This window comes from Scyliorhinus torazame, unplaced genomic scaffold (assembly GCF_047496885.1).
Source record: "Scyliorhinus torazame isolate Kashiwa2021f unplaced genomic scaffold, sScyTor2.1 scaffold_540, whole genome shotgun sequence".
Taxonomy (NCBI): domain Eukaryota; kingdom Metazoa; phylum Chordata; class Chondrichthyes; order Carcharhiniformes; family Scyliorhinidae; genus Scyliorhinus; species Scyliorhinus torazame.
The window spans coordinates 1-139,000 of record NW_027308267.1 but is presented as its reverse complement, the minus strand read 5'-3'; the positions used below and the strand labels follow the sequence as shown (position 1 = coordinate 139,000).

Genomic DNA, 139,000 nt, shown 5'->3' with positions numbered 1-139,000 from the left:
GGCACTCCACATAGGCGTATTGCGGGTTGGCGTGAAGGAGATGCACTCATTCCACCAACGGATCTGACTTGTGCGCCCGCACATGTTTCCAGAGCAGAATGGGTCCCGGAGCTGTTAGCCAGGTCGGAAGTGGCGTTCCAGAGGAGGACTTCCTAGGAAAGAGGAGGAGGCCCTCGTGAGGCGTTTGATTCGTGGTGGTGCACAGCAGGGACCGGATAGAGTGAAGGGCATCCGGGAGGACTTCCTGCCAGCGGAAAATTGGGAGACTCCTAGACCGGAGGGCCAGCATGACGGCCTTCCAGACCGTTCCATTCTCCCTTTCTACCTGCCCGTTCCCCCGGGGGTTGTAACTGGTCGTCTTGCTCGAGGCTATGCCCTTGCTGAGCAGGAATTGACGCAGTTCGTCACTCATAAAGGAGGACCCCCTGTCGCTATGGATATAGTCGGGGAAACCGAACAGTGTAAAAATGGTACCGAGGGCTTTAATGACCGTGGACGCTGTCATGTCGGGGCAGGGGATGCGAAAGGGAAACGGGAGTGTTCGTCAACAACGTTCAGGAAGTACGCGTTGCGATCGGTGGAGGGGAGGGGGCCTTTGAAATCCAAACTGAGGCGTTCAAAGGGTCGAGAGGCCTTAACCAGGTGCGCTCGATCAGGCCTGAAAAAGTGCGGTTTGCACTCAGCGCAGATCTGGCAGTATCTGCTGACTGTTCGGACGTCCTCAACGGAGTAAGGGAGGTTGCGGGCCTTAAGGAAGTGGTAGAAATGAGTGACCCCCGGGTGGCAGAGGTCCTCGTGGAAGGCTTGTAGACAGTCCACTTGTACATTGGCACATGTGCCGCGAGATAGGGCAACGGATGGCTCGTTCAGCTTTCCGGGACGATACAAGACCTCATAATTGAAGGTGGAGAGTTCGATCCTCCACCGCAAGATCTTGTCGTTCTTGATCTTGCCCCGCTGTGCATTATCGAACATGAAGGCAACCGACCGTTGGTCAGTGAGGAGAGTGAATCTCCTACCGGCCAGGTAATGCCTCCAGTGTCACACAGCTTCCACTATTGCTTGTGCCTCCTTTTCCACTGAGGAGTGGCGGATTTCTGAAGCGTGGAGGGTTCGGGAGAAGAAGGCCACGGGTCTGCCTGCTTGGTTGAGGGTGGCCGCCAGAGCTACATCCGATGCGTCGCTCTCGACCTGGAAGGGGAGGGACTCGTCGATGGCGCGCATCGTGGCCTTTGCGATATCCGCTTTGATGCGGCTAAAGGCCTGGCATGCCTCTGTCGACAGGGGAAAAGTAGTGGACTGGATTAGCGCACGGGCCTTGTCGGCGTATTGTGGAACCCACTGGGCGTAATAAGAAAAGAAGCCCAGGCAACGTTTCAGGGCTTTGGCACAGTGGGGGAGAGGGAACTCCATGAGGGGGCGCATGCGTTCAGGGTCGGGGCCTATCACTCCATTACGCACTACGTAGCCCAGGATGGTTAGACGATCGGTGCGGAACACGCATTTTTCTTTGTTGTCAGTGAGGTTCAGGGCGTGAGCGGTCTGGAGGAATTTTTGGAGGTTGGCGTCGTGGTCCTGCTGGTCGTGGCCGCAGATGGTGACGTTGTCGAGATACGGGAACGTGGCCCGTAAACCGTGCTGGTCAACCATTCGGTCCATCTCTCGTTGGAAGACCGAGACTCCGTTCGTGACGCCGAATGGAACCCTTAAAAAGTTGTATAACCGCCCGTCTGCTTCGAAGGCAGTATAGTTGCGGTCACCGGGATGTATGGGGAGCTGGTGGTAGGCGGACTTGAGGTCCACGGTGGAAAAGACCTTGTACTGTGCAATCCGATTGACCATGTCGGATACGCGGGGGAGAGAGAACGCATCTAGCTGAGTGTACCTGTTGATGGTCTGACTATAGTCGATGACCATCCTCTGTTTCTCCCCGGTCTTAACGACTACCACCTGGGCTCTCCAGGGACTGTTGCTAGCCTGGATGATGCCTTCCTTTAGCAGCCTCTGGACTTCGGACCGGATCAATGCTCGGTCCTGGGCGCTGTACCGTCTGCTGCTTGTGGCGACGGGTTTGCAATCCGGGGTGAGGTTCGCAAACAAGGAAGGCGGTTCAACCTTGAGCGTCGCGAGGCCGCAGACAGTCAGTGGTGGTATAGGGCTGCCAAATTTAAATGTTAAACTCTGGAGGTTGCATTGGAAGTCCAACCCGAGGAGTGTGGGCGCATAGAGATGGGGGAGGACATACAGCCGGTAATTTCGGAACTCCCTCCCCTGCACCGTTAGGTTAGCGATGCAGAACCCCGTGATCTGAACGGAGTGGGATCCCGCCGCCAGGAAAATTTTCTGGGTGCTTGGCCGAATTGCGAGGGAACAGCGCCTTACCGTGTCCGGGTGAATGAAGCTCTCCGTGCTCCCAGAGTCGATAAGACACGGCGTCTCATAGCCATTCACTAGGACTGTAGTGGTTGCAGTCTGGAGCGTCGGGGTCGCGACTGGTCGAGGGTCGTCGAAGCCAGACGTGGTTGTTGAAGTTGAGCATAGTAATCAGGCAGTATGTGGCCGTCTATGTCGGGGTCCTTCAGCCAAGATGGTGGCGTCCACGGACCGAGCGCGGTCAGGGGTGGACAAAATGGCGGCGGCCATCTCTCCCTCGTGGCGTCCGGGGTCCAAAATGGCGGCGTCCGTTGGTCGCACGTGGATCGCTGGGGGGGCTGGGTCTGTGGTCCTGTTTCTTCCCCGGAGATAGCAGCGACCCCGCGGGACTTGCACACCGTCGCGTAGTGGCCCTTCTTCCCGCAGCTTTTGCAGGTAGCCGCGTGGGCCGGGCAGCGCTGCCGAGGGTGTTTCGGCTGGCCGCAAAAATAGCAGCGGGGCCCCCCTGGTTGGTCTGGTGTTTTGGCCGCGCAGGTTTGCGGGGGTGGGGGGGGGTGTCAGAGAGTCGACCGCAGCGGGTGTCCACGGAGCCCAAGGGGCTGTAGTGCGGTCGGGGGCGTAGGCGCGGGCGTTACGCGAGGCCACATCGAGGGATGCCGCCAGGGCCCGAGCTTCTGTAAGTCCCAGAGATTCTTTCTCCAGAAGCCTCTGGCGGATCTGGGAAGAGGCCAAACCTGCCACATACGCATCGCGGACCATCTGTGTGTTCATTTGCTGTTACCGTCGGGCAGTTGCAGTTTCGACCCAGGATCTGCAGGGCGTTATAAAACCCGTCCAGCGATTCCCCCGGAAATTGCCGTCGTGTGGCGAGCTGGTAGCGAGCAAAAACCTGGTTGGCGGGCCGGATGTAGATATCCTTCAGTGCGGCGATGGCACCGGTGAAACCGTCCTCGTCCTCGATAAGGGAGTAGACGTCAGGATTCACCCTGGAATAGAGGACCTGCATCTTTTGTTCGTCTGTCGGTGTGCCGGGGGCCGTTCGGAGGTAGCCCTCAAAGCATGCCAGCCAGTGCTTGAAAATAGAGGTCGAGTTAGCTGCTTGGGGTGCGATGCGCAGGCACTCCGAGGGTATTCGGAGCTCCATGTTCCCATGTCGTTTTCTTCAATTTAAATTCTGCTTCATAAATTGTAGCACCGTCAATATGACGTGAGGCAGGTTGAGGTCATGTCAATTGAAGGCTTTATTAAGCAGAACGTTATCCCCAGCAGCGTGGTTACAGAATGCAGCTGCTGAGGGAAATGGAGGGAAAAGCTGGGTTCTTATACCAGCATTTCTGGGTGGAGTACAGTAGGTGGCAGATCCTATCAGGACCTGGCATCCCTCCACCAATAGCCTGTCGACACGTGGTGTACCGTATTACCCCTAATACATACCACCACATTCACCCCTTGTTGAAAAAGAACCCGGCGGGATGGTGGTTCGCATGGTGGTAGGGGTTTACAGAGTTGGTACTGTGCCGTAACTTTGAACAAAACACAAAATTATTGCTTCAACTGGGCCAACGGGCCAAACAGGGTCGGCATGATGCCATAACTATAACAAGACACAATAACTGAAAACGTTGAGAGTTAAAGTGATTCGATGAGCCGGTTGGGCGCCCTGGTCGTCCTTTCCGATCGTCTCGGGCGTGGTGGTGATGGCGCTGGCTCGAGTCCCGTCAACTCTGGGAGCGTAGCGCTGTCCCCTGTGTCCTTACTCCTGGGCGGGTCTGGGAGGAGAACCGAACCCCCCGGGAAGGGCGTGGCTGCGGGATGAACAGGCGGGAGTGAGGAGGTGGTGATTGGCGTTGGGGGGGTGTGGGTAGCTCCGGCGGGCGCCAGGTCTCGCAGGGAGACTGTGTCCTGTCGGCCATCGGGGCACTCCACATAGGCGTATTGCGGGTTGGCGTGAAGGAGATGCACCCGTTCCACCAACGGATCTGACTTGTGCGCCCGCACATGTTTCCAGAGCAGAATGGGTCCCGGAGCTGTTAGCCAGGTCGGAAGTGGCGTTCCAGAGGAGGACTTCCTAGGAAAGAGGAGGAGGCCCTCGTGAGGCGTTTGATTCGTGGTGGTGCACAGCAGGTACCGGATAGAGTGAAGGGCATCCGGGAGGACTTCCTGCCAGCGGAAAATTGGGAGACTCCTAGAGCGGAGGGCCAGCAGGACGGCCTTCCAGACTGTTCCATTCTCCCTTTCTACCTGCCCGTTCCCCCGGGGGTTGTAACTGGTCGTCTTGCTCGAGGCTATGCCCTTGCTGAGCAGGAATTGACGCAGTTCGTCACTCATAAAGGAGGACCCCCTGTCGCTATGGATATAGTCGGGGAAACCGAACAGTGTAAAAATGGTACCGAGGGCTTTAATGACCGTGGACGCTGTCATGTCGGGGCAGGGGATGCGAAAGGGAAACGGGAGTATTCGTCAACAACGTTCAGGAAATACGCGTTGCGATCAGTGGAGGGGAGGGGGCCTTTGAAATCCAAACTGAGGCGTTCAAAGGGTCGAGAGGCCTTAACCAGGTGCGCTCGATCAGGCCTGAAAAAGTGCGGTTTGCACTCAGCGCAGATCTGGCAGTATCTGCTGACTGTTCGGACGTCCTCAACGGAGTAAGGGAGGTTGCGGGCCTTAAGGAAGTGGTAGAAATGAGTGACCCCCGGGTGGCAGAGGTCCTCGTGGAAGGCTTGTAGACAGTCCACTTGTACATTTACACGTACATAAAAAGCAAGAGGGTAGCCAGGGAAAGAGTTGGCCCACTGAAGGATAGGCAAGGGAATCTATGTGTGGAGCCAGAGGAAATGGGCGAGGTACTAAATGAATACTTTGCATCAGTATTCACCAAAGAGAAGGAATTGGTAGATGTTGAGTCTGGAGAAGGGTGTGTAGATAGCCTGGGTCACATTGTGATCCAAAAAGGCGAGGTGTTGGGTGTCTTAAAAAATATTAAGGTAGATAAGTCCCCAGGGCCGGATGGGATCTACCCCAGAATACTGAAGGAGGCTGGAGAGGAAATTGCTGAGGCCTTGACAGAAATCTTTGGATCCTCGCTGTCTTCAGGGGATGTCCCGGAGGACTGGAGAATAGCCAATGTTGTTCCTCTGTTTAAGAAGGGTAGCAAGGATAATCCCGGGAACTCCAGGCCGGTGAGCCTTACTTCAGTGGTAGGGAAATTACTGGAGAGAATTCTTCGAGACAGGATCTACTCCCATTTGGAAGCAAATGGACGTATTAGTGAGAGGCAGCACGGTTTTGTGAAGGGGAGGTCGTGTCTCACTAACTTGATAGAGTTTTTCGAGGAGGTCACTAAGATGATTGATGCAGGTAGGGCAGTGGATGTTGTCTATATGGACTTCAGTAAGGCCTTTGACAAGGTCCCTCATGGTAGACTAGTACAAAAGGTGAAGTCAGACGGGATCAGGGGTGAACTGGCAAGGTGGATACAGAACTGGCTAAGCCATAGAAGGCAGAGGGTAGCAATGGAGGGATGCTTTTCTAATTGGAGGGCTGTGACCAGTGGTGTTCCACAGGATTCAGTGCTGGGGCCTTTGCTCTTTGTAGTATATATAAATGATTTGGATGAAAATGTAACTGGTCTGATTAGTAAGTTTGCAGACGACACAAAGGTTGGTGGAATTGCGGATAGCGATGAGGACTGTCTGAGGATACAGCAGGATTTAGATTGTCTGGAGACTTGGGCGGAGAGATGGCAGATGGAGTTTAATCCGGACAAATGTGAGGTAATGCATTTTGGAAGGGCTAATGCAGGTAGGGAATATACAGTGAATGGTAGAACCCTCAAGAGTATTGAAAGTCAAAGAGATCTAGGAGTACAGGTCCACAGGTCATTGAAAGGGCAACACAGGTGGAGAAGGTAGTCAAGAAGGCATACGGCATGCTTGCCTTCATTGGCCGGGGCATTGAGTATAAGAATTGGCAAGTCATGTTGCAGCTGTACAGAACCTTAGTTAGGCCACACTTGGAGTATAGTGTTCAATTCTGGTCGCCACACTACCAGAAGGATGTGGAGGCTTTAGAGAGGGTGCAGAAGAGATTTACCAGAATGTTGCCTGGTATGGAGGGCATAAGCTATGAGGAGCGATTGAATAAACTCGGTTTGTTCTCACTGGAACGAAGGAGGTTGAGGGGCGACCTGATAGAGGTATACAAAATTATGAGGGGCATAGACAGAGTGGATAGTCAGAGGCTTTTCCCCAGGGTAGAGGGGTCAATTACTAGGGGGCATAGGTTTAAGGTGAGAGGGGCAAAGTTTAGAGTAGATGTACGAGGCAAGTTTTTTACGCAGAGGGTAGTGGGTGCCTGGAACTCACTACCGGAGGAGGTAGTGGAAGCAGGGACGATAGGGACATTTAAGGGGCATCTTGACAAATATATGAATAGGATGGGAATAGAAGGATACGGACCCAGGAAGTGTAGAAGATTGTAGTTTAGTCGGGCACTATGGTCGGCACGGGCTTGGAGGGCCGAAGGGCCTGTTCCTGTGCTGTACATTTCTTTGTTTGTTCTTTGTTCATGTGCCGCGAGATAGGGCAACGGATGGCTCGTTCAGCTTTCCGGGACGATACAAGACCTCATAATTGAAGGTGGAGAGTTCGATCCTCCACCGCAAGATCTTGTCGTTCTTGATCTTGCCCCGCTGTGCATTATCGAACATGAAGGCAACCGACCGTTGGTCAGTGAGGAGAGTGAATCTCCTACCGGCCAGGTAATGCCTCCAGTGTCACACAGCTTCCACTATTGCTTGTGCCTCCTTTTTCACTGAGGAGTGGCGGATTTCTGAAGAGTGGAGGATTCGGGAGAAGGCCACGGGTCTGCCTGCTTGGTTGAGGGTGGCCGCCAGAGCTACATCCGATGCGTCGCTCTCGACCTGGAAGGGGAGGGACTCGTCGATGGCGCGCATCGTGGCCTTTGCGATATCCGCTTTGATGCGGCTAAAGGCCTGGCATGCCTCTGTCGACAGGGGAAAAGTAGTGGACTGGATTAGCGCACGGGCCTTGTCGGCGTATTGTGGAACCCACTGGGCGTAATAAGAAAAGAACCCCAGGCAACGTTTCAGGGCTTTGGCACAGTGGGGGAGAGGGAACTCCATGAGGGGGCGCATGCGTTCAGGGTCGGGGCCTATCACTCCATTACGCACTACGTAGCCCAGGATGGTTAGACGATCGGTGCGGAACACGCATTTTTCTTTGTTGTAAGTGAGGTTCAGGGCGTGAGCGGTCTGGAGGAATTTTTGGAGGTTGGCGTCGTGGTCCTGCTGGTCGTGGCCGCAGATGGTGACGTTGTCGAGATACGGGAACGTGGCCCATAAACCGTGCTGGTCAACCATTCGGTCCATCTCTCGTTGGAAGACCGAGACTCCGTTCGTGACGCCGAATGGAACCCTTAAAAAGTGGTATAACCGCCCGTCTGCTTCGAAGGCAGTAAAGTTGCGGTCACCGGGATGGATGGGGAGCTGGTGGTAGGCGGACTTGAGGTGCACGGTGGAAAAGACCTTGTACTGTGCAATCCGATTGACCATGTCGGATACGCGGGGGAGAGGGAACGCATCTAGCTGAGTGTACCTGTTGATGGTCTGACTATAGTCGATGACCATCCTCTGTTTCTCCCCGGTCTTAACAACTACCACCTGGGCTCTCCAGGGACTGTTGCTAGCCTGGATGATGCCTTCCTTTAGCAGCCTCTGGACTTCGAACCGGATAAATGCTCGGTCCTGGGCGCTGTACCGTCTGCTGCTTGTGGCGACGGGTTTGCAATCCGGGGTGAGGTTCGCAAACAAGGAAGGTGGTTCAACCTTGAGGGTCGCGAGGCCGCAGACAGTCAGTGGGGGTATAGGGCCGCCAAATTTAAATGTTAAACTCTGGAGGTTGCATTGGAAGTCCAACCCTAGGAGTGTGGGCGCACAGAGATGGGGGAGGACATACAGCCGGTAATTTCGGAACTCCCTCCCCTGCACCGTTAGGTTAGCGATGCAGAACCCCGTGATCTGAACGGAGTGGGATCCCGCCGCCAGGAAAATTTTCTGGGTGCTTGGCCGAATTACGAGGGAACAGCGCCTTACCGTGTCCGGGTGAATGAAGCTCTCCGTGCTCCCAGAGTCTCATAGCCATTCACTAGGACTGTAGTGGTTGCAGTCTGGAGCGTCCGGGGTCGCGACTGGTCGAGGGTCGTCGAAGCCAGACGTGGTTGTTGAAGTTGAGCATAGTAATCAGGCAGTATGTGGCCGTCTATGTCGGGGTCCTTCAGCCAAGATGGTGGGGTCCACGGACCGAGCGCGGTCGGGGGTGGACAAAATGGCGGCGGCCATCTCTCCCTAGTGGCGTCCGGGGTCCAAAATGGCGGCGTCCGTTGGTCGCACGTGGATCGCTGGGGGGGCTGGGTCTGTGGTCCTGTTTCTTCCCCGGAGATAGCGGCGACCCCGCGGGACTTGCACACCGTCGCGTAGTGGCCCTTCTTCCCGCAGCTTTTGCAGGTAGCCGCGCGGGCCGGGCAGCGCTGCCGAGGGTGTTTCGGCTGGCCGCAAAAATAGCAGCGGGGCCCCCCTGGTTGGTCTGGTGTTTTGGCCGCGCAGGTTTGCGGGGGTGGGGGGGGGGGTGTCAGAGAGTCGACCGCAGCGGGGGTCCACGGAGCCCAAGGGGCTGTAGTGCGGTCGGGGGTGTAGGCGCGGGCGTTACGCGAGGCCACATCGAGGGATGCCGCCAGGGCCCGAGCTTCTGTAAGTCCCAGAGATTCTTTCTCCAGAAGCCTCTGGCGGATCTGGGAAGAGGCCAAACCTGCCACATACGCATCGCGGACCATCTGTGTGTTCATTTGCTGTTACCGTCGGGCAGTTGCAGTTTCGACCCAGGATCTGCAGGGCGTTATAAAACCCGTCCAGCGATTCCCCCGGAAATTGCCGTCGTGTGGCGAGCTGGTAGCGAGCAAAAACCTGGTTGGCGGGCCGGATGTAGATATCCTTCAGCGCGGCGATGGCACCGGTGAAACCGTCCTCGTCCTCGATAAGGGAGTAGACGTCAGGACTCACCCTGGAATAGAGGACCTGCATCTTTTGTTCGTCTGTTGGTGTGCCGGGGGCCGTTCGGAGGTAGCCCTCAAAGCATGCCAGCCAGTGCTTGAAAATAGAGGTCGAGTTAGCTGCTTGGGGTGCGATGCGCAGGCACTCCGAGGGTGATTCGGAGCTCCATGTTCCCATGTCGTTTTCTTCAATTTAAATTCTGCTTCATAAATTGTAGCACCGTCAATATGACGTGAGGCAGGTTGAGGTCATGTCAATTGAAGGCTTTATTAAGCAGAACTTTATCCCCAGCAGCGTGGTTACAGAATGCAGCTGCTGAGGGAAATGGAGGGAAAAGCTGGGTTCTTGTACCAGCATTTCTGGGTGGAGTCCAGTAGGTGGCAGATCCTATCAGGACCTGGCATCCCTCCACCAATAGCCTGTCGACACGTGGTGTACCGTATTACCCCTAATACATACCACCACAACCTCCTCCTCCCTCGGGATGCCCGATGGCCCCGGGCCTCTACATGGGTCGGGGTGCAAACGGACCGAGCACCCAATGCCCCCCTGACACCTGGTGCTGCCAGTCCTGGAGGCCCGCCCTGGTATCAACAAGGGTCTGCAAGTTTGCAGCCATGGAGCTCAGGGAGTTGGCCATCCCTGTCTGTGTCTGGGCGGCGCCGGCCAGCACCTGGGTCATGGCATCGATGCCCTTAGCGATGACCTGCAGAGACTGGGCCATTGCCTGCTGAGACTGGGCCACAGCGTTGAGCGCCTCTGCGATCTGCTGCTGGCTCTGGCTCATGGCTGCCTGTGAGAGGAAATGTCCTAGGCCACAGATGCTGCCTGCACGGAAAGCCCCACACCTTGCATACTGTGACCCAGGCCTGACACCGTCGCACCCATTGCCTCCACCGCGGACCACCCTTGCGGTTTCGACCTGGGTGGCAGGCCTGACCAGCACCACTCCCAGCTCCTGCACGCGGGTGGACTCCTCCACCTTCGTCTGCAGCTGCCGCAAGCCGGCCGTCATCCCCTTCGGTCGTCCCTTGGCCCATGCCTGCATCAGGTCTATGGGTGGGTGTGGTAACTCCAGGAATCTGGGCGGCAGATGGTTGCCTGAGCCGGTCTGCCCTCCAACCGCCCGGCCCCTCGGCTTATCCTGTCTCCACCTGCTGTACCAGGACGGCTGAGTTGTGCGCACCAGTTAGTGTACCAGATGCCTCATCAGTGCCCAACCGAGCTGAGTGCCTCTGCGATGGTGGAGGGTGTAGGGGACAGCAGTCACGTAATGGCATGCTCCTCATCCGACCCAAAGTCCGGGGTCCCCTGGAGTGGTGATTCCTGTCCATCCGTCCCCTGTGTGTGGGTAATGTGTGCGTCACTCTCCTGGGCATCGGTGTCCTGTGTGTTAGGGTCCTGTGTGTCGGTGTCCTGGGTCGGCTGCAATGGTGGTCTGTTGCTGTGGCTGCCCTCCTCGTCACTGGGTGTGGCCCGCCGGCGTTGCCACACTTGCACTAGATGTGGGCAGCGTCCACCTGGTGCTCCGGGTCTGTCCCTGGCTCGTGGCCGCCTTGGAACGTCCTGGGGTGTCGTTATGCCTAATGGGCCGGGTCTGTTCCTCCTTCCCCCATATCCCCCCTCTCTGGTGCTCACCACACAGATACTCTGGTACATCAGGTGGAGGTAGGAACTCCCGAGGGGGCGGACGGTTGGAAGACAAGCTGACCCCAGGGACTAGCTGCCGCCCAGATGGGTTTTGGGCCTTTTTGGCGGACCGTCTCAACGATCATGGTAATGCAGTCACAGAGCCAGGGACAACTGAGGGGCTGTCGCCGAGCATCCCGCACCTGCAGGTGCAGGTGGTGGAGTCCAACTCCACTGCAGGAGATGGTGCCAGCCATGTGTGTAACCCAGGCCAACACCGCACTGGTGCGTCCGCTGTGGAGGCCTTGGGGGCGAGGGCTTCGGCTATGGATCAGCATGTCCAAGGCCTGGCACATTCTGGGCAGGTGGAGGCTGAGGCCCAGAACAGGGCTGCCCTCTCACAGGCAGCCATGTGCCAGTGCCACATTGACATTGCAGCAGTGCTCCTGAGCGTGGCCCAGTCACAGCGTGTCATGGCTAAAAACGTCGGCAGCCATGGCGCTGGCCGATGTGGCACCGACATAGAGGGAGGTGGCCCAATCCCAAAGGGAGATGGCGCAGTCACTGGCTGATGTGGCACAGACCCAGAAGGTGATGGCACAGTCATGGGTGATGTGGCACAGTCCCAGGTGGAGGTCCACTCCCTGGGCTCCATGGCTGCAAGCATGCAGGCACTGGCTGAGACGGCAGCGGGCCTCCAGGATTGGCAGTGCCAGGTGCCGGGGGAGCCACAGGGGTTAGTTCCACTCACAACCCTATCCCATGGAGTACCCAGAGGCTACTGGGTACATAAATGGAGGAGGAGGTGATGTGGCCCATACCGGTGACTCCCGCAGGGGAGGTGCCGGAACATCGCAGCATTTTGGACTTTCTCCCCCCCGCCTATCCTGGCACAGCTGGTGGGCATCGGGCAGAACAGGGCAGTACCCTGTCACCTGGGACACCCCAGTAGCAATTGGACCCATCCAGGCCCCGTCGCCCCAGAAGACGGCCGCCAACAGTGACCCAGGTTGCAGGGCGGGAATCACAGCAGGCTGCCTCCAGTCCTGAAGTACCACCTGGGGATCCACCTAGATGGAACTTTAGAACCCGTAAGGCCGGAAAACTAGTTAAATTGGCACGGGTGCAGGGCACAGTTTAGCGATAGGGGCTAGGGCATGAATCTGTTTATATGTTGTCATGTTAAACACCTGTTCACACTGTAACAACCTGCCTCGGTGCTCGGTGGGCTGGGCTGGCTGCAGAGGGGGCATAGTGGGGGGGGGGGATGAAATTGACGAATGTTGGGGGTGGGCTTGGCTCAGGCACCGCAGTTCAGCCAGCGCTCACTGCTCTGGTGCCCCCCTCCACTCCATTATCCCCACCTCTGTATTCCCAGGGATTGGGTGGGACTGTGTGATGGAATGGCTAGCTCGCATGCGGGATCGCGCAGGTGGACATTGGGAAATGCTACCGTGGGCAGGAGTCAGACATTGTCAAACGGTGCAGAGCACCAGAACTCATCACAGAGTGGGTTGTCATCATCCTCTATCCCATGGGGCAGACCTGCTGTTACTGCCAGCCCATGGCCCGCACACCATATGTATGCATATTTCATGTCCTACCTCCTCTCTCATCTTCAGCAGCCACGGCGCCAGTTTCAACATTCTTAAAGCACAAGTGAACCTCACCATTGGGAAGTTGGCCCATTGGAGGTGGAGAATCGTGGAGGCCCCGGAGAATACCGTGTCAGGCCTACTAATGATATGCCAACAGTATTTACTGTACGTGCGGAGTGGAATGCATTGACGCTGCTGTCAAGGCGCCGCAGAATTGCAATTTGGCGTGAAACTGGTGCCCACCACAATGTCGGCGTCAAAACCGATTCTCTGCCAAATTGCGTTTCCCAATTTTGGCATCCGGCGATGGAGAATCCCCGCCCGGGATATTTGAAATGATTATGGCCAATCCTTTGTTGAATCGAACTTGGGTTAAAATTTCTTGTGTCATGTGAGAATACATTTAAGAAATGGGTGTTTAAGAAGTGTACCTTGAAGAAATGGGTGGTTATCAGTGATGTCAGAGTGTGGATGGAGCTGGGCTGTCTGTCAGCTTTTTACATTTGTTTTAGGCTGTTTGCTGCAGGGTGTGTTTTAGTTTCGGTTTCAGTGTTGGAGCTGAAGCCAGAGAGAGCAGGTGTACTGCTGATCTCTCTGCCATGAAAAGACTATCTCTTGATCATTTGGTGAATTCAGAATTATAAATGTTCTCAGAAGTGAATGTAAACCTGAAGTGCTTCTGTTAAAAGGTATTTGTTTTGTCTTTCGGATGTTGTTTGGGAAGTTATTAAGGATTACTTAGTGTCGTATTCTTTGAGGGTTGTATTTGAATTGATGGTTGCTAAGATGTTCACTGTATGTTTTAAAAAGGTGAACTTGAGTTCATAGAATTAACATTGTTTTGCTTTAAAAAATACTTTTCCATTTCTGCTGTACCACACCTGTAGAGTGGGCCGTGTGCTCCCCATACCACAATCTATTAAAAGTTGTGGGTCAGGTGAACTCCATAATACACTTTGGGGTTCTCTGAACCCTGGCCCATAACAAATTGGGGGCTTGTCCGGGGTAAGAGTCTATCTATTGGATTGGCTTAGTGAACTTAAAGACAGTGAGGGGTGAGCATATTGTGGTTGCTTTTCAGGTGTGGTATTATAGTTTAAGTAGGGATTGTGTTGTGGACAATGGCTCTTTCAGAGGCTATGAGGTTTTTGGGGGTGGAGACGGTCACATGCAGAATCTTACGGACAGAGACTAAAAGCAGACTGTTAGATTTGGCAAAAACATTGCAGTTAACGTTACCTGACAAAATGCAAAAAGATGAGGTAATTATGGTGGTGGCTAAGCATTTAAAGTTGCCTGAGATACAGTTTGACTCATTGGAAATGGCAAAAATTCAGTTACAAATTAAACAAATGGAACATGAGAAAGAATTCAAGCAGCTTGAATACGAAAGAGAGGAAAAAGAAAGAGAGAGAGAGGAAAAAGAAAGAGAGAGAGGAAAAAGAAGAGGAGAGAGAAGAAAGGAGAAAAGAAAGAATAGCCCTAGCAGAACAAAAAGAAAAAGAAAGGGAGATACAGATCAGGGAAAAAGATAAAGAGAGAGAGTTTGTACTTCAGAAAATGACCATGAAACATGACAGTCAGTTAAAATTGACAGACGTAAAGGAAAACGTACAGTTGGATGATAGTGATGAGGATAGTGAGAAAGAGTGTCATAGTCGAAGGCTTGTGTGGGTAAAGTTTACTCATGCGTATGAAATGAAAATGAAAATCGCTTATTGTCACAAGTAGGCTTCGCCACATTCCGCCGCCTGCTCGGGGAGGCTGTTATGGGAATCGAACCGTGCTGCTGGCCTGCCTTGGTCTGCTTTCAAAGCCAGCGATTTAGCCCTGTGCTAAACAGCCCCAAACAGCCCCGTATCAGGAGGAATAGGTAAAGACGTCACAATTTTAAGAGATACAGGAGTTAGTCAATCTTTAATGGTAAGAGATGAGGAGTTATGTAGTTTGGGAAGTATGGTGCCAGAAAAGGTGATAATATGTGGAATTCAGGGTGAGAGGCGTAATGTTCCATTATATAAGGTAAGGTTGGAAAGTCCAGTGAAGAGTGGTGAAGTGGTAGTTGGAGTAATAGAGAAACTATCTTGTCCAGGAATATAGTTTATCTTGGGTAATGATATAACTGGATCGCAGGTGGGAGTGATGCCTACTATGGTTGACAAGCCAGTGGGAAAATCAGACAACTAAAATGTTGAAGGATGAATATCCTGGGATTTTTCTGGATTGTGTGGTAACAAGGTCGCAAAGTCACAGGTTAAGATGAGGAGAAATCAAAGAGTGAAGACGAGGTTGAAGTGCAATTATCAGAAACAATTTTTGATCAGATGGTTGAAAAAGAATAAGAACAGGTGGAGGATGAGGCGGATATTTTTAGTTCAGGAAAATTGGCAGAGTTACAACAGAAAGATGTAGAAATAAAATGGATGTATCAGAAAGCATATACAGAAGAGGAATCTGAGTGTAAACCAGAGTGTTATTACCGTGAAAGTAATGTCTTGATGAGAAAATGGAGACTTTTACATATGCAGGGGGGTGAAAAGTGGGCAGAAGTTCATCAAGTAGTATTGCCGGTAGGGTATAGAAAGGAGGTGTTGCGAGTTGCACATGAGGTACCAGTGGGAGGTCATTTGGGAATAGGGAAACTCAAGCTAAAATCCAGAAACATTTTTATTGGCCTGGACTACATAAAGGTGTAGTTAAATTTTGTCAATCATGTCACACATGTCAAGTGATAGGGAAACTTCAAGCAGTGATAAAACCAGCGGCCTTAATATCCATTCCAGCATTTGATGAACCTTTTACAAGAGTCCTAATTGATTGCATAGGACCGCTTCCTAAAACAAAAAGTGGGAATCAATATCTTTTGACTACAATGGATGTGTCTACGAGGTTTGCAGAGGCCATTCCAGTACGTAATATTACAGCTAAAAAGGCTGGAGGAGTTACTTAAATTCTTTTACTAGATATGGACTACCCACAGAAATACAATTGGATCAAGGATCAAATTTTACCTCAAGAAGTTATGGATAGCATAGGAATAAAACAATTTAAATCAACTGCGTACCATCCAGAGTTGCAGGGAGCATTAGCAAGGTGGCATCAGACATTAAAGACAATGTTGAGGGCTTATTGTCATGATTATCCAGAGGATTGGGATAAAGGAATTTCATTCATACAGTTTGTAATTAGGGATGCACCCAATGAGTCAACCAAATTTAGTCCTTTTGAACTAATTTTTGGTCATGAGGTAAGAAGACCACTAAAAAATTGATTAAGGAAAAACTGGTGAGTGAGAAATCGGAAATTACATGATTGGATTACGTGTCAAATTTTAGGGAACGATTAAATAGCGAAGTGAATTGGCTAGACAGCATTTAAAAGTTGCACAAAATGTGATGAAACGGGTAGAGGACAAGAAATGCAAAGTTCGTAGTTTTGCCAGCGGAGATAGAGTTTTAGTGTTGTTACCAGTGGTAGGTGAACCTTTACAAGATAGGTTTTGTGGAACTTATCAGATTGAAAGGAAATTAAGTGAGGCGAATTATGTTGTAAAAACACCAGACAGAAGGAAGACTCACCGAGTGTGTCATGTGAATATGCTTAAAAGGTACTTTGAAAGGGAAGGAGAGAAAAGGAGGAGGTTTTAATAATTCTAACTCAAAATGACGAATCAAATCCAGATGACTGTGAATTTGACATACCTCAAATTAAATTGGAAAACGAGGATGTTGTTAAAAATTGGGATAAATTGTTGAGTTACCTTCCAGAGGAAAAACGGACTGACCTGAAAGAGTTAGTAATATCACATGGGCAAGTTTGTAGAGATGAATTGGGAAGTACTAAAATGGCTATACATGATGTAGATGTTGGAAATGCTGTTCCTATCAAACAATATCCATATAGACTTAACCATTTAAAATTGGCACAGGTTAACAAAGAGATTGAGAGTATGCTTAAAAATGGCATAATTGAAGTGGGTTGCAACCAATGGAGCTCACCCATAGTGATGGTACCGAAACCAGATGGTAACCAATGGCTGTGTGTGGACTATAGAAAGGTTAATGCTGTTACAAGAATGGACTATTATCCTATCCCACGTTTGGAGGATTGCATTGAGAAAGTGCGACAATCAGCTTTTATTTCCAAACTGGATTTACTTAAAGGTTACTGGCAGGTACCTTTATCCGAATGGGCGAAGGAGATTTCAGCTTTTGTGACTCCAGATGGTACCAATTCAAAGTTATGCCATTTGGCATGAAAAGGCCCCAGCCACATTTCAACGGTTAACTAACAAATTTGTTTCAGGATTACCCAATTGCGCGGTACCCATCGACGATCTGGTAATTTTCAGCCAGACATAGAAAGAACATTTAAAACATCTGATGGAGTTATTCGATCGACTTCAGGAGGCGGGTTTGGTGATAAACCTAGCCAAAAGTGAATTTGGTAAAGTCCAAGTCACTTTCCTTGGCCATACAAATGGACAGGGTCGAATGGTCACACGGGATGTGAAGACAACAGTGTGGTAGTCTGTATTAGAGGTATTAAGGTATCCTGTAATGCTGTAAGACCATTGGTGTAGGAGGTCCGGTTTTCATTGGTTCAGCCTGCCTGCTGGTTCCGCCCAGTAAGGCGGAATATAAGAGCCTGTGTCTCCCCAGCAGCTGCCTTTTGTACCTGCGCTGCTGGGGGAAACATCTCGTGCAATAAAACATTCAATTTTCTTCAATCTCACTTCTGAAGTTATTGATCGAGCATCAATTTATTACACTACATTTTAAAGAATGGAGCTCCGACTAAAGCCGGAGTGCATGCAACTCAGCCCCCATGCGGCAAACTCAGCGGCAACCTTCAAGCATTGGCTGGCGTGTTTCAATGGATATCTCAAAACTGCCACAATTACATTCACGGAGGACCAGAAAATGCAAGTTCTGCACTCGGGGGTGAGCCCAGAGATCTACACTCTCATCGAGGACGCGGACGATTTTGAACAAAATAACAAAGAACAAAGAAAATTACAGCACAGGAACAGGTCCTTCGGCCCTCCCAGCCTGCGCCGATCCAGATCCTTTATCTAGACCTGTCACCTATTTGCCAAGGATCTACTTCCCTCTGTTCCCCGCCCGTTCATATATCTGTCTAGATGCATCTTAAATGATGCTATTGTGCTCGCCTCTACCACCTCCGCTGGCAAAGCGTTCCAGGCACCCAGCACCCTCTGCGTAAAAAACTTTCCACGCACATCTCCCTTAAACTTTCCCCCTCTCACCTTGAAATCGTGACCCCTTGTAATTGACACCCCCACTCTTGGAAAAAGCTTGTTGCTATCCACCCTGCCCATACCTCTGATAATTTTGTAGACCTCAATCAGGTCCCCCCCTCAACCTCCATCTTTCCAACGAAAACAATCCTAATCTACTCAGCCTTTCTTCATAGCTAGCACCCTCCATATCAGGCAACATCCTGGTGAACCTCTCTAAAGCATCCACATCCTTCTGGTAATGTGGCGACCAGAACTGCACGCAGTATTCCAAATGTGGCCTAACCAAAGTCCTATACAACTGTAACATGACCTGCCGACTCTTGTACTCAAAACCCCGTCCGATGAAGGCAAGCATGCTGTATGCCTTCTATCGACCTGCGTTGCCACCTTCAGGGTACAATGGACCTGAACTCCCAGATCACTCTGTACATCAATTTTCCCCAGGACTCTTCCATTGACCGTATAGTCCGCTCTTGAATTAGATCTTCCAAAATGCATCACCTCGCATTTGCCTGTATTGAACTCCATCTGCCATTTCTCTGCCCAACTCTCCAATCTATTTATATTTTGCTGTATTCTCTGACAGTCCTCCTCGCTATCTGCAACTCCACCAATCTTAGTATCATCTGCAAACCTGCTAATCAAACCACCTATACCTTCGTCCAGATCATTTATGTATATCACAAACAACAGTGGTCCGAGCACGGACCCCTGTGGAACACCACTAGTCACCTTTCTCCATTTTGAGACACTCCCTTCCACCACTACTCTCTGTTGCCCAGCCAGTTCTTTATCCATCTAGCTAGTACACCCTAAACCCCATACGACTTCACTTTTTCCATCAACCTGCCATGGGAAACTTTATCAAACGCCTTACTGAATCCTTTCTCTAGTTACCCTCTTGCTCCTTATATATGAATAAAAGGCTTTGGGATTTTCCTTAACCCTGTTAGCCAAAGATACTTCATGATACTTCAGGGCAGCACGGTAGCATTGTGGATAGCACAATTGCTTCACAGCTCCAGGGTCCCAGGTTCGATTCCGGCTTGGGTCACTGTCTGTGTGGAGTCTGCACATCCTCCCCGTGTGTGCGTGGGTTTCCTCCGGGTGCTCCGGTTTCCTCCCACAGCCCAAAGATGTGCAGGTTAGGTGGATTGGCCATGATAAATTGCCCTTAGTGTCCAAAATTGCCCTTAGTGTTGGGTGGGGTTACTGGGTTATGGGGATAGGGTGGAGGTGTTGACCTTGGGTAGGGTGCTCTTTCCAAGAGCCGGTGCAGACTCGACGGGCCGAATGGTCTCCTTCTGCACTGTAAATTCTATGATAATTCTATAACCCCTTTTAGCCATCTTTATTGCACGTTTGAGATTTGTCCTACTTTCCCGATATTCCTCCAAAGCTTCATCAGATTTAAGTCGCCTAGATCTTATGTATGCTTCCTTTTTCATCTTAGCTAGTCTCACAATTCCACCCGTCATCAATGGTTCCCTAATCTTGCCATTTCTATCCTTCATTTGCACAGGGACATGTCTGTCCTGCACTCTAATCAACCTTTCCTTAAAAGACTCCCACATTTCAAATGTGGATTTACCCTTAAAGAGCTGCTCCCAATCCACATTCCCTAGCTCCTGCTGAATTTTGTTATACTTGGCCTTTCCCCAATTTAGCACTCTTTCTTTAGGCCCACTCTCGTCTTTGTCCATGAGTATTCTAAAACTTACGGAATTGTGATCGCTATTCCCAAAGTAATCACCGACTGAAACTTTAACCACCTGGCCAGGATCATTCCCCAATATCAGGTCCAGTATGGCCCCTTCCCGAGTTGGACTATTTACATACTGCTCTAAAAATCTCTCCTGGATGCTCCTTACAAATTCTGCTCCATCTACGCCTCCAACACTACATGAGTCCCATTCAATGTTGGGGAAGTTAAAATCTCCCATCACGCCCACCCTATTGCTCCTACATTTTTCTATAATCTGTCTACATATTTGTACCTCTACTTCACGCTCGCTTTTGGGAGGCCTGTAGTAAAGTCCCAACAATGTTACTGCACCCTTCCTATTTCTTAGCTCTACCCATATTGCCTCAGTGCTCGAAACCTCCATCGTGCCCTCCTTAATCAGAGCTGTGATCTGACCAGTAATGCAACTCCTCCACCCCTTTTACCTCCCTCTCTATCCCTCCTGAAGCTTCTATACCCTGGGATATTTAGTTGCCAGTCTTGCCCTTCCCTCAACCAAGTCTCCGTAATACCAATAACATCATATTCCCAGGTACTAATCCAAGCCCTAAATTCATCTGCCTTACCTGCTACACTTCTCGCATTGAAACAAATGCACCTCAGACCACCTGTCCCTTTGCGTTCATCATCTCTTCCCTATCTACTCTTCCCCTTAGTCACATTGAGTTTATTATCTAGTACCTTACTGGCTTTAGTTGCTGCCTCTTTACTGACCTCTAACTTCCTAATCTGGTTCCCACCCCCCTGCCACATTAGTTTAAAACCTCCCCAACAGTGTTAGCAAATGCACCCCCTAGGACATTGGTTCCAGTCCTGCCCAGGTGTAGACCATCCGATTTGTAATGGTCCCACCGCCCCCAGAACCGGTTCCAATGTCCCAAAAATCTGAACCCCTCCCTCCAGCACCATCTCTCAAGCCACGTATTCATTCTGACTATTCTTGAATTTCTACTCTGACTGTCTCGTGGCACTGGTAGCAATCCTGAGATTACTACCTTTGAGGTCCTACTTTTTAACTTATCTCCTAACTCCCTAAATTCTGATTGTAGGACCTCATCCCGTTTTTACCTATATCGTTGGTGTCTATATGCACCACGCCAACTGGCTGTTCACCCTCCCCCTTCAGTATGTCCTGTAGCCGATCTGAGACATCCCTGACCCGTGCACCCGGGAGGCATCATACCATTCGTGAGTCTCGTTTTCGACCACAGAAACGCCTGTCTACTCCCCTTACGATTGAATTCCCTATGACTATAGCCCTGCCAGTCTTTTTCCCGCCCTTCTGTGCAGCAGAGCCAGCCACGGTGCCATGAGCCTGGCTACTACTGCCTTCCCCTGGTGAGTCATCTCCCCCAACAGTATTCAAAATGGTATACCTGTTTTGGAGGGAGATGACCGCAGGGGACACCTGGACTGCCTTCCTGCTCTTTCTCTGCCTTTTGGTCACCCATTCCCTATCTCCCTCACCAACCCTAATCTGCGGTATGACCAACTCACTGAACGTGCTATCCACGACCTCCTCAGCATTGCGGATGCTCCAAAGTGAGTCCATCCGCAGTTCCAGAGCCGTCATGCAGTCTAACAGCAGCTGCAGCTGGACACACTTCCCGCACATGAAAGAGTCAGGGGCATCGGCCGCGTCCCTGAACTCCCACATTGAGCACGAGGAGCATAACACGGGTCTGGGATCTCCTGCCATTTTTACACTTTACCTTAACTGATGACAAATATAATATCAAATAATGAATAAGTGAAAGGAATAAGGATTTTACTTACCAATCACAATACTTACCAACCCACGAAGACTTAAATTTCTCCCAGCTACTTACCTTCCTGACAGATCCCTGGCCACTGTTCCCGCCGAAAATCTGAAGTTATAACTTGCGGATAAAAGAAAAAGAAAAGAGAGAGCTTACCTGATATTCACCCACCCCCTTAGGTTAGAGGAAGTGGAAGAGTGGGAGACACAACAAGTGGAACCTGGGGGCAAGTTTAAACACCTACCTGAATCCCAAGCTGCACTCGCTGCGCTCCGGCTCCCTCTCTCTCTCTCCCGCTCCCGGAAATGAAGGCCGCTGGAACCTGGGGCAAGTTTAAACACCGACCTGAATCCCAAGCTGCACTCGCTGCACTCCGGCTCCCTCTCTCTCCCGCTCCCGGAAATGAAGGCCGCTGGAACCTGGGGGCAAGTTTAAACACCTACCTGAATCCCAAGCTGCATTCGCTGCGTTCCGACTCCCTCTCTCTCTCCCGCTCCCAAAAATGAAGGCTGCTGGAACCTGGGGGCAAGTTTAAACACCTACCTGAATCCCGAGCTGCATTCGCTGTGCTCCGGCTCCCTCTCTCTCTCCCGCTCCCGAAAATGAAGGCCGCTGGAACCTGGGGGCAAGTTTAAACACCTACCTGAATCCCAAGCTGCACTCACTGTGCTCCGGCTCCCTCTCTCTCTCCCGCTCCCAGAAATGAAGGCCGCTGGAACCTGGGGTCAAGTTTAAACACTTACCTGAATCCCAAGCTGCATTCGCTGCGCTCCGGCTCCCTCTCTCTCTCCCGCTCCCGAAAATGAAGGCCGCTGGAACCTGGGGGCAAGTTTAAACACCTACCTGAATCCCAAGCTGCACTCGCTGCGCTCCAGCTCCCTCTCTCTCTCCCGCTCCCGAAAAATCGTGAGGACGCAAGGAATCTGCTGAAAGGACACTATATTCGCCCTGTAAACCAGGTCTACGCCTGACATCTACTAGCGACGAGGCGACAAATCCCTGGGGAATCGCTGGAGGAGTTCTACCATGCGCTCCTGATGTTGGGGAGGAACTGCAACTGCCCGCAGGTTTCGGCCAGCGACCACACAGACCTTTTGATCCGGGACGCATTTGTTGCAGGTATGCTGTCCTCCAAAATCCGCCAGCGATTGCTGGAGACAGAGACACTAGGCCTCAAGGAGGCACGCGCCCTTGCTATCTCCCTGGATATGGCCCCCCGAAACGCCCGCACTTACATCCCCGACCACTCGGCAGCCCCTTGGGCAGCGTGGGACCCCCCCCCCCCCCCCCCCCCCGACCTACTACGATGCATTCCCCCATCCACCCACAAGCTTGTGCTGCGAGACTGCCAGGCAACCCCGGTGAGCCCCGCTGCTATTTTTGCGGGCAAGCCAAGCACTCCTGACAGCGCTATCCGGCCCGCTCATCCCTCTGCAAAGGATGCGGCAGAAAGGGCCACTTTGTGGCAGTATTCCAGGCCCGGGCGGTCGCTGCGGTCTCCGTAGGCTAATCAGGACCACCACCACAACCCTCTCCACGGGCCACATGCGGTCAGCGGGCGCCGCCATCTTCCTCCTTCAGGGCCACCTGTGGCCTCCGGGCGCCACCATCTTGTCTCTCGGACACCACGTGTGATGGATGGGCGCCGCCATCTTGTGCACCCCCAGCCATGTGCGACCAGTGGGCGCCGCCATCTTGGCTGGACTCTCAGGACCCCGACTCGGATGACCACACACTGCCCGAGGAGTACATCCAACTTTGGCCATGACTAGCCTTGGTGATCCTGGACCAGTCTCGGCCCGAACACTCTCGACTGCAACGACGACCGTGCTCATCAATGGGCATGAAACATCCTGTCTGATCGACTCTGGGAGCACGGAGAGCTTCATACACCCCAACACGGTAAGGCGCTGTTCTCTCCCCATTCACCCAGTTAACCAAAAAATCTCCCTGGCCTCCGGGTCTCATTCAGTGGAGATCAAGAGGTTCTGCATAGCGAATCTCACGGTCCAGGGAAGGGAGTTTAAAAATTACCGGCTCTAAGTCCTTCCCCACCTCTGCGCTGCCACACTCCTCGGGTTAGATTTTCAATGCAACCTCTAAACCTTATCCTTTAAATTCGGCGGCCCTATACCCCCCCTCATTGTCTGCAGCCTCGCGACCCTCAAGGTCGATCCGCCTTCCCTGTTTGCGAACCTCACCCCGGATTGCAAACCAGTCGCCACCAGGAGCAGATGGTACAGTGCCCAGGACCGGACATTTATTAGGTCAGAGGTCCAGCGATTACTGAGGGAAGGTGTCATTGAGGTTAGCAACAGTCCCTGGAGAGCTCAAGTAGTGGTTGTAAAGACCGGGGAGAAGCATAGGATGGTCATCGATTATAGCCAGACCATCAACAGGTATATGCAGCTTGACGCGTACCCTCTCCCCCGCATATCCGATCTGGTCAACAGGATTGCACAATACAAGGTCTTTTCCACGGTGGATCTAAAGTCTGCCTACCACCAGCTCCCCATCCACCCTAGCGACCGCAAATACACTGCTTTCAAAGCAGATGGGCGGCTCTCGGGCCACGTTTCCGTACCTCGATAATGTCACCATCTGCGGCCACGACCAGCAGGACCACGACACCAACCTCCGAAAATTCCTCCATACCACAAAAATCCTAGACATATAACAAGGTTTTGTGAGGGCCACGAAGAATCCAGCACGAGTTTTAAGGCTACAAAGTAATAACATTTATTTACAATAACATATATATATAACAGCAGCAGCAACTTCCCTTGCTGCACACTCCTTCCTGCTGGTTCCTAAACTGGCCAGCTTTATTTATACTAGGAGTTTACTAATGGTTTCTCCGCCCCCCTCATTGGGGAATCTCATACTCCCACAGGATTGTGGGATTGTCATTAGTCCCCAGCCAATGGTAAGTAGGCAGGTTATAACATCCCTCCCCCCCAAAGTCCAAGGAATCCACCGAAGACCCTGGCGAAGGAGGACGTCGGACTCGTTTTGCCGCAGGCCGGACACCATTTGCACGCGGCGCTGGATCAGGCGGCGTGTAACGAGACGGAGACCGGCGCTTCCGTGATGAACGGCGTAACAGTTGTACATCCACGGCCCGTGGACCCGAGGATTCCCCCTCTGATGCATCCTGTGTCTCCATCTCGGAGTCAGAGTCTGCTGCCTCCGTCATGTCAGCGTCTCTATCTCCATTCGGTTCTGTAACGACCTGCTCAGGCTTCGAGTGAGGCACCAGTGGAAGATTGTGAGGACTACCTTCCCTTGTCTCTGGTCTCTGCGGCTGTAGAAATGAGCTCCGGGGCGGGGAATCTTTTGAGGGGATAGTCTTCTGGACCGAACGTGGTCTACATGTTTGCGCTGGAGACGACCCTGGGCTTGCACCTGGTAAGATCTAGAGCCCGTTTGGCGAAAGATTACACCAGGAACCCACTGGACACCACCAGCAAAATTCCGAACGAACACTGGGTCACCGGGCGCAAAGTGCCGAATCGGCCGATGCCGAGAGAATCCCTGTCCCTGCCGTTCTTGTGTGCGGCGTACTTTTGCGCCAATGTCCGGGAAAACCATACTAAGGCGTGTGCGAAGTCTCCGGCCCATTAGGAGTTCTGCGGGAGCTACCCCAGTCACCGCATGGGGGGTGGTCCTATACGTAAACAAAAAGCGAGCCAGTCTCGTGTCCATTAATCCGGAAGACTGCTTCTTTAGACCACTTTTGAATGTCTGCACTGCGCGCTCTGCCAACCCATTTGAAGCCGGGTGGTAAGGGGCAGTGTGGATATGGCGTATGCCGTTCATCTTCGTGAACCTCGCAAACTCCTCACTCGTGAATGGAGTGCTGTTATCCGTGACCAGCACCTCGGGGAGGCCATGCATACTAAACGACAAACGCATCTTTTCAATTGTTGCGCAGGACGTTGTCCCCTGCATCTTATGCACGTCTAGCCATTTAGACTGGGCGTCAATTAATAGAAGGAACATGGATCCTTGAAAAGGGCCTGCAAAATCTGCATGCAAGCGTGCCCAAGGCTGCCCTGACCATTCCCAGTGATGTAGGGGCGCGGCCGGTGGAAGCTTCTGATGCTCCTGGCAAATGGAGCAGTTTTGGGCCACCTTCTCAATGTCGGTGTCGAGGCCTGGCCACCAGACATAACTCCGGGCCAACATTTTCATTTTGGTCACACCTGGATGCCCATTGTGCAAGTCTGTTAGTATCAGCTCCTGGCCTTTTTCTGGGACAATCACACGCGTCCCCCACAAGAGGATGCCGTCTTCCACGCTGAATTCTTGGACAGCTTGGAGGAAAATGCCCGCAACTCGCCTGGGAGCTGTCTGTGCTGCCCACCATACAGGACTATGTGCCGAACCTTTGACAGGACTGGCTCCATCTGGGTCTACTCACGGATCTATGATGCCGTGACAGGCAAGGTGTCCATAAAATTTAGGGTTGCAACCATCTCATCGGTCGTGGGGGTCGACATGGGGCTGGTCGATAAAGGCAATCGGCTCAGTGCGTCGGCATTTGCTATCTGCGTACCTGGTTTGTGCTCCAGAGAATACTCGTATGCAGTGAGCAACAAAGCCCAGCGCTGGATCCGTGCGGAAGCAATGGGCGGTATTGGCTTATCCTCTCTGAAAAGTCCCAGCAGAGGCTTATGATCAGTCATGATAGTGAAATGGCGGCCATACACGTACTGGTGGAAGCGTTTCACCGCAAAAACCACTGCCAGGCCCTCCTTCTCGATCTGCGCGTACTTTTTCTCCGCTGCAGTCAAAGTGCGGGAGGCGAAAGCTATCGGTCGATAAGCCCCGTTCTCCATCTTGTGGGACAGGACGGCCCCAATACCATACGGGGATGCATCACATGTGACGAGCAAAGGCTTTCCAGGATCATAGTGGGTTAGTAACCCAGACGACGACAATTGTTGCTTTACCCGCCGGAAAGCGGTTTCTTGTGGCTGACCACAAACCCAGGTGTGATGTTTCTTTAGCAGAAGGTGCAAAGGGGCCAGCGTAGTTGCCAGGTTGGGGAGGAACTTCCCCTAATAGTTTACGAGACCGAGAAAAGAACGAAGATGCGAAGTGTCAGTCGGTGCGGGGGCCTGTTGAATTGCACGCACCTTCTCTGCGACGGGGTGCAAACCTTCGCGGTCCACCCGATAACCTAGGTAGACTACTTCCTTTGCCTGAAATACGCACTTTGTGCGACGTAAACGGACTCCAGCCTCCGAAAGGCGTCTCAGGACAGCCTCCAGATTTTCCAAATGTTCCTGCTCCGACATCCCTGTAATCAACACGTCATCTAAGTAGACAGCAACACATGATAAACCTCTCAAAATGCCCTCCATAACATGTTGAAAAATTGCGCAGGCAGAGGATACTCCAAAGGGCAACCGTGTATATTCATACAGGCCCCGGTGTGTATTAATCGTTACATATGGTCGGGAGGCAGGGTCCAGCTCCAACTGCAGGTAGGCGTGACTCATATCTAATTTTGTGAACGAGAGTCCACCTGCAAGCTTCGCGTAGGATCCTCTATGCGAGGCATTGGATATCGGTTGAGTCGGGACGCCGTATTCACCGTAAGTTTATAGTCGCCACACAAGCGAACTGTGGCATCTGGCTTCATTACAGGTACAATTGGTGCTGCCCAGTCAGCAAAACGGACGGGCCTGATAATACCCAAACTCTCCAAACGAGTGAGCTCTCCTTCTACCTTCTCGAGCAAGGCGTAAGGCACCGGGCGCGCCCGGAAATAGCGCGGCGTGGCTCCTGGTTCGACTTGGATACGGGCTACGGCCCCTTTTATTTTCCCCAAACCAGGCTGGAATACATCTGGGTATCGTCCTAGCACCTCAGTCAACCCTTCAGAAACTGTTTGGAGGATGTGCTGCCATTGCAACCGCAAATGGCGCAACCAGTCCCGACCCAACAGGCTGGGCCCATGGCCGTGCACCACGATAAGTGGGAAACGCCCCTCCTGGCGTCCATAAACAACAGGGGGTCATTGTAGTTCCTGCAATGTCCAGTGGTTCCCCCGTGTAGGTGGCCAACCTGGCCTGTGAGTCGGTTAATGTAAGGGTCTGTATACCCTTCTTGATGCGGTCGAATGTCTTCGGGGCGATCACGGAGACCGCTGCGCCAGTATCCAACTCCATCTCAAGCGGGTGGCCATTGACCCATACTGTCACCTTATTGGGGGCCACATGGGGAGCTGCCACACAATGCAACTGCAGGCAGTCGTCCTCCGTCTCCACGTCCTCAGGAGTAGTCGCCGCAGGTTCATCCACATGGAAGGTACGGCCCCTGGGCTGGTTCCAGTTATGGCCCCTGGGCTGGTCCCAGTTTCGTTCAGAACGACGGCGCCTCTGGCGCCCCCAGGACCGCCGTCTGCGACGGGGTCGGCGCCTACAAGTCTGACACGGACATGGTTCCTCATCCATTGGTTCTGGAGAAGGCTCCCTTCGGGGATGAATCTCCGACGGCCACTGGCGTCGGTCCAGACATTGCCTCACCCAAGGTACTGCAGGAGTGCGGGGGGACGTTTTCGGACAGAAGGGGTTGCGCCCCAAGGCATGCACTTCCATTCCCTGTTGGTCCTGCACTCCTCGTTCTGCGCTCTCTCGGGACAATACTATTTGAATGGCCTGTTGAAAAGTCAATGTTGGCTCAGCTAACAACTTTCTCTGGGTGGCCGCATTGTTAATACCGCAAACCAAATGGTCGCGTATCATTTCTGACAAGGTCCACCATAGTCACAGTACTCCGCAATCCTGCGTAGCCTGGATAGAAAATCAGCGGTATTAACCCGGTAACGCTGGACTATCGTGGACGGGGTTGGGTTAAAATGTTGCCCCACTATATTCACAAGTTCATCAAACGTTTTGGTGTCCGGCAGCAGCTGGGTACGTAAGGCTCCTAATCACCCCAAACGTATGCGGGCCGCAGGCGGTGAGCAATATGACCACCTGGCGCTCGTTTTCGGTGATATTGTTTGCCCGGAAATAGTAACGCATCCGTGTGTGTGTACTGGTTCCAGCTTTCCAGCGCAGCATCAAAAACATCCAAACGTCCGTACAGAGGCATGGTGTAATAGAAAACAACTTCCAACCTGTATCCAACAAAAATCCAGGGAGGTGGCTTCAGCAGTGTAGACAGCTATTCACTTTAACCTTCGTCGCCAGTTTTGTGAGGGCCACGAAGAATCCAGCACGAGTTTTAAGGATACAAAGTAATAACATTTATTTACAATAACATATATATATAACAGCAGCAGCAAGTTCCCTTGCTGCACACTCCTTCCTGCTGGTTCCTAAACTGGCCAGCTTTATTTATACTAGAAGTTTACTAATGCTTTCTCCGCCCCCCTCATTGGGGAATCTCATACTCCCACAGGATTGTGGGATTGTCATTAGTCCCCAGCCAGTGGTAAGTAGGCAGGTTATAACACAAGGATAACCTGTGTGTTCAGCACCGACCGTCTAGCCATCCCGGGTTCGTAGTGCATGATGGAGTTATAGGCCCACACCCTGAACGCATGCGCACCCTCATGGAGTTCCCCCTTCCTCACTGCTCCAAGGCCCTGAAACGCTGCCTGGGATTTTTCTCTTATTATGCCCAGTGGGTCCCCAACTATGCGGACAAGGCCCGCCCAATCCATGGTTTTCCCCCTGTCGTCAGAGGCCTTCAGCCGCATCAAAGCGGACATCGCAAAGGCCACGATGCATGCCATTGATGAGACCCTCCCCTTCCAAGTCAAGAGCGACGTGTCCGACGTAGCTCTGGCGGTCACCCTCAACCAAGCGGGCAGACTCGTGGCCTTCTTCTCACGCACCCTCCACGCTTCAGAAATCCGCCATTCCTCAGTTGAAAAGGAGGTCCAGGCCATAGTAGAAGCTGTGCGGCATTGGAGGCATTACCTGGCCGGCAGGAGATTCACTCTCCTCACTGACCAACGGTCGGTGGCCTTCATGTTCGATAATGCACAGCACAAAGAACGACAAGAACGCACGGTGGAGGATCGTACTGTCCACCCACAACTATGAGATCTTATATCGTCCCGGGAAGCTAAACGAGCCTCCTGATGCTCTATCCCGTTTCATTAAAACCCGCAACCTGCCCTACACCATCGAGGAGGTCAGGACAGCCACCAGGAACTTCAAATCTGCGCGGAGTGCAAGCCGCACTTCTACAGGCCAGAGAAAGCGCACCTGATCAAGGCTTCCTGTCCCTTTGAACGCCTCAGTATGGACTTCAAAGGGCCCCTCCCCTCCACCGACCACAACACGCACTTCCTGAACGTGATTGACGAGTACTCCCGGTTCCCATTCGCCATTCCCTGCCCCGACATGATCGTAGCCACCGTCATAAAAGCGCTCCACAGTATCTTTATGCTGTTCGGTTTCCCCGCCTACATACACAGCGATAGGGGGTCCGCCTTTATGAGCGACGAACTGTGTCAATTCCTGCTCAGCAAGGGCATTGCCTCGAGCAGGACGACCAGTTACAACCTCCGGGGAAACGGACAGGTAAAGAGGGAGAACGGAACGGTCTGGAGGACCGTCCTACTGGCCTCACGGTCCAGGAATCTCCCAGACTCCCACTAGCAGGAGGTCCTCCCGGATGCCCTCCACTCCATCCGGTCACTGCTGTGTACCACGACCAACCAAACACCTCACAAAGGTCTCCGTGTCTTCCCTAGGAAGTCCTCCTCCGGGACTTCGCTCCCAACCTGGCTGGCAGCTCCTGGACCCATTCTGCTCCGAAAACACGTGCGGGTGCACAAGTTGGACCCATTGGTCGAGAGGGTCCATCTCCTCCACGCTAACCCTCAGTACGCCTACGTGGCGTACCCCGATGGCCGACAGGATACGGTCTCCCTACGGGACCTGGTGCCCGCTGGATCCACACACACCCCCACCACCAATCCCACCCTCGCTCCCACCGGTGCACCCCATAGCCGCTCCCTTCCCAGGTGGATCGGTCCTCCCACTGGTCCCGTCTAGGAGTGATGAAGCTGCCGAAGAAGCCGAAGCCATGCTCCCAGAGCCACAGATGCCCGAACCGGCATCTGCATCACCACCAAAGCTACGGCGATCGCAGAGGACGACTAATTGCTTCATTCCGAACTGTAAATAAATGTTGTAAATAGTTGCGATGTAACGAGGCAAACCCACTGTACTGATGTACACCGGATACCTCCATAACCTTAACCTCTACCACTGTGTAATGCGAGGCCGACCACCCCCCCCCGCCCCCCCCCCCCCCGCCGGACTCGTTTTTTAGCAGGGGGTGAATGTGGTAGTCGATATTAGAGGTACTGCGGTACCCTGTAATGCTGTAAGACCATTGGTGTAGGAGGTACTGTTTTCATTGGTTAAGCCTGCCTACTGGTTTCGCCCAGTAAGGTGGAGTATAGGAGCCCGTGTCTCCCCAGCAGCTGCCTTCTGTGGGAGAAACATCTAGTGTAGTAAAGACTTCAATTGTCTCCAATCTCGCTTCTGGAGTTACTGATCGAGCATCAAACAGTTATTGAGGAGTTTCCGATACCCTCAAGACTGATGGACTCGCTGAAGAAATGTCGAAAATTTCAGTGGACAGCGGACTTTCAACAGGCATTTGACTGCCTGAAAGCTGTGATAACCAATGCTCATGTGTTGGAGAATTACAAGGGACTCTGTGATCAGATTGAACTAAAGTATCTGACTTTAAAAAGAAATGCCGAAGCATAGAGAAATGGACGGATCGTGCAGAGAGCTTCTTGTTCAATGAGATTGTCAATTGAGAAGGATTTCAGTTGGAGGAATGAAAAAAAATGGACTATATTATTATACCTGTTTGCGTGTGTTGTTTTTTGAAATGAAAAAGTATATTTACTGTTTGCATTTCTTAAAGGACAGTGAAAAGGTGAAAAATGAAACCATCTTGAAGTTGATGGTTTATTTTCTTTTCTTGGGGGAGGTGTCATGTGAGAGTACCTCTAAGAAATGGGTGTTTAAGAAATGTACCTTTAAGAAATGGGTGTTTATCAGTGATGCCAGAGTGTGGGTGGAGCTGGGCTGTCTGTCAGCTTTTTACTTTTGTTTTAGGTTGTTTGCTGCAGGGTGTGTTTTAGTTTCATTTTCAGTGTTAGAGCTGAAGCCAGACAGAGCAGGTCAACGGTTGATCTTTCTGCCATGAAAAAACTATCACTTGATCATTTGGTGAATTCAGAATTATAAATGTTCTCAGTAGTGAATGTAAACCTAATGTGCTTCTGTCAAAAGGTGTTACTTTTGTCTTCTTATAGAATTTACAGTGCAGAAGGAGGCCATTCGGCCCAACAAGTCTTCACCGGCCCTTACAAAGAGCACCCTACCCAGCCCACACCCCCACCCTATCCCCATAACCCAGTAACCCCACCCAACACTAAAGGCACTTTTGGACTAAGGGCAATTTAGCTTGGCCAATCCACCTAACCTGCATATCTTTGGACTGTGGGAGGAAACCGGAGCACCCGGAGGAAACCCACGCACACACGAGGAGAACGTGCAGACTCCGCACAGACAGTGACCCAGCAGGGAATCGAACCTGGGACCCTGGAGCTGCGAAGCAATTGTGCTCACCACTATGCTACCATGCTTCTGGATGTTGTTTGGGAAGTTATAAAGGATTACTTAGTGTTGTATTCTTTGGGGGTTGTATTTGAATTAATGGTTGCTAAAATGTTCACTGTATGTTTTAAAAAGCTTATCTTGAGTTCACAGAATAAACATTGTTTTGCTTTAAAAAATACTTTTCCATTTCTGCTGTACCACACCTGTCGAGTGGGCCGTGTGCTCCGCATACCACAATCCATTAAATGGTGTGGGTCAGGTGAACTCCATGCCACTCTTTGGGGTTCTCTAAACCCTGGCTCATAACACTTGTCAAGTTCAAAGAGTTATTCCTGACTCAACTGGCAAAATGAAAAAGGAACATTGAGATTGGATACTGGAAAAAAAATGTTTAGAAGGAGAGATTGTTAAATAAAAATGGGTACCTGACCGTGTTTCTTGTTGGAGTAAAATAAAAGAAGGGTTCTGATATAATGACACCCATTTGAAAACATTTACTCTACCCCTTTTCAAACGGGTAGAGAATTAATTCTTGTCTGTTAACAGTTGGAGACATTTGATGTTTTACCATAATTGGGAATTACAAAATTTTAAGTTTCTGAATTGTCAGATTTGTTCAAATAAATGAACCCATTTTCCCCCAAGCAGAATGGAACCTTTGTGCTTGCTTTACAGGTGACTGCAAGTATAACGAGATTTGCAATAGCTTCAAACATTTGAGAAATTATTTGTGGACTCTCAATATCACAGCAGCAATCAGCCCATTGTAAATCTAATGAGAGGTTACAAAAGACAGAATGGATGGAGGAGTGTGAGGTCGCATTCACCAGTCTTAAATAACTCCGAGCAACAGCACCGTCATTAGAGCTGCCAGATTTGATTTGTCCACTCCACATACACTGCCATAATAATGGGAATTATTACACTGCCATAGATCCAGCAACAGGCAGATCATAAATGACCTGTAGCTCATTAGTCTAACATGCAATCAGCATTTGCTGAGGGATTAACCTTGGATTGTGCTGTGTGGGCGGTGAAAGTGAGCGAACCGAATACAATGTCGGGGAGGTGATCGTCCTCAGTAAAAACTTTCACTGTAGGAAGATTAAAAATGGTTTCAGGTGTCAGAAGGGCCCAATGGGAAAGTCTACTCCCCACAAGTGGGTGGTTACCATAGTTAGGGAGAAGGGACATAGCCCAGCAAGGTACATGACCATTGAGGGAAAAGACCATTGATGGATTCTCCCTTCCTGAGACTAAGTGTTGACGTCGGGGCAGGATTCGCAGAGTTCTACAACAGCAAAACTGGCGCCACACCTGGACCGACAGTCAAGGGGCTAGCACTGCCGCCACGTGGAACACAATTAATTCTAATGGGAAATTGGGTCGGAATCAGTGGATTCGTGATTGACACTCAGGAGGCTGACAAGTTGCAGCTGCATATGCACACTCCACTCCCACACTCACCATCGCAGCCAACAAGATGGCAGTAAGGAGAGTGACAAGAAGGTTCACGGACGCTGAACTTGAGACGTTGCTCGACACCATAGAGGAGAAGACTTCCTGGCCAGGAAAGGAGGCTGCAAGCTGCTGCCATTTGCCGTGCTTCAGTGCAGGTGACAGAGGCCATCAGCAGCACAAGCAAAACTAGTCAGATGGGCCAGCTATGCCAGAAACAACTGCACGGCCTCCTCAGGGTGGCCAGGGTGAGTAGGCAGAAGTGTGCCACTGGCACCAACACCTGTCCCACACACCTGTATCCCTACCCCCTCTACCTGGTGGGCATCCTAATCCTCCACACTGCACCACATGACCCCATATTAACCCATAACGGCCGCCATGGCCGGCTGCCTTGGCCATTGAAGCCAACAGCTACCCACCCCCTGGGCTGCATGTGTCGTTGGATTGTCTAACACTGTGCGTTTTCTGTTCCCTCCCACCCCTGGAGAAGGACGGGTATGGAAAAAGACTGGAGGGGGAACTGGCGGACCTGTGGCCCCTCACTGCAGCAGAGCAAATGGCACTGAACGTGGTTTGTGGGTCCCAGGAAAAGGCTGTCACTGGGGTGGAGATCAGCGAGGAAGTGAGACCCTGTTGTGTTGCAGTTCCCTGCGACACGTGTGTCATCGCCCCCCAACACCAATCCCACACTACCCTCACCCTACCCTTAACCCCACATCACCCTTACCCCACACCACCCTCACCCCACAACACCCTCACACCACCATCACCCCGACACCGCGCTCACAGCACCCCCACACCACACCCGCACTTGTGCTTCACCCACCACCCCTACTCTTCCCCGCCCCCAGCTACATCCAGAGCCCCAGATGCCAAGCATCGACACCTACGTCAACATGGACGGGTGCCATCAACCCGAGATCCAGGTCACCCCAGAACTCGAATCTAATGATGACAGTGATTTCCCGTCACATCTGTGTCCAACACCCTCCACCATCCCAGAGACACTCACCTCAGTTGGGCACTTTAGTGAAGAGGCTCCTGGGACACCATCTGGTGTGCACCACACATATCTTCCAGTACAGTGGGTGGCGGTAGGAACTCCCGAGGCGGTGGATGGTCAGAAGGCCGGCCGACCCCAGGACTAGCTGCTATCCAGGGTTTTGGGCTTCTGGATCGGACAGTCCCATTGATTGTGGAGATGCCGTCACAAAGCCAGGGACTATGTGAGGGGTTATCGGCGAGCATGCAGCACCTGTAGGTGCAGGTGGAGGAGTCCAACTGCATGCAGGAGCAGGAATTGGTGTCGGCCATGCCAACACCGCACAGGTGGCGTCCGAAGTAGAGGCTTTGGGGTGAGGGTTTTGGCTATGGATCAGCATGTCCAAGGCCTGGGCATTCTGTGCAGGCAATAGCTGAGGCCCAGTCCAGGGCTGCCCTCTCACAGGCAGCCATGTGCTAGAGCAGCGGCACTCCTGAGTGTGGCCCAGTCACAGCAGGCCATGTCTGAGAACATCACCGGCATTGCCCAAGTGCTTGCCGACATGGCACAGTCATAGGGGGAGGTGGTCCAGTCCCAGAGGGAGATGGCAGTCACTAGCCAATGTTGTGGAGATGCCGGCGTTGGACTGGGGTGAGCACAGTAAGAAGTCTTACAACACCAGGTTAAGGTCCAACAGGTTTGTTTCAAACACTAGCTTTCGGAGCACTGCTCCTTCCTTAGGTGAATGAAGAGGTATGTTCCAGAAATATATAGATAGACAAATTGAAAGATGCAAGACAATGCTTAGAATGTGAGCTTTTGCAGTTAATTAAGTGTTTACATATCCAGAGATAGGGGTAACCCCAGGTTAAAGAGGTGTGAATTGTCTCAAGCCAGGACACTTGGTAGGATTTCGCAAGCCCAGGCTAGATGGTGGGGGTGAATGTAATGCGACATGAATCCCAGGTCCAGGTTGAGGCCGCACTCATGTGTGTGGAACTTGGCAATGAGTTTCTGCTTGGCGATTCTGCGTTATCGTGCGTCCTGAAGGCCGCCTTGGAGAACGCTTACCCGGAGATCAGAGGCTGAATGCCCTTGACTGCTGAAGTGTTCCCCAACTGGAAGGGAACATTCCTGCCTGGTGATTGTTGCGCGATGTCCATTCATTCGTTGTCGCAGCGTCTGCATAGTCTCACCAATGTACCACGCTTCGGAACATCCTTTCCTGCAGCGTATGAGGTAGACAACGTTGGCCGAGCCGCACGAATATGTACCGCGTACCTGGTGGGTGGTGTTCTCACGTGTAATGGCGGTATCCATGTCGATGATCTGGCACGTCTTACAAAGATTGCTATGGCAGGGTTGTGTGGTGTCATGGTCGCTGTTCTGAAGGCTGGGTAGTTTGCTGCAAACAATGGTTTGTTTGAGGTTGCGCGGTTGTTTGAAGGCAAGTAGTGGGGGTGTGGGGATGACCTTGGCAAGATGTTCATCTTCATCGATGACGTGTTGAAGGCGGCAAAGAAGATGTCTTAGTTTCTCCGCTCCGGGAAAGTACTAGACGACGAAGGGTACTCTGTCGGTTGTGTCCCATGTTTGTCTTCTGAGGAGGTTGGTGCGGTGTTTTGCTGTGGTGGGTTGGAACTGTCGATCGTTTAGTCGAGCGCCATATCCCATTCATACGAGGGCATCTTTCAGTGTCTGTAGATGTCTGTTACGCTCCTCCTCGTCTGAGCAGATCCTGTGTATACGGAGGGCTTGTCCATAGGGGATGGCTTTTTTAATTGGTTAGGGTGGAAGCTGGAGAAGTGGAGCATCGTGAGGTTATCCGTGGGCTTGCGGTAAAGCAAAGTGCTGAGGTGACCGTCCTTGATGGAGATGAGTGTGTCCAAGAATGCAACTGATTTTGGAGAGTAGTCCATGGTGAGTATGATGGTGGGATGGACCTTATTGATGTCATCATGTAGTCGTTTCAGTGATTCTTCGCCGTGGGTCCAAAAGAAAAAAATGTCATCGATGTATCTGGTGTACAACGTCGGTTGAAAGTCCTGTGCGGTGAGGAGGTCTTGTTCAAACTTGTGCATGAAGATGTTGGCATATTGAGGTGCGAATTTGGTCCCCATGGCTGTTCTGTGCGTCTGGATAAAGAACTTGTTGTCGAAAGTGAAGACGTTGTGATCCAGAATGAAGCGGATGAGTTGCAGAATTGCGTCTGGAGATTGGCAGTTGTCGGTGTTGAGTACTGAGGCTGTTGCAGCAATGCCGTCGTCATGGGAGATGCTGGTGTAGAGTGCTGAGATGTCCATTGTGACGAGCAATGTTCCTGGTTTAACTGGTCCATGGGTGCTGAGTTTCTGTAGGAAGTCCGTTGTGTCACGACAGAAGCTGGGCGTACCTTGTCGATGGGTTTCAAGATGCCCTCGATGTTGCCGGAGAGGTTCTCACACAGGGTCCCATTGCCTGAAACGATAGGACGGCCTGGTGTGTTGGCCTTGTGTATTTTCGGGAGGCAGTAGAGCTCTCCAAAGCGGAGATTACGTGGGATGGGAGCACGTAGGGTGCTCTGAAGGTCTGGATCCAAGGTCTTAATCAGTCTGTTGAGTTGGCAGATGTATTCCTTGGTCGGTTCTGCGGGTAACTGTCTGTAGTGTTCCTGGTTGTTGAGTTGTCGGTACATTTCTTTGCAGTAGTCCGTTCTGTTCAGTATGACGGTGGCCCCTCCTTTGTCTGCTGGTTTGATGACGATGCTGCGGTTGGTCTTGAGAGCGCGGATGGCGTTGCGTTGTGCTTGGGTGCCGTTCGAGGCTGTCTTGTGAATGCGACTGATGAATCTGGCATTGACGCGATTCCTGACGGCCTGAGCATACATGTCGAGTCTCGGGCAGCAGCCATCCAGAGGGGTCCAAATGGACTCTTTCCTCTTCGGTTGCCGCACCGCAGATCTCTCGGCCTGCTGTTCTGGTTCAACCTCCAGATGCAATTCTGCAACTCATCCGCTTCATTCTGGATCACAACGTCTTCACCTTCGACAACAAGTTCTTCATCTAGACGCACGGAACAGCCATGGGGATCAGATTCACACCTCAATATGCCAACACCTTCATGCACAAGTTTGAACAAGACCTCCTCACCGCACATGACCTTCAACCGACGTTGTACACCAGATACATCGATGACATTTTTTTCCTTTGGACCCACGGCGAAGAATCACTGAAACGACCACACGATGAAATCAATAAGTTCCATCCCACCATAAGACTCACCATGGACTACTCTTCAAAATCAGTTGCGTTCTTGGACACACTCATCTCCATCAAGGACGGTCACGTCAGCACTTTGCTTTCCCGCAAGCCCACGGATAACCTCACGATGCTCCACTTCTCCAGCTTCCACCCTAAACACATTAAAGAAGCCATCCCCTATGGACAAGCCCTCCGTATACACAGGATCTGCTCAGACGAGGAGGAGCGTAACAGACATCTACAGACACTGAAAGATGCCCTCGTACGAATGGGATATGGCGCTCGACTCATCGATCGACAGTTCCAACGCGCCACAGCAAAAAACCGCACCAACCTCCTCAGAAGACAAACACAGGACACAACCGACAGAGTACCCTTCGTCGTCCAGTACTTTCCCGGAGCGGAGAAACTACGACATCTTCTTCGCAGCCTTCAACACGTCATCGATGAAGATGAACATCTTGCCATCGACATGGATACCACCATTACACGTGAGAACACCACCCACCAGGTACGCGGTACATACTCGTGCGGCTCAGCCAACGTTGTCTACCTCATACGCTGCAGGAAAGGGTGTCCCGAAGCGTGGTACATTGGCGAGACCATGCAGACGCTGCGACAACGAATGAATGGACATCGCGCGACAATCACCAGGCAGGAATGTTCCCTTCCAGTGGGGGAGCACTTCAGCAGTCAAGGGCATTCAGCCTCTGATCTCCGGGTAAGCTTTCTCCAAGGCGGCCTTCAGGACGCGCGACAACGCAGAATCGCCGAGCAGAAACTCATTGCCAAGTTCCGCACACATGAGTGGGCCTCAACCGGGACCTGGGATTCATGTCGCATTACATTCACCCCCCACCATCTGGCCTGGGCTTGCAAAATCCTACCAACTGTCCTGGCTTGAGACAATTCACACCTCTTTAACCTGGGATTACCCCTCTCTCTGGATATGTAAACACTTAATTAACTGCAAATGCTCATATTCTAAGCAGTGTCTTGCATCTTTGAATTTGTCCATATCTATGTTTCTGGAACATCCCTCTTCATTCACCTGAGGAAGGATCAACGCTCCGAAAGCTGGTGTTTGAAACAAACCTGTTGGACTTTAACCTGGTGTTGTATGACATCTTACTGGCCAATGTGGCACAGACCCAGAAGTTGGTGATACAGTCAATGAGCAATGTGGCACAGTCCCAGGCACAGATGGTCCACTCACTGTGCTCCATGGCCATGAGCAGGTTGACATGTGCTAAATTGGGGGAAGGCTAATTATAACATTAGGCGGGAACTGAAGAACCCAGATTGGGGGCGCATGTTTGAGGGTAAATCAACATCTGACATGTGGGAGGCTTTCAAATGTCATTTGAAAGGAATTCAGGACCGGCATGTTCCTGTGAGGAAGAAGGATAAATATGGCAAATTTCGGGAACCTTGGAAAACGAGCGATATTGTAGGCCTCTTCAAAAAGAAAAAGGAGGCATTTGTTAGGGCTAGAAGGCTGGGAACAGCCAAAGCCTGTGTGGAATATGAGGAAAGTCGGAAGGAACTTAAGCAAGGAGTCAGGAGGGCTAAAATGGGTCAAGAAAAGTCATTGGCAAAGAGGGTGAAGGAAAGTCCCAAGGCTTTTTACACGTACATAAAAAGCAAGAGGGTAGCCAGGGAAAGTGTTGGCCCACTAAAGGACAGGCAAGAGAATCTATGTGTTGAGCCAGAGGAAATAGGCGAGGTACTAAATGAATACTTTGCATCAGTATTCACCAAAGAGAAGGAATTGGGAATTGGTGGATGTTGAGTCTGGAGAAGGGTGTGTAGATAGCCTGGGTCACATTGAGATCCAAAAAGACGAGGTGTTGGGTGTCTTGAAAAATATTAAGGTGGATAAGTCCCCAGGGCCTGATGGGATCTACCCCAGAATACTGCAGGAGGCTAGAGACGAAATTGCTGAGGTCTTGACAGCAATCTTTGGATCCTCACTGTCTTCAGGTGATGTCCCGGAGGACTGGAGAATAGCCAATGTTGTTCCTTTGTTTAAGAAGGGTAGGAAGGATAATCCAGGGAACTACAGGCTGGTGAGCCTTACGTCAGTGGTAGAGAAATTACTGGAGAGAATTCTTCGTGACAGGATCTACTCCCATTTGGAAGCAAGTGGACGTATTAGCGAGAGGCAGCACTGTTTTGTGAAGGGGAGGTCGTGTCTCACTAACTTGATAGAGTTTTTCGAGGTCACAAAGATGATCGATGCAGGTAGGGCAGTGGATGTTGTCCATGTGGACTTCAGTAAGGCCTTTGACAATGTCCCTCATGGCAGACTGGGACAAAAGGTGAAGTCACACGGGATCAGAGGTGAGCTGGCAAGATGGATACAGAACTGGCTAGGTCATAGAAAGCAGAGAGTAGCAATGGAAGGATGCTTTTCTGATTGGAGGGCTGTGACTATTGGTGTTCCACAGGGTTCAGTGCTGAGACCTTTGCTGTTTGTAGTATATATAAATGATTTGGAGGAAAATGTAACTGGTCTGATTAGTAAATTTGCGGACGACACAAAGGTTGGTGGAATTGCGGATAGCGATGAGGACTGTCAGAGGATTTAGATCTTTGGAGACTTGTGCGGAGAGATGGAGTTTAATCCGGACAAATGTGAGGTAATGCATTTTGGAAGGTATAATACAGATAGGGAATATACAGTGAATGGTAGAACCCTCAAGAGTATTGACAGTCAGAGAGATCTAGGTATACAAGTCCACAGGTCACTGAAAGAGGCAACACAGGTGGAGAAGGTAGTCAAGAAGGCATACGACATGCTTGCCTTCATTGGTCGGGGCACTGAGTATAAAAATTGGCAAGTCATGTTGCAGCTGTATAGAACCTTAGTTAGGCCACACTTGGAGTATAGTGTTCAATTCTGGTCGCCACACTACCAGAAGGATTGGAGGCTTTAGAGAGGGTGCAGAAGATATTTACCAGGATGTTGCCTGGTATGGAGGGCATTAGCTATGAGGAGAGGTTGAATAAACTTGGTTTGTTCTCACTGGAATGAAGGAGGTTGATGGGGCGACCTGATAGAGGTCTACAAAATTATGAGGGGCATAGACAGAGTGGATAGTCAGAGACTTTTTCCCAGGGTTGAGGGGTCAATTACTAGGGGGCATAGGTTTAAAGTTCGAGCGATAAGGTTTAGAGGAGATGTACGACGCAAGTTTTTTACACAGAGGGTAGTGGGTGCCTGGAATCTGCTGCCGGAGGAGGTGGTGGAAGCAGGGATGAAAGTGATGTTTAAGTGGCATCTTGACAAATACATGAATACGATGGGAATAGAGAGATACGGACCCAAGAAGTGTAGAAGATTTTAGTTTAGACGGGCAGCATGGTCGGCTAGAAAGTTAGACACCAGTTAGGTTGGCACAAGTGCAGGACATAGTTTAGTGATAGGGGCTAGGGCACAAATCTGTATCTATGTTTTCACATTAAACACTTGTACACAATGTTACAAGGGAACACCCAGGTGAACGGTGAGCAAGAGTCAGATGTTGTCCAATGTTGCAGAGCACCATAGCTCATTGCGGAGCAGGGTGTCATCAGAGTCTGGTTTCAGTTTTGATTTTGGCAGCCCGATGAAGAGATCTGACTAACTCTCTCCAAACAGATCCAGCTAATTCTCCCCAGAAGGACACTGTGGGGGCTGACTCTCTCTCCAGCAAGTTTCTGAGTACAAAGAACAAAGAACAAAGAAATGTACAGCACAGGAACAGGCCCTTCGGCCCTCCAAGCCCGTGCCGACCATACTGCCCGACTAAACTACAATCTTCTACACTTCCTGGGTCCGTATCCTTCTATTCCCATCCTATTCATATATTTGTCAAGATGCCCCTTAAATGTCCCTATCGTCCCTGCTTCCACTACCTCCTCCGGTAGCGAGTTCCAGGCACCCACTACCCTCTGCGTAAAAAACTTGCCTCGTACATCTACTCTAAACCTTGCCCCTCTCACCTTAAACCTATGCCCCCTAGTAATTGACCCCTCTACCCTGGGGAAAAGCCTCTGACTATCCACTCTGTCTATGCCCCTCATAATTTTGTATACCTCTATCAGGTCGCCCCTCAACCTCCTTCGTTCCAGTGAGAACAAACCGAGTTTATTCAATCGCTCCTCATAGCTTATGCCCTCCATACCAGGCAACATTCTGGTAAATCTCTTCTGCACCCTCTCTAAAGCCTCCACATCCTTCTGGTAGTGTGGCGACCAGAATTGAACACTATACTCCAAGTGTGGCCTAACTAAGGTTCTATACAGCTGCAACATGACTTGCCAATTCTTATACTCAATGCCCCGGCCAATGAAGGCAAGCATGCCGTATGCCTTCTTGACTACCTTCTCCACCTGTGTTGCCCCTTTCAATGACCTGTGGACCTGTACTCCTAGATCTCTTTGACTTTCAATACTCTTGAGGGTTCTACCATTCACTGTATATTCCCTAACTGCATTAGACCTTCCAAAATGCATTACCTCACATTTGTCCGGATTAAACTCCATCTGCCATCTCTCCGCCCAAGTCTCCAGACAATCTAAATCCTGCTGTATCCTCAGACAGTCCTCATCGCTATCCGCAATTCCACCAACCTTTGTGTCGTCTGCAAACTTACTAATCAGACCAGTTACATTTTCCTCCAAATCATTTATATATACTACAAACAGCAAAGGTCCCAACACTGATCCCTGTGGAACACCACTGGTCACAGCCCTCCAATTAGAAAAGCATCCCTCCATTGCTACCCTCTGCCTTCTATGGCCTAGCCAGTTCTGTATCCACCTTGCCAGTTCACCCCTGATCCCGTGTGACTTCACCTTTTGTACTAGTCTAGTACTGTTCATTGCGACTGGAGGGGCCTGAATCCAAACCACAAACTGAAAGCAAAGTTTGATGTGAAATAAAGTGTCTCTCCAGAATGATAGAGGCCTGAATGAGAGCCTTGAGCTGAAGGCCCAGTATGATGAGAAATAAGGACCTGGATTCCTCACTACCTTGTCCACTTATGTTGCCACTTTCAAAGATCTATGGACCTGTACGCCCAGATCTCTGATTTTCTATATGGTGTTTTGTCATTTACGGTATATTTTCCCTCTATGTTAGACCTACCAAAATACATTACCTCACATTTGTCTGGATTAAACTCCATTTTCCATTTATGCCCAAGTCTCCAACCTATCAATGTCCTGCTGTATCCTCTGACAGTCTTCAACACTATCTGCCAATCTTGGTGCGATCCATGAATTTACTAATCAGGCCAACTACATTTTCCTCCAAATCGTTTATGTATCCTACAAACAACAGAGGCCCCAGCACAGATCCCTGTGGAGCACCACTAGTCACATTCCATTCAGAAAAATACCATTCTACTGCTACTGCCTTCTGTGACCGAGCCAGGTCTGTATCCATCTTAACACCTCACCTCTGATCCCAGTCTGCCATGTGGCATCTTGTCAAAGGCTTTACTGAAGTCCATATAAACAACATCCACCACCGTCCCCTCATCAGTCATCTTTGTCACCTTCTCAAAAAACTCAATCAAGTTAGTGAGGCATGACCTCCCCTTCACAAAACCATGCTGTCTATCGCTGATGAGTCCATTTGTTTCCAAACGGTGATAAATTCTGTTCCAGAGAATTATCTACGACTGACGTGAGGCTCACCGGCCTTTAGTTTCCTGGATTATCCCTGCTACCTTTCTGAAACAGCAGTACCACATTAGCTATTCTCCAGTCCTCTGGGATCTTACCTGAGGATACAAAGATATCAGTTAAGCTCCCTTGCTTCCCTCAGTATTCTTGGGTAAATCCCATCCTGCTCAGGAGTCTTATCGACCTTAATGTCTTGAAAAAGACCCAGGGTGGGATTCTCCGGTCACCAATGCCGAAATCGTGTTCGGCGATCGGCCGGAGAATCCAAGTTCTCCACCAAATCAGGGACGGCGCCACTTTTGCGATGCTCCACCTCATCCATAGCGGAGTACTTGTTCGCCGTACCAACGGCCTCAGGGCATTGCTCGAAATCCACCCCCCCCCCCCACCCACAATGCTCCACCCCCGGCTGGCCAAGTTCCCGATGGCATGGGTCTCTCATGGTCTCACCCGTCGGGAACTCGACATGGCGGCTGCGGACGCAGTCCAGTGCCACCACAGTCTAGGGAGGGCCGATCCAGGGGCAGGGGAGACTTTATCATGGGCTGGGGGCACTATTGGGGTTGGTCAGAGGCCAAAGGGGTGGCACTATTTCACAGGTCGGGTCCGCGAGTGGCAGACGCCACGCTGCCAGCATGCTAGCCCCCAGCTACATGGAGGATCGGTGGCCATTTTGTGCCGAATCTTCGGGTGTAAAATGCCACTGTGCCCATTTGGCGTGAGGACATAGCCTCACAATCGGAGAATCCAGCCCCAAATATCAACATGACCCAGACGGTCCACACACCTTACCCAAGAATCATCTTCCACAAAGTCCCTTTCCTTGCTGAACACTGATGCAAAGTACTCATTTAGTACCTCGTCTATTTCCTCTGGCTCAACACATAGATTCCCCCCACTGTACTTAAGTGGTCCAGTCCTTTCCCCGGCCACCCTCTTGCGTTTTACATATGAATAAAAAGCTTTGGGATTCACCTTAATCCTACTTGCCAAGGACTTTTCGTGACCCCCTCCTAGCCCTCTTAATTTCCCACTTAAGTACCTTTCCACTTTCTTTATACTCCTCAAGGGTTTCCACTGTCCCCACCCTTCTAGACCTACAAAAGCCTCCTTTTTCTTTCTGATGAGGTTCACAATATCCCTCGTTATCCAAGGCTCCCTAAACTTCCCATACTTATCCTTCGTTCTCTCAGGAACGTGACTTTCCTGAATCCTAATCAACTGTCGCTTGAAAAGACTCCCACATGTCCGATGTTGATTTACCCTCCAACAGCCGCACCCAATTCAAATTCTTCAATTCATGTCTAATGTTATCGTAAGCTGCCTTTCCCCAGTTTAGCACCTTAATGCAAGGGTTACCCTCATCCCTGTCCAAAGTACCCTAAAACGTATGGAATTGTGGTCACTACTCCCAAAATGTTCCCCTACTGAATCCTGTCCAGACTCATTCCCCAATACCAGGTACAGTACTGCCCCTTCCCTTCTTGGACTATCTACATATTGCATCAAGAAGCCTCCCTGGATACACCTTAAAAACTCTGCCTCATCCAAGCCCCTAGCACTAAGTGAGTCCCAGTCAATATTGGGGAAATTAAAATCCCCTGCCCCAACAATCCTATTACTTTTGTATCTATCCAAAATCTCTCTACCTATCTGCTTTTCTATCTCTCGTTGGCAGTTAGGGTGCCTGCAATAAACCCCCAACACTGTGGTTGCCCCTTCCTGTTCCTGAGCTCTACCCAGATTGCCTCCGAGGTGTCCTCCGCAGTATGGTGACAATATTCTCCTTAACCAGTAATGCTGCTCCCCCACCCCTTTTACATCCCCCCCATCTCTCCCGAAGCATCTATATCCTCCAATGTTCAACTGCCAATCCTGCTCTTCCTTTAACCACGTTTCTGTGATAGCCACAACATCATAATTCCAAGAACTAATAAGTGCTCTAATTTCATCTGCCTTACCCGCTATACTTCTGGTGTTGAAACAAATACACTTCAGACCACTGCGTTTGAGCAGGCAGGGTGATGTTATCTTCTACCTTTCCACCCAACAGCACAGTTTTTCAAACGTTTTTATTGGGTTTTCACATATCTAATTTCGCAATTCATAAGTTACATATTATAAAACCACACCAAAAAAGGAAAATAAAAAAAGACCAACAGAAATCAGCACATATATTTACAGGAAATGTCTTCCTTCCTGCTGTGGCCGTGCTCCCCTTTAATTGGCATACATCTATGCAGCATGGGGCAGAATTGAATACATCTGTTATGATCTCCAGTGTAGGCTGAGCACATATTTACAGATGTCTATTTATAGTTTAATTTAGGCTTAAGCTTGCCCTCGGATCAGTCTCCTGCAGCTTTGTCCCTTGTCTCTCACTTTCTTTGCATGCCTTCATTCCTTTCCCAGTTACAGCCTTTCTCCTTTTCCTCTTCAACCCGTGGCTCGTTGGTGTCTCCCCCCGCCAATTATTCGACTGGTTGTTGGTTAAGAACACATCTTGGAACAAGTTGGTGAATGGCTTCCACATCCTAATGAAGTTCACTTTTGACCCCTGGATGGCAATCTTTACTTTCAAGCTGGATAAATTTGAGCACACTGACTAGCTTTGTGCATGCTGCATAGCTTTGTGTATGCTGCATAGCTTTGTGCATGCTGCATAGCTTTGTGTATGCTGCATAGCTTTCAGCATGCTGAAAGGCTTTGTGCATGCTGGATAGCTTTGTGCATGCTGGATAGCTTTGAGCATGCTGCATAGCTTTGTGTATGCTGCATAGCTTTGTGCATGCTGCATAGCTTTGTGTATGCTGCATAGCTTTGTGCATGCTGGATAGCTTTGAGCATGCTGCATAGCTTTGTGTATGCTGCATAGCTTTGTGTATGCTGCATAGCTTTGTGCATGCTGGATAGCTTTGTGCATGCTGCATAGCTTTGTGTATGCTGCATAGCTTTGTGCATGCTGGATAGCTTTGAGCATGCTGCATAGCTTTCAGCATGCTGAAAGGCTTTGTGCATGCTGGATAGCTTTGTGCATGCTGGATAGCTTTGAGCATGCTGCATAGCTTTGAGCATGCTGGAAGGCTTTGTGCATGCTGGAAGGCTTTGTGCATGCTGGATAGCTTTGTGCATGCTGGATAGCTTTCAGGATGCTGGATAGCTTTCAGCATGCTGGATTGCTTTGAGCATGCTGGATAGCTTTGAGCATGCTGCATAGCTTTGAGCATGCTGGAAGGCTTTGTGCATGCTGGATAGCTTTGTGAATGCTGGATAGCTTTGTGCATGTTGGATAGCTTTCAGCATGCTGGAAGGCTTTGTGCATGCTGGATAGCTTTGTGAATGCTGGATAGCTTTGTGCATGCTGGATAGCTTTCAGCATGCTGGATTGCTTTGAGCATGCTGGATAACTTTGAACACGCTGGATAGCTTTGAGCATTCTGGATAGCTTTGAGCACGCTGGATAGCTTTGTGCAAACTGGATTGCTTTGAGCATGCTGGGTTGCTTTGCGCATGCTGGATAGCTTTGAGTATGCTGGATTTCTTTGAGCATGCTGCACAGCTTTGTGCATAGCTTTCAGCATGCTGGATAGCTTTGAGTGCACTGCATAGCTTTGAGCATGCTAAATAGTTTTGAGCCTGCTGGGTAGTTTTGTGCGCGTTGGATAACTTTGTATGCTTAATGCTTTTTAAGATGCCCAACACCTTTTTGATACCAACATGACCCAGAATATCTACATACCCTTCCCTAGACTCATCATTCACCAAGTCCTTCTCTTCAGTGATGTAAAGTACTCATGTACTGATGTAAAGTACTCATTTAGTGCCTTGCCCATTTCCTCTGGCTCCTGCATAGATTCACTCCCATGCCCTTCAGTGGGCCCCCAACTCTTTCCCTGGCTACCCTCTTGCTCTTTACATACGTATAAAATGCCTTGGGATTCTCCTTAATCCAGTTTGTCAAGGATTTTTCATGACCACTTTTAGCCCTCCTAATTCCTTGCTTAAGTTCCTTCCTACTTTCTTTATATTCTTCATGGGCTGTTTTCAGCTTCTAGATCTTACAAATTCTTCCTATTTCTTTTTGACTAGGCTCACAATATCCCTCGTTATCCACGATTCCCGAAACTTACCGTACTTATCCTTCATCTTCACAGGAACGTGCCGGTCCTAAATTTCAAACTGACATTTGAAAGAAACCCACATGTAAGGTGTTGATTTACCCTCAAACAGCCCCCGCCCCAATCTACATTCTTCAGTTTCTGCCAAATATTGTTGTAATTAGCCTTTCCCCAATTTAGCACCGAAGACTACTCTTCTCCTTATCCACGAGTACCTTAAAACTTACAGAATTATGGTTACTCTCCCAAAATGCTATCCTACTGAAACTTCGACCACCTGGCTGGGCTCATTCCCTAATACTAGGCCCCTTCCCTAGTTGGACTATCTATATATTGTTTCAAGAAAACCTCCTGGGTGCTCCTTACAAATTCTGCCCCATCCAAACCTCTAGCAGTAGGTGTGTCCCAGTCAATGAAGGTGGGGCAGCACGGTAGCATTGTGGATAGCACAATTGCTTCACAGCTCCAGGGTCCCAGGTTCGATTCTGGCTTGGGTCACTGTCTGTGCAGAGTCTGCACATCCTCCCCGTGTGTGCGTGGGTTTCCTCCGGGTGCTCCGGTTTCCTCCCACAGTCCAAAGATGTGCAGGTTAGGTGGATTGGCCATGATAAATTGCCCTTAGTGTCCAAGATTGCCCTTAGTGTTGGGTGAGGTTACTGGGTTATGGGGATAGGGTGGAGGTGTTGACCTTGGGTAGGGTGCTCTTTCCAAGTGCCGGTGCAGACTCGATGGGCCGAAGGGCCTCCTTCTGCACTGTAAATTCTATGATAAATTGAGGTTAAAATCACCCACCACAACAACTCTGTTGCTTTTACATCTATTTAAAATCTGTCTAAATATCTGTTCTCCATCTCCCCCTGGTTGTAGTAAACCCCAACATTGTGACTTGCACCCTTCCTATTCCTGAGCTCTACCCATATTGCATCGCTGCATGAGCCCTCTGAGGTGTCCTGCAATACAGCTGTGATATTCTCTTTAATCAGTAGTGCAACTCCCCCAACCCTTTTGCATCCCCCTCTATCTCACCTGAAGCATCTAAATACTGGAATGTTTAGCTGCCGATCTTGTCACTCTCTCAACCAAGTCTCTGTAATGGCAAGAACATCATAGTTCCAAGTATTAATTCAAGTTCTAAGTTCACCTGCCTTACCTGTTATACTTCTTGCGTTGAAACAAATACACTTCAGACCGCCAATCCCGCTGTGTTCAGCAACCTCTCCCTGCCTGTCCTTCCTCTTAGTCTTACTGGCCTTATTCTTTAGCAGTTCATCAGTTACTTTGCCTGCTGACCTATTGCTCTGGTTCCCACCCCCTGCCACACTAGTTTAAACCCTCCTGAGTGATGCTAGCAAACCTCCTGGCCAGGATATTGGTGCTCTTGCAGTTTAGGTGAAATCCATACTTCTTGTACAGGTCCATTTGCCTCAGAAGAGATCCCAATGATCTAGATATCTCAAACCCTCCCTCCTACACCAGCTCTTTAGCCAAGTGCTTAGCTGCACAATCTTCCTATTCCTAGCCTCACTGACACGTGGCACATGGAGTAATTCTGAGATTAAAATCTTAGAGGTGTTGTTTTTTATCTTACTACCTGTCTCCCTGAACTCCCTCTGTAGGACCTTGTCACTCTTCCTGCCAATGTTGTTGGTACCAATGTGTACCTTTGGCTGTTCATCATCCCCCTTCAGAATGCCCCATGCCTGTTCAGAGACATCCTCGAAGCTGGCACCAGGAAGGCAATAGACCATCCTGGTGTCTCTTTCATGTCCACAGAAGCACCTTTCTGTGCCCCTGACTATAGTGTCCCCTTTAACCATGTCTATTCTGCGCTTTGACCCTCCCTCCTGAGCAACAGAGCAAGCCGTGATCCCACCGCTTTGGCTGATGTTGTTGTTTTCCCCTGGGAGGCCATCTGGCCCTACCGTATCCAAAATGGTATATTTGCCAGAGAGGGAGCCTGCCACATGGGATTCCTGCACTGACTGCATGCCCCATCTAGCCATCACCCATCTATCTGCCTGCATCTTGGGTGTGACCACATCTCTAAATCTTCTGCCTATGATGCATTCTGCCACCTGCATGCTCCTAAGTGTATCCAATGCTTCTCCAACCAATCCATGCAGTCTGTGAACTTCCATTGGTGGGGTTCCTAGGTATCTGCTGCACTCCTTTTAGATGGTAGTGGTCGTGGGTTTGAAAGGTGCTGCCAGAGGATTCCTGGTGAGTTCAAGCAGTGCATCGTCCAGATGGTACACACCGTGCGGTAGTGGTGGAGGGAGTGAATGTTTGTGGAAGGGGTAGCAAAAATGCAGACAGCTTTGTCTTGGATGGTGTCGATTGGCAACCACCCACATACCCACCCGAACCATCTCAAGCACTCCTAATATTAAACCTCTTCACCTCGAAGGAGAAACAACAAACAATCATAGAATCCCCTCAAGTCTGCACCTTACCTTGGCCCACACCTCCACCCTATCTCCGTAATCCAGTAACCCCACTTAACCTTTTGGACACCAAGGGTCAATTAGCATGGCCAATCCACCTATCTTTCGACTGTGGGAGGAAACCGGACCACCCGGAGGAAACCCACGCATACACGGGGAGAGCGTGTGAACTCCAACAGTCACCTGAGGCCAGAATTAAATCTGGGTCCCTGGCGCTCATTAATAAGAGTTCATTAACAAGTTCTAACACCATCCCCTTCCTCCAGAAAATGTTCAAATGTCATTTTGAGGTCATTCCACCCTCAGTGGAAACAGCTGCTTGTGGCTAAGTGAAGTTTATTCAAGTTCACATCATTAGATTTTGCATCAAAGCATTCATTTAGTTTCATAAGTTTGTAAAACTTTTAATTTAACATCAATAAATGAGGAAAAGTCTTGAGATGACTCTACACATGTCTATGGAGACAGGGCTGGGGAATGGGACCAGCTATGTGGCTCTTTCAGGGGCCAGTGCAAAAACGATGGGCTGAATCACCTCCTTCTGTGCTGTAAAATTCTATGACTCTATATTCTATGATTTTATATTCTGTGATTCTATATTCCCATTTATTTGATTCTATATTCTACGATGCCATATTCTATATTCCCATTTATTTGATTGTATATTCTATGATTGTATATTCTACGATTGTATATTCTATGATTCCATCTTCTATGACTGCATATTCTATAATTGGGCGAAGAAGTGGCAGATGGAATACAATGTGGAAAAGTGTGAGATAGTGCACTTTGATAGGAAGAATGGAGACATAGACTATTATCAAATTGGGAAAAGGCTTAGGAAATCAGAAGCACAAAGGAACTGAGGAGTCCTAGTTCAAGGTTCTCTTAAGGTTAACTTGCAGGTTCACCAGGCAATTAGGAAGGCAAATGCAATGTTAGCATTCATGTTGTGAGGGCTAGAATACAAGAGCAGGAATGCACTTCTGAGGTTGAATAGAATCAGAGAATTTCCAGTGCAGAAGGAGGCCATGTAGCCCATCGAGTCTGCACTGGCCCTTGGAAAGAGCATCCCACCCAAGCCAACACCACTACCCTATCCCGGTAACCCAGCAACCCCACCCAACCTTTTTGGACACTAAGGGCAATGTAGCATGACCAATCCGCCTAACCTGCCCATCTTTGGACTGTGGGAAGAAACCGGAGCACCCGGAGGAAACCCATGCAGGCACGGGGAGAACATGCTGACTCCACACAGACAGTGATCCAAGCCAGGAATCGAACCTTGGACCCTGGAGCTCTGAAGCAACTGTGCTAACCACTGTGCTACTGTGCTGCCCATAAGGCTCTGCTCAGACCCCATTTGGAGTATTTGAGCAGTTTTGGGCCCTGTGTCTAAGGATTGATGTGCTGGCCTTGGAAAAGGTCCAGAGGAGGTTCACAGGAATGAACAAAGAACATAGAACAAAGAACAAAGAAATGTACAGCACAGGAACAGGTCCTTCGGCCCTCCAAGCCCGTGCCGACCATGCTGCCCGACTAAACTACAATCTTCTACACTTCCTGGGTCCGTATCCCTCTATTCCCATTCTATTCATGTATTTGTCAAGATGCCCCTTAAATGGCACTATCGTCCCTGCTTCCACCACCTCCTCCGGTAGCGAGTTCCAGGCACCCACTACCCTCTGCGTAAAAAACTTGCCTCATACATCTACTCTAAACCATGCCCCTCTCACCTTAAACTTATGCCCCCTAGTAATTGACCCCTCTACCCTGGGGAAAAGCCTCTGACTATCCACTCTGTCTATGCCCCTCATAATTTTGTAGACCTCTATCAGGTCGCCCCTCAACCTCCTTCGTTCCAGTGAGAACAAACCGAGTTCATTCAACCGCTCCTCATAGCTAATGCCCTCCATACCAGGCAACTTTCTGGTAAATCTCTTCTGCACCCTCTCTAAAGCCTCCACATCCTTCTGGTAGTGTGGCGACCAGAATTGAACACCAAGTGTGGCCTAACTAAGGTTCTATACAGCTGCAACATAACTTGCCAATTCTTATACTCAATGCCCCGGCCAATGAAGGCAAGCATGCCGTATGCCTTCTTGACTACCTTCTCCACCTGTGTTGCCCCTTTCAGTGACCTGTGGACCTGTACTCCTAGATCTCTTTGACCAATACTCTTGAGGGTTCTACCATTCACTGTATATTCCCTACCTGCAATAGACCTTCCAAAATGCATTACCTCACATTTTGTCCGGATTAAACTCCATCTGCCATCTCTCCGCCCAAGTCTCCAAACAATCTAAATCCTGCTGTATCCTCTGACAGTCCCTCATCGCTATCCGCAATTCCACCAACCTTTGTGTCGTCTGCAAACTTACTAATCAGACCAGTTACATTTTCCTCCAAATCATTTATAATATACTACAAACAGCAAAGGTCCCAGCACGGATCCCTGTGGAACACTACTGGTCACAGCCCTCCAATTAGAAAAGCATCCTTCCATTGCTACTCTCTGCCTTCTATGACCTAGCCAGTTCTGTATCCACCTTGCCAGCTCACCCCTGATCCCGTGTGACTTCACCTTTTGTACTAGTCTACCATGAGGGACCTTGTCAAAGGCCTTACTGAAGTCCATATAGACAACATCCACTGTCCTACCTGCATTAATCATCTTAGTGAACTCCTCGAAAAACTCTATCAAGTTAATGAGACACGACCTCCCCTTCACAAAACCATGCTGCCTCTCACTAATACGTCCATTTGCTTCCAAATGGGAGTAGATCCTGTCTCGAAGAATTCTCTCCAGTAATTTCCCTACCACTGAAGTAAGGCTCACCGGCCTGTAGTTCCCTAGATTATCCTTGCTACCCTTCTTAAACAGAGGAACAACATTGGCTATTCTCCAGTCCTCCGGGACATCACCTGAAGACAGTGAGGATCCAAAGATTTCTGTCAAGGCCTCAGCAATTTCCTCTCCAGCCTCCTTCAGTATTCTGGGGTAGATCCCATCAGGCCCTGGGGACTTATCTACCTTAATATTTTTTAAGACACCCAACACCTCGTCTTTTTGGATCTCAATGTGACCCAGGCTATCTACACACCCTTCTCCAGACTCAACATCTACCAATTTCTTCTCTTTGGTGAATACTGATGCAAAGTATTCATTTAGTACTTCGCCCATTTCCTATGGCTCCACAACATAAATTCCCTTGCCTATCCTTCAGTGGGCCAACCCTTTCCCTGGCTACCGTCTTGCTTTTTATGTACGTGTAAAAAGACTTGGGATTTTCCTTAACCCTCTTTGCCAATGACTTTTCGTGACCCCTTCTTGCCCTCCTGACGCCTTGCTTAAGTTCCTTCCTACTTTCCTTATATTCCACACGGGCTTCGTCTGTTCCCAGCCTTTTAGCCCTGACAAATGCCTCCTTTTTCTTTTTGACGAGGCCTACAATATCTCTCGTTATCCAAGGTTCCCGAAAATTGCTGTATTTACCCTTCTTCCTCACAGGAACATGCCAGTCCTGAATTCCTTTCAACTGACACTTCAAAGCCTCCCACATGCCAGATGTTGATTTGCCCTCAAACATCCGCCCCCAATCTATGTTCTTCAGTTCCCGCCTAATATTGTTATAATTAGCCTTCCCCCAATTTAGCACATTCATCCTCGGACCACTCTTATCCTTGTCCACCAGCACTTTAAAACTTACTGCATTGTGGTCACTGTTCCCAAAATGCTCCCCTACTGAAACATCTACCACCTGGCCGGGCTCATTCCCCAATACCAGGTCCAGTACCGCCCCTTCCCTAGTTGGACTGTCCACATATTGTTTTAAGAAGCCCTCCTGGATGCTCCTTACAAACTCCGCCCCGTCTAAGCCCCTGGCACTAAGTGAGTCCCAGTCAATATTGGGAAAGTTGAAGTCTCCCATCACCACAACCCTGTTGTTTTTACTCTTTTCCAAAATCTGTCTACCTATCTGCTCCTCTATCTCCCGCTAGCTGTTGGGAGGCCTGTAGTAAACCCCCAACATTGTGACTGCACCCTTCTTATTCCTGATCTCTACCCATATAGCCTCACTGCCCTCTGAGGTGTCCTCCTGCAGTACAGCTGTGATATTCTCCCGAACCAGTAGCGCAACTCCGCCTCCCCTTTTACAACCCCCTCTATCCCGCCTGAAACATCTAAATCCTGGAACATTTAGCTGCCAATCCTGCCCTTTCCCTCAACCAGGTCTCTGTAATGGCAACAACATCATAGTTCCAAGTACTAATCCAAGCTCTAAGTTCATCTGCCTTACCTGTAATACTTCTTCCCATTAAAACATATGCACTTCAGGCCACCAGACCCCGCTGTGTTCAGCAACTTCTCCCTGTCTGCTCTGCCTCAGAGCCCCACTGTCCCTATTCCCTAGTTCTCCCTCAATGCTCTCACGTTCTGACCTATTGCTCCCGTGCCCACCCCCCTGCCATACTAGTTTAAACCCTCCCATGTGACACTAGCAAACCTCACGGCCAGGATATTTATGCCTCTCCAGTTTAGATGCAAACCCGTCCTTCTTATATAGGTTCACACCTGCCCCGGAAGAGCTCCCACTGGTCCAGATAACGGAAACCCTCCCTCCTACACCAGCTGTTTAGCCACGTGTTTAGCTGCTCTATCTTCCTATTTCTAGCCTCACTGGCACGTGGCACAGGGAGTAATCCTGAGATTACAACCCTAGAGGTCCTGTCTTTTGACTTTCTGCCTAGCTCCCTGAACTCCTGCTGCAGGACCTCATGCCCCTTCCTGCCTATGTCGTTAGTACCAATATGTACAACGACCTCTGCCTGTTTGCCCTCCCCCTTCAGGATGCCCTCTACCCGTTCGGAGACATGATCCCTGGAATGAGGAGCTTGTCATATGAGGAGCGGTTGAAGACTCTGGGTCTGTACTCAATGGAGTTTCGAAGGATATGGGGGATCTTATTGAAACTCACAGGATAGTGAGAAGCCTAGATAGAGTGGACGTGGGAAGGATCTTTCCACTAGTAGGAAAAAACTAGAACCCGAGGGCACAGCCTCAGACTGAAGGGACAAGCCTTTAAAACTGAGATGAGGAGGAATTTCTTCAGCCACAGGGTGGTCCCACCAGTCCAAAGATGTGCAGGTTAGGTGGATGTGCTATGTTAAATTGCCTCTAAGTGTCCAATAGGTTAGGTGGGGTTACTAGGTTACGGGATGGGGTGGAGGTGTGGGCTTAAGTAGGGTACTCTCTCCAAGGGCTGGTGCAGACCCGATGGACCAAATGGCCTCCTTCTGCACTGTAAATTCTATGATTCTATGATGAATCTGTGAAACTCTTGCTGCAGAAGGCTGTGGAGGCCAAATCACTGAGTGTCTTTAAGACAGAGATAGATAGGTTCTTCATTACTAAGGGGGGCACAGTAGCACAGTGGTTAGCACAGTTGTGTCACAGCTCCAGAGTCCCAGGTTCGATTTTCGGCTTGGGTCACGGTCCTGTGCAGAATTTGAACTTTCTCCCCGTGTCTACATGAGTTTCCTCCCACAGTCCAAAGATGCGCAGGTCAGGTGGATTGGTCATGCTAAATTTTCCCTTAGTGTCCAAAATGTTCAGGTTGGGTTACTGGGTTACAGGGATAGTGTGGAGGTTTTAGGCTTAGGTAGAGTGCTCTTTCCAAGAGCCGGTGCAGACTCGATGGGTCGAATGGCCTCCTTCTGTACTGTAAATTCTCTGATCTATGATAAGGGGATCAGGGGTTATGGGGCAAAGGCAGGAGAATGGGGATGAGAAAACATATCACAAGCCTTGATTGGAAAGAGAAAATGCTGCAAAATCTCAGGTCTGGCAGCATCTGTAGGGAGAGAAAAGGGCTAACGTTTCAAGTCCGATGACTCTTTGTCAAAGCTAACAGACAAAGTGGGAAATATTTATACTGTGGAGTGAGAATGAAAGATGAGTCATAGCCACAGAAACCCAGGGGAAAACCGGAGGAATGGCCACAGAAACCAATGGGGAAAGAGTGCTAATGGCAGTCCCCAGAGAGAACAAAAGATGTGAAAAGTCAAAGAGCAGGGAAACTAACATCAGAGGATGAACTGTAGATGTGGGGGAGGGGAAGGGGGAAGCAAAGAGGAGAAAGGTGAAGGAAAGGTGGATAAGATTGGGGGGGGGGGAATTAATTAGTACAAACTCTATGGGCCGAGTGGCCTAATTCTGCTCCTATGTCTTATGGTCTTATATTCTATGATGTTTGAACAAGTATTGGAAATGAGACAATAATAACTGGCCTGGTCTAACGTCAATCAAGGGTGGAGGGGCGAGGTTTCGCTGTCCATTGGTCAGTTTGAATCTCCCGGGTGAAATGGTCACATCCGGGCCACTGAGTCTGGACCCGGGTGGACTGTGCCATTGACATGATTTGCGGCGGGTGGGAGCGTTGGCACTTTCATTCCACTGCCTACGTCCCCCTCCGCTCAATGCCCGGGTGGGGGTGACCGGACACTATTCTCCCCCCCCCCCCCCCCCCCCACGCAACGCACATGCGGAAATAATCGGAGCTCCCACCGAGCGGAGTCCGGAATCCAGAGACAGCGAGAGACCCCGGACCACCGCCGCCCTCTCCCCGACCACCACCACCCCCCCCCCCCCCCCGACCCGGACCACCACCGCCGCCCCCCCCACCCGAACTCCCGCCCCCCCCCCTCCCCTCCCCTCTCTCCTCCCCTCTCTCCCCCCTCTCCCCCTCCCTCTCCCCCCTCCCCCCTCCCCTCCCCTCTCTCCCCCTCCCCTCTCCCCTCCCCTCTCTCCCCTCCCCTCTCTCCCCCTCCCCTCCCCCCCTCCCCTCCCCCTCCCCCCTCCCCTCCCCTCCCTCCCCCCCCTCCCCCCCCTCTCTCCCCCTCCCCCCCCCCCTCTCTCCCCCTCCCCCCCCCCCCCTCCTCTCTCCCCCTCCCCCCCCCCCCCTCCCCTCTCTCCCCCTCCCCCCCCCTCCCCTCTCTCCCCCTCCCCCCCCCCCTCTCTCCCCCTCCCCCCCCCTCCCCTCTCTCCCCCTCCCCCCCCCCTCCCCTCTCTCCCCCTCCCCCCCTCCCCCCTCTCCCCCTCCCCCCCCCTCCCCCTCTCCCCCTCCCCCCCCCCCTCCCCTCTCCCCCTCCCCCCCCTCCCCCCCTCCCCCCCCTCCCCTCTCCCCCTCCCCCCCTCTCTCCCTCCCCCCCTCTCTCCCCCTCTCCCCCCCCTCCCCTCTCCCCCTCCCCCCCTCTCTCCCCCTCTCCCCTCTCCCCCTCCTCCCCCCCCCTCCCCTCTCTTCTCCCCCCCTCCCCCCCCTCCCCTCTCTTCTCCCCCCCTCCCCCCCCTCCCCTCTCTTCTCCCCCCCCCTCCCTCTCCCCCCCCCTCTCTCTCTCCCCCCCCCTCTCTTCTCCCCCCCCTCTCTTCTCACCCCCCCCCCTCTCTTCTCCTCCCCCCCCCCCTCTCTTCTCCCCCCCCCCCTCTCTTCTCCCCCCCCCCCCTCTCTCACCCCCCCCCCCTCTCTCCCCCCCCCCCCCTCTTCTCCCCCCCCCCCCACTTCTCCCCCCCCCCCCCCCCCTCTTCTCCCCCCCCCCCCCTCTTCTCCCCCCCCCCCACTCTCCTCCCCCCCCCTCTCTTCTCCCCCCCCCCCCTCTCTTCTCCCCCCCCCCCCTTCCCCCCCCCCCCCTCTTCCCCCCCCCCCCCCTTCTCCCCCCCCTTCTCCCCTCTCTTCTCCCCCCCCCCCCTCTTCTCCCCCCCCCCTTCCCCCCCCCCCCTTCCCCCCCCCCTCTTCCCCCCCCCCCTCTTCTCCCCCCCCTTCTCCCCCCCCCCCCTCTCTTCTCCCCCCCCCCCCTCTCTTCTCCCCCCCCCCCCCTCTCTTCTCCCCCCCCCCCCCCTCTCTTCTCCCCCCCCCCCCTCTCTTCTCCCCCCCCCCCCCTCTTCTCCCCCCCCCCCTCACTTCTCCCCCCCCCCCCCCTCTCTTCTCCCCCCCCCCCCTCTCTTCTCCCCCCCCCCCCCCTCTCTTCTCCCCCCCCCCCCCTCTCTTCTCCCCCCCCCCCCCCTCTCTTCTCCCCCCCCCCCTCTCTTCTCCCCCCCCCCCCCCCTCTTCTCCCCCCCCCCCCTCTCTTCCTCCCCCCCCCCCCCCTCTTCTCCCCCCCCCCCCCTCTCTTCTCCCCCCCCCCCCCCTCTTCTCCCCCCCCCCCCCTCTCTTCACCCCCCCCCCCCCCCTCTCTTCTCCCCCCCCCCCCCTCTCTTCTCCCCCCCCCCCCCCCTCTCTTCTCCCCCCCCCCCCCTCTCATCTCCCCCCCCCCCCCCCCCTCTCTTCTCCCCCCCCCCCCCTCTTCTCCCCCCCCCCCCCCCTCTCTTCTCCCCCCCCCCCCCCCTCTCTTCTCCCCCCCCCCCCCCCCCACTCTTCTCCCCCCCCCCCCCCTCTCTTCTCCCCCCCCCCCCCCCTCTCTTCTCCCCCCCCCCCCCCCCTCTCTTCTCCCCCCCCCCCCCCTCTCTTCTCCCCCCCCCCCCCCTCTCTTCTCCCCCCCCCCCCCTCTCATCTCCCCCCCCCCCCCCCTCTCTTCTCCCCCCCCCCCCCCCTCTCTTCTCCCCCCCCCCCCCTCTCTTCTCCCCCCCCCCCCCCTCACTTCTCCCCCCCCCCCCCTCTCTTCTCCCCCCCCCCCCCCCTCTCTTCTCCCCCCCCCCCCCCCTCTTCTCCCCCCCCCCCCCCTCTTCTCCCCCCCCCCCCCCCTCTTCTCCCCCCCCCCCCCCTCTCTTCTCCCCCCCCCCCCTCTCTTCTCCCCCCCCCCCCCCCTCTCTTCTCCCCCCCCTCTCTTCTCCCCCCCCCTCTCTTCTCCCCCCCTCTCTTCTCCCCCCCTCTCTTCTCCCCCCCTCTCTTCTCCCCCCCCCCCCCCTCTCTTCTCCCCCCCCCCCCCCCCCTCTCTTCTCCCCCCCCCCCCCCCTCTCTTCTCCCCCCCCCCCCCCCCTCTCTTCTCCCCCCCCCCCCCCCCCCCTCTCTTCTCCCCCCCCCCCCCCCCCTCCTTCTCCCCCCCCCCCCCCTCTCTTCTCCCCCCCCCCCCCCCTCCTCTTCTCCCCCCCCCCCCCCCTCTCTTCTCCCCCCCCCCCCCCCTCTCTTCTCCCCCCCCCCCCCCCTCTTCTCCCCCCCCCCCCCCCTCTCTTCTCCCCCCCCCCCCCCCCACTTCTCCCCCCCCCCCCCCCCCCCTCTCTTCTCCCCCCCCCCCCCCCCTCTCTTCTCCCCCCCCCCCCCCCCTCTCTTCTCCCCCCCTCTCTTCTCCCCCCCCCCCCCCTCTCTTCTCCCCCCCCCCCCCCCCTCTCTTCTCCCCCCCCCCCCCCCTCTCTTCTCCCCCCCCCCCCCCCTCTCTTCTCCCCCCCCCCCCCCCTCTCTTCTCCCCCCCCCCCCCCCCCCTCTCTTCTCCCCCCCCCCCCCCCCTCTCTTCTCCCCCCCCCCCCCCCCTCTCTTCTCCCCCCCCCCCCCCCCCTCTCTTCTCCCCCCCCCCCCTCTCCCCCCCCCCCCCCCCCTCTCTTCTCCCCCCCCCCCCCCCTCTCTTCTCCCCCCCCCCCCCCCTCTCTCTTCTCCCCCCCCCCCCCCCTCTCTTCTCCCCCCCCCTCTCTTCTCCCCCCCCCCCCCTCTCTTCTCCCCCCCCCCCCTCTCTTCTCCCCCCCCCCCCTCTCTTCTCCCCCCCCCCCTCTCTTCTCCCCCCCCCCCTCTCTTCTCCCCCCCCCCCCTCTCTTCTCCCCCCCCCCCCCTCTCTTCTCCCCCCCCCCCTCTCTTCTCCCCCCCCCCCTCTCTTCTCCCCCCCCCCTCTCTTCTCCCCCCCCCCCCCCCTCCTCTCTTCTCCCCCCCCCCCTCTCTTCTCCTCCCCCCCCCCTCTCTTCTCCTCCCCCCCCCCCTCTCTTCTCCTCCCCCCCCCTCTCTTCTCCTCCCCCCCCCCCCTCTCTTCTCCTCCCCCCCCCCCTCTCTTCTCCTCCCCCCCCCCCCCTCTCTTCTCCTCCCCCCCCCCCCCTCTCTTCTCCTCCCCCCCCCCCCCTCTCTTCTCCTCCCCCCCCCCCCCTCTCTTCTCCTCCCCCCCCCCCCTCTCTTCTCCTCCCCCCCCCCCTCTCTTCTCCTCCCCCCCCCCCCTCTCTTCTCCTCCCCCCCCCCCCTCTCTTCTCCTCCCCCCCCCCCCCTCTCTTCTCCTCCCCCCCCCCCCTCTCTTCTCCTCCCCCCCCCCCCCTCTCTTCTCCTCCCCCCCCCCCCTCTCTTCTCCTCCCCCCCCCCCCCTCTCTTCTCCTCCCCCCCCCCCCCTCTCTTCTCCTCCCCCCCCCCCCTCTCTTCTCCTCCCCCCCCCCCTCTCTTCTCCTCCCCCCCCCCTCTCTCTTCTCCTCCCCCCCCCCCCCTCTCTTCTCCTCCCCCCCCCCCCTCTCTTCTCCTCCCCCCCCCCCCTCTCTTCTCCTCCCCCCCCCCCCCTCTCTTCTCCTCCCCCCCCCCCCCTCTCTTCTCCTCCCCCCCCCCTCTCTTCTCCTCCCCCCCCCCCCTCTCTTCTCCTCCCCCCCCCCCTCTCTTCTCCTCCCCCCCCCCCCCCTCTCTTCTCCCCCCCCCCCCCACCCCCTCCCTCGAACCCCCTGCCCGGACACCAGAGAACCTCCCCGGACAACCTCACCCCGGACCCCCTCTCCAGTCCCGGAAAATCTCCACCCGGTCCCGGACAGACTCCTGCACCTGCTCTTCCTGGGCCTCCATGCTGCTCCGCCGGCCTCTCCTGCTCCACCTGCCGCTCTTCCTCTGGTATCTCTTCACTCTACACCGGGATGTGCTGCTCAGCTCCGGCGGGAGGCTCCTTGGAGCCGCCACTTACGGCGGTCGCTGGAAATATCTCACCTTCATCAACATGGTAAAGGCCCAGAGCCTGGGGCTGGATTAGAACCCTGGGGGCCGGAGGAGCAACCAAACCGGGTCACAGTCTGGTCACGGAGATGGTAGCCAGGGGGGATGTGGAAATGCCGGCGTTGGATTGGGGTGGGCACAGTAAGCAGTCTTACAACACCAAATAAACCTGTTGGATTTAACCTGGTGTAAGATCTTACTGTGGTCACGGAGAGCATGAGAGACTCATCCGGAAACTCCCCAAAGAGCAGAGTGTAATCGGAGCTTTACTCTGTATCCAACCCCATGCACTCACTACCTGTCCTGGAAGTATTTGATGTGGAAAGTGGAGTGGCAGCTTTACTGCATCATACCCTGTACTGTGCCTTCCCTGGAAGTGTTGGATGGGGACAGTGTTTCCTTCCACTAGTGCTGAAAGACGTGCTTGTTAGGTGAATTGGACATTGTGAAGTGTCCCCTCAGGGTAGCACAAGTGGATAGCACTTTGGCTTCACAGTCCCAGGTTCAAATCCCCACTGGGTCACTGTGCGGAGTCTGCACGTTCTCCCCCGTGTCTGCATGGGTTTCCTCCGGGTGCTCCGGTTTCCTCCCAAAGTCCAAAGACGTGCAGGTTAGGTGGATTGGCCATGATAAATTGCCCTTGGTGACCAAAAAGATTAGGAGGGGTTATTGGGTTACGGGGAATAGGGTGGAAGTGAGGGCTTAAGTGGGTCGGTGCCAACTCAATGGGCCGAATGACCTCCTGCACTGTGTTCTATGTACCCAAACAGGCATCAGAGTGTGGTGACTAGGGCATTTTCACAGTAATTTAATTGCAGTGTTAATGTAAGCCTACTTGTGACAATAATAAGGATTATTGTTGTGTTTGTCAACGCACCCCTCAAAAGTCACTGTCGGACCTGCATCCAACACCTCTTCTGGCAGAGTTCCAGGCACCTACTCTCCTCTGTGTAAAAAGCTTCCCTCGCACAACCCTAAACTGCCCTATGCATCTTTAAGCTATGCCCCCGAGTAATTGACACTGCCACCCCTGGGAAAAAGCTTCACTCTGTCCATGCCCCTCATAATTTTATAAACTCCTATCAGGTCGCCCCCTCAACCCTCCACCATTCCAGTGAGAACAAACCAACTTTATTTCATAGATTTCATAGAATTTACAGTGCAGAAGGGGGCCATTTGGCCCATCGAGTCTGCACCGGCTCTTGGAAAGAGCACCCCACCCAAGGTCAACACCTCCACCCTATCCCCGTAACCCAGTAACCCCACCCAACACTAAGGGCAATTTTGGGACACTAAGGGCAATTTAGCCTTTATCCAACCTCTCCTCGTAGCTAATGACCTTCATACCAGGCAATGTCCTGGTACACCTCTTCTGTACCCTCTCCAAAGCCTCCACATCATTCTGACAGTGTGGGACCAGAATTGAACACTGTATTCCATGTGTGGCCGAACTAAGGCTCGATACAGCTGCAGCATGACTTGCCAATTTTTATTCTCTGCCCTGGCCGATGAAGGCAAGCATGCCGTATGCTGCCTTGACTACCTTTTCCGCCTGCGTTGCCTCTTTTTCAGTGACCGATGGACCTGTACACCCAGATCCCCCTGCCTGTCAATACTTTTAAGGATTCTGCCATTTACTATATATTTCCCACCTGTATTGGACCTTCGAAAATGCATTTGTCTGGATTAAACTCCATCTGCCATCTCTCCATCCAAGTCTCCCAACTGATCTATATCCTGCTGTGTCCTCTGTCAGCCCTGATCACTGTCTTCAGTTCCACCAACCTTTGTGTTGTCCAGAAACTTACAACCCAGTTACATTTTCCTCCAAATCATTTATATATACAACAAATAGCAAAGCTCCCAGCACTGATCCCTGCCGAACGCCACTAGTCATAACCCTCCATTCAGAAAAGAGCCCTTCCACTGCTACCAAAGAACAAAGAAAAATTACAGCACAGGAACAGGCCCTCCAAGCCTGTGCCAATCCAGATCCTCTATCTAAAACTGTCGCCTATTTTCTAAGGATCTGTATCCCTCTGCTCCCTGCCCATTCATGTATCTGTCTAGATACATCTTAAATGACGCTATTGTGCCCGCCTCTGCCACCTTCGCCGGCAATGCGTTCCAGGCACACACCACCCTCTGTGTAAAGAACTTTCCACGTATATCTCCCTGAAACTTTTCCCCGCTCACCTTGAACTCGTGACCCCGAGTAATTGAGTCACCCGCTCTGGGGAAAAAGCTTCTTGCTATCCACCCTGTGCATACCTCTCATGATTTTGGAGACCGCAATGAGGTCCCCCCTCAACATCCGTCTTTCTAATGAAAATAATCCTAATCTACTCAACCTCTCTTCATAGCTAGCGCCCTTCATACCAGGCAACATCCTGGTGAACCTCCTGCACCTCCAAAGTATCCACATCCTTTTGGTAATGTGGCGACCAGAACTGTACGCAGTATTCCAAATGTGGCCGAACCAAAGTCTTATACAACTGTAACATGACCTGCCAACTCTTGTACTCCATACCCCTTCCGATGAAGGAAAGCATGCCGTGTGACTTATTGACCACTCTATCGACTTGCGCAGCCACCTTCAGGGTACAATGGACCTGAACACCCAGATCTCTCTGTACATCAATTTGTTTTCTATGACGGAGCCAGTTTTGTATCCGTCTTTTTTTTTAAATAAACAATTTTAATGAGGTATGTTTTGGAATTGTAAACAGTAGAATTACAGAACGAGAAAACAAAAGGACTGGAAAGTAAACAAAGTACATAGTGCAATTGCCGTAGCCCATTCCACCAAGATCTGCCTAATTGACCCCCTATACTACATTCCCTAACCCCCCCCCCCCCTTCCCCTATTGACAATTAATTCTCCGCAAAGAAGTCAATGGTTGCCACCTCTGGGTGAACCCTAACAACGACCCTCAAGGCGAATTTGATCTTCTCTAAGCCCAGGAAACTCGCCATGTCTGACAGCCAGGCTTCCGACTTCGGGGGCTTTGAGTCCCTCCAAGTTAGGAGTATCCGTCTCCGGGCTACCAGGGAAGCAAAGGCCAAAATGGCGACCTCTTTCTCCCCCTGGAGGTCCGGGGCCTCTGAAACCCCAAAAATCGCCACCTCTGGACTTATTGCCTCGTGTTCAATATTCTAGACATGACGTCCTCGAACCCCTGCCAGTATCTCCTAAGTTTTGCACAAGCCCAAAACATGTGGACATGGTCTGCCGGTCCTCTCAGACACTTTACACACCTGTCCTCTACGCCGAAGAATCTGCTCATCTGGAACACTTGTGGGCCTGGTGGAAGACCTTAAATTGAATCAGGCCAAGCCTGGCACATGTTGCAGTCCCATTGACCCTGCTCAGCGTGTCCGCCCACAGGCCTTCCTCAATCTCCCCTCCCAACTCCTCCTCCCATTTATGCCGCAGCTCCTCGGTCGGCGTCTCCTCCTTGTAAATATTCGAGACACTTCCCTCCCCCACCCATCCTCTAGACACTACCCTGTCTTGGATCCCCCTCAGTGGCAAGAGTGGAAAAGATGGCACCTGCCAGCGCAAAAAGCCCCGCACCTGAATATGCCGAAATTCATTCCCCTCGTCAACCCAAACTTGGCCTCCAGCGCCCTCAAGCTAGGGAAGCTCCCTCCCAAAAACAAATCTCCCATCCGCTCAATCCCCGCCCTCTGCCATACCCGAAACCCCCCTTCCAACCTCCCCGGGGCAAACCGATGGTTGTCAAATATTGGGGACCAGACCGATGCTCCCATTGCTCCCACGTGCCCATTGTTCCCAGATCCGAAGGGTCGCCACCACTACAGGACTAGTGGCGAAGTGTGCTGGCGGGAACGGCAGAGGCGCCGTCACCAATGCTCTCAGACTGATACCCCTACGTGAGGCTGCCTCAACCCGCTCCCAAGCCGACCCTCCCCCACCCCCTACTTCCTTATCATGGCTATGTTAACCGCCCAATAATAGTTGCTGAAATTCGGCAGTGCAAGCCCCCCTTCCCCCAGTTCCTCTCGACCATCACTCGCGGGGACTTGCCTGCCCATACAAAGCCCAAAATGATCTTGCTTACCCTCTTAAAAAAGGAACATGGAATGAAAATGGGGAGACACTGGAACACGAATAAGAACCTTGGGAGGACCGTCATTTTAACTGTCTGTACTCTCCCAGCTAACCACAGCGGGAGAGCATCCCACCTCCGGAACTCCCCTCGGATTTGATCTACCAACCGGGACAGGTTCAGCTTGTGCAGTCGACCCCAATCCCAGGTACCTGAAACTGACCCCCAACTAACCAGAACGGCAGCTCTCTCAGCCGGTCCCCTTGGCCCTTCTGAACTACAAACATTTCACTTTTTGTCATATTCAATTTAGAACATTACAGCGCAGTACAGGCCCTTCGGCCCTCGATGTTGCGCCGACCTGTGAAACCACTCTAAAGCCTATCTACACTATTCCCTTATCTTCCATATGTCTATCCAATGACCATTTGAATGCCCTTAGTGTTGGTGAGTCCATTACTGTTGCAGGCAGGGCATTCCACGCCCTTACTACTCTGAGTAAAGAACCTACCTCTGACATCTGTCCTATATCTATCTCCCCTCAGTTTAAAGCTATGTCCCCTCGTGCTACACATCACCATCCGAGGAAGAAGGCTCTCACTGTCCACCTGATGCAATCCTCTGATCATCTTGTATGCCTCAATTAAGTCATCTCTTAACCTTCTTCTCTCCAACGAAAACACCCTCAAGTCCCTCAGCCTTTCCTCATAAGATCTTCCCTCCATACCAGGCAACATTATGGTCAATCTCCTCTGCACCCTTTCCAATGCTTCCACATCCTTCCTATAATGCGGCGACCAGAATTGCACGCAATACTCCAAATGCGGCTGCACCAGTGTTTTGTACAGCTGCAACATGACCTCATGGCTCCGAAACTCAATCCCTCTACTAATAAAAGCTAACACACCGTACGCCTTAACAACCCTCTCAACCTGGGTGGCAACATTCAGGGATCTATGTACATGGACACCGAGATCTCTCTGCTCATCCACACTGCCAAGAATCTTACAATTAGCTCAGTACTCAGTCTTCCTGTTATTCCTTCCAAAATGATTCACCTCACACTTTTCTGCATTAAACTCCATTTGCCACCTCTCAGCCCAGCGCTGCAGCTTGTCTGTGTCCCTCTGTAACTTGTAACATTCGTCCGCACTGTCCACAACTCCACCGACTTTAGTGCCATCTGCAAATTTACTCGCCCATCCTTCTACGCCCTCCTCCAGGTCATTTATAAAAATGACAAACAGCAGTGGCCCCAAAACAGATCCTTGTGGTACACCACTAGTAATTGGACTCCAGTCTGAACATTTCCCATCAACCACCACCCTTTGTCGTCTTCCATCTAGCCAATTTCTGATCCAAACTGCTAAATCACCCTGAATCCCATGCCTCCGTATTTTCTGCAGTAGCCTACCGTGGGGAACTTTATCGGACGCTTTACTGAAATCCATATACACCACATCAACTGCTTTACCCTCATCCACCTGTTTGGTCACCTTCTCAAAGAACTCAATAAGGTTTGTGAGGCACGACCTACCCTTCACAAAACCGTGTTGACTATCTCTGATCAAATTATTCCTTTCCAGATGATTATACATCCTATCTCTTCTAAACCTTTCCAAGATCTTGCCCACAACAGAAGTAAGGCTCACTGGTCTATAGTTACCGGGGTTGTCTCTACTCCCCTTCTTGAACAAGGGGACAACATTTGCTATCCTCCAGTCTTCTGGCACTATTCCTGTAGACAAAGATGACTTAAAGATCAAAGCCAAAGGCTCAGCATTCTCCTCCCTAGCTTCCCAGAGAATCCTAGGATAAATCCCATCCGCCCCAGGGGACTTATTTATTTTCACACTTTCCAGAATTGCTAACACCTCCTCCTTATGAACCTCAAGCCCTTCTAGTCTAGTAGCCTGAATCTCAGTATATTCTCCTCGACAACATTGTCTTTTTCCTGTGTGAATACTGACAAAAAATATTCATTTACCACCTCTCCTATCTCCTCGGACTCCAAGCACAACTTCCCACTACTGTCCTTGACTGGCCCTACTCTTACCCTCGTCATTCGTTTATTCCTGACATATCTATAGAAAGCTTTAGGGTTATCCTTGATCCAACCTGCCAAAGACTTCTCATGTCCCCTCCTGGCTCTTAGCTCTCTCTTTAGGTCCTTCCTAGCTAACTTGTATCTCTCGAGCGCCCTAACTGAACCTTCATGTCTCATCTTTACATAAGCCTCCTTCTTCCTCTTGACAAGTGTTTCGACTTCTTTTGTAAACCACAGTTCTCTGGCTCGACCACTTCCTCTCTGCCCGACAGGTACATACTTATCAAGGACATGCAGCAGCTGTTCCTTGAACAAGCTCCACATTTCCATTGTGCCCATCCCCTGCAGTTTTCCTTCATCCGATGCATCCGAAGTCTTGCCTCATCGCATCATAATTGCCTTTCCCCCAGATATAACTCTTGCCCTGCGGTATATACCTATCCCTTTCCATCTCTAAAGTAAACGTAATCGAATTGTGGTCACTATCACCAAAGTGCTCACCTACCTCCAAATCTAACACCTGTCTTGGTTCATTACCCAGTACCAAACCCAATATGGCCTCGCCTCTCGTTGGCCTATCTACATACTGTGTCAGGAAACCCTCCTGCACACATTGGACAAAAACGGACCCATCTAAAGTACTCGAACTATAGTGTTTCCAGTCAATATTTGGAAAGTTAAAGTCCCCCATAACAACTACCCTGTTGCTTTCGCTCCTATCCAGAATCATCTTTGCAATCCTTTCCTCTACATCTCTGGAACTTTTCAGAGGCCTATAGAAAACCCCTAACAGGGTGACCTCTCCTTTCTTGTTTCTAACCTCAGCCCATACTACCTCAGTAGACGAGTCCTCATCAACCGTCCTTTCTGCCACCGAAATACTGTCCTTGACTAACAGTGCCACCCCTCCCCCTCTTTTCATAGAATCATAGAATTTACAGTGCAGAAGGAGGCCATTCGGCCCGTCGAGTCTGCACCGGCTCTTGGAAAGAGCACCTTACCCAAGGTCAACATCTCCACCCCATCCCCATAACCCAGTAACCCCACCCAACACTAAGGGCAATTTTGGACACGAAGGGCAATTTAGCATGCCCAATCCACCTAACCTGCACATCTTTGGACTGTGGGAGGAAACCGGAGCACCCGGAGGAAACCCACGCACACACTGGGAGGATGTGCAGACTCCGCACAGACAGTGACCCAAGCCGGAATCGAACCTGGGACCCTAGAGCTGTGAAGCAATTGTGCTATCCACAATGCTACCGTGCTGCCCCTTTTACCACCTTTCCTGCGCTTAATGAAATATCTAAACCCCGCCACCTGAAACAACCATTCCTGTCCCTGCACTATCCATGTCTCCGAAATGGCCACAACATCGAAGTCCCTGGTACCAACCCATGCTGCAAGTTCACCCACCTTATTCCGGATGCTCCTGGCATTGAAGAAGACACACTTTAAACCACCTTCCTGCCTGCCGGTACACTCCTGCAACTTTGAATCCTTACTCATGACCTCCCTACTCTCAACCTCCTGTATACTGGAGCTACAATTCAGGTTCCCGGGGCTACAATTCAGGTTCCCAAGCCCCTGCTGAACTAGTTTAAACCCTCCCGAAGAGCATTAGCAAATTTGACCCCCAGGATAGACCATCCAGTTTGTAGAGGTCCCACCGACCTCAGAATGAGTCCCCATTGTCCAGAAATCTGAAACCCTCCCTCCTGCACCATCCCTGTAGCCACGTGTTCAACTCCTCCCTCTCCCTATTCCTCGTCTCGCTATCACGTGGCACGGGTAACAACCCAGAGATAATAACTCTGTTTGTGCTAGATCTAAGTTTCCACCCTAGCTCCCTGAATTCCTGCCTTACATCCCTATCCCTTTTTCTACCTATGTCATTGGTACCTATGTGGACCACGACTTGGGGCTGCTCCCCCTCTCCCTTAAGGATCCCGAAAACACGATCCGAGACATCACGCACCCTGGCACCTGGGAGGCAACACACCAACTGCGAGTCTCTCGTTCCCACAGAATCTCCTCTATCTATCCCCCTAACTATGGAGTGTCCAATGACTAATGCTCTACTCCTCACCCCCCTTCCCTTCTGAGCAACACTGACAGACTCTGTGCCAGAGACCTGTACCCCATGGCTTACCCCTGGTAAGTCCCCCCCCCCCCCCCCCCCACAAACAGTATCCAATGTGGTATACTTGTTTGTACCCTGAAATCCGGCCGAATTCCCCCAGGGTCGCCATGATTCCGTCCATCCACGCCATTCGGTCCAAAACGTACAAGAGCAGGTCATTTGTGTACAATAAAACTCTATGCTCCCCCCCCCCCCCCCGAACCAGCCCCTTCCAACCCTCAGAGCAATTGCCAGTGGCTCTATAGCTAGCGCAAACAGCAGTAGGGAGAGGGGTCACCCCTGTCTCGTCCCGCGGTGCAGTCTAAAATAGTCGGTAGTCGTCCTGTTTGTCCTCACACTCGCCTCCAGGGCCTGATATAGCAGCCTGACCCAGTCGATGAAACCCACCCCAAATCCAAACCGTCCCAGCACCTCTCAAGTAGTTCCATTCTACCCGGTCAAACGCCTTCTCCGCGTCCATTGCCACCACTACCTCCACCTCCTTTCCCTCTGGGGGCATCATGATCACATTGAGTAACCTTATATTTGCCACCAGTTGCCTACCTTTAATGAACCCTGTTTGGTCCTCCCTAATAACACGCGGCACACAATCCTCAATCCTAGTGGCCAAAAGCTTTGCCAGCAGTTTAGCATCCACGTTAAGAAGGAAGACCGGCCTATAAGATCCACACGACTCCGGGTTCTTGTCCCGTTTTAAAATCAAGGAGATGGTAGGTTTACGATAGTGACATTTAAGGGGCATCTTGACAAATACATGAATAGGATGGGAATAGAGGGATGCAAACTCAGGAAGTGCAGAAGTTTTTAGTTTAGACGGGCAGCATTGTCGGCACAGGCTTGGAGGGCTAAAGGGCCTGTTCCTGTGCTGTACTTTTCTTTGTTCGTGGTAGCCTGCGACATCGTCTGGGGTAGCACCCCTCTGTCCCTTGCCTCATTAAAAACCTTGACAAGCAGCGGCCCCAATATCCCGGAGAACTTTTTATAAAATTCTACCAGGTACCCATCCGGCCCCGGGGCTTTACCTGATCGCATGGCCTTTAAGCCCTCAAATATCTCCTCAGCTCTGATCGGGGCGCCCAGCCCTTCTACTATCTCCCGACCCACTTTTGGGAATGTCAGGCCGTCTAAGAAGCGGCTCATCCCCTCCGGCCCTGCGGGGGGCTCCGAGCTATGGAGATTGCTATAAAAGTCCTTGAAAACCCTGTTCACACCTGCCCCAACCCCCTACCAAGTTACCGCCTCCATCCACCACTTTACCTATTGCCCGAGCTGTCTCCCTCTTTCTGAGCTGCTGAGCCAGCATCCTGTAGGCTTTCTCTCCATGTTCATATACCCCACCCCTCGCCATTCTGAGCGGCTGCACTGCCTTACCCGTGGACACCACCCCAAACTCGGCCTGCAGCCTCCTCCGTTCCCTCAAGAGCTCCGCATTCGGGGTCCCCGCATGCCTCCAGTCAATCTGTAGGATCTCCGCTAACAGTCGGTCCGTTTCAGCCCTGTCCGTCTTGTTCCTGTGAGCCCGGATTGAAATCGGCTCCCCCCTCACTACTGCTTTGAGCGCCTCCCACACCACCGCTGCTGAGACTTCCCCAGTATTGTTGACCTGGAACTTTCAAGCGGTTATTGGATAGGCACATGGAGCACTTGCATGAACTCCCTCAGTTCTTTTCACATTGCTGACACTCTGCCCTTTTTTGAGCACGACCGGTCCCCTCCCATAACCAGCTTGTGGGAATCCAGGTTGGCTATCTTCCCCAGCACCCTCTCTATGAAATCCGCATCATCCCAGTTTGGCACGTATATGTTGACCAGGACCACCTTCCTCCCTTTCAGCTTACCGCTAACCATAACGTAGCGACCTCCCCCGTCCGAAACAATACTCCCCACCTCAAACTGCGCCCGCTTGTTCACCAGAATCGTGACCCTCCTTGTCTTAGTATCTAGCCCTGAGTGGAATACCTGACTAACCCTGCTCTTCCTCAACCTAATCTGGTCCGCCACCTTCAGGTGCGTCTCCTGCAACATTATCACATCCGCCTTTAGAGCCCTAAGATGCGCGAACACTTTTGCCCTCTTCACCGGCCCATTTAGCCCTCTACGTTCCACGTGACCAGCCTAGTTGGGGGCACCGTGCCCCCCCCCCCCCTTGCCGGCCAGCCATCCCCTTCCCTGGGCCTGCCCCCAACCCCTGCCCTGCGCCTCTGTAGCCCCGCCTCCTGGCAGCGCCCATCCCCGACCTTTTCTCCACTTCTAAAATCAAATCCCTCCCTCGTCGTTTTGTATCTGTCTTGCCAGCTCACCTCTGATCCCATGTGACTTCACCTTCTGTACCATTCTGCCATGAAGGACCTTGTCAAAGGCCTTACTGAAGTCCATATAGACAACATCCACTGCCCTACCTTAATTGGTCATCTTCATCACTTCCTCGAAAAACTTGATCAGGTTACTGAGACACAACCTCCCCTTCACAAAACCATGCTGCCTCTTGCTAATACATTCATTTGCTTCTAAATGGGAGTGAATCCTGTCTCAAAGAATCCTCTCCAATAATTTCCCTACCACTGACGCAAGTCACACCAGTCTGTAATTTCCTGGATTATCCTTGCTACCCTTCTTAAACAAAGGAACAACATTAGATATTCTCCAGTCCTCTGGGACCCCACCTGTAGCCAGTGAGGATACAAAGATTCCTGTCAATGACCCAACAATTTCCACCTTTGCCTCCCTCAGTAGTCTGGAGTAGATCCCATCAGCCCTGGGGACTTATCTACCTTGATGTTTTTCAAGACACCCAGCAATACCTCCTTTTTAATCTCAATGTGACCTAGACTATCTACATACTTTCCCCCAGACTCATCATCCACAAGTCCTTTTCTTTGGTGAATACTGATGCAAAGTACTCATTCAGTACCTTGCCTGTTTCCTCTGGTTCCACGCATAGATTTCCCCCCTGTCCTTGAGTGGGCCAACCCTGGCTACCCTCTTGCTCTTTATATACGTGTAAAAGCCTTGGGATTTTCTTTAATCCTGTTTGCCTATGACGTTTCGTGACCTCTTTTAGAACCTTGCTTAAGTTCCTTCCTACTTTCCTTATATTCCTCATGGGCTTTGTCTGTTCCCAGCCTTCTAGCCCTTAAAAATGCTTCCTTTTCCTTTTGGGCTAGGTTCACAATATCCCTCGTGAACCAAGATTTCCGAAATTTGCCATACTTATCCTTCCTCACAGGAACATGCCGGTCCTGAATTCCTATCAACTGACATTTGAAAGCCTCCCACATGCCAGATGCTGATTAAACTCCAACATCCACCCCTAATCTAGATATTGTTAGAATTAACCTTCCTCCAATTTACCACCTTCACCCAAGGACTACTCTTCTCTTTATCCAACAGTACCTTAAAACATGGTCACTATTCCCGAAATGCGCCCCTATTGAAACTTCAACCACCTGGCTGGGTTCATTCCCCTATACCAGGTCCAGTATTGCCACGTTCCTAGTTGGACTATCTACATATTGTTTCATGAAGCCTTCCTGGATGCTCCATACGAACTCTACCCCATCCAAGTCCCTAGCAAGAAGTGAGTCTCGTATTGTCATGTGAGAGTACCTTTAAGAAATGGGTGTTTAAGAAATGTACCTTTAAAAAATGGGTGTTTATCAGTGATGTCAGAGTGTGGGTGGAGCTGGGCTGTCTGTCAGCTTTTTACTTTCGTTTTAGGGTGTTTGCTGCAGTGTGTTTTTTAGTTTTGTTTTCAGTGTTGGAGCTGAAACCAGACCAAGCAGGTGTACTGCTGTTCTCTCTGCCATCAAAAGACTATTTCTTGATAATTTGGTGAATTCAGAATTATAAATGTTCTCGGTAGTGAATGTAAACCTAATGTGCTTCTGTAAAAAGGTGTTTCTTTTGTCTTCTGGATGTTGTTTGGGAAGTTATTAAGCGTCACTTAGTGTTGTATTTGAATTAATGGTTGCTAAGATGTTCACTATATTTTAAAAAGGTTAACTTTAGTTCATAGAATAAACATTGTTTTGCTTTAAAAAATACTTTTCCATTTCTGCTGTACCACACCTGTAGAGTGGGCCGTGTGCTCCCCATACCACAATCTATTAAAAGTTGTGGGTCAGGTGAACTCCTTGATACACTTCGGTTGTTCTCTAAACCCTGGCCCATAACAAATTGGGAGCTCGTCCGGGATAAAAGTCTTATCTATTGGATTGGCTTAGTGAACTTAAAGACAGTGAGGGGTGAGCATATTGTGGTTGCTTATCAGGTGTGGCATTCCAGTTTAAGTTGCGAGTGTGTTGTGGACAATAGCTCTTTCAGAGGCGCTGAAGTTTTTGGGGGTGGAGACGGTCACACGCAGTACCTTACAGACAGAGACTAAAAGCAGACTGTTAGATTTGGCAAAAACATTGCAGTTAACATGACCTAACAAAATGCGAAAAGATGAGGAAATTATGGCGGTGGCTAAGCATTTAAAGTTGCCTGAGATACAGTTTGACTCATTGGAAATGGCAAAAATTCAGTTACAAATTAAACAAATGCAACACGAGAAAGAATTAAAGCAGCTTGACTATGAAAGAGAGGAAAAAGAAAGAGAGAGAGAGGAAAAAGAAAGAGAGAGAAGAAAGGAGAAAAGAAAGAATAGCCCTGGCAGAACAAAAAGAAAGAGAAAGGGAGATCCAGATCAGGGAAAAAGATAAAGAGAGAGTGTTTGAACTTAAGAAAATGGCCATCAAACATGACAGTCAGTTAAAATTGGCAGACGTAAACTGAAACGTACAGTTGGATGATAGTGATGAGGATAGTGAGAAAGAGCGTCAAAGTTGAAGGCTTGGTGGGACTCTATTTAAATACGTCCAAGCATTGCCAAGGTTTGACGAGAAGGAGGTGAAGCCTTTTTCGTTTGATTTGAGAAGGTAGCTAAACAAATGAAATGGCCACAGGACATGTGGGTATTACTGATTCAAACAAAGCTGATAGGTAGGGCTCATGAAGTGTTTGCATCACTATCGGAGGAGGTATCTGGGACGTATGAGGAGCTGAAAAAATCCATCTCAGGTGCATATGAACTAGTGCCTGAAGCCTACAGACAAAGGTTTAGAAATTTAAGGAAAGAATTTGGTCAAACATTCATGGAGTTTGAAAGGCTCAAACAGAGTAAGGTTGACAGGTGGATAAGGGCTTTGAAAATAGACCAAACGTACGAAGCACTCCGAGAAATGGTGCTTTTGGAGAAGTTTAAAAATTCAATTCCTGATGTAGTGAGAACTCATGTGGAAGAGCAGAGGATTAAAACTGCAAGGTTAGCAGCAGAAATGGCAAATGATTATGAATTAGTGCATAAATCAAAGCTTGGTTTCCGACCTCAGTTTCAGCCTGTGAGGGATAGAAACTGGGGACATGAGAAATACTCAAGTGGTAAAAGTAAAGGTGATCTGATGGGAGATAATAAGGAGAGTGTACCTCAGATTAAAAAAGAAATCCAGGAGGGTGGAAAAGAAATGAAAAATGTCAAATATTTTCACTGTAATAAACTAGGCCATGTAAAGTCACAGTGTTGGTGATTGAAGAAAAGCACTGGGAAGACTGATGTGGTAAAACAGGATAAGACAGTGGGGTTTGTTAAAGTGGTAAAGGAAAGCCCAAGTGAAGCAAAGAGATGCAAAAGATTGTACAGCCTGATCAAGAGGTGATTGATAAGAAGGTGCCAGATCTCTTCAAAGAATTTACTTGCGTGGGTAAAGTTTACTCGTGTATCAGGAGGAGCAGGTGAAGAAGCACGGTAGCATTGTGGATAGCACAATTGCTTCACAGCTCCAGGGTCCCAGGTTCGATTCCGGCTTGGGTCACTGTCTGTGTGGAGTCTGCACATCCTCCCCGTGTGTGCGTGGGTTTCCTCCGGGTGCTCCGGTTTCCTCCCACAGTCCAAAGATGTGCAGGTTAGGTGGATTGGCCATGATAAATTGCCCTTAGTGTCCAAAATTGCCCTTAATGTTGGGTGGGGTTACTGGGTTATGGGGATAGGGTGGAGGTGTTGACCTTGGGTAGGGTGCTCTTTCTAAGAGCCGGTGCAGACTCGATGGGCCGAATGGCCTCCTTCTGCACTGTAAATTCTATGATTCTATGATTCTAAGTCACAATTTTAAGAGATACGGGAGCTAGTCAATCTTTAATGGTAAGAGATGAGGAGCTATGTAGTTTGGGAAGAATGTAGCCAGAAATTCAGGGTGAGAGGAGTAGTGTTCCATTATATAAGGTAAGGTTGGAAAGTCCAGTGAAAAGTGGTGAAGTGGTAGTAGGAGTAAGAGAGAAACTATGTTGTCCAGGAGTACAATTTATCTTGGGTAATGATATAGCTGGATCGCAGTTGCGAGTGATGCCTACTGTGCTTGACAAGCCAGTGGAAAATCAGACAACTGGAGTGTTGAAGGATGAATATCCTGGGAGTTTTCCGGATTGTGTAGTAACAAAGTCGCTAAGTCACAGGTTAAGACAAGAGGAGAAATCAGAGAGTGAAGCTAAAGGTGAAGTGCAATTATCAGAAACAATTTTTGATCAGATGCTTGGAAAAGAGCAGGTGGAGGATGAGGCGGATATTTTTAGTTCAGGAAAATTGGCAGAGTTACAACAGCAAGACTTAGAAATAAAATTGATGTATCTGAAAGCAGACACGGAAGAGGAAACTGAGTGGATACCAGAGTATTACCGTAAAAGTGATGTCTTCCTGAGAAAATGGAGCCCTTTACATATGCAGGCGGAGTTCATCAAGTGGTATTGCCGGTAGGGTATTGAAAGGAGGTGTTGCAAGTTGCACATGAGGTACCAGTGGGAGGTCATTTGGGAATAAGAAAAACTCAAGCTAAAATCCAAAAACATTTTTATTGGCCTGGACTACATAAAGATGTAGTTACATTTTGTCAATCATGTCACACATGACAAGTGATAGGGAAACCTCAAGCAGTGATAAAACCAGCACCCTTAATTCCCAGTCCAGCATTTGAGGAACCTTTTACAAGGGTCCTAATTGATTGCGGACAACAAAGAACAAACAAAGTACAGCACAGGAACAGGCCCTTCGGCCCTCCAAGCCAGTGCCAACCGTGCTGCCCGACTAAACTACAATCTTCTCCACTTCCTGGGTCCGTATCCCTCTATTCCCATCCTAAATTCATGTATTTGTCAAGATGCCCCTGAAATGTCACTCTCGTCCCTGATTCCACCACCTTCTCCGGCAGCAAGTTCCAGGCACCCACTACCCTCTGTAAAAAAAAAAAAAAAAAAAAAAGACTTGCCTCGTACATCTACCTTAAACCTTGCCCCTCGCACCTTAAACCTATGCTCCCTAGTAATTGACCCCTCTACCCTGGGGAAAAGCCTCTGACTATCCACTCTGTCTATGCCCCTCATAATTTTGTAGACCTCTATGAGGTCGCCCCTAAACCTCCGTCGTTCCAGTGAGAACAAACCGAGTTTATTCAATCGCTCCTCATAGCTAATGCCTTCCATAGGCAACATTCTGGTAAATCTCTTTTGCACCCTCTCTAAAGCCTCCACATCCTTCTGGTAGTGTGGCAACCAGAATTGAACACTATACTCCAAGTGTGGCCTAACTAAGGTTCTATACAGCTGCAACATGACTTGCCAATTCTTATACTCAGTGCCCCGGCCAATGAAGGCAAGCATGCCGTATGCCTTCTTGACTACCTTCTCCACCTGTGTTGCCCCTTTCAGTGACCTGTGGACCTGTACACCTAGATATCTCTGACTTTCAATACTCTTGAGGGTTCTACCATTCACTGAATATTCCCTACCTGCATTCGACCTTCCAAAATGCATTACCTCACATTTGTCCGGATTAAACTCCATCTGCCATCTCCCCGCCCAAGTCTCCAAACAATCTAAATCCTGCTGTATCCTCTGACAGTCCTCATCGCTATCCGCAATTCCACCAACCTTTGTGTCGTCTGTAAACTTATTATTCAGACCAGTTACATTTTCCTCCAAATCATTTGTATATGTATATACTACGAACAGCAAAAGTCCCAGCACTGATCCCTGCAGAACACCACTAGTCACAGCCCTCCAATTAGAAAAGCACCCTTCCATTGCTACTCTCTGCCTTCCATGACCTAGCCAGTTCTGTGTCTACCTTGTCAGCTCACCTCTGATCCTGTGACTTCACCTTTTGTACCAGTCTACCATGAGGGACCTTGTCAAAGGCATTACTGAAGTCCATATAGACAACATCCACTGCCCTACCTGCATCAATCATCTTAGTGAACTCCTCGAAAAACTCTTATCAAGTTAGTGAGACACAACCCCGCCCCTTCACAAAGCATGCTGCCTCTCACTAATGCATCCATTTGCTTCCAAATGGGAGTAGATCCTGGCTCGAAATATTCTCTCCAGTAATTTCCCTACCACTGACGTAAGGCTCACCGGCCTGTAGTTCCCTGGATTATCCTTGCTACCCTTCTTAAACAAAGGAACAACATTGGCTATTCTCCAGTCCTCCGGGACATCACCTGAAGACAGTGAGGATCCAAAGATTTCTGTCAAGGCCTCAGCAATTTCCTCTCGAGCCTCCTTCAGTATTCTGGGGTAGATTCCATCAGACCCTGCTGACCTATCTACCGTAATATTTTTCAAGATGCCCAACACTTCGTCTTTTTGGATCTCAATGTGAGCCAGGCTATCTACACACCCTTCTACAGACTCAACATCCACCAATTCCTTTTCTTTGGTAAATACTGATGCAAAGTATTCATTTCGTAACTCGCCCATTTCCTCTGGCTCCACACATAGATTCCTTTGCCTATCCTTCAGTGGGCCAATCCTTCCCCTGGCTACCCTCTTGCTTTTTATGTACGTCTAAAAAGCCTTGGGATTTTCCGTAACCCTATTTGCCAATGACTTTTCGTGACCCCCTCCTAGCCCTCCTGACTCCTTGCTTAAGTTCCTTCCTACTTTCCTTATATTCCACACAGGCTTCGTTTGTTCCCAGCCTTCTAGTGTTGCTCTTTTTAACCTTAGTCTATTTGCTCTGATTACGTCACCTTTGCTCATGAGTCGCCAGGTATCTTTATGATACCGCCACGTGGTTCAAGTTCAGGTTATGATTAATAATACAGCACACCGCTTAGTAAGGGTTAAAACAACGGTCATTTATTATATACAACAAGCAATATTAATACCCTAATACTACTTTCTATATAATAAACCTATCACTACTGGCCAATACTTAACTTAGGAAGAGCCCACCAGGTCAGGGAAACGAATGGCTTGTCCAATCAGATCTGGCCCGCGGGATTCAAAAGGCTGCTACAGGTCGGTGGCTAGGTGTCTCTACCGGATAGCGATCGCTGGATTCAAACTTACTGTTGCCGGTTGCTGTTCTTGCGAAGGTCTCGAGCAGGCGAAGAGGAGAGAGAGAGAGAGATCTGAACTTGGACCCTCACTTTTATAGGGCCCAGGGGCTTCCCGCCTCCCGGGGCGGCCCTTGACCCTGAGTCCCAAGTGATTGGATCTGTCCCCAATCTCTGGGGTTGATGTGTCCAATGGTGAGGCGATTCCTCGATCAGGGGGTGGTCGCTCACCTGTCTTTGTTTCGGCCACTGCAGGCGCCGGCAGGTCTGGCCCGGTATTCAATTGCTAATATGTTGCAATTGTTCCCGGGGATAGCCGATTTAACTGTGGATGTCTGAATAGATGGGCTGCAAACAGTCCTGAATATAACTGCAAATACCTGGGTTGATGGGTTGTTGATAGCCCTGAGTATCGATCTGGGCTAACTTCCCAGAGCCGAATATGCAATACTGTCGGCAGCTGCCTGCTTGTGTCTTCTTAGCTGCTTTTCCAGGCAGTCTTTCGGGTTAGCCATTTTAAACTGGGTTTTGGCCAGATTAATCGGAACGCAGCCATTTTACGTGGCTACAGTCCCGCCTTGTGATCCTAACGCGAAGCGTGAAGGATCAGATAAATTTTGTCCTCTTCGCTCCCTGACCGGGGGGGTGGGGGGGGGCACCTCCTACATGGCCACTACTCTGACCCTAGCTATGCACAAAAATTTACCTAAACAATTCTTGAGGGCGCTATGTCAGGCAGGGGCATGTATCTATAAAAAAATAAACTGGGAACCTCTAATTTTACCTAAACAATTTTTCAAGCATTATACAATCTTATCTCTCTAAACATACAATAACAATCACAACATTTAATATATTCTTTCCTGGCTTGGCAGTCAAGCTCAGGATCATACATTTCCATACATTTTCTTTTTATTTACAGGAAAAACCGCCAGTGCATGTTTTATTATTCATATGTCGCGGGGTCTGGGGTCTGGTCATAGCCGAATATCGGGGATCGGATCCGATAGACCGGGGTTCGAGCGCGGTACGCTCTCCTTTTCCACTTGCGGAGGCGCATGGTCTGTCCTGCACAACTGAGTATAGCCAATGCCAACAGTGCCTCAATGATGTACGATAGGGAGTACCAAGTTATGAACTTGGCACACCAGGATAATGCAGCGTGGTTGGTGACTGGGCCCTCGGTACTACTGGGCCGTGAAGTGTTAACAGGCAAGGGGTTTGGAGTGATGGGGTCCGCGTTCCCGCGCAACCAAAAGTTAATCAAAAGAGTGTTGAGCACGATGAAAGGAGTCCTCATGGCTGTCTTCTTTCCTTCCTTTTCTTGTGTTCGCTGGTTTTCTCCGGACTTGGAGCTTCTGGAGTTCTGTAAGACAAGCGTAGTGTGTGTAAATACTTTGGTTTAATATCCGGTATGTTAGTGTGTCTGTCCTTCTTGGGGCCAATTAAACCCTTATAATTGGTCACAGTATGTGACTCTTCCCCCCATTTTTTTTTTTTCAAAACAAATGTTTGGACACGGCACACTTCCCAATGGTGGACCAGTGCTAGGTTTATCATCCAAATGTTCCAGGATGTAAATAGCATGTGGCAGCACCCCAAAGGTTGCCTAACTAAAATAAAACTGTTTTTGAAAGAAAAGGTCGAATGAGGTGCGTGTGGGCCGCGACGGGTACGATTTGGGTGGAGTCCCCGGGTAGGACGGCTACCAATACCGTATCTTCCCTACCCGAGCGTTTTTGACCAAAGGGGGGGGGGGTCCCCAGACAGGGCGGGTCTCACACCGTTTCTCCACTGCCTGAGCGACCAAAGAACGGACAAAAATGTCGTCATCATGGTGGGGTTACTGTTCTGATTCTACCATCAAATCAGAAGAGTAGCTACGATCGGGTGTCTGGTCTGGTGACCACGTATCAGCTGAACAGCTAGTTCCTCTGAATGGGCGTCTGGTCTCGGTGGGCCTCGGAGGCAAGTCCTCAGAGGTTTCGGCAGAATGGGTGTGTGGCCACGGTGGGTGTCAGTGGGAAAAGTTAAAAAGTTCAGGTGAATGGGTGTGGGGCGGTGAGAAAATTCTCCTGTAGGACGAACAACATTTAACAAACAGACAGACAACATAAAACATTCTGCAGGTTCCATCAGAATACGGGACGTCGTAAATCACATTTGGGCTGGGGTGTAATTAGCATATGGAGGGAGTGCAGCGTGACTAAAGAAGAAAGGAAGGAGGAGTGAAACAAAAATGAAGTGGCCTTGCTGAGGTAACGCTGCCATGAGAAGTGGTGGGTAAGCGCTCCCAGTTTGCATGAGGCAGCTGGGACCTTGTAGCTGCTGTGGGTGGTGTTCTCTTTCATATCTGGGGGCTAGTCTAGCTGGTGGGGGTCTCCTGCAATCTCGGGCGAAGTGTCCTGGCTGCTCACAGTTGTAACATGACCCCTGAGGCACATAAGATGGAGCAGGCTCTCTGGTGCATTGTTCCCTTGGGTGTGGTTCCCTGGGTGGGGGGTCGGGGCTGTTGGTTTCTTTGCTGGTTCGGGGGGCATTTGTGGGCTTATCCCGTTGCTGTTTCAGGGGGGCTTGACATTCTCGTGCGTAATGTCCTAATTGTCCGCAATTGTAACATTCCGGTGGTTTCTGTGGGGGGCTGTTCCTTCCTTCGTTTACCCATGCGGGGTTCTGGTGTGTTTTAACTGGATGCATGTCTGCCTGCTCTTCTCCGGGTTCCCTAACTGCGGGTTTGTGGAGAGTGGTTCTTACTGCCTGCACGTCTGCGGCGGCTTGGTTTTCCTCGGGGGCTCTAGTTGCTGATTTACCGTTAGCTGCTTGTTCCCAAACGCGGGACAATCTTTTGACCACCCACTTTTCATTATGAGCCTTCTCCGAGGGGTCATAATTGCTACAGGCATTCTGTCCTGCTTCCGTGGCATGGGAGATAAGGGTGCGGGTCCACTTGGCCATATTGTCTGGGGACAAATGGGCACGATCTACGTTGCCGAAAACTGCTTCAAAATGAATCCACAAGCGTCCTGCGAACGCTGTGGGGTGTTCAGACTTTTTCTATCTGCATTTATTCAGACCGTCTACGGGGTCGCCCCGGTTGTACCCGATCGCATCCAGGATGGCGGTATGCATTTCTGCAAGGGTGCCTCCTCCTACATTCTGTGGGTCGGGAAGGGCTGCTGCGACCGATGGGTCTAAGCTGAGGACCGTGAGCTTTACCTGCTCTTTCTCATCCAGGCCGTACGTGGTCGCCTGGTGTTTGACGGTGGCAAAGAAATGGTGTGGGTCTGAAGCGGGGAGGAACGGTGTGATTTTGGCACACGCGTCCCGTAATTGGGTCACTGTGAGGGGGCTGGAATATAAGACCTCCGCCTCGTCTGCTGTGGCGGTGCGGTGGGTGGTTACAGAGTTCATGGGAGCCTGGATTATCTGTTGTGTGGGGGGTGGGGGTGCTTTCCTCCTTTGGGGTTTTCCCTGCGCACATGCTCCCTGAACATATCTCTGCGCTGTCTCTTGCAATTCTTCCCAATCAGGTCCGTCTTCCTGGTCTAAACCTTCCCCAAGGGTTTCTTGAAATCCCTTTTGGACAGAAAGCAGTGCTTTCAAGTCTGCAATCTGCTTTCGGCACTTTGCATGGTCCAAAGTACTCTGCCTTTGTTCCGTGGTTGTGGCGTGGAGCGCTCTCAAGGCTGCCTTGAGATCACGGCATTGTTCCTGGAGCGTCTCTAACTGGTTTTCTGTTTCTTTCTTTACCAGGACTGCACGCTGCAGGTCCTGATAAGCCTTTTCATATTGTGACTGGAAACTATTCTAGTGCGCCAGACAAGATTGGTGACCCCGTTTGGCGTCAGCCACCTCTTCGTCCTTTGCTGCTAATTTCCCTTTTAACTCCAGGTTCTCTTTCTCAACTTCGCATACATCGGTTTTACTCGTCCGATGTATGCCTTCTATTTCCTTGCGGAGCGTCCTGACGACCTCCTCTGTGCCTCGCAATTGTGCCAGACAGGACACAATTGCCATCGGCTTGCGCGCTTTTGCTGAACTCTTTTTGTGGATCTCACTCAGGTTCTCCCACCAAGTATGCCCTATACTTCCAGGACCTGAGTCGTCGTTATTGCAGAAATCCTTCCACATGGGCCATCCTTTGCCCTGCAGAAATTTGCGGATTTCCACTTCCCAAACGGGACACTGTCCCGCTCCTACGCTGCTGACTGGTGCGACAGCAAAATCTTCGGGGTTCATGAGGCGCTGCATCGCTTGCATTGCCTGCATGGCTCTCTCTTATCTGCTCGGTACGTTCAAATTTGGAACAGGGGGCTAAGGTGGTGTGGTAGATGCAGGTAGGGTTTGCGCTAATTTTCGAAATACCAACTGCCGACAGTTTTGACGTAACAAAAAAATCTATCAGTTTTGCCTTATAACCCTGTTAGTTACGCATGCATATACACACTTCCGAATTGTGAATTATTAACCAGAACCGCTTGAACACGTGTGGGTTTTTTTTTTGTTTCCGATTGGATTCTAATTCAAAATGTTGGGGTTCTCCCAGAGTGGTTTTCCACTTCTATGTCGGGTCCCATCTGGGTCGCCAATTATGTTGCTCTTTTTAACCTTCGTCTATTTGCTCTGATTACGTCACCTTTGCTCATGAGTCACCAGGTATCTTTATGATACCGCCACGTGGTTCAAGTTCAGGTTATGATTAATAATACAGCACACCACTTAGTAAGGATTAAAACAACGGTAATTTATTATATACAACAAGCAATATTAATACCCTAATACTACTTTCTCTTTAATAAACCTATCACTACTGGCCAATACTTAACTTAGGAAGAGCCCACCAGGTCAGGGAAACAAATGACTTGTCCAATCAGATTTGGCCCGCGGGATTCAAAAGGCTGCTACAGGTCGGTGGCTAGGTGTCTCTACTGGATAGCTATCGCTGGATTCAAACTTACTGTTGCCGGTTGCTGTTCTTGCGAAGGTCTCGAGCATGCGAAGAGGAGAGAGAGAGAGAGATCTGAACTTGGACCCTCACTTTTATAGGGCCCAGGGGCTTCCTGCCTCCCGGGGCGGCCCTTGACCCTGAGTCCCAAGTGATTAGATCTGTCCCCAATCTCTGGGGACAATGGTGTCCAATGGTGAGGCGATTCTTTGATCGGGGGGTGGTCGCTCACCTGTCTTTGTTTCGGCCACTGCAGGTGCCGACAAGTCTGGCCCGGTATTCAATTGCTAATATGTTGCAATTGTTCCCGGGGATAGCCGATTTAACTGTGGATGTCTGAATAGATGGGCTGCAAACAGTCCTGAATGCAACTGCAAATACCTGGGTTGATGGGCTGTTGATAGCCCTGAGTATCGATCTGGGCTAACTTCCCAGAGTCGAATATGCAATACTGTCTGCAGCTGCCTGCTTGTGTCTTCTTAGCTGCTTTTCCCAGCAGTCTTTCGGGTTAGCCATTTTAAACTGGGTTTTGGCCAGATTAATCGGAACGCAGCCATTTTACGTGGCTACACTAGCCCTGACAAATGCCTCCTTTTTCTTTTTGGCGAGGCCTACAATATCTCTCGTTATCCAAGTTTCCCGAAATTTGCTGTATTGATCCTTCTTCCTCACAGGAAGATGCCCTTCCTGAATTCTTTTCAACTGACACTTGAAAGCCTCCTACATGTCAGATGTTGATTTACCCTCCAACATCCACCCCCAATCCAGGTTCTTCAGTTCCCGCCTAATATTGTTATAATTAACTTTCCCCCAATTTAGCACATTCACCCGTGGATCACTCTTGTCCTTGTCCACCAGCACTTTAAAACTTACTGAATTGTGGTCACTGTTCCCGAAATGCTCCCCTACTGAAACTTCTACCATCTGGCCGGGCTCATTCCCCAATACCAGGTCCAGTACAGCCCCTTCCAAACTCTGCCCTGTCTAAGCCCCTGGCATTAAGTGAGTCCCAGTCAATATTGGGGAAGTTGAAGTCTCCCGTCACAACAACCCTGTCAATATTGTCACCAATTCTTTACCTGTCAGTCTGGCCTCAATAAAACTCGAGATGGATTTGTCGATAGAGTATTATTTATTTTAACCAATTTGCAAGGCTGACTTGCTTCACAGAGACTCAGAACACAGAAGCTGTCTCCAGGACCCCTCGAAAACGAATGAGGTCGGAGACAAAGAGATCTCTGCAAGTACATTCAAGTGGCATCAAGTTTCACATACACGATTCCCATAGGTCATCCTATACCCCTCCTGACCTGGCCATACATCCTGATTGGCTCACTTCGCATTCCTGAACCCTGGGCCTCTTGTTACCAAGCATCCTTTTCCCCATTCTCCTTGCCATGCTTTCTGAATTCCTTTGTGCTTTGTCCTTTGTGAACTCACTAGAATTATTAAACTGGCCTACATCTACATCACTGTAACTAATATTTGAACTAACTATTTTATATCACATTCGTCATTCCCTCCTTTTAACATTTCATGATAACCTATCAATTCAATCCATAGCTATGGCCTGTTGCTCTTTTTAACCTTAGCCTATTTGCTCTGATTACATCACCTTTGCTCATGTGTCGCCGGGTATCTTTATGATACCGCCACGTGGTTCAAGTTCAGGTTATGATTAATAATACAGCACACCGCTTAGTAAGGATTAAAACAACGGTCATTTATTATATACAACAAGCAATATTAATACACTAATACTACTATCTATATAATAAACCTATCACTACTGGCCAATACTTAACTTAGGAAGAGCCCACCAGGTCAGGGAAACGAATGACTTGTCCAATCAGATCTGGCCCGCGGGATTCAAAAGGCTGCTACAGGTCGGTGGCTAGGTGTCTCTACCGGATAGCGATCGCTGGATTCAAACTTACTGTTGCCGGTTGCTGTTCTTGCGAAGGTCTCGAGCAGGTGAAGAGGAGAGAGAGAGAGATCTGAACTTGGACCCTCACTTTTATAGGGCCCAGGGGCTTCCCGCCTCCCGGGGCGGCCCTTGACCCTGAGTCCCAAGTGATTAGATCTGTCCCCAATCTCTGGGGACAATGGTGTCCAATGGTGAGGCGATTCCTCGATCGGGGGGGTGGTCGCTCACCTGTCTTTGTTTCGGCCACTGCAGGCGCCGACAGGTCTGGCCCGGTATTCAATTGCTAATATGTTGCAATTGTTCCCGGGGATAGCCGATTTAACTGTGGATGTCTGAATAGATGGGCTGCAAACAGTCCTGAATGCAACTGCAAATACCTGGGTTGATGGGCTGTTGATAGCCCTGAGTATCGATCTGGGCTAACTTCCCAGAGCCGAATATGCAATACTGTCTGCAGCTGCCTGCTTGTGTCTTCTTAGCTGCTTTTCCCAGCAGTCTTTCGGGTTAGCCATTTTAAACTGGGTTTTGGCCAGATTAATCGGAACACAGCCATTTTACGTGGCTACAGGCCCCTCATCTAAGAAGATTCGTCGCTGCATTTCCAATTCCTGTTGCAGTACCCCATCATCCGCTGCACCCTCGTGGATCCCAACAGCCAAGATTCTCGATGTGTCTATCTGTTCCAGTGCACCCTGCATTTTATCCATCACGCATTTAAGGATGGCCAGGCCCACAAAGATGCAGCCGAGTGCCACTGCTAAATACATGGCCATATTTATCAACCAGTCCTTGCAACCTCCGAATCCCCAGTTACCCCAAGTGCCAGGGTCCTGCCTACCGTCCAGGTGATCCCGTATGCGATCCATAAATTTAGTGATGTTAGCGGTTAGGTCTTGAACTCCCATGATACACTTGCCCTGCACTATGGCGCATACCCCACCCTCACAGGTCAGAAGATAGTCAAGAGCATACCGGTTCTGCATTGCAAACAACCGCAGCTGAGACAATTCCTTGGTTATTGCCCCGAGGGCTCCCAAGGTTTTGTTTCCCAGGATGGTAAGGCCACAAATAAAATAATTTCTATCGCTGACCGCCAAGGAACCCACCACACCTCCCAGTGTCAAGACACTCAGAATTTCCCATCCGGCTGAGTGGCCCCGGTTGGGTGCGAGAACCTGAGGTTTTTTCCAGTTCTCGCAGAATTCGGCTGAGACTGCCTGGCGTGCCAACTGATTGTGCAGTATCCACGCAGAGGGGCAGGGGACTGTGGTAGGGACTAGAGTCCCGATAGCAATTTGGCGGGGAAATGGGGGTGACAAAACATTGGTCGCTGTGCCATTAAATAAAAAGTAGTATCCTTGCTCCGTGTACAGGCTAGCATCACAATCAGTATATCGGTTGCGTAGGGATCCCCCAGTAGCCCAGTTTATCCAGCTTTGGAACGCCCATTCGGGCCTCCCAGCAATGTGGAAAGCCCTAGTCCCAACAGTGATATGAGAGACATTCGCCCAGCCACAAAGGAGCTGGAGGCCGGCGTTCAATGGAACGCAGGTGGTGTTGTAACAGACACATTGGCCAGACGCTTGAGTGATATGACACCTCCTGTCCGTACAGGTGGGGAACAGACATGTCATATTCGTTTCCACCTCTACCAGCAAACAGCCGTACCCGTCATTGCTGAAACAATTCTCGTACGACTCGGAGTCTCTATTGGGAGTGAAGTGGCTAGGTATGTACGCCCTCCACCGTTGCAGCCTATCATACTGTGAGTGGGAATTATCCCGAGGAAGGGGAAGGCAAATAGCCGGTGGTGCTGAACCCGGATCGTAAGGAAGAGTGTCTTGCTCGGGCGGTGGCTCGGAATGCTGACAGTGAACCACCGTTTGGGGAGTGTCCAAAAGCGGTGAAACAGAAAATAACCTAGACACCGCTGCGGGGTTCGGGTAGCAGACAACCCGTCCCTGGCCATACAAGCGGTGGTAGATCTAGTAGAAGAGATTCATACTGCCCAGGTTTTCCTCATTCCGGCTCCTAAATGAATTAAGTGTATCTCCTGATAACCTACGTTCTAGTTGTACTCCCCTTCTCACACACTCCGTCCTCTCTCTAGTCCCCCTCTCTCTCTCTCTCAACCTCTTCCTACCCTCTCCGTACGGTCTGACTTTACCTTTATGGCACCAATCTTAACACATCCAAAATCAAATTTACATGTACTCCAAAAACAAGGCAATGTCCATGCAATGTTCCCTTCCCATCGCCGGGACCGGTGCAATTGCTTCATCAGTCCTGCATTGTCCGTTAACCTGATAACCTTCCACGAGTCGATACCATGTCCTCGTATATGGGGGCAGCGAAGAAAGTCACCTCTGCATAAATGAAATGTCCTTGTAGTTTGGTTGGGATTACAGATGTAGATGATATTTCCCTTTTCCATGTCCGTCGCCGATGTCACTCGAGGCGAGGCGAGGCCAAATATCACACAGACGGTGCGTAGCCACCCCATCATGCTTCACACCTGTAAAACAGCGCTGGGGAAGGGAGGCAGGTTAGTGACCGACCTTTTTACAGTGGTGGAGGTGGACCCAATTTACAGTAGTTGAGGTTGTCCCAAGCACTCCGCCCCTCCACTTTAACTGCAGTGGGGGTGGTAAGGAGAACTTGGAAGGGCCCCTCCCATCGCGGCTCTGACCCTTTCCGAGTCCAATATTTGACCATGACATAACTACCAGGCTGCACTGAAAGTGAGCTAGGTAATGGGGGCGGTGGCGGGTGAGCTGCGTGGACCTGGCCATGGAGCTCCTTGAGGACCTTAGTGAGGGCTAGAACATAGGTGGTCATTTCTTCAGTCATATGGTGAAACTGAACCAGTCTGGGAACATGCAGGTTCCAGGGGCCTGCCATAAAGGATATCGGCAGGAGAGAGCCGGGCCGGTCCCGCAGGTGTAACCCGCAGCTGGAAGAGGGCAACGGGCAGCAACTTAAGCCATGTCAGTCCCGTATCTGCTCTTAATTTAGCCAATTTAGTTTTGAGGGTCTGATTGTGTCTCTCAACCAACCCGGCCGCCTGCGGTCTGTACGCACAGTGTAACTGCTGGCGTATGCCCAACTGGGAGCAGAACTCTTTGTTAATCTGTCCAATAAAATGAGGCCCGTTATCAATACTTAACTGAGCTGGTATGCCGTACCGGGGAATGATTTCCCGCATCAGAACTTTAACCACCGTAGCAGCTTTATTATCAGTAGTCGGATACGCCTCGACCCATCTGTTGAACACATCCACAATGACCAAAACATATTTATAACATTGACACCTTTCTAACTCAATGTAATTCATTTGGAGCGTCTCAAAGGGACCACTGGGCAATGGGGTTTGCCCCATACCACAAGGGATACCTTTGCCGGTGTTCTATTGCTGACAAATCAAACACCGATTACTGATACTCTGGGCCAGCCCCTGCATTTTAGGGTGCCACCAAGTGTCCAGCAACAAATCACTAGTCCCCTGAGCCCCACAATGAGTTGCAAAGTGTACACATGCGATGACACTTGAACCAGTACATCAGACATACAAGTCTGATGTGCTGGCGTGGTCCATAAAGAGGAAACAGAATCATATGTACAACCTAACCATTTCCACATTTGTTTATCACACTCAGGAGCGTTCTCCTGTAACCTTATGACGTCTTGGATGGTTGGCATTGGCTTGTCAGAAGCAGACCTATTTACAGCCGATCGTTTAGTCTGACTTAACATCACTTGCTGAATTTGCGCAGCTGTCCGCGCTGCACAATCTGCTTGTTCGTTACCAACGACAACTGGGGTCTTACCGTTTGTATGGGCAGCGCATTTAATGACGGAAATCTGCGCGGGCATAAGGAGAGCCTGCTGTAGGTTATTAACTAAAACCCGGTGGGATATTTCCTTGCCGGCCGAGGGAAGGAATCCCCTATTCTTCCAGAGCTGTCCGAAGTCATGAACTACCCCGAAGGCATATCGGGAGTCAGTATAAACATTTACCCGACGATCTACCCCAAGTATACATGCACAGATAAGGGCAAAAAGTTCGGCTTGTTGGGCTGAATGAGGGGTCTGAAAAGCGGCCGCTTCTGGAATCAGACCATCCTGATCTACGATTGCGTAACCGGACAGTCTCCGGCCAGTGGGGCTTATTAATGCACTGCCATCAACATACATGATCATGTCAGGTTGTTCTAACGGAATATCGCTCAGATCTTCCCTTATTGTGGTAGTTTCCTGAATCAAGGCTAAACAGTCTTGGCATCCAGGTGCATCTTCATGGTCAGAAAACAGGCTGGATTGATAGTGGTACAGTATTTAAATGTCAGACGTGGATTGTTTAAAAGGTATATTTCATACCTATTCTGACGAGCTGCGGTAAGATGCTGAGTCTGCAGTTGCCCCAATAGTGCGATGACCGAGTAGGACCTGTACACCGTAATATCCTGTTGGAGAGTTAGATTGGCAGCAGCCTGCAAACTATTGTATATCGCTGCCAGGATCTGGGTGCAAACAGGGTGGCCCAACGCCACTGGATCAAGTTTGGAAGAGTAATATGCGACGGGCCGGTGCTTGTCCCCATGTTGCTGGGTGAGTACCGCTGTTGAACATCCTTACAGAACAGCACAGTATATCTGGATCGGCCGGTCGTACAGGAGCCTACCGAGGGCCGGTACATGTAACAAGGCCTGCTTCAGGCAACGGAAGGCTTTGAGTGCCTCGGTGGTGAGAGTAAAATTCCCCCCTTCACTAGTGTAAGGCGTCAGCAGCTTTGTATAGACAGCGATGTTTGGTATCCACTGCCTACAATAATTCACCATACCCAGCCAATGACGGACCTCCTTGGCTGTGGTAGGGGCAGGGAATTGGCATATTGGTTCAATCCTACTGGGTTTGAGACTTCTTTCTGTGGCTGTAAGTAAAACTCCTAAGAACTTGACCTTTGTCTGAGCCAACAGGACCTTTGATTGTGAAACAACATAACCCAATGAGGATAGGTGGTTTAATAAGAGTTGGGTGAGATCCTGAATGAATATTTCTCATCGGTATTCACGGTGGAGAAAGGCATGGATGTTAGGAAACTAAGGGAAATAAATAGTGATGTCTTGAGAAGTGTGCATATTACAGAGGAGGAGGTGCTGGAAGTCTTAAAGCGCATCAAGGTAGATAAATCCCCGGGACCTGATGAAATGTATCCCAGGATGTTGAGGGAGGCTAGGGAGGAAATTGCGGGTCCCCTAACAGAGATATTTGAATCATCGGCAGCCACAGGTGAGGTGCCTGAAGATTGGAGAGTGGCGAATGTTGTGCCCTTGTTCAAGAAAGGCAGCAGGGAAAAGCCTGGGAACTACAGACCGGTGAGCCTAACGTCAGTAGTAGGTAAGTTGCTAGAAGGTATTCTGAGAGACCGGATCTACAAGCATTTAGAGAGGCAAGGACTGATTCGGGGCAGTGTTGTCTACATGGACTTTAGCAAAGCCTTTGACAAGGTACCGCATGGTAGGTTGTTGCAGAAGGTTAAAGCTTACGGGATCCAGGGTGAGGTTGCCAATTGGATTCAAAATTGGCTGGACGACAGAAGACAGAGGGTGGTTGTAGAGGGTTGTTTTTCAAACTGGAGGCCTGTGACCAGTGGTGTGCCTCAGGGATCGGTGCTGGGTCCACTGTTATTTGTGATTTATATTAATGATTTGGATGAGAATTTTAATATAGTAAGTTTGCAGATGACACCAAGGCACAGTGGATAGTGAAGAAGGTTATCTAGGATTGCAACGGGATCTTGATCAATTAGGCCAGTGGGCCGACGAATGGCAGATGGAGTTTAATTTAGATAAATGTGAGGTGATGCATTTTGGCAGATCGAATCAGGCCAGGACCTACTCAGTTAATGGTATGGTGTTGGGGAGAGTTATAGAACAAAGAGATCTAGGAGTACAGGTTCATAGCTCCTTGAAGGTGGAGTCGCAGGTGGACAGGGTGGTGAAGAAGGCATTCGGCATGCTTGGTTTCATTGGTCAGAACATTGAATACAGGAGTTGGGACGTCTTGTTGAAGTTGTACAAGACATTGGTACGGCCACACTTGGAATACTGTGTGCAGTTCTGGTCACCCTATTATAGAAAAGATATTATTAAACTAGAAAGAGTGCAGAAAAGATTTACTAGGATGTTACCGGGACTTGATGGTTCGAGTTATAAGGAGAGGCTGGATAGACTGGGACTTTTTTCCCTGGAGCGTAGGAAGCTTAGGGCTGATCTTATAGAGGTCTATAAAATAATGAGGAGAATAGATAAGGTAGATAGTCAACATCTTTTCCCAAAGGTAGGGGAGTCTAAAACTAGAGGGCATAGGTTTAAGGTGAGAGGGGAGAGATTCAGAAGGGCCCAGAGGGGCAATTTCTTCACTCAGAGGGTAGTGAGTGTCTGGAATGTGCTGCTAGAGGTAGTAGTAGAGGCGGGTACAATTGTGTCTTTTAAAAAGCATTTAGATAGTTACATGGGTAAGATGGGTATAGAGGGTTATGGGCCAAGTGCGGGCAACTGGGACTAGCTTAATGGTAAAAACTGGGCGGCATGGACTGGTTGGGACGAAGGGCCTGTTTCCATGCTGTAAACTTCTATGATTCTATAATTCTAACTGGATCACATCATCCCTTTTACTGGGCTTGTCGGGACTCGCTACCAATATGTCATCTACATACTGCACTAGAGTGGAACCATGCTGCAATGTCAAGACCTGGAGTTGGGTCTGCAGACATCTGGCGAAGAGCGTAGGTGAGTTGACGAACCCCTGAGGCAATCGGGTCCAAGTATACTGCTGTCCATTGTAAGTGAAGGCAAACAAATATGGGCTTTCAGATGCGAGTGGAAGGGCAAAGAAAGCGTGCTGGAGGTCAACTATGGCGAAGACCCGGGCTCGAGCTGGAATTTGAGCCAGTATGTGGGCAGGATTAGGGACGAGAGCATGTAGTGGCTGTGCGATGGCATTGATTGAACGTAAATCCTGTACTAATCGGTACTGGTCTGGTTCAGCTGGTTTAGGCACAGCAAGTTGGGGGTGTTACATTCTGATTGGCAAGGGACCAGAATACCCCGTTGCAACAGCTCTCTGATTAATTTGTCTATAGACGGGGCAGCTTGGGGTTTCAGGGGGTATTGCCGAATGGAAAGCAGCGTTACATGGTCCTTAATCGTTACCTTAATGGGTGTAACATTTGCCTGTCCCACTTGTGATGGGTATTCCGCCCAGACCTGTGGGTTGGCATATTCCAAAACGACACGTCCCAGGTGATGCTGAAGTAGAGTGTTAATCGTTACAGGGACCTCAAAATATTTTATGGAAGTGCCGTCTGGCATGACTTGAAGTGCGTATTCTGTTGGATCTGAATGATCCACTGCCCTCCTTACCATAGGCCCCAGATCCTTGGCATGGTACTGGTCGTGGACCTGACGTGTAATATGAGGGCCCACAGAATCTGACTGTGGCCATAAATGTGGTGGTATTGTAACAAAAAGGCTCTACCTTCTTTTCCCGTGACTGTGGCTGTAATCTTGACTGGCCATTCGGTCCCAATTAACAGCCGGTGTTTGTCCTCCAACTCCCTGTTCTGTCATAGGCCAGGGTAACGTGGTGCAGTGAATGTTCAATGTCTAACGTCCACCACTGGGGTGTGATAGAAATATAGCACTGTTGTCTCATCCTCCATGATTGAACCATTACCCCTTCGTCTCTGCGCTGTAGCTGGAAGATACACAGTAAATCTCGGGCCAACAAGTTACAGTCCAATCCAGTAGTCACCACAAACTGATGATCTGCAGACTTATTCTCATAAGTGACTGTCACAGGTTCAGAAATAGGATACTCACACACCTGTACTTGGAACCCCGACAAATGCTGCGTGTGATCAGATAACGGTAGTCGAAGTTATGATTGCACCGAAGACATGGCTGCTCCAGTGTAGATTACAAATGGTCAGTGTTGATCTCCTATCTGCAGAGAAATAATAGGTTCCCTGTCCGATTGGAGAGTCCTTATGACTAAATTAGCTAGTCAATCTTGTGTTGGGAAAGGGTTTGCCTGGGAGAAGTCGGTGTACCTCGACTGTCCTCCCTTGGTGGGTACCCCCTCCTTTGGGTCGGGTAGTCTCCTGCTGCCCGTCTTTTAAAGGGGCATTCCTGATGCCAGTGATCTGCACGGCCACAATTAAAACATGTATTGTTCCCTCTATATCTGCCCCGTCCTCTCTTCCCAGTAGACCAATGGCCCCTCAGAGGGGGCGGCAGTTGTAAAGCTGTTGGTGCATAACGTGGGCCATAAAGAGGAGCTGAGGGTCCATTTGGGTGGGTTTGATATCCTCCCCCGTGTTGATCCACCCACCCAAGGTCACAATATTGGGGTTCCAGCTGGTAAGCCACCGTATCTGCCGCTGGTTGGGGTCTCAGATCATCCTTTTTCATTACATACTCAGTCTTAATCTTGTAACTGATCCTCCTTCCTGGCCTACACCCTCCTTCCAATAAAATCTGACTGCCCGGGCCACCTGAGAAGGGTCGTTCTCTGTCCAATTCATGTCATTACATTTCACGGCAGTAGCCACAAAAGGTTGTAGGCAATGCATTAACATAGCACAATATTGAGGGGAATTCTGACCATTTTGATACGGCAAGTCGCCTGACTGCCCACGGTAGATTTCATTAAAACGTTCCAGAAATTCCTCTGGCTCTTCAGTATTTTTAGGTTTGAGGTCTAAGATAGCAGAAATGTTTATGGGCTTTTGAAATGTGACATTCAACGCATTCAGGATTTGTGCCCGTCTATCATCGTCCAAAGCATGGGCTTGCTGAAGTGTGGCGTGGCTAACATAATTAAGACCATAAGACATAGGAGCGGAAGTAAGGCCATTTGGCCCATCGAGTCCACTCCACCATTCAATCATGGCTGATTTCAACTCCATTTACCCGCTCTCTCTCCATAGCCCTTAATTCCTCGAGAAATCAAGAATTTATCAACTTCTGTCTTAAAGACACTCAACGTCCCAGCCTCCACCACCCTCTGTGGCAATGAATTCCACAGATCCACCACTCTCTGGCTGAAGAAATCTCTCATCATCTCTGTTCTGAAGTGACTCCCTTTTATTCTAAGGCTGTGCCCCCGGGTCCTAGTCTCCCCTGCTAATGGAAACAACTTCCCTCCGTCCACCCTGTCTAAGCCATTCATTATCTTGTAAGTTTCTATTATATCTCCCCTCAACCTCCTAAACTCCAATGAATATAATCCCAGGATCCTCAGACGTTCATCGTATGTTAGGTCTACCATTCCTGGGGTCATCCGTGTGAATCTCTGCTGGACCTGCTCCAGTGCCAGTATGTCCTTCCTGAGGTGTGGGGCCCAAAATTGCTCACAGTATTCTAAATGGGGCCTAACTAATGCTTTATAAAGCTTCAGAAGTACATCCCTGCTTTTATATTCCAAGCCTCTTGAGATAAATGACAACATTGCATTTGCTTTCTTAATTACGGACTCAACCTGCAAGTTTACCTTTAGAGAATCCTGGACTAGGACTCCCAAGTCCCTTTGCACTTCAGCATTATGAATTTTGTCACCGTTTAGAAAATAGTCCATGCCTCTATTTTTTCCAAAGTGCAAGACCTCGCACTTGCCCACGTTGAATTTCATCAGCCATTTCTTGGACCACTCTCCTAAACTGTCTAAATCTTTCTGCAGCCTCCCCACCTCCTCCATACTACCTGCCCCTCCACCTATCTTTGTATCATCGGCAAACTTAGCCAGAATGCTCCCAGTCCCGTCATCTAGATCGTTAATATATAAAGAGAACAGCTGTGGCCCCAACACTGAACCCTGCGGGACACCACTCGTCACCAGTTGCCATTCCGAAAAAGAACCTTTTATCCCAACTCTCTGCCTTCTGCCTGACAGCCAATCGTCAATCCATGTTAGTACCTTGCCTCGAATACCATGGGCCCTGGTGGTTGAGATGACTGCAGTGCTCTGCTAGGGTTAAAACCTGCTGGACTAGGGCTCAGAGGTCCCTTGAATCAGCTTGATAAAATGAGATGGTAGTTCTCAGATAGTCCACGAAAGCAGCAGTAGATTTCTTCCTGTCTGGGATTGCAGCCAGAATAGCCATCATCTCACTGGGTCTCCATGGGAAATAAACGTCTATCGTGGGCTGGGCTGCTGCTTTTGCAGCATCAGGGTTGGGTATTTTCCTAATCGGCAACTGTCTCAGAGTCTCACTAGGGGGCGCTTTAGCGGATTCCTCTGGCCCTTCAAAGACTTCGACGTCCTTCCCTTCCGAAAGGAAGAGTTCCGGCTCCTCAGAACCATTCCCCTCCTCTTTCTTTGTTCTCATACTTTTCTGTCCTACCATATCGGTCTTAAGGGATCTAGGAGGTATGCGTAATTGTTTCTGGATAGGATCAGGCCCCTCTCTCATTGTCTGAGATCGGGTCCTAGAGCTAACTGGGCTTGTTGAATAGAGCTCCCCTTCTCTAACAGATGGTGAAGATGCTGAAATAGACCCACGCTATCAACCGAAGGGGCTGGAGAGGCTGGCTTGATTTGAATCTGGGGAGCAGTGACTGGATATAAATAATGATACCTTGGTGGTTCTGGAATTAGTGCAGACAATGCTACTGGTGCAGACGGGACTCTAGCCGACATGGTCCAATTCTCTAGGTCATCATCTGCGTCTGTCAATGCAAGGCCAGCCATTGAACTACGTAGCCCATTTTTAAAACTCGAGTCCACCCTCTCTTGACTTGTGCGTTTTCTGAATGCACACTCCTTTTTCAAGATCTCCAGAGTTTTCTGGTTTCCCCCCTTCACTAATTGGAATCCCCATTTTAAGGGCATTTTCTTGATAACATGATCTTATCCCTCTCCTCTTTACAATATTGTCTCCATAATCCAATTAATTCTTTTGCTTTCATACTTTGGCCCTTTTTCCAGATTTCTCCCTGAATTTTCTTAATGATGTCCAGGTCTTTAGTGCCCCCTAGTGGCCATTCGTCACCCAATTTCTTCCTTAAAGATGCTGACATTTTCCTAAAATCTCTCGCTTTATCTGGATAAATATCGCATAATATTTGCAATGGACTGCCTGGATCACTCGTGTTATCCAAGCAATTCCCCATAATCACGAACTAATCCGGAAGACTGCGTTTCTCGCCACTACAGTCCATGCAACACCCCCACCCCTTTTACATCCCGCCTGAAACATTCAAATCCTGGAACGTTTAGCTGCCAATACTGTCCCTCCCTCAACCAAGTCCTGATGTGTTTTGCAACATCACCCTGCGTGCTCTTCCCTTGAGTCCAACTGGCCCTATTCTCTAGTTCCCTCTTTTTTTTTAGTGCTTTACTCTGGGTCTAACCCCTTGATGGGACAGTGCCGAGGGAGCTTTACCGTATTTTACCCCATGTTGAACCTGTCCTGGGAATGTTTGATGGGGACAGTGTGCAGGGTGCTTTACTCTGTATCTAACCCTGTCCTGAACCTTTCCTGCGAGCGTTTGATAGGGACAGTATACAGGTAACTTTACTTTGTATCTCACCCCTGGCTGAATCATTCCTTGGAGTGTTTGATAGGGAGCTTTACTCTGTATCTGACCCCGTGCTGTAACTGTCCTGTGAGGTTTTGATGTGGACAGTGTAGAGGGGGCTTTACTTTATCTAACCGCATTCTGTACCTGCCCTGGGAGTGTTTAATGGGATAGCGTAGAGGGAGCTTTACTCTGCATCTAACCCCGTGCTGAACTTGCCTGGGAGTGTTTGATTGGGTCAGTGTCGAGGGAGCTATACTCTATCTAATACAGTTCCAGACCTGTCTTGGGAATGTTTGATGTGGACAGGATAACAAAGACCAATACAGGACGGGAACAGGCATTTGGCCCTCCAAGCCTGCACTGGTCATGATACCAACCTTTGCCAAAACCCTCAGCACTACCTTGTGCCGTAAAAATTATGACAGTGAATTGTGACGAGGATGCAGGGATCCCACAGCAAGATCTGAACAGGTTGGGCGAGTGGGCAAACCAATGGCAGATGCAGTATAATTTGGATAAGTGTGAGGTTATTCATTTTGGAAGCAAAAACAGGAATGCAGATTACTACCTGAATGGTTGTAAATTGGGAGAGGAGAGTGTTCAGCGGGACATGGATGTCCTTGTGCATCATTCACTGAAGGTAAGCATGCAGGTGCAGCAGATGGTAAAGAAGGCTAATGGTATGTTGCCCTTCATTGCAAGAGGTTTCGAGTATAGAAGCAGGGATGTGTTGCTGCAATTGTACAGGGCCTTGGTGAGGCCACACCTAGAATATTGTGTATAAGGTTTTGGTCTCCTTTTCTGAGGAAGGATGATCTTGCTCTCGAGGGAGTGCAGCGAAGGTTTACTCGACTGATACGAGGGATGGCGGGACTGTCATGTGAGGAGAGATTGAATAGGTTGGGATTATTCTTGCTGGAGTTCAGAAGAATGAGGGGGGAATCTCATAGAGACTTATAAAATTCTAACAGGACTAGACAGGGTAGATGCAGGGAAGATGTTACCAATGATGGGTGTGTCCAGAACCAGGGGTCACAGCCTGAGGATTCAGGGTAAACCATTTTAGACAGAGATAAGGAGATATTTCTTCACAGAGTGCTGAGCCTATGGAATTCATTACCACAGGAAGTAGTTGATGCGAAAACTTTGAATATATTCAAGAGGTGGCTGGATATCACACTTGGGGAGATTGGGATCAAAGGCTATGGGGAGAAATCAGGATTAGGCTATTGAGTTGGATGATCAGCCATGATCGTGATGAATGGCAGAGCAGGATCGAAGGGCCAAAAGGCCTCCTCCTGCTCCTATCTTCTATGTATCTATGTATCCCTCTGTACCTATCCTATCCATGTGTTTGTCAAGATGCCTTTTGAATCCCGTTAATGTTTCTGCTTCCTCAACCTCGCCTGGCAGCGCGTTGCAGGCACTCGGCAGCCTCTGCGTAAAAAAACCTAGCTCGCACATCTCCTCTAAACGTTGCCCCACGGACCTTAGACCTATGCCCCCTGGCGACTGACCGCTCCACCCTGGAAAAGAGTGCCTACCCATCCACTCTATCCATGTCCCTCATAATCTTGTAGACCTCTATCAGGTCACCCCTCAGCCTCCGTCTTTCTAATGAAAACAGTCCGAATCTATTCAGCCTCTCCACATAGCTGACACCTTCCAGACCAGACGACCAGAATTGTGGGCAATTTTCCAAGTGCGACCTCACCAAGGTTCTATACAACTGTAGCATGACTTGCCAGTTTTTATACTCTATGCCCTGTGAAGGCAAGAATTTTGTATGCTTTCTTGACTATCTTATCCACTTGTGTTGTCACCTTCAAAGATCTGTGGACCTGCACGCCCAGATCTCTCTGACTTTCTGTATTCCTCAGTTTTGCCATTCATGGTATATTTCCCCTCTAAACCTACCAAAATGTATTACCTCACATTTGTCCAGATTAACCTCCATTTTCCATTTCTCTGCCCAATTCTCCAACCTATCCATGTCCTGCTGTATCCTCTGACAATCCTCAACAGTATAACGGGAGCTGTACTCTGTATCTAACCCATGCTGTTCCTGCCCTGGGCGCTTTTCATGGGGATTATAGAGAGGGAGCTTTCTCTGGATCTTACCCTGTGCTGTCCTTGTCCTGGGAGTGTTTGATGGCGACAGCATAGAGGGAGCTTTACTCTGTATCTAACCCCATACTGAGCCTGTTGTTGGTGGAGTTAATGGGCACAGTAGGCATGGAGCATTACTCTGTACCTAACCCCATACTGAACCTGGCCTGGCAGTATTTGTGAGGACTGGTTACAGGAAGCTTTACTCTGTACCAACCCTGTTCTGAACCTGCTTGCTTGTTCTAATGACCATAGTGAATAACTTCATACATCCCTTCATTACATTTCATGTTGCCCACCAACTTCACCTGTCCATCTCTTTGCAGCTTTCTCTGTCCTCTCCACAGTTTAGATTTCAGTTATTTGAGTTTCTGCAATACTTCATCTTTGCTGATCACTCGTTTTAGCCCCAAGGTTATCGTCTATTTCTGGTATCGTACTTGTGTCTTCTACTGTGAAGACAGGCAGAAAATATTTGTTCAACATCTCTGATGATTTCTCCTGTCTCTGCTTCTAAGAGACCAACATGCACTTTAGCTGCTCTCTTCCTTTTTATATATTTATAAATCTAGTCATTTATAAATCTAGTATTTTTTATATTTTTGGCTAGTTTATTCTCACCCTTTCCCCCTTTTACAATCATTTTGCTGGTTTCTAAAACTTTCCCAATCCTCAGAGTTGCTACTGTTTTTTTTTTTTTTTTTTGCAACTTTTAAAAACTTCTTCTTTTAATCTTCCTGAATGAGGCTTGGATGGGTGTATCTTGCTGCGCTTTGTTACATACAACAAACATACATACAAATGAGGGACAGAAGGAGGCCACTCGACCCCTTGAGCCAGAATTTTGCATGCAATTGAATGGTATTATGATCACTAGTTCCATTATCTTTTACCATGACATTAATTAACCCAGCTTCATTACACAATACTAAGATCGCTTTCTCCTGAGTCAGCCAGGAAACTGTCACCAAGGTATTCTACAAACTCATCTTCTGAACCATTCTTACAATTTGATTGTCCTAATTTACTTGAGTAAATTCTACAATTATTACATTTTTTTTTTGTATTACTGGCATCAATGATTTCTTGTTTAATGCTTTGTCCAATGGTATGACTATGATTAGGGAGCCCATAAGATACTCTTGCTAGTGTTTTCTGACTTTTCCTATTCCTAATTTTCATCTAAATTGATTGTGCTTAGGGAAGCACGGTGGCGCAGTGGTTAGTATTGCAGCCTCACGGTGCCGAGGTCCCAGGTTCGATCCCGGCTCTGGGTCACTGTCCGTGTGGAGTTTGCACATTCTCCCCGTGTTTGCGTGGGTTTCGCCCCCACAACCCAAAGATGTGCATGCTAGGTGGATTGGCCATGCTAAATTGCCCCTTAATTCGAAAAAATGAATTGGGTACACTAAATTTATAAAAATAAAAATGTTTTTTTACAAAATAAATAAATTGATTGTGCTTCATGACTTTCTGAGGCCCAATCCTTTCTCACCAATATCCTTATGTCATCCCTTACCTCAAAATATGTGGGATAACCCATATTGTATCTTTCACGAGAGCATGATATGTTTGCATAATGTTTGTCACACTTATCTCAGTGTTCCAAGGTCTTTATTCCTCCAGCAATCGGAGAGGCGGCCGAGACAGTCCAATTCTGTACTTCACAAATACAAGTCGTTCACAGGCAGTCTCACGGTTGGGCTACCCCTTAAAGGGATACTACCATTAAAAAAGACAAACCGGAAATGAAAATAAAACATCAAACTAAAACGTGATTAAAAGGGCTGATAAAGCACCCCAGGCCCTGTGGGACCCAGCTGCCATGGAAAGCCTCGATGGTACCCATGGACATTGCATGCTCCCTCTCGGGGACACCCGGCCACAAATGTAACCGCAGGAGTGGGGTAGACAGTCATGTTGGATAATTCCCTCGGTCGCTCGCTGTCTGGACTTGTTTATGCTAAGTTTGGCCAGTGTAGCCACCTGAGTTGGCCACTTCCCGACTTAAAATGGAGAACCGCAAAGGCTGAAGGGAATTTCAGCCAACACAGGCAAAGACTAGCAAATACAGAAATCATGTGTATTGAAACCTGTAAGGAACCAGACAGCACTGAAACCAGCAGCCATCTGCATAGTAATGCAGCAACCATCTGCATAGTAATGAGCGATTCCAGGGCACAATCGCAACAGTTAAGGTGAATAAAGCCAAGCCAGACTCCTCGGCGCCAGCAGGAGCCAAGACAAAGGGAGGCCAACAGACACTTGGGGACCGCCCAGCGATCAGGGAACCACTCCAGCATTGGAGAAATCGATCCAAGTGATCGGAAAGTAGTCCAATCACTTGGAACCAGGTACGGGGTCCGCCCCGAAGGGCGGGAAGCCCCTGGGGACTATAAAGTAAAGCCCCCAAGTTCAAATTGTTCTTCTTTGGCAGGGTCACTCAGCAACTTGAATCAACCAGTGAGAGTGACCTGTCCAAGCTGCCGCATCAACCAAGTAAGTCTCCAGTCAACGCTCGCTACGAGATAGGCGCTCCTAGCTGCCAGTCCATACCAGCTTTTGAATCCTGCAGACTCAGGACCTGAACGAAAGGCCATTTGTTCCCCTGACCTGGTGGGCCAGTCCGAAGCTAAGCATAGGCCTTTTAGTGATAAGAATAGCCTAGAAAGTAGAGTTTATGTATGAGTAGTGATTTACTGTGTATAATACATGTGTTTTGATGTGAATCTTACTGATTGGTGTGTTGAGTTATTGATCATTACTTGAGCTTGCACCTCGTGGCGGTATAAAGATACCTGGCGACTCTAGAGCAAAGGTTATAAAACAGAGCCAATTGAGCCAACCAAAAGTTAGCAACACCAGACCCAGGATCAGGTTCATAAGGAGGTCCTCCCTCTCCACATCGGGTGGCTCACTGAACCACAATCCGAATGGACATCCTGACTTTCCCAGAATCCTACCTGATAGAAGTTTATAAAATTGTTAGGGGTATAGATAGGGTGAACATTTGGAGACTTTTCCCCAGGGCGGAATTGTAAATTACAAGGGGGCACAAGCTAAAGGTGAGGTGGGGGGTGGGGGGGGATAGGTTCAGTGGAGATGTGCGGGGGAAGTTTTTTACACAGTGGGCGGTGGTGGAATGCATTGCCAAGTGAGGTGGTTGAGGCAGAGGCGTTAGTGACCTTTAAGACTTATCTGGATATTGGAGATTGAAGGGTTTAGTGCGAGGGAAGAACTGAGGGAGATCAGCCTTAGTAGAGAAATGGTGCTGGGAAAATTGATGGGATTGACGGCGGATAAATCCCCAGGGCCTGAGAATTTGCATCCCAGAGTGCTTAAGGGGGGGTGGCTCTGGAAATAGTGGATGCATTGGTGGTCATAGAATTTTACAGTGCAGAAGGAGGTCAGTCGGCCCATCGAGTCTGCACAGGCCCTTGGAAAGAGCACCCCACTTAAGCCCATGCTTCCACCCTATCCCAGTAACCCCACCTAACCTTTTTGGACACTAAGGGGAATTTAACATGGCTAATCCACCTAACCCGCATATCTTTGGATTGTGGGAGGAAACCGGAGCGCCCGGAGGAAACCCACGCGGACACTGGGAGAATGTGCAGACACCGCACAGACAGTGACCCAAGCCGGGAATCGAACCTGGGACCCTGGAGCTGTGGAGCAACTGTGCTAACCACTGTGCTACCGTGCCGCCCATCTTCTGGGATTCTAGAGACTGGAACAGTCCCTGCAGTTTGGATGGTAGCTCGCGTCTTTCCAATATTCAAAAAGGGAGGTAGAGTGAAAGCAGGGAATTATAGACCAGTAAGTCTAACAACGTTGGGGGGAAAATTCTTGAATCCATTATCAAGGACTTGATAGTGGAACATTTAGAAAGCAATGGCAGGATCAGCCAGAGTCAGCATGGATTTATGAAGGGAAATCATGCTTGACAAATCTGTTGGAATTATTTCAAGATGCACCCAGTACAGTTGACAAGGGGAAGCCAGTTGATTTGGTATATTTGGACTTTCAGAAGGCGTTTGACAAAGTCCCGCATGAGATTATCGTGCAAAATTAAAGCGCATGGGATTGGGGAAAATGTATTGCGGTGGAGAGAAAACTGGTTGGCAGAGCGGAAATGAAGAGTAGAAATTAATGGATCCTTTTCAAATTGGCAGGCAGTAACTAGTGGGGTGCCACACGGATCGGTGCTGGGACCCCAGCTATTCACAATATATATTAATAATTTGGATGAAGGAACAAAATGTAACGTCTCAAAGTTTGCAGATGATACCAAATTAGGTGGGAGGGTGAATTGTGACGATGCAGGGATCCTACAGCAAGATCTGGACAGGTTGGGCGAGTGGGCAAATCAATGGCAGATGCAGTGTAATTTGAATAAGTGTGAGGTTATTCACTTTGGAGCAAAAACAGGAATGCAGATTACTACCTGAATGATTGTGAATTGGGAGAGGGGAGTGTGCAGCGGGACCTGGGAGTCCTTGTGCACCAGCCGCTGAAGGTAAGCATGCAGGTGCAGCAAGTGGTAAAGAAGGCTAATGGTATGTTGGCCTTCATTGCGACAGGTTTCGAGTACAGAAGCAGGGATGTGTTGCTGCAATTATACTGGGCATTGGTGAGGCCACACCTAGAATATTGTGTATGTTTTGGTCTCCTTTTCTGAGGAAGGATGATCTTGCTCTCGAGGGAGTGCAGCGAAGGTTTACGAGACTGATTCCAGGGATGGTGGGACTGTCATATGAGGAGAGATTGACTGGTAGTCAGGATTGTTCTGGCTGGAGTTCAGAAGAATGAGGGGGGATCTCATAGAGACTTATTAAATTCTAACGGGACTAGACAGGGTAGAAGCAGGGAAGATGTTACCAATGATGGATGAACCAGGGGTCAAGAGGTGGCTAGATATAGCACTTGGGGAGAAAGCAGGATTAGGCTATTTAGTTGGATGATCAGCCATGATTGTAATAAATAGCGGAGCAGGTTCGAAGGGCCAAAAGACCACCTCCTGCTCTTCTATGTATCGATGTAGGCACATGAACAGACAGGGTTTGAAGGATACAGGCGGTTGGTCAAGATAGGACACGTGATCAGCGCAGGCTTGGAGGGCCAAAGGGCCTGTTCCTGTGCTGTATTGTTCTTTGTTTCTATTCCCCTTGGCCTCACAACTCTCCCCTTTCTCTGCACCATCAGATTATTGTTAGCTAGACCCCTTGTCTCATGTAAAATGCTGGTGAAGCTGATTGATATTTTCTCTCTAGATTCTGCAGACCACATATTTTGGAGTGTGTGTCCTCACAGACCTGGTGTGGCTCCTCCCTCAGCATGGTAAACGTGTGCAGCGATTGTGCCTGAGGATCAGTGCTCTCCAAGACTGGCTTTTCGCAGCTCTTGCTTTCCCCATCGGCTTTGTAAGTATTCACCATCGACAAAAATCCACATGGGTCCGGGGTTGAGTTCCAGAGTCGGGGTCGGTCTGGTAGTCTCAGTGTTGGGGCCCTGGATCTCAGGATGAGGCCCGGGGGGGGGGGGGGGCAGGGTCGTGACAGTGGGTCATTCTGGGGTCGTCCTGTGGTTTGGATCCAGGGTTCAGGTCCAGGGGTCACCCCGGGGTCAAAGTTGGACCAAAGGTATCTGGTTGGAGTTGGCAAGTTGACCATTTTCTTTTCTTCCAGTTTGTTGTTGTGAGTTTCTGGCTCCTTTATGCCTTTGACCGAGAGCTTGTTTACCCAAAGATTCTCGACCAGATCATCCCCACTTGGATGAATCACGCCATGGTGAGTATTGTGTGTTTGGAGGACTCCGTCGCGCCATTTTGAATCACAGTTCCTCTCCCTCATTGTTTGCAGTGTGACTTGGAAAAAGTGTTGGTAATTTCTGTGTTTCACTTCCAGGAATTGCCCTTGCTCTCTGTGCGCCCCCCCCCCCACACTTGACATGCCCTTGCACCCTTTGCCTTTGCATCCTGCCCCCACTCCCTTTCCTCATCATACCCCCCCCCCCCGAACACCCTCTCACTTCTACCCTGGCACCCCCTCCCACATGCTGTCTCCTGATCCTGACTCAGTGTTACCTGATTCTACATTTTTCTCTCCAGCACTCTGTGGTGTTGCTGCTGCTGATGTTGGAACTGATCCTGGTGCCACATCGTTGGCCCAGTCACAAGGGAGGCATGGCCGTACTCATCAGTTTTTGCTGCTCCTACTTACTGTGGTGAGTTTCTCTTGGTTGCCAACTTCAAGCGAGTTCCAATGGGATCAGGCCAGCATGCCAGCTAATAGTTGTGGGGATACTGGTATTGTGGTCGCAGTGGTTTGGGGCCAGGGAGTGGGTACAGCAGTTGGACTCTGACCAAGTGGTTGTTTTCTCTCACTCTCTCTGTCCTCTCCTGTTCCAGACCAGGAAGAGATGTGGAAACAGGAATAGACCACTTTATGCTTGTTCAGATGGTGGTTGAAAACATTGTGGGCATGAAGGATTCTTGTTGGTTTGTTGAGGCAGTTACAGGTTGAAAATTGCTGGTGTTTAGTCAAAAGCAGGCTTAAAACATTTTTTTTTAATAGAATTTACAGTGCAGAAGGAGGCCATTCGGCCCATCAAGCCTGCATCGGCTCTTGGAAAGAGCACCCTACCCAAGGTCAACACCTCTACCCTATCCCCATAACCTAGTAACCCCACCCCTTATGGCAATTCTGGACACTAAGGGCAATTTATCATGGCCAATCCACCTAACCTGCACATTTTTGGACTGTGGGAGGAAACCGGAGCACCCGGAGGAAAACCATGCACACACGGGGAGGATGTGCAGACTCCGCACGGACAGTGACCCAAGCTGGCATTGAACCTGGGACCCTGGAGCTGTGAAGCAATTGTGCTATCCACAATGCTACCGTGCCTGCCTTTTCACTTGGAGGTGGTCACATTACAATTTTTTCTCACTCAAGGGGCCAATAAGTAAATTTTGGAAAGATATGGTTTGACGCAACATTAAAGATATATTGCAAAATCTCAGAGACATGGGTGGGGGACGGTAAAGTGGCGGATATATACAGGGAGATGAGGGACGAGGGGGAGATCATGGTAGATGAGCTGAAAGGGAAATGGGAAGAAGAACTGGGGGAGGAGATTGAGGAGGGGCTGTGGGCTGATGCCCTACGTAGGGTAAACTCATCGTCCTCGTGTGCCAGGCTAAGCCTGATACAATTTAAGGTGCTACACAGGGCACATATGACTGGAGCACGGCTTAGTAAATTTTTGGGGGTAGAGGATAGGTGTGCGAGATGCTCGAGAGGCCCAGCGAATCACACCCACATGTTCTGGTCATGCCCGGCACTACAGGGGTTCTGGGTGGGGGTGGCAAAGGTGCTTTCGAAGGTTGTGGGGGTCCGGGTCGAACCAAGCTGGCGGTTGGCTATATTTGGGGTTGCAGAAGAGCCGGGAGTGCAGGAGGCGAGAGAGGCTGACGTGTTGGCCTTTGCGTCCCTTGTAGCCCGGCGCAGGATATTGTTAATGTGGAAGGAAGCCAAACCCCGGGGACCTCGATAAACGATATGGCAGGGTTCATAAAGTTAGAACGGATTAAGTTCGTGTTAAGGGGTTCGGCTCAGGGGTTCACCAGGCGGTGGCAACCGTTCGTCGACTACCTCACAGAAAGATAGAGGGAATGGAAAAGAAGTAGATAACAGCAGCAACCCGGGGGGGGGGGGGGGGGGGAGAGAATCGGACGGACTCTCAGGGATGTTATTGTATATGTATAGGTATTTGGTATATGTAATTGTATATTGGATTGCTGGACTGTATTTTTGGAGAGTATTTATTTTGGACAAGGCAGTTGCCATTTAGTTTTGTTTTTTGTTTTTGTTTATATATTATTTATTTGTTTAAAACTGGCCACGATTATTTATATTGCTTTATTGCTGTGTAAAAGAAACACTACGTATTGTTATGTTTGGCCAAAAAACTTGAATAAAATATATTAAAAAAAAAAGATATATTGCAAAAAACACATTCTCAACCTCTCCCACTCTCTCACTTTCTCTGTGTACACAGTCTTCTCTTTCACACTCATTCTCATCTCACCCACGCACGCAGTCTTCTTGCGCTCTCACATTCTCATTTCACTCTCTCTGTCGCACAGTCTACTCTCTCAAACATTCCACCTGTCTCTCTCTGCCATACTCTGTGCACACAGTCTCCTCTCACATTCAGTCTGTGCACACCCAAAGCCGCCTCTCTCTTGCATTCTCACCCCTCTCTCTTTCTCTGTCTCTCAACGCGCACACACAGCAGTCTCCTCTCTTTTTCTCTCTCGCATTCTCATTTCTCACTTCCTCCTTCACACTTGGTGTATGCACACAGTATCCTCTCTCACACGTATTTCTTTCTCGCCCTCTGGCTGCACCCCCCCACCCGACCCGCGGTGCACCCTGGTTGCCCCCCCCACCTGCGGTGTCTCCTGGCTTGCCCCTGCACGTGGCGCCCTCTCTTCCCCCCGCCCCGCATCGCCCCCTTTCTGCTTGATTCAGCCTATTGATGAACTTATACCGTGCATTCTATCGACTACGTACAGGACAAGGTTGAACACAAAGTTTTACATGGATCCGTCTTTCAGCTTTATCCACTGTCACGTGAACCTTCATCACTGATATAAGCTGTGTAATATATTTACGATTTCTCTTGAGTCCCGAACATGAGGATTCTAGGCAGAGAGTATAGAGAGAGGGATGCTAATCTCCGTGTGGGCTCTGCTGTCTTTTCCTGGTTTCAGGGTATTCTGGATTCGTCACAGGTCAGCAATCTGGGTCTACCCCATTATGGAGGTTCTCAGCCCTGTTGGCATGGGCATCTTTCTCATAGCAGCTGTCCTGGTGACCATCGCTCTGTACGCTGTGGGTGTGAAACTGCATCATTGGCGATGGGGTAAGTAACATTGATCTGAGTTTAACCTTGTCAGGCTCATTCCCAGGGTAGACTCCATTCACACAGACTGACCCGTGCTATCCCAGGACAGGTACAGCATGTGGTTAGATACAGAGTAAAGTTCCCTCTACACTATCCCCATCAAACACTCCCGGGACAGGTACAGCATGTGGTTAGATACAGAATGAAGTTCCCTCTACACTGTCCCCATCAAACACTCCCAGGACAGGTACAGCACTGGGTTGGATACAGAGTAAAGCTCCCTCTCCACTGTCCCCATCAAACACTCCCGGGACAGGTACAGCACGTGGTTAGATACAGAGTAAAGCTCCCTCTGTACTGTCCCCATCAAACACTCCCAGGACAGGTACAACATGGGGTTGGATACAGAGTAAAGCTCTGTCTGTACAGTCCCATCAAACACCCCCGGGACAGGTACAGCAGTATTTAAATAAACAGACGCCTAGAGTGATAACAAGCAGATTTGCAACAGAAATAAAAGCCCCTCAGCACTAACTGATGGTTGGTGAATGTTTGGTGCTCTGCGATGTCTGGGTGCTGGGAATTGAAGCTCAGTCGCTGTTGAGCATCACCCATTCTTTGGGTAGTTGAATAATTAATGTATTGTAGAGATGTATTGTGCAGGCATAGTTGCGGCATTCCCTGAACGAGTGGGCAACAATGAGAGTGAGAGAGGCAGGTCTCTGGCATGGTTGAGTGACTGAGCCAGTAATGCTGAAGCTTAGCATGTAGTCAGTGGCTGTGAATGGATGTGTGGGTGTTGCTGCGGGATCACTGATCTCTGTTCTATGACTGGCTCTTGCTGCTTATTGTACTCAATGTGCTTCTGCTGAGCTGCTTTCAGTGTCGCAGGAGTGAAGCCAGCCTGCCGCCCACACAGTCTGGTGTACAGCACGTCAGGATCATAACCAGGAGTTCCTGCCAAGGTAAGCACGTACCCCACACCCGTGACTCCCTTTCCCCAACCCTGGACCCTACCCACCTTTCCTTAGCCTCGCGGCGCCCCCGAGCCCTCCGCGGCGCCCCCGAGCCCTCCGCGGCGCCCCCGAGCCCTCCGCGGCGCCCCCGAGCCCTCCGCGGCGCCCCCGAGCCCTCCGCGGCGCCCCCGAGCCCTCCGCGGCGCCCCCGAGCCCTCCGCGGCGCCCCCGAGCCCTCCGCGGCGCCCCCGAGCCCTCCGCGGCGCCCCCGAGCCCTCCGCGGCGCCCCCGAGCCCTCCGCGGCGCCCCCGAGCCCTCCGCGGCGCCCCCGAGCCCTCCGCGGCGCCCCCGAGCCCTCCGCGGCGCCCCCGAGCCCTCCGCGGCGCCCCCGAGCCCTCCGCGGCGCCCCCGAGCCCTCCGCGGCGCCCCCGAGCCCTCCGCGGCGCCCCCGAGCCCTCCGCGGCGCCCCCGAGCCCTCCGCGGCGCCCCCGAGCCCTCCGCGGCGCCCCTCCCCCCGCCCAAATCCCCTACTTTTCGGCTCTAACTGGGTCTCTGATTGCTTTGCGTTCATTATGGTTTGTCTGTACCTAACACCCGTACCATTCCCCAAACCCTTGATTACTGTTTATGTTCCCCAACTTTGTGCAAGGCTTGTTGATTCCCCAACAGCCCAGACTACAGAGGGTATTGAGGGAGGGGGGAGACCCAGGGCAGTTGGTTAACGAAGCAGAGACTGGGGTAAGAAGCAGTGGGAGGGAGCCACAATGGACCACGGCCGGGGGCCTGAGCTGGAGTTCTCACTTGGCCTGTTGCTTGTGGACAGTAGCGGAGAAGAGGATCGTTGTAAACTCAGATAATCGGGTGTTGCCAATCGGCACCGGAGACGCCAATCATGTTAATCTTTTAACTGGATACTGATATGGCAGTTATCGATGATATTGCTTTTCAGAGTCGCCAGGTATCAAATGATACCACCACAAGGTTTTACCGGATATCGATCAAAGACAAAACAACCAGTTAGTTAGTTCAAGTTCAATGATAGTTTATTTACACACAAGAATTACTTCGGCATGCAACATAAAACACTACAAGCTAAATTACACCGAACACTACAACAACCTGTACTTAACTTCAGGCACATGGCTTTATGCAGAGGAACAAGGCCTTTGTTCGGATCTTGCGTGGCTGGAGAAGTGACTTTGTTTCTGCTGGGCTCATCCGCCTGGTCGCGATCGTTGGTCTTGAACTTGTCTTCTGGTCGTGATGCTACACTTGGTTTTAGGCGTAGGTCGGGGCCAAGAGAGACCAAACACATGGCAGTGTGTCTCTTTATCCTTCTGGGGTTTTGCACTCATTTGGGCGGTCCTTAGCTTTGGACCCAATAATTTGGCAGGCTTTGATTACTGTCTTCGATTTTGGCCCATAAAGGGGCGGGTGCCTTGATGGTGGGGCGTGTCCTGAGCGGTCATTGACCTTGGTTTTTTGACCTCCCTGAGCAAAGGGTGTGGCGCTGATGAGTCTGTTTCTGTATCTATTACCTGAGTACAGGTCTTTTGTTCTGGGGAAATGGGCCATTAGAATGCAAAGTAGCTGGGGGTTTCGATAGCGTCTAGTTATCTGAGTTGTCAATATACACAAGCTCTGAGTGCCTGAGTCCTGGGTTGACCATATTTCCCATGGTCCTTTGCAGGTGGCCATATTTTCTGAGATCCTTTGTAAGTGGCCATCCCAGATGGCTACAGGATCATCAGATCATAACATCATCAGATCAATGTGGAACAGACAAAATACAAAATTACAGACTTGGGTGGAGAAGCTTTAGAATTAGATAGAAAGACAGAAGCTGCACAAGGAAACACTATATTCATTGGATCTGATGGCTGGGGATATTGTGAGGCAAGGTATAAATGAATCCTTAAGTTATTAAATCATTCGATGCATTTTTTTAAAATGAAATGTTTTTGTTGATTTTCATCTTTTTATGTTACGTATTCTGGCAATCACTGAAAGGTAAATGCTTACAAATTTACAGAGCTCCCAAAACAGAAAGAGAAAATATACATATTCAAACAAAGAATCTTATGATTATTTACATGGCCCCCCCTGGTGGCTGTGGACCCTATCTGGCCGTTTCCCCCTGATTGGGCTCCCAATGTTAGCCCTGGTGTGTATCATGCAGCATGCTGGTGTTCTTCCCTTTGCTCCTCTTGTCCTCAGGCTCGTCCTCTGCAGCTATGCTGTCTGTATCCCGTCATCACCTCTGGGGATTTTTCCCCTCCCTTCTCCTCCTTCCCCCTCTATTGGTTGCTGGCTATGAGCAAGTCTTGGAATAAGTTGGTGAATGGTTTCCACGTCTTGTGGAAGCCCTCTTCCGATCCTCGGATGATGAACTTTATTTTCTCCAGTTGAAGTAATTCCGACAGGTTGGAATGCCAGTCTGCAGCTTTAGGTGGTGCTGCCGATCGCCAGCTGAGCAGGATTCTTTGGTGGGTGATTAGGGAGTTGCCCCCCCTCCCCCCGCCCCCCCAATGAAGAGTTCTGGCTGTTCTGAGACCCCGAAGACCATGTCTCTTGGGCTTGGCTGCACTCTCACCCCCACAGCCTTGGACTTCGCCTCAAAATAGGTTGTCCAGAACCCAACAAGTCTTGGGCAGGCCCAGAGCATGTGGATGTGGTTGGCCGGGCCTCCCTGGCACCGTTCACATTTGTCCCCATCTCCGGGGAAAACCGGTTCATTCGGTTTATGGTTAGGTGTGCTCTGTGTACCATCTTTAGCTGTGCTAGGCTCAGCCCTGCGCATGTGGAGGTGGAGTTCGCCCAGATTAGTGCTTCAATCCAGAGTTTCCGCCCCCTACTTCAATGCTTAGTTCTCCCTCCCATTTCTATCTCGTCTCGTCCAGGGGAAGCATATCACCTCCAACAGTCGTCCGTACAGGTCACTTAGTTCCCTTTTCCTGAGTCACCCGCATTCAATAGTTCCTCTACCAGTGAGTGTCTCGGCATCCGTGGGTCCGTTGTTGTTTCCCTATGGAGGAGGTTTTTGATTTGTATGTACCTTAATTTGTTCCCTTTGGGCAACTGGAACATCTCCGCGAGTTCCCCAAAAGTCGCTAAGTTTGTCGTCTCCACATGTCATCAACTGTCGGTGTCCCCTCATCCTATCTCCACCTTTTAATGGTGACATTGATTGTTGCGGGTGTGAACCTGTGGTTGTTACAGATGGGGGCCATGGTGGACATTTCAGTCAGGCCGAAGTGTTGTCTCAGCTGGTACCATGTTTGGAATGTGGCTGCTACCACTAGGCTTTTTAGTGTTTGGTCGATCGGGATGGGAGTGCTGACGTGACGAGGGCCTGGAGGGATGTCCCTATTCAGGAACTCTCTTTCATCTTCCACCCATTCTGCTTCCATCGCCCATCGCCTCACTCTTGCTGCTGTGGCCACCCTGTTCTACCAGTGGTAGAACTGTAGGTTTGGCAGGGCCAGGCCTCTCATATTTCTTTTCCTTTGTAGGACCCGTTTTTGGATCTCGTTTTTGGATTCGTCAGGTTCCATTTGTGGATCCGCGTCCAGTCGTGGGCAATTTGGATCCCCAGGGAGCAGAATTTGTTTTGTGCTTGTTTGAACGGTAATCCCTCCAGCTCTGTCCCTCTCCTTGCAGGTTCACTGGGAAGATTTCACTTTTGCTCAAGTTGCGTTTGTTGCCCGAGAAGGCTCCAAACACCTTCAAGAGCTTTATGATCCCTTCCATACTGGTTTGGGGATCAGAAATGTAGAGGAGCAGGTCATCCGCAGAGAGTGAGACTAAATGCTTTCTGCCCACTCTGGATACCTCTCCTGCTTTTTGCTGTTATGAGGGCAATTGCCAGTGGCTCGATTGCCAGTGCGAACAGCAGCGGGGACAGCGGGCAACCCTGCCTTGTGCCTCTGTGCAACTGGAAGTATTTAGAGCTGGTGATGTTTGTCTGCACGCTCGCCATGGGAGCATTAAGTTTCACCCAGGAGGTGAAACCACATCCACGCCCAAACAGATCCAGTACCTTCCACTCCACTCTGTCGCAGGCTTTTTTTGCAACCAGGGAGATGATCACTTCTAGTGTTCTCTCCCATGATGGGTTCATTATCACCTTCAGTAGGCGCCTGATCTTGAATGTTAGCTGCCTGCCCTTGACAAAGCCTGTTTGGTCCTCTGCGACCACCTCTGGTACGCAGCTGTCTGGGCAGGATTTTTGTTATAATTTCCGCATCTACATTGAGCAGCGAAATGGGTCTGTGGGACCCACATTCAGTCAGGTCTTTGCCTTTCCTGAGTTTCAGCAATATTGAAGCTTGCGCCAGTGTTGGTGGCAGGGAGCCCTTTACCAGCAAATCTGTGAACATCCCCTCCAAGTGCAGGGCTAGTCCTGGTGCAAATCTTTCGCAGAAGCCCGCCTGAATCCATCTGACCCCGGCGCCTTCCCCACCTGCATCGGTGGTCGAGAAGATAATGGAAAAGGTCCTGAAGGATAGGATTTATGACCATTTGGAAAGATGCAGCTTAATCCGGGATAGTCAACACGGATTCGTGAAGGGTAGGTCTTGCCTCACAAATTTGATTGAATTCTTTGAGGAGGTAACTAAGTGTGTAGATGAAGGTAGAGCAGTTGATGCCGTATACATATATTTGAGTAAGGCGTTTGATAAGGTTCCCCATGGTCGGCTCATGAAGAAAGTAAGGAGGTGTGGGATAGAGGGAAATTTGGCCAATTGGGTAAGTAACTGGCTATCACAGGGTGGTGGTGGATGGAAAATTTTCAGATTGGAGACCAGTTACCAGCGGTGTACCACAGGGATCAGTGCTGGGTCCTCTGTTATTTGCGATTTTTATCAATGACTTGGAGGAGGGGGCATAAGGGTGGGTCAGTAAATTTGCTGATGACACCAAGATTGGTGGAGTAGTGGATGAGGTGGAAGGCTGTTGTAGGCTGCAAAGAGACATTGATAGGATGCAGAGCTGGGTCGTAAAATGGCAGATGGAGTTTAACTCTGATAAGTGCGAGGTGATTCAGTTTGGTAGAAAGAATTTGAATGCGGATTACAGGGTCAATGGCAGGGTTCTGAGGAATGTGGAGGAACAGAGAGATCTTGGGGTTCATTTCCACAGATCTCTGAAGGTTGCCACTCGAGTGGATAGAGCCGTGAAGAAGGCTTATAGTGTGTTAGTGTTTAAGAGCCGCGGGGTTATGCTGCAACTATACATGACCCTGGTGAGACCACATTTGGAGTATTGTGTGCAGTTCTGGTCACCTCATTATCGGAAGGATGTGGAAGCATTGGAAAGGTTGCAAAGGAGATTTACCAAGGTGCTGCCTGGTTTGCAGGATAGGTCTTATGAGGAAAGGATGAGGGAGCTAGGGCGGAGGAGGATGAGAGGTGACTTAATAGAGGTTTATAAGATAATGAGGGGGATAGATAGAGTGGACATTCAGAGACTATTTCCTCGGGTGGATGTAGCTGTTACAAGGGGGCATAACTATATGATTCAGGGTGGGAGATATTGGAGAGATGTCCGAGGCAGGTTCTTTACTCAGAGAGTGGTTAGGGTGTGGAATGGACTGCCTACTGTGACAGTGGAGTCGGACACTATAGGAACTTTCAAGCGGTTATTGGATAGGCACATAGAGCATACCAGAATGACAGGGAGTGGGATAGCTTGATCTTGGTTTTGGACAATGCTCGGCATAACATCGAGGGCCGAAGGGCTTGTCCTGTGCTGTACTGTTCTATGTTCTGTGCATGAGTTTGATACTCTCCATAACTTCCGCCAATTCTAATGGTACCTTCAGGCTCTGTCTCATCTTCCCACACGATTGGCATGTCCAATCCGTCGTAGAGGTCATTAAGTCCAGTCGTAGCTTTTTCCTCGCCTCCAGAAGCTCTAAGATCTGGGCTGCGAGGTACCGTCGGTCCACCTCCAGTATGGAGTCGATCAGTTGTTGCCCCTCTTCCCTTTCTCCGCCCACTTTGTAAGCGATAATCTCTCCTCTGATTACAGCCTTCAGCGCCTCCAGAATGTGGGGGGGGGTGAGATCTCCCTGTTTTGGTTATTGGTAGTGTATCCGTCTATGGCCTGTGATATTGTTTCGCAGAAATCCTTACCGGCAAGGAGGGCCGTGCCCAATCTCCGTGGGGGACACTAGGCTGGCCTTTCTCCAGCCTCACATCCATGTAGTATGGAGCGTGGTCAGAGATCAGAATTACGGAGTACTGCTCTGCTCTTATAACCCCTGGAAGCACCGAATTCCCACTACAAAGAAGTTGATCCTGGTAAATACTTTGTGTACCTGGGAGAAGAAGGAGAACTGGCAGCATGGTAGCACAAGTGCTTAGCACTGTGTCTTCACAGCGCCAGGGTCCCAGGTTCCCGCTGGGTCAAATCCATGAGGGTCACCTTGGCCTCCTTCTGCACTGTATGTTCTATGTTCTCCCTTGGGTGTGTGAACATCCATGGATCCACTGCCCCATCTGTCCCATGAACGTGCCAAGTTCTTTTGCCATGTTAGATATTTTTTTCCGAATTAAGGTTTGTTCGCCTGTCCGTGGGTTCTGTACACAGTTAAAGCTCCCCCGCTCCCCCATGGTGAGTGTTTATGTCAGGGATTTCCGCCATGGTCTTCTTTATAAATTCTGTGTTGTCCCAGTTGGGAGCGTACATACCGCTAACCATTACGTACGTCCCCCTGGGTACGTAACCGTCTTCATCGCAATAAACACTGTCCTCTTATTGAGCAGTGAGGCCACCTTGGCTCTCATCCTATAGCATGAGATCCCACCCAGCTCTTCCTTACCCGCAGTCGGTCCTTCTCCCTCAGCTGTGATTTTTGGAGGAAGACTATGTCAGCCTTTCAGGTGAGCAAACACTCTGGATCTTTTCACTGGGTTGTTAAGTCCCCCTGATGATCCAGGTGACTATTCTGATGGGGGGGTTTCTGTCCCCCTCTCCTGCGGGATCAATCATACTTAACTTGTGGATGCGCTCCGGGGTTTCCTTTTGTTCGGTGGCCATGCAAAATGTCCACGGTCAACGTGGGCACCTGTGTTTCAGGTTCCCCTTTGTCCAGTGGCTACCCAAAATAGCTACCATCTGTGTATATGCCATGTGGGTGAGCCCCTGCACTCCAGGGTTTCCCTTTGTGTGGGGACCCACCAAAGTGGCTGTTTGCGGTGCCTTTGTGTTCCTTGTTGTCATGTGCGATCCGTCATAGCCAGCATAGATCCTTTCCCCACACCCTCTCCTCCAATCCAATCTCCTCCCCCCCCCCCCCCCCCAATCGTCAGGCATCCTCTCCCCGACAGTGAGATCCACCATGGCCCCTCTTTCACTCGTACCTCCTGCCATTGGCTTTCCCGCTAGTGTGGTCCCTCCTGTGGTTGGCCTAACCTCCACTTGAACCACTGCATGCCTGTTCCCCCTTCCTCCTCATGTCCTGCGCTCTCCTGCTCTTGCCCCCTCCTTTCTGAGAATTAGCTCTCAAATTCAAACTGAGGCGGTGCAGTCCTGCACAAATAGTCTTTCACAGTCCCAGTCTATCAGGGTGTCTGCTTCATTGCTGGCTCTGATGTGTTTGGCAGGTTGGTTCGACATGGACTGCAACTCGATGCACTGAAGTTAGAAACAGACATCTAACACAGGAGATGATCCAACACTGTTTTATTCAACTTGAGAACTGCTGTACATATTCAGCTGTGGGTTGACACTCAACTAATCTGACTGATGACCTCGTACTAGCTTGACCAGACTTACTAGCTACCGCATGGTGTTTGTGTTTGCTAGCTCGTGGACTCTTGACTGGCTCAGTGGCTGGGTCCCGAGAGAGCGGGAAACCTAATGCCCTGTGGTTTTATAGTGGTGGTGTACTGTCTGGTGATTGGCTGTTCTGTGTTGTATGTTTACTGGTCGTCCTATGTGTCAATCACTGCCTGTCTGCATCTCATTATATACATGAGTGGATATTATGAAATCGCCCCCCGTTTAAAAATAAATAAATTTCGGGTGTATATACATGCCTGACTATGTACAAGTGGTGAGTGAATGAACATGTGTACATGGGAAGGTGTCGATAGTGCAGATACAGAGCAAACTGAACAAAACTTTACAAGAGTTAAGTCTATAGATTCAGTCTTTGTGGCGGGCGACGAATTCTTGTCGATCGCCGCAGAGGCAGATCAGGAGCCGCTGGCACGTGGAGAGGTGGGATCTGTGGCATTGCGGTGGTCGCGTGGGCAGTCGGGATCGCTGGCTGATCGGTGGCCTCGTGGCAGGGGTCGTCCGGAGGAAGCATGATAACTGGCGGAGCACTGCGGTCAGGTGGTGGGCTTGGAACTCTTCGCAACGCCCTTCTGTTGCGCCGTTGAATGGAGCCGTCAGCCATACGAACAATGAAACCGAGGGGCGACCTGTTTGACAACAACAGCTGTGGCTGACCAACCGCCCTCAGGCAACTGGACGCGAACATGATCGGATGGAGCCAGTGCAGGCAGATCCGTGGCATGAGCATCATACGCGACCTTCTGCTGGTCCTGGGATCGCTGCACTTTTTGTAGCATCGTGCGGTGGTCAAGGTCTGGAACATGGATGGCTGGAACAGTGGTCCTCAGAGTGCGATTCATGAGCAGCTGCGCCGGAGACAAACCAGTCGACAGAGGGGTTGCCCTGTATGCCAGCATCGCTAAGTTGAAGTCGGAGCCTGAGTCTGCAGCCTTGCACAATAACCGCTTGACAATATGGACCCCTTTCTCGGCCTTGCCGTTTGATTGCGGGTAGTGGGGACTGGAGGTGACGTGATGGAAGTTGTAGGACTGTGCAAAATCAACCATTCTTGGCTATAGAAGCATGGACCGTTGTCACTCGTTACTGTGAGTGGTATCCCATGCCTGGCAAATGTTTCTTTGCAGGCTTTAATGACTGCCTGCGACGTGAGGTTGGACAGTTTCACCACTTCTGGGTAACTGGAGAAGTAGTCGACCAAGAGCACGTAGTCACGCCCCTTGACGTGAAAGAGGTCTACCCCTACCTTGGACCACGGAGAGGTCATTATCTCGTGCTGTTGCAGTGTTTCCTTGGGCTGAGCCGGTTGAAACTTCTGGCAGGTGGTGCAGTTGAGGACCGTGTTGGCAATATCCTGGTTAATGCCCGGCCAGTAAACCGCCCCCCGAGCTCCGCGTCGGCATTTCTCGATCCCAAGGTGACCCTCATGGATTTGACCCAGCACCATAGCCTGCATGTTTTGAGGAACGATGATCCTATCTAGTTTAAAAAAGATCCCCACAACAACCGTTAACTCGTCTTTAACGTTAAAGAACTGGGGACATTGCCCCTTTTGCCAGCCATGGGCGAGGTGTTGCGTCACACGCTGCAGTAGAGGATCTTTGGCAGTTTCTTCACATATTTGGACCACACGTTCATCAGGGGCTGTGATGTAGGTGGCGCACAGTGCACTTGCGCCTCTGGTGTGGCAGATGACGTCGCCCTGTTCACGCGGCGTGGTGATGGATCGGGATAGGGCATCCGCGATGATCAGCTCCTTACCTGGTGTGTAGACGAGTTGGAAGTCATATCGGCGGAGACGAAGAAGAATCCGCTGTAGCCAAGGTGTCATGTCATTTAAATCTTTGTGGACTATGTGGACTGTTTCCACCGTGAATTTCGGCAGGCCGTATACGTAGTCATGAAACTTGACTATTCCTGTCAGAAGACCCAAACACTCCTTTTCGATCTGGGCATACCGTTGCTTGGTTGGCGTCATGGCCCTGGAGGCATATGCCACTGGAGCCCAGGACGAGGAGTCGTCTCGCTGGAGGAGCACTGCCTCAATGCCGTCCTGGCTTGCATCAGTTGATATCTTGGTTTCCTTGGTTGGGTCGAAGAACGCCAGAACTGGGACTGTGGTGAGCTTCGCCTTCAGCTCACGCCATCCCGCTTCAAGTGTGAGCAGACACTGGAATTCCGTTGACTTCTTGACGAGATGGTAGAGGGCCGTGGTGTGGGATGCCATATTGGGAATGAATTTCCCGAGAAAGTTGACTATCCCGAGGAAGCGGAGGACTGCCTTCTTGTCCTCCCGGGGCCTTCATGGCGTTGATCACCAACACCTTGTCGGCGTCAGGTTGCACACCCTACTGTGAAATGTGGTCACCCAGAAACTTAATATCGGATTGACCAAATGAGCATTTGGCTCTATTGAGCTGGAGACCATTTTCATGAATGCGCTGGAAGACCTGCTTGAGGCGAGCAATGTGCTCCTGGGGCGTTGTGGACCAGATGATCACGTCGTCCACATAGACTCGCACCCACTCGATGCCCTCCATCGTTTGCTCCATGATGCGATGAAATACTTCGGAGGCTGATCTGATACCGAAAGGCATGCGGTTGTAGCGGCCGAACGGAGTGTTAAACGTGTACAGCTTCCGACTGGATGCATCCAGTTGTATTTGCCAAAAACCCCGGGAGGCGTCCAGCTTGGTGAAGAACTTGGCATGAGCCATCTCACTGGTTAACTCTTCACGCTTCGGGATCGGGTAGTGCTCCCGCATGATGTTGCGGTTCAGATCTTTGGGATCAATGCAAATGCGGAGCTCCCCAGATGGTTTCTTTACGCAGACCATGGAGCTGACCCAGTCTGTTGGCTCAGTGACCTTCGAGATGATGCCCTGGTCTTGAAGGTCCTGTAGTTGCTTTTTTAAACTATCCTCGAGGGGTGCTGGGACTCGGTGTGGTGCATGGATCACAAGGATGGCGTTCGGCTTGAGCAGTATCTTGTAGCGATATGAGAGCGTGCCCATTCCATCGATAACGTTGTGATAATGTCGTCTATTTCGGCTTGGACATTCACATTGGCCGAGGTAGTCGCCGGTGCCGAGGACATGGTGTGGACTCGCTGGACCAGACTCAGGAATTTGCAGGCATGAGCACCGAGCAGGGACGCCCTGTCAGGCCGGACAATTTCAAATCGTAATGTTGCCTTGATCGCCTTGTTAGATACCCCTCGTTGACACGATCCACTGGCAGCTATGGCATTGCCATTGTAGTCAAGGAGTTGGCAGGCTGGTGGAAGAATGCATGGTTGGGCCCGGATGGTGTCGAGGTCTGACTGTGAGACGAGGTTCGCAGACGTGCCGGTGTCCAGTTTAAATCGGATGCGAGCCCGGTTAACTGTGAGGACAGCACACCACTCGTCGTCGGGATCCACACTTGAGGATCGAGAGGTGGTGTGCAGGTGCGGTGGAGGCCAGCTCGTGTGGTTATGATGCCCACCTGATATAGAGACTTGAGGCAGTCAGCATCAGGGTCCGTTGGGCTGTTGGGATCAGAATCTGGCATGCCTTGTTGTATCGAGCGGACACTTCTGCGCCGCAGCTGGGATCGCTGGTTGCTGAGCGGTGGAGCGGACCTGCAGAAGGCTGCTTAATGGCCAGGCTTGCCACACTGGCGACATTGCCGTCCTTTTGCCGGACATTGCTGCTTTAAATGGGCGGGGCCACAATTCTGAAACGTCATGACGCTGACGTCAGTACGATCCGTGCACCATCGCAGTGCGGTCGGCCGACGTACGCACCTACGTCCACCCGGTCGTGGCGCGCATGCGCAGGGATCCGGGAAAAGCGCGCGAAACGGCCACTCTCCTCGATGCTCAGGCCTTGCATTTGTGCAATGGCCTGCACCCTTTCCGAATCGTGGGAGGCCAACTTTGCAGTTTCTGCCGCCCTGATGTGGGAATAACGATTCTTGGCATGCTCATGGACAACGCACGTCTCAATCGCGACAGGGAGGGTCAACTGTTTGAATTTAAGGAGCTGCTGCCGCAGGGAGTCGGAGTGGAGTCTGGAAACGATCTGATCCCGGATCATGGAATCAGCCATCGAGTCATAATTAAATGACTGCGCGAGGATGCGGAGATGTGTCAAGAAGGACTGAAAAGCTTCATCCTTACCCTGAAGCCTCTGCTGGAAGATGTACCGTTCAAAGCTCTCATTCACCTCAATGTCGCAGTGGCTGTCGAATTTCAGCAGAACTGTCTTGAACTTCGTTTTGTCTTCGCCATCGGCAAACGTAAGCGAATTGTAAATATGGATGGCGTGATCCCCCGCAGTCGACAGAAATAGCGCGATCTTCCTGGCATCCGATGCTGCCTCGAGGTCGGAGGCCTCGATATACAGAAGGAACTTTTGCTTGAAGATTTTCCAATTGGCACCGAGGTTACTGAAGATGCGGAGTTGCAGAGGAGGCTGGATGTTTTCCATTTCGCTGGATGGCTGCTTGCTGATTCGATGCAGATTCACTCGAGGTAGGTTTGTCAGGATTAATAACACTCTGGTACCATGATGTGTTAGGCAGGTTGGTTCGACATGGACTGCAACTTGATGCAGTGAAGTTAGAAACAGACGTCTAACACAGGAGATGATCCAACACTGTTTTATTCAACTTGAGAACTGCTGTACATATTCAGCTGTGGGTTGACACTCAACTAATCTGACTGATGACCTCGTACTAGCTTGACCAGACTTACTAGCTACCGCATGGTGTTTGTGTTCGCTAGCTCGTGGACTCTTGACTGTCTCAGTAGCTGGGTCCCGAGAGAGCGGGAAACCTGATGCCCTGTGGCTTTATAGTGGTGGTGTCCTGTCTGGTGATTGGCTGTTCTGTGTTGTATGTTTACTGGTCATCCTATGTGTCAATCACTGCCTGTCTGCATCTCATTATATACGAGTGAATATTATGACAGGCTCTACTGCTGAATTCCAAGCCCGTGTTTATGGAAGAATTTGTTCACGTCCGTAGGTGTGATGAAGTAATGCTCCCTGCCCTGGAAGGTGACCCAGAGCTTGGTTGGGTACCGCATTCCGAATTTCACCCCGTTTTTGAACAGGATTGCTTTGGTTCCTTTGAATTCCATTGGGGCAGCACGGTAGCATTGTGGATAGCACAATTGCTTCACAGCTCCAGGGTCCCAGGTTCGATTCCGGCTTGGGTTACTGTCTGTGGGGAGTCTGCACATCCTCCCCGTGTGTGCGTGGGTTTCCTCCGGGTGCTCCGGTTTCCTCCCACAGTCCAAAGATGTGCAGGTTAGGTGGATTGGCCATGATAAATTCCCCTTAGTGTTTGGTGGGGTTACTGGGTTATGGGGATAGGGTGGAGGTGTTGATCTTGGGTAGGGTGCTCTTTCCAAGAGCCGGTACATATACGATGACCCGAATGGCCTCCTTCTGCACTGTAAATTCTATGATTCTATGAATTCCGCTCGGCGCTGACCACTGATAAATCCTGATTTGGTGACCCTCCCAGATGCAGGACCTTGTCTGCCTGTCTCAGTTAAGGATTCTTTCCCGATCTTGGTACCGGTGTAATTTTGCGATTATGATCCCTTGGCTGACCGCTGGCACTGGGCTTTGACTGGAGTGACCTGTGGGCTCTGTCTATTTCTGGTGGCTTGGGGAAGCTGTCTCTCCCCATCAGGTTGCCTAGCATCTGGGCCACATATTCTGTGGCTTTCCTGCCCTCGGTAGGCCCACTATGCGTAGGTGTTGGTGCGCCTGAACTTCTTAGAATCTACAGCGCAGAAGGAGCCCATTCGGCCCATCAAGTCTGCATCGGCACTTGGAAAGAGCACCCCACCCAAGCCCATGTCTCCACCCTATCCCAGTAACCCCACCTAATCTTTTTTGGACACTAAGGGCAATTTTGCATGGGCAATCCTTCTAACCTGCACATCTTTGGACTGGGGGAGAAAATCGGAGCACCCGGAGGAAACCCACGCAGACACGGGGAGGATGTGCAGACTCCGCACAGACAGTGACCAAAGCCGGGAATCGAACCTGGGACCCTGGAGCTGTGGAGCAATTGTGCTAACCTCTGTGCTACCGTGCTGCCCGATCTTCGACCTTTCCCTTTAGCATCCCCTGAGTAGCCACCAACCTTGCCACCTCCATTTCCAGTGCAGCGATCTGGTCGCTCTGGTCTATTGAGACCTTTTCCAGCTCCCTTATGGTCGCCCCCTGTTGCTAACTTTGCCTTAGTTCAATTGCTCTGTTTTATTACCTTTGCTCTCGAGTCGCCAGGTATCTTTCTGATACCGCCACGAGGTTCAAGTCCGAGTAATCAATAACCCAATACACCGATTAGTAAGATTTAAATCAAAGCACATTTATTATACACAGTAATCGCTACTCATGCACGCATTCTACGTCTAAGCTACTTCTACAACTAACAGGCCGATACTTAACTTTTGACTGGCCCACCAGGTCAGGGAAACAAATGGCCTTTTGTTCGGGTTCTGAGCCTGCGGGATTTGAAGTTGGTACGGATTGGTAGCTAGGAGCGCCTATCTCGTAGCGAGCGTTGAATTAAGACTTACGATTTTGATCTTCACTGCTCCGGTCACGGTCAATGTTGGTTCGTTGTTGCTGGGTGACCCGGGCAGGAAAAAGAGCTGAAGAGGAGCTGCTGAAGAGTGAAGAGAGCGATTTGAACTTGGGGCTCAATTCTTATAGTCCCCAGGGGCTTCCCGCCTTTCGGGGCGGACCCTGTACCTGGTCCCAAGTGATTGGACTTTGTCCCAATCGCTTGGTTCGATTTTCTCCAATGCTGGAGCGGTTCCCTGATTGATGGGCGGTCTTGAGGTGCTCGTTCACCTCCTTTTGTGTAGGCTTCTGCTGGCGCCGAAGAGTCTGGTTTTGCTTTGTGTGTCTAAATGTTGCTTATTGTTCCTGGGGATTGCTCATTAGTATGCAGATGGCTGTTGTTTTGTTATGCTGATGGTTGCTGATATTGATAGTGTCTGGCCTTCCCAGAGGTAAATACACAGCCAACCTGCAGCTGCTTGTTTTTGTCTTGTTGGCTGACTTTCCCATCAGCCTTTGCCGTTTGCCATTTTGAATCGGGAGTTGGCCATTTTAAGTGGCTACACCCCTGGATCTCGAGCTGCCTCTCCATCTTTTCCAGGGCTGTCTGCATGGTGATCAGTGCCTCCACCACCTTGACCGTGTCCGTCATATTGATTATAATGGCCCCCTTCTGTTCCTGGAGTTCCTTTGTAAGGAATTCCCTCCATCATTCGCAGGGGAGGGTGACCTCGGTGCACGGGCTGGTGGTCCCCCCTCAGTTGGGTCAGGAATTCATCACCCCCCCATATTTGATGTCTCTTCAGTTCGCTCTTACAGGCTTCTGTTGTCTTTTTCTTCTTTTCTTCCCCTGGAGCTGCTGCTGCTTGGCACAGCTAATCTTGATGTTGTTGGAAGTGGGGGTGGGGGTGTCATGTCCTGATTCTAGGGGGCTATTTTGAATTAAAAGTGCCTAAATCCTAATTCTCAGGAAGAGAGACACCTTTTGTGCATCCGCTCAGCATATCCCCGTCACCGGAAGTCAATCACTCAATACATATTTTAATCAAAGAAGCTACATATTTTTAGAGAGATTGAAATTCAAGAAAGATGTCCAACAGCCTGGAGTATCAGTTGACTCTTTTATAAATGAATTGAACAGATTGGCTGAAGGTGGTAACCACAATAATCTTAAGTCAGAACTCATAAGGGACAGAATTTTCATCAGAGTGGTTGCCGATGACTTTCAGACATACTACAGGCCAAGGAAGTTGTGACTCTAGAAAAGGCTGTCCAAATAGTCAACCAGTCTGAAATCAGCCAACAGTACTCATCCATTTTATGTAATGAAAGTAAGCCATGGTACAGAGCAACCCCAACTGTCCAGTTACTGAAGCAATAAAGGGGCAGAGACTCTCGGTCAAGCAAAGCATATAGAGTGACCCCAAAACCGGGTGACCATATCAGCACTATGGAGCCAAATGAGCTCACGGGCTGAGGGTTCAGAATCAGGAAAAATGGAGTTGGGGGTCTGGACATGAGGCGCAGCTGGTCTGAGCATCTGGAAATGAGGGAGAGCCAATCTGAGGGCCTGGGAATGAGGGGAAGTCGGGTTGGGGTGCGGGAATGAGGGAGAACGGGGCTGAGGGTCCGAGAATAAGGGAGAGCCAGGCTGAGGATCCGGGAATGAGGGAGAGCCAAGATGAGGTTCTGGGAATGAGCGAGAGCCGGGCTGGGGGTGTGAGAATGAGGGGAAGCCAGGCTGAGGGTCCAGGAATGAGGGAGTGCTGGGCTGAGGGTCTGGGAATGAGGGAGTGCCGGGCTGTGGGTCTGGGAATGAGGGAGTGCTGGGCTGAGGGTCCGGAAATGAGGGAGTGCCAGGCTCAGGATCCGGAATGAGGGGGAGCTGGGCTGATTGTCCGGGAAGGAGGAAGAGCCTGGCTGAGGGCCAGGAATGAGGGATAGTCGGGCTGATTATCTAGGACTGAGGGAGAACTGGGCTTGTTGTCCGGGAACGAGAGGGAGCCAGGCTGATTATCCGGGAATGAGGGAGAGACGATCTGAGCGTCTGGGAACGAGAGGGAGATGGCTGTGGATTCAGGAATTAGGGAGAGTGAGATTGAGGATCTGGAAATGAAGAGGAGTAGGAATGATTGGGAATGAGAGTGTGTCGGGCTGAGGGACAGTTGGGCTAAGTAAACAGGAATGAGCTAAAATGGGAAAGAGAACCGGGCTGAGAGTACGGAAATTAGGGCAAATGTGGCTGGGGATCCGGGAATGGGGTTTGGGCTGTGGGTCCAGGTGTATGGGGTAGCTGGACTGAGGGTCCGGGAATGAGGGAGAGCAGGGCTGAAGTTCCCAGATTAACGGTCGGTGGGGCTGAGGCTCTTGGACTGAAAGGGGGAGCGGGGTTGAGGGTCTGGGAAAGAGGGGGAGCGGGGCTGAGGGTCCGCGAAAGAGGGGGAGCGGGGCTGAGGGTCTGGGAATGAGGGGGTGGGGCCGGAGGCTTTGGAATTGGGAATCGGGGTGGGACTGGACTGAGGGTCTGGAAATGCGAGGGTGGGGCCGGGCAGAGGGTCTGGGAATTCAGGGGTGGGACCGGGCTGTGGGTCTGGGAATGAGGGGGTGGGGCCGGGCTGAGGGCCTGGGAATGAGGGGGTGGGGCCAGGCTGAGGGACTGGGAATGAGGGGGTGGGTCTGGGAATGAGGGGGTGGGGGCCGGGCTGAGGGTCTGGGATTTCGGGGTGGGACCGGGAATGAGGGGGTGGGGTCGGGCTAAGGGCCTGGGAATGAGGGGGTGGGGCCAGGCTGAGGGTCTGGGAATGAAGGGGTGGGGCCGGGCCGTGGGTTTGGGATGGAGGGGATGGGGCTGAGGGCCTGGGAATGCGGGTGGGGCCGGCCGAGGGTCTGGGAATGAGTGGGTTGGTCTGGGAATGAGGGGGTGGGGTCAGGCTGAGGGTCTGGGAATGAGGGGGTGGGACCGGGCTGAGGGTCTGGGAATGATGGGGTGGCTCCCGGCTGAGAGTCTGGGAATGAGGGGGTGGGGCCGGGCTGAAGGTCTGGGAATGAAGGGGTGGTGCCAGGCCAAGGGTATGGAAAAGAGGGGGTGGGGCCGGGCCGAGGGTCTGGGATTGAGGGGGTGGGGCCAGGCTAAGGGTCTGGGAATGGGGGATGCGTCTGGGAATGAGGGGTTGGGGCCGTGCCGAGGGTCTTGGAATGAGGGGGCGGGGCTGGGCTGGAGGTTGGGAAGGAGGGGATGGGGCCGAGGGTCTGGGAATGAAGGGGTGGTGCCAGGCCGAGGGTCTGGAAAGGAGAGGGTGGGGTCGGGCCGAGGGTCTGGGAATGAGGGGGTGGGGCCGGGCCGAGGGTCTGGGATTGAGTGGGTGGGGCCAGGCTGAGGGTCTGGGAATGAGGGGGTGGGTCTGGGAATGAGGGGGAGGGGCCGGGCCGAGGGTCTGGGAATGAGGGGGTGGGTCCGGGCCGAGGGTCTGGGAATGAGGGGGTGCGGCTGGGCTGAAGGTTTGGGAAGGAGGGGATGGGGCCGAGGGTCTGGGAATGAGGGGGTGGGCATGGGAATGAGGGGGTGGGGCTGGGCCGATGGTCTAGAAATGAGGGGGGTGGGGCCAGGCCATGGGTCTGGGAATGAACGAGTGGGTCTGGAAATAAGGGGGTGGTGTCAGATTGAGGGTCTGGGAATGAGGGGATGGGGCCGGGCCGAGGTTCTGGGAATGAGGGGTTGGGCCGGGCTGAGGGTCTGGGAATGAGGGGTTGGGGCCGGGCTGAAGGTTTGGGAATGAGGGGGTGGGGGTAGGAATGAGGGTGTGCGGGCAGGGGCTGAGGGGGTGGGGCCGGGCCGAGGGTCTGGGAATGAGTGGGTTGGTCTGGCAATTCTGGGGTGGGGCCGGGCTGAGGGTCTGGGAATGAGGGCGTGGGGCCGGGCCGAGGGTCTGGGAATGAAGGGGTGGGGCCGGGCTGTGGGTTTGGGAAGGAGGGGATGGGGCTGAGGGCCTGGGAATGAGAGGGTAGTGCCAGGCCGAGGGTCTGGGAATGAGTGGGTTGGTCTGGGAATGAGGGGGTGGGGCCGGGCCAAGGGTCTGGGAATTCGGGGTGAGGCCGAGCCGATGGTCTGGGGATGAGGGGGTGGGGCTGGGTCGAGGGTCTGGTAATGAGGGGGAGGGGCCGCACTGAGTGTCTGGGAATTCGGGGGTGGGGCCGCACTGAGTGTCTGGGAATTCGAGGGTGGGGCCGGGCTGAGGGTCTGGGAATGAGTGGGTTGGTCTGGGAATGAGGGGGTGGGGTCGGGCTGAGGGTCTGGGAATGAGGGGGTGGGGCCGGGCTGAGGGTCTGGGAATGATGGGGTGGCTCCCGGCTGAGAGTCTGGGAATGAGGGGGTGGGGCCGGGCTGAAGGTCTGGGAATGAAGGGGTGGTGCCAGGCCAAGGGTATGGAAAAGTGGGGGTGGGGCCGGGCCGTGGGCCTGGGATTGAGGGGGTGGGGCCAGGCTAAGGGTCTGGGAATGGGGGGTGCGTCTGGGAATGAGGGGTTGGGGCCGTGCCGAGGGTCTTGGAATGAGGGGGCGGGGCTGGGCTGGAGGTTTGGGAAGGAGGGGATGGGGCCGAGGGTCTGGGAATGAAGGGGTGGTGCCAGGCCGAGGGTCTGGAAAGGGGGGGGTGGGGTCGGGCCGAGGGTCTGGGAATGAGGGGGTGGGTCCGGGCCGAGGGTCTGGGAATGAGGGTGTGGGGTCGGGCTGAGGGTCTGGGAATGAGGGGGTGGGGCCGGGCTGAAGGTCTGGGAATGAGGGGGTGGGGCCGGGCCGAGGGTCTGGGATTGAGTGGGTGGGGCCAGGCTGAGGGTCTGGGAATGAGTGGGTGGGTCTGGGAATGAGGGGGAGTGGCCTGGCCGAGGGTCTGGGAATGAGGGGGTGGGTCCGGGCCGAGGGTCTGGGAATGAGGGGGTGGGTATGGGAATGAAGGGGTGGGGCTGGGCCGATGGTCTAGAAATGAGGGGATGGGGCCAGGCCATGGGTCTGGGAATGAACGAGTGGGTCTGGAAATCAGGGGGTGGTGTCAGATTGAGGGTCTGGGAATGAGTGGGTGGGCCGGGCTGAAGGTTTGGGAATGAGGGGGTGGGTCTAGGAATGTGGGGGTGCGGGCAGGGGCTGAGGGGATGGGGCCGGGCCGAGGGTCTGGGAATGAGGGGGTGAGGCCGAGCAGATGGTCTGGGAATGAGGGGGTGGGGCCGGGCCGAGGCTCTGGGATCGAGGGGGATGGGCCGGGCTGAGGGTCTGGGAATGAGGGGGATGGGTCGGGCTGAGGGTCTGGGAATGAGGGGGTGGGGCCGGGCCGAGGGTCTGGGAATGAGGGGTTGGGCCGGGCTGAGCGTCTGGGAATGAGGGGTTGGGGCCGGGCTGAAGGTTTGCGAAGGAGGGGATTGGGCCGAGGGTCTGGGAATGAGGGGGTGGTGCCAGGCCAAGGGTCTGGGAATGAGGGGGTGGTGCCAGGCCGAGGGTCTGGGAATGAGGAGTGGGGCCGGGCCGAGGGTCTGGGAATGAGGGGTGGGGCCGGGCTGAGGGTCTGGGAATGAGGGGTTGGGGCCGGGCCGAGGGTCTGGGAATGGGGGTGGGGCCAGGCCGAGGGTCTGGGAATGAGGGGGTGGGTCTGGGGATGAGGGGTGGGGCCCGGCCGAGGGTGTGGGCATGGTGCCGGGCCGAGGGTCTGGGAATGAAGGGGTGGGGCTGGGCCGAGGGCCTGGGAATGGGGGGGTGGGCCGGGCTAAGGGCCTGGGAATGAGTGGGTGGGGCCAGCCTGAGGGTCTGGGAATGAGGGGTTGGGCCGGGCTGAGGGTCTGGGAATGAGGGGTTGGGGCCGGGCTGAAGGTTTGCGAAGGAGGGGATTGGGCCGAGGGTCTGGAAATGAGGGGGTGGTGCCAGGCCAAGGGTCTGGGACTGAGGGGGTGGTGCCAGGCCGAGGGTCTGGGAATGAGGAGTGGGGCCGGGCCGAGGGTTTGGGAATGAGGGGTGGGGTCGGGCTGAGGGTCTGGGAATGAGTGGGTGGGGCCGGGCTGAGGGTCTGGGAATGATGGGGTGGCTCCCGGCTGAGAGTCTGGGAATGAGGGGGTGGGGCCGGGCTGGAGGTTTGGGAAGGAGGGGATGGGGCCGAGGGTCTGGGAATGAAGGGGTGGTGCCAGGCCGAGGGTCTGGAAAGGAGGGGGTGGGGCCGGGCCGAGGGTCTGGGAATGAGGAGTGGGGCCGGGCCGAGGGTTTGGGAATGATGGGGTGGCTTCCGGCTGAGAGTCTGGGAATGAGGGGGTGGGGCCGGGCTGGAGGTTTGGGAAGGAGGGGATGGGGCCGAGGGTCTGGGAATGAAGGGGTGGTGCCAGGCCGAGGGTCTGGAAAGAAGGGGGTGGGGCCGGGCCGAGGGTCTGGGATTGAGTGGGTGGGGCCAGGCTGAGGGTCTGGGAATGAGGGGGTGGGTCTGGGAATGAGGTGGAGGGGCCGGGCCGAGGGTCTGGGAATGAGGGGGTGGGTCCGGGCCGAGAGTCTGGGAATGAGGGGGTGCGGCTGTGCTGAAGGTTTGGGAAGGAGGGGATGGGGCCGAGGGTCTGGGAGTGGGTATGGGAATGAGGGGGTGGGGCTGGGCCGATGGTCTAGAAATGAGGGGGTGGGGCCAGGCCATGGGTCTGGGAATGAACGAGTGGGTCTGGAAATCAGGGGGTGGTGTCAGATTGAGGGTCTGGGAATGAGTGGGTGGGCCGGGCTGAGGGTCTGGGAATGAGGGGGTGGGGCCGGGCCGAGGGTCTGGGAATGAGGGGGTGGGTCTAGGAATGTGGGGGTGCGGGCAGGGGCTGAGGGGGTGGGAGAGGGCCGAGGGGGTGGGACAGGGCTGAGGGTCTGGGAATTCGGGGTGAGGCCGAGCCGATGGTCTGGGAATGAGGGGATGGGGCCGGGCCGAGGGTCTGGGAATGAGGGGGTGAGGCCGAGCAGATGGTCTGGGAATGAGGGGGTGGGGCCGGGCCGAGGGTCTGGGAATGAGGGGGATGGGCCGGGCTGAGGGTCTGGGAATGAGGGGGATGGGCCGGGCTGAGGGTCTGGGAATGAGGGGGTGGGGCCGGGCCGAGGGTCTGGGAATGAGGGGTTGGGCCGGGCTGAGGGTCTGGGAATGAGGGGTTGGGGCCGGGCTGAAGGTTTGCGAAGGAGGGGATTGGGCCGAGGGTCTGGGAATGAGGGGGTGGTGCCAGGCCAAGGGTCTGGGACTGAGGGAGTGGTGCCAGGCCGAGGGTCTGGGAATGAGGGGGTGGTGCCAGGCCGAGGGTCTGGGAATGAGGAGTGGGGCCGGGCCGAGGGTCTGGGAATGAGGGGTGGGGCCAGGCTGAGGGTCTGGGAATGAGGGGTTGGGGCCGGGCCGAGGGTCTGGGAATGGGGGTGCGGCCAGGCCGAGGGTCTGGGAATGAGGGGGTGGGTCTCGGAATGAGGGGTGGGGCCCGGCCGAGGGTGTGGGCATGGGGCCGGGCCGAGGGTCTGGGAATGAAGGGGTGGGGCTGGGCCGAGGGCCTGGGAATGGGGGGGTGGGGCCGGGCTAAGGGCCTGGGAATGAGTGGGTGAGGCCGAGCAGATGGTCTGGGAATGAGGGGGTGGGGCCGGGCCGAGGGTCTGGGAATGAGGGGGATGGGCCGGGCTGAGGGGGTGCGGGCAGGAGCTGAGGGGGTGGGACAGGGCCGAGGGTCTGGGAATTTGGGGTGAGGCCGAGCCGATGGCCTGGGAATGAGGGGATGGGGCCCGGCCGAGGGTCTGGGAATGAGGGGGTGAGGCCGAGCAGATGGTCTGGGAATGAGGGGGTGGGGCCGGGCCGAGGGTCTGGGAATGAGGGGGATGGGCTGGGCTGAGGGTCTGGGAATGAGGGGGTGGGGCCGGGCCGAGGGTCTGGGAATGAGGGGTTGGGCCGGGCTGAGGGTCTGGGAATGAGGGGTTGGGGCCGGGCTGAAGGTTTGCGAAGGAGGGGATTGGGCCGAGGGTCTGGGAATGAGGGGGTGGTGCCAGGCCGAGGGTCTGGGAATGAGGAGTGGGGCCGGGCCGAGTGTCTGGGAATGAGGAGTGGGGCCGGGCCGAGTGTCTGGGAATGAGGGGTGGGGCCGGGCTGAGGGTCTGGGAATGAGGGGTTGGGGCCGGGCCGAGGGTCTGGGAATGGGGGTGCGGCCAGGCCGAGTGTCTGGGAATGAGGGGGTGGTGCCAGGCCGAGGGTCTGGGAATGAGGAGTGGGGCCGGGCCGAGTGTCTGGGAATGAGGGTTGGGGCCGGGCTGAGGGTCTGGGAATGAGGGGTTGGGGCCGGGCCGAGGGTCTGGGAATGGGGGTGCGGCCAGGCCGAGGGTCAGGCAATGAGGGGGTGGGTCTGGGAATGAGGGGTGGGGCCCAGCCGAGGGTGTGGGCATGGGGCCGGGCCGAGGGTCTGGGAATGAAGGGGTGGGGCTGGGCCGAGGGCCTGGGAATGGGGGTGGGGCCGGGCTGACGGTCTGGGATTTCAGGGTGGGGCCGGGCTGAGGGTCGGGGAATGAGGGGGTGGGGCCGGGCTAAGGGCCTGGGAATGAGTGGGTGGGGCCAGCCTGAGGGTCTGGGAATGAGGGGGTGAAGCCGGGCCGAGGGTCTGGGAATGAGTGAGTCGGTCTGGAAATTAGGGGGTGCTGTCGGGCTGAGGGTCTGGGAATGGGGGTGGGCCAGGCTGAAGGTTTGGGAATGAGGGGGTGTGGCTAGGAATGTGGGGGTGCGGGCAGGGGCGGAGGGGGTGGGGCAGGGCCGAGGGTCTGGGAATTCAGGGTGAGGCAAAGCCGATGGTCTGGGAATGAGGGGGTGGGGCCGAGCCGATGGTCTGGGAATGAGGGGGTGGGGCCGGGCCGAGGTTCTGCGAATGAGTGGGTGGGGCCGAGACGATGGTCTGGGAATGAGGGGGTTGGGCCGGGCCGAGGGTCTGGGAATGAGGGGGTGGGGCCGGGCTGAAGGTTTGGGAAGGAAGGGATGGAGCTGAGGGTCTGGGAATGAGGGGGTGGGGCCAGGCCGAGGGTCTGGGAAGAGTGGGTGGGTCCGGGAATGAGGGGGTGGGGTCAGGCTGACCGTCTGGGAATGAGGGGGTAGGGCCGGGCTGAAGGTTTGCGAAGGAGGGGATTGGGGGCGAGGGTCTGAGAATGAGGGGGTGGGGCCAGGCAGAGTGTCTGCGAATGAGGGGTGGGTCTGGGAATGTGGGGGTGGGGTCGCGCCGAGGTTCTGGGAATGGGGGTGGGGCCGGGCCGAGGGTCTGGGAATGAGGGGGTGGGGCCCGGCTGAAGGTCTGGGAATGAGGGGGTGGGGCTGGGCTAATGGCCTGGGAATGAGTGGGTGGGTCCGGGCCGAAGGTCTGGGAATGAGGGGGTGGGGCCGGTCCGTGTGTCTGGGAATGAGGGGTTGGGGCCGGGACGAGGGTCTGGTAATGGGGGTGGAGCCAAGTCGAGGGTCTGGGAATGAGGGGGTGGGTCTGGGAATGAGGGGTGGGGCCCGGCCGAGGGTGTGGGCATGGGGCTGGGCCGAGGGTTTGGGAATGAAGGGGTAGGGCTGGGCCGAGTGTCTGGGAATGGGGGTGGGGCCGGGCTGAGGGTCTGGGATTTCAGGGTGGGGCCGGGCTGGGGGTCTGGGAATGAGGGGGTGGGGCCGGGCTAAGGGCCTGGGAATGAGTGGGTGGGGCCAGGCTGAGGGTCTGGGAGTGAGGGTGTGGGGCTGGGCTGTAGGTTTGGGAATGAGGGGATGGAGCTAGGAATGAGGGTGTGTGGGCAGGGGCTGAGGGGGTGGTGCCAGACCGAGGGTTTGGGAATGAGGGGGTGGGGCCAGGCCGAGGGTCTGGGAATGAGAGGGATGGGCCGGGCTGAGGGTCTGGGAATGAGGGGGTGGGGCCGGGCCGAGGGTCTGGGAATGAGGGGTTGGGCCGGGCCGAGGGTCTGGGAATGAGGGGTTGGGGCCGGGCTGAAGGTTTGCGAAGGAGGGGATTGGGCCGAGGGTCTGGGAATGAGGGGGTGGTGCCAGGCTGAGGGTCTGGGAATGAGGGGTGGGGCCGGGCTGAGGGTCTGGGAATGAGTGGGTGGGGCCGGGCCGAGTGTCTGGGAATGAGGGGTGCGGCCGGGCTGAGGGTCTGGGAATGGGGGTGGGGCCGGGCCGAGGGTCTGGGAATGGGGGTGCGGCCAGGCCGAGGGTCTGGGAATGAGCGGGTGGGTCTGGGAATGAGGGGTGGGGCCCAGCCGAGGGTGTGGGCATGGGGCCGGGCCGAGGGTCTGGGAATGAAGGGGTGGGGCTGGGCCGAGGGCCTGGGAATGGGGGTGGGGCCGGGCTGAGGGTCTGGGAATGAGGGGGTTGGGCTGGGCAGAGGGTCTGGGAATGAGGGGGTGGGGCCGGGCCGAGGGTCTGGGAATGAGGGGTTGGGGCCGGGCTGAGGGTCTGGGAATGAGGGAGTGGGGCCAGGCCGAGGGTCTGGGAATGAGGGGATGGGGCCGAGCCGAGTGTCTGGGAATGAGGGGGTGGAGCCGGGCCGAGGGTCTGGGAATGAGGGAGTGGGGCCAGGCCGAGGGTCTGGGAATGAGGGGGTGGGGCCGGGCTGAAGGTTTGGGAAGGAGGGGATTGGGGGCGAGGGTCTTAGAATGAGGGGGTGGGGCCGGGCCGAGGGTCTGGGAAGAGTGGGTGGGTCCGGGAATGAGGGGGTGGGGTCAGGCTGACCGTCTGGGAATGAGGGGGTGGGGCCGGGCTGAAGGTTTGCGAAGGAGGGGATTGGGGGCGAGGGTCTGAGAAAGAGGGGGTGGGGCCGGGCAGAGTGTCTGCGAATGAGTGGTGGGTCTGGGAATGTGGGGGTGGGGTCGGGCCGAGGGTCTGGGAATGGGGGTGGGGCCGGGCCGAGGGTCTGGGAATGAGGGGGTGGGTCTGGGAATGAGGGGGTGGGGCCGGGCCGAAGGTCTGGGAATGAGGGGGTGGGGCTGGGCTAATGGCCTGGGAATGAGTGGGTGGGGCCGGGCCGAAGGTCTGGGAATGAGGGGGTGGGGCCAGGCCGATGGTCTGGGAATGAGGGGGTGGGATCCGGCTGAGGGTCTGGGAATGAGGGGGTGGGGCCGGTCCGAGTGTCTGGGAATGAGGGGTTGGGGCCGGGACGAGGGTCTGGGAATGGGGGTGGGGCCAAGCCGAGGGTCTGGGAATGAGGGGGTGGGTCTGGGAATGAGGGGTGGGGCCGGGCCGAGGGTCTGGGAATGAAGGGGTGGGGCTGGGCCGAGGGTCTGGGAATGGGGGTGGGGCCGGGCTGAGGGTCTGGGATTTCAGGGTGGGGCCGGGCTGGGGGTCTTGGAATGAGGGGGTGGGGTCGGGCTAAGGGCCTGGGAATGATTGGGTGGGGCCAGGCTGAGGGTCTGGGAGTGAGGGTGTGGGGCTGGGCTGTAGGTTTGGGAGTGAGGGGATGGGGCTAGGAATGAGGGTGTGTGGGCAGGGGCTGAGGGGGTGGTGCAAGACCGAGGGTCTGGGAATGAGGGGGTGAGGCCGAGCCGATGGTCTGGGGATGCAGGGGTGGGGCCGGGTCGAGGGTCTGGGAATGAGGGGGTGGGACCGCACCGAGGGTCTGGGAATAAGGGAGTGGGGCCGGGCTGAGGGTCTGGGAATGAGGGGGTGGGGCTGGGCCGATGGTCTGGGAATGAAGGGGTGGGGCCGGGCTGTGGGTATGGGAAGGTGGGGATGGGAATGAGAGGGTGGGGCCAGGCTGAGGGTCTGGGAATGAGTGGGTTGGTCTGGGAATGAGGGGGTGGGGTCGGGCTGAGGGTCTGGGAATGAGGGGGTGGGGCCGTGCTGAGGGTCTGGGAATGAGGGGTGGGGTCGCGCTGAGGGTCTGGGAATGAGGGGGTGGGCCCGAGGGTCTGGGAATGAAGGGGTGGTGCGAGGCCGAGGGCCAGGGAAGGATGGGGTTGGGCTGGGCCGAGGGTCTGGGAATGAGGGAGTGGGGCCGGGACGAGGGTCTGGGATTGAGGGGGTGGGGCCAGACCAAGGGTCTGGGAATGAGGAGGTGGGGCCAGGCCGTGGGTCTGGGAATGAGGGGGTGGGGCCGGGCCGAGGGTTTGGGAATGAGGGAGTTGGTCTGGGAATGAGGGGGTGGGGCCGGGCCTAGGGTCAGGGAATGAGGGGGTGCGGCTGGGCTGAAGGTTTGGGAAGGAGGGGATGGGGCCGAGGGTCTGGGAATGAGGGGGTGGGTATGGGAATCTGGTGCTGGGCCGATGGTCTAGAAATGAGGGGGTGAAGCCGGGCCGAGGGTCAGGGAATGGGGGTGGGGCCGGGCAGAGGGTCTGGGAATGGGGGTGGGGCCGGGCCGAGTGTCTGGGAATGAGGGGGTTGGGCCAGGCCGATGGTCTGGGAGTGAGGGGGTGGGCCCCGGCCGAGGGTCTGGGAATGTGGGGGTGGGGCCGGTCCGAGTGTCTGGGAATGGGGGTGTGTGGCCGGGCCGAGGGTCTGGGAGTGAGGGGGTGGGGCCGAGCCGAGGGTCTGGGAGTGAGGGGGTGGGGCCGGGCCGAGGGTCTGGGAGTGAGGGGGTGGGGCCGGGCTGAGGGTCTGGGAATGAGCGGGTGATGGTCAGTCAAAAGTAAACAAAAGAAATGTTGATTTTTATTTTGGTTCAGCCCCTCGTCGTCATTCACCTGATTGGTCAATGCATGTAATTGGGGTCACTCGGAACCACTGTGTGATGGGATCACAATGGTATTTTAATCTAATTGCTATCCATATGAACTTCTCCAGATGTTTATTAACAAGTTTGAATTTTGTATCCACAGGACACCGGGATCAGTGTGGGAGTGAATCTTTCTGCGTCAATCAAGAGCAAGTGTTGGTGAGCAGACCGAAGCTGGCCAATATGACTGGCAGTCAGAAATGCAGTGACCCTGACCTGCCTCTCTGCCCTGATCCTTCTCCTACCAATACACCAACCTGCTCCCAGTCCCTCAGCAATCTTCCCCCACTGCCAGACCCTTTCCAACAGAAGCTTCTAGATCTTCAAAAGGATGGCTTTGAACATTTGGCAGGGAAGTTGGACCAGGTGATAGACCTGGTAGAAAATATCGCCCAGTGCCTGAGTGCCCTTGCCCAAGGCCACGCCCAACCAGCCGAGCCTGAGATTCACTCTCCATCTCCTACCAGTGTTAGTCTCAGAACTAACCTGACCACTGTTGTTCAGAGCAAGCCTGCTGGTGTCTTCTCTGTGGAGCCAGAGGTGGAGATTGGTACTCCAAAGGAGATCAGCAATCCAAAACACACTCGCCTCCCCTTCAAAACTCAGCTGCCAAGCCTTAGAAAGGCGATGAAAGGCATCTCATCAGCGAGTTCAGGAGCACAGGCAGAGTGCAGTTCCCCCAGGCTCGATTCATAACCTGTGATAAATTCACTTACCTCTCCAAGGCTCTGACTAGGGAGATATAAATTGGCCTCAGCACCACTGGGTACCTTGTGAGTGAGGGTTGGGGAGTTCACCTATTCACAGTTAATTGGATGAGGACCGGAATATACACCCTAAACAGGGACATTCCAAATATTTTGTTTTTAATTTCTTTATAGATTATAAGGATATGAGAGACGGGGAGAAAATACGGCTTGTTGGGTGGGTGCGGGAGAGGTTTGGAGGGAGGGGTGGAGGAGGGTAGCGGCAAGGGTGTTGGAGATGGGTGGAGGAAGGGGCTGGTAGTGGAGATGTTTGAGCTGCTGAATCCTGCGGGGTATTGGCCAGAGATAGTGATTCATTGGTTCTGAGGCCGAGTGTCTGAGATTCCATCTGGAGACTGGAGCCATTATGGAGGGTGATCTCCCCCACCATGTCGAGGTGAAGGGAGGGTGATCTCCCCCACCATGTCGAGGTGAGGGGAGGGTGATCTCCCCCACCATGTCGAGGTGAGAGGAGGGTGATCACCCCCACCATGTCGAGGGGAGGGGAGGGTGATCTCCCCCACCATGTCGAGGTGAGATGAGGGTGATCTCCCCCACCATGTCGAGGTGAGAGGAGGGTGATCTCCCCCACCATGTCGAGGTGAGGGTGATCTCCCCCACCATGTCGAGGTGAGAGGAGGATGATCTCCCCCACCATAGAACATAGAACATTACAGCGCAGTACAAGCCCTTCGCCCCTCGATGTTGCGCCGACCTGTGAAACCACTCTAAAGCCCATCTACACTATTCCCTTATCGCCCATATGTCTATCCAATAACCATCTGAATGCCCTTGGTGTTGCCGAGTCCAATACTGTTGCAGGCAGCGCATTCCATGCCCTTACTACTCTGAGTAAAGAACCTACCTCTGACATCTGTCCTATATCTACCTCCCCTCAATTTAAAGCTATGTCCCCTCGTGCTAGACATCACCATCCGAAGAAAAATGCTCTCACTGCCCACCCTATCCAATCCTCTGATCATCTTGAATGCCTCAATTAAGTCACCTCTTAACCTTCTTCTCTCTAACGAAAACAGCCTCAAGTCCTTCAGCCTTTCCTCATAAAATCTTCCCTCCATACCAGGCAACATTCTGGTAGATCTCCTCTGCACCCTTTCCAACGCTTCCACATCCTTCCTATAATGCGGCGACCAGAATTGCACGCAATACTCCAAATGCGGCCGCACCAGAGTTTTGTACAGCTGCAACATGACCTCATGGCTCCGAAACTCAATCCCTCTACCAATAAAAGCTAACACACCATGCGCCTTCTTAACAACCCTCTCAACCTGGGTGGCAACTTTCAGGGATCTATGTACATGGACAACGAGATCTCTCTGCTCATCCACACTGCCAAGAATCTTACCATTAGCCCAGTGCTCTGTCTTCCTGTTATTCCTTCCAAAATGAAACACCTCTCACTTTTCTGCATTAAACTCCATTTGCCACCTCTCAGCCCAGCGCTGCAGCTTATCTATGTCCCTCTGTAACTTGTAACATCCTTCCGCACTGTCCACAACTCCACCAACTTTAGTGTCATCTGCAAATTTACTCACCCATCCTTCTACGCCCTCCTCCAGGTCATTTATAAAAGTGACAAACAGCAGTGGCCCCAAAACAGATCCTTGTGGTACACCACTGGTAACTGGACTCCAGTCTGAACATTTCCCATCAACCACCACCCTTTGTCTTCTTCCAGCTAGCCAATTTCTGATCCAAACTGCTAAATCACCCTGAATCCCATGCCTCAGTATTTTCTGCAGTAGCCTACTGTGGGGAACCTTATCAAACGCTTTACTGAAATCCATATACACCACATCAACTGCTTTACCCTCATCCACCTGTTTGGTCACCTTCTCAAAGAACTCAATAAGGTTTGTGAGGCACGACCTACCCTTCATAAAACCGTGTTGACTATCTCTAATCAAATTATTCCTTTCCAGATGATTATACGTCCTATCTCTTATAAACCTTTCCAAGATTTTGCCCACAACAGAAGTAAGGCTCACTGGTCTATAGTTACCGGGGTTGTCTCTAGTTCCCTTCTTGAACAAGGGGACAACATTTGCTATCCTCCAGTCTTCTGGCACTATTCCTGTAGACAAAGATGACTTAAAGATCAAAGCCAAAGGCTCAGCCATCTCCTCCCTAGCTTCCCAGAGTATCCTAGGATAAATCCCATCCGGTCCAGGGGATTTATTTATTTTCACACTTTCCAGAATTGCTAACACCTCCTCCTTATGAACCTCAAGCCCTTCTAGTCTAGTAGCCTGAATCTCAGTATTCTCCTCGA

At 51.8% G+C, this 139,000-nt stretch overlaps 1 protein-coding gene across 1 annotated transcript; it reads left to right on the top strand.

The window, feature by feature from the left end:
• Positions 1-60,581: 60,581 nt before the first annotated feature.
• Positions 60,582-136,896, top strand: LOC140406451 (uncharacterized). Its single transcript, XM_072494490.1, has 6 exons — positions 60,582-60,847; positions 104,311-104,460; positions 104,725-104,826; positions 105,147-105,262; positions 107,817-107,968; positions 136,065-136,896. The coding sequence occupies exons 1-6, from the start codon at positions 60,695-60,697 to the stop codon at positions 136,655-136,657; spliced, it is 1,266 nt and encodes a 421-aa protein (XP_072350591.1). The 5' UTR covers positions 60,582-60,694; the 3' UTR covers positions 136,658-136,896.
• The last annotated feature ends 2,104 nt before the right edge of the window (positions 136,897-139,000 follow it).

Bases quoted from the DNA above. Each gene is read 5' to 3' on its own strand.
- LOC140406451 (XM_072494490.1), top strand. From the start codon at position 60,695: ATGCTGCTCCGCCGGCCTCTCCTGCTCCACCTGCCGCTCTTCCTCTGG. The intron at 104,461-104,724 runs GTAAGTATTCAC...CTTTTCTTCCAG, and splicing joins TTGCTTTCCCCATCGGCTTT to TTTGTTGTTGTGAGTTTCTG. The intron at 107,969-136,064 runs GTAAGTAACATT...TTGTATCCACAG, and splicing joins ACTGCATCATTGGCGATGGG to GACACCGGGATCAGTGTGGG.